At 38.2% G+C, this 144,179-nt stretch overlaps 3 protein-coding genes across 4 annotated transcripts; 2 read left to right on the top strand and 1 right to left on the bottom strand.

Moving 5' to 3' along the window:
• Positions 1-4,568: 4,568 nt before the first annotated feature.
• On the top strand, positions 4,569-13,082 carry RNF125 (ring finger protein 125). Its single transcript, XM_070942325.1, has 6 exons — positions 4,569-4,905; positions 7,263-7,416; positions 7,647-7,741; positions 8,734-8,824; positions 11,677-11,784; positions 12,709-13,082. Exons 1-6 carry the CDS (start codon positions 4,712-4,714, stop codon positions 12,799-12,801), a joined length of 735 nt encoding a protein of 244 aa, XP_070798426.1. The 5' UTR covers positions 4,569-4,711; the 3' UTR covers positions 12,802-13,082.
• An 8,218-nt stretch (positions 13,083-21,300) lies between these two features.
• RNF138 (ring finger protein 138) lies at positions 21,301-35,349 on the top strand. Its single transcript, XM_070942324.1, is given in 8 exon segments — positions 21,301-21,339; positions 21,342-21,471; positions 23,236-23,362; positions 23,991-24,156; positions 24,651-24,766; positions 29,381-29,452; positions 31,691-31,796; positions 34,276-35,349. Coding segments are annotated over 8 exon segments (825 nt in total). The 3' UTR covers positions 34,345-35,349.
• Positions 35,350-60,342: 24,993 nt separating this feature from the next.
• GAREM1 (GRB2 associated regulator of MAPK1 subtype 1) lies at positions 60,343-136,680 on the bottom strand. 2 transcript variants are annotated; one of them, XM_070942323.1, is made up of 6 exons: positions 136,548-136,680; positions 113,080-113,220; positions 74,333-74,463; positions 65,946-67,118; positions 63,338-63,504; positions 60,343-61,433 (listed from the first exon to the last, which is right to left on the bottom strand). In XM_070942323.1, exons 1-6 carry the CDS (start codon positions 136,666-136,668, stop codon positions 60,521-60,523), a joined length of 2,646 nt encoding a protein of 881 aa, XP_070798424.1. In that variant the 5' UTR covers positions 136,669-136,680; the 3' UTR covers positions 60,343-60,520. The 2 variants fall into 2 exon arrangements, with proteins under 2 accessions (XP_070798424.1, XP_070798423.1); XM_070942322.1 differs by having other exon boundaries at positions 60,343-61,430.
• Positions 136,681-144,179: the final 7,499 nt, after the last annotated feature.

Genomic DNA, 144,179 nt, shown 5'->3' with positions numbered 1-144,179 from the left:
CAATTCAGCCCAAAATTTTTATTGCTAAGTGAAGTTTTGCCCCATTTTACAACTTTTCTTGCAATAGTTGTTAAGTGAATCACTGCAGTTGTTAACTTAGTAGCATGGCTATTAAGTGAATCAGGCTTTCCCCATTGACTTTATTTGTCAGAAGGCCACAAAAGATGATCACATGATCCCAGGACATTGCAACCATCATAAATAAGTCAGTGCCAAGCATCCAAATTTTGATCATGTGACCATGTAGATGCTACAAGGGTGTGAAAAATGGTTGTAAGTCACTTTTCAGTGCCATTGTAACTTCAGTCACTAAGCACACTCTTGAGTCAAAACTACCTGAACTATACAAGCTTAACACAGCAATTCCCTTTGATAAGTGGATTTGTAAAATATCCAAAATCTCATAGACAAATCTGCAGCAGGTCTGGAAAGGAACTTACACACACTCAAAAAAAGGGGGGTGGGGGGAGGAGGAGGAATCCTATAGGACATTAGGCCCCTATAAATTGTTGTATATAAACTGTTGTATACAGTTTATACAATTCATACACTGCATGCAAAGCCAGCAACAAAAAAACACATCACATGATGCTTACTGCAATATGTAAACTCTCAATGAAACAAAAGTCAAAAAGAAGTAACTGAATATGAGAGAGATAAGAATATGCCTTACTCTGCTTTAGGGTAAAAACTGGAAGAAAGGGCCTCTTCAATTTCCCAATGTGGGGAAGAGTCTAGCCATAAAATGTTTTTTTTAAAAAAACCTGATTGGTGGTAGTAAGATGATATACCAAACAAAGGAAACACCTAAATGCAGAATTACACACTACAGTTCATTTTTTTAAAGAAAAGGCAAAAATTACAGGTTTGAGTTCTTCAGAACTTTTTATCATATTAGATAGCATAAAAATACTGTAGAAGAATTTTTTTAAAAGTCCAATAATTAAGACTTGGGATCATGAAGCATGCAGTTTAAATTCAATCTAAAGATAAGAACTGTAGATTAAATTAGTTCTAAGTAGGTGTTAAAGCTTTCAAAGTTTATCAAGACAAAGAAACAATGGCTGATTTCCATAGTTCAGGAATATGAAAGGCCAGCTATTTCAGTCTCTTATCTTAGGCAAAATGAACAATAGGCAAGGAAAAGAGGTGAAGAAATGGAGGAAAGACCAAAATGTGACCTGCCCAAAAAGAGAAAGAAAAAAAAAGATGTGTAAATGTGCACTTTGGCTGTAATACATCAGTTTATGAAATACAAAAGGGAAGAAATACAATTGTAATTTTCCAGAAGGCTTATATTAATTAAAAATGGTGTTGGAAGAAACATCCCTCTAGGTTCTGCTCCAAGTGGGGAAAACAGACACTGGAAACATGGAGACTGCTTGGAAAGATGGTTTAATGGTGGACAGGATCACATGGCTTGAGTTCCTGAACAGAAAAAAGGGCAGATACAGTAAATCCTCGGGTTTTTATGCTCTCTCTGGCTCTGCATTTCTTGGGGCCCCAAAAGAGTATCCTGATTGGTTGTCAGACTCCCAGGGGGTGGGGGCCTTGCTGGCTGATGGTCACATGTGCTTCCCAGGTCACATGTGGTGAGTTTCTGCTGCTATTGTGTAGAGGGCTAATCCCATCTTTGGCAATTCCTACTATGGCTCTGCCTGAAGGAGGCAGATCTTTGTTATGTAGAATAGACTGGCCCAGGCCTTAATGGCCCATTGACAAAGGGTGGGGGGCAGGAAGGTGGGAGCTGCTTTGTCTGTAAAATATGCTTCTCATATTTCTCATCCAGGGAAATATAATATTCTGCCTTTTTCATATTTCCTAAAATATTTCACTCTTCCAGTAAAGGGGTGGGTGCTAACTTCCTACAATGGGATACAGACACATATAAAACAGTACTGTTTTTAGACATGTTCCTATAGTTCGAAATATATGTATTTATTGAATTTATATAGCTGCCCATCTTGATTCAGCTGTCCAGTCCTGTTATATTACTACATAGCTTCTCAGAGTCTATTTGTTCCCCTGCACTTTGCTCATTAATGAAGGAGTTGGGTGGTTCTTAAAATATGATCGATTGATTGATAAATTTATGGCCTTGCAAGTTTCACCGTTGGCTTCCAAATAACAACAATAACAATACAATAAGTAGCAATATGTGAATCAATTTTATTAATTTTATTAATAATTCAAGATTGGATAGATTCCTGCAACATGAACTATAAGCCATGTTTTACAAATCACAATGGCACAGTTCACACAACCAAAAGGACAGCATAATTTACAGAAATGTGTGAATCCATCTGTAGAATGAATAGATTTCAACCTGTACTTCTCATAGTACAAAATAATGAAAGGCCAGTCATATTACTGTGCACATATACTTGAATATGGAACCTATATACTCATATCTTACTTCAATATGGAACCTGTATACTCATAAATCTGACTCTTGAGAACACAGAAATGAAACTGCTCTTAAGTTTAACTCCTTTAAGTAATGGAATAATTTAGGTTGGATTACCTAGCCATCCTGGGTAATCAAAGCAAAGTATGACTTGATTAATTCTTGGATTAGAGGCTTTCATGAAATACTAGGACTGTACACTAGGTTGATAAGTAAAAAAATCCTGAGAGAAAACAATGTCAAACCATTTCCTATGACACTAGGAAGTGAGTTAAATATTCACATAGGTATTTAATGAAGGATGGTAGGCTGGAAACTTTTTAACATTTGTCAAAACAGCATGATACACAAGGGAAACTTATGACAGAAACTAATATCTACACTACAGTATTGTGGGAAAAAAGTAGGGAAGTATATTATCCTATTAACTGAGTTATTTATAAAAATAATAAAGCTAGAATAAAATTAATAATAGCAGAGCAGAAGAGGAAAGGAAAAAAATCACAAAATACAAAAAGAAATAGAATGACTGTGCTAAAAGAAATCAAAGCACTATGAATATTAATAGGCACTTTGTGTGCAATCACAAAACAACTGGAGCACCACTTGGACACTATCAGCATTGACAAGATTATCACTCAATTGCAAAATGCAGCTTTACTTGTAACAGCTGACATCTAATGCCATTGAACAGATCTGTCTGTCTGTTAGGAAAGACTGGATAGGTTGATAAAAATGCCAAATCCAGCATAAACGTCTGGTTTTCAGTGCAATCAACCATAATAATAATAAAAAAACAGGAAAAGAAAACCATTTGGTGAACAGACTTCGTTTAGGCATTAAGGCAACTGCCAACTGCTTTTGAGGGTAAAGGCAAAACCAGAACATAGAAAAATGAGGAAGGTAGAGTTGTCCTCCTGGATTATAAATAGGAACACTGTTAATGTTTTATATTAATTTGTAGTCTAGTATCTAAATCACAATGATTAGATTTTCCAATGGCTTCCAAAGAGAAACAGGCAGCATAATAGCCTCTAGTCTCATTTGCAAGTTGCTCCAAGTCACAGTTTTTAAACTATTTTTAAGACATAAAATATTTATTTGCTGTAAGACAATCTCGTTGGTTTACAGCATTAAAGCATTACAATCTTCAGAGATAAGTATTCCCAACCCAATAAAGTAAATCATAGTTCCAAGTGGGGGGGGGGGAGGTGGAAGCCAGATTGGCCCCAAGCCATCTGGCAGAGCCAGTTCTTAAGATTTAAGGTCAGGACTCAGGAGGGTGGGACCAGGTCTCACCTCTCAAGGAAGAAGATATTCCAAAGGGCAGGGAATGGGAAATCTCTTCTCCAGGTTCCCAACCAAAATTCCTTGACTGATGAGATCCACGGGCCAGTCCCACCAGGGAGAGGCTGTTCCTCAACTAAAAGAACCCATAAATCATGATTTCCGTTCCTAAACATGGTCTGTGGCTTGTTATGTTTTGTGAATCTAGTCACTGCTTTATAATCCCATTTGTTTTTATATTTTTGCAAATTTATCAATAAAACATAAACAAGGAAATATTGGGTTAGTGTGATTTACTGATTAGGCTAGCTAACCATTACCTTAAGGCAACACGTGAAATACAGTGTTGACTTTCAGTAGAGGACAGCTGCTTAGTGTTTTCCCTTGTAAATTGCGTCCTTTTTCTCGGGATTTAGGGGTTGTTGTTTTTTTTTACATTCATGCAGCTGGAAGAGAGAAAGAGGGAGAGGGAGAGGGAGAGAGCGCGATGAGCTAGGTCACGAAATAGTTTGTTTCTTGACCACAATAATCGGTGACACCCCCACGTAGCAAACAGTATTTTAAAGTTCAATCCAGATACTCCGGGAAACAAATTCCCTTCGACCCAGTAGGAATCCTCTTTGGTCAGCTATGCGGAGGCCATTCGCAAACCATCCAGGTCCAAGGAAAAACAAAACAAAACACTGCGCCAACCAATAAACGAAGCCAGGGCTCCCTCCGATCTCTACTTTGTTATCTGAAGGTGTCAGGTATCTCCGCGACGGCTTGGACTGGCCCTTGCCACCACCAATAAAGCTTGCGCAGGATTTCGACTCCGCAGCCGCGGCCGAACGCCTCTGGGATTTCTCCCCAAAACAAGGAAGAGGTCCAAGTGGGGCAGCTGACGCTTTTGTTTTGCTTCAAGGCGAAATCCTCCTGCAAAACTGCTACAATTCCTGTTGTAACGCATTTGAGCAGTGCGCCTGCTGCATAGTAGAGGCAAGGACCAGCGCCAAAGCGCGAGAGCTCGTTTAGGCGATGGGATCGGTGCTTAGCGGCGACGGACGGGAGACGGCGAGGACGCCGGATGTTGGCAACCCCCAAGGCAGAATTCAGTTCTCACAACCGTCAGATCGAGCTGGAGACGTGGAAAAACAGCAAATTCCCTCTTTTGAGTGCGCCATCTGCTTGGAAGTGTTCGACCAGCCTGTAAGAACCAAATGCGGCCACGTGTAAGTGCAACTTCTCAGAGTTAGCTCGGGTTGGGAGACGGGAGCTGAACCGTACTTTGGTCCTGCTTTGAAAAATTAGTGTTGGAGAAAGTACGGATTGTCTTCTCCTTTTCACATGTAAAAGTTTCTATTTATGTCTGCTGTGCTTTGCAATGCAACTTATTGGAAATGTAAGCCCCAGGTGTTATGTACAGGTAAATTCAGTATGAAGGTTTAAGATTTTTCTTAAAACCAAAAGACAAAAAAAACAACAAACAACCATTCATCCCTTTCCTCTCTGAGATGGGATTGCATTTAGCTACAGATTTGGTCCAATGAGGGACTAAGCTCAATGGATGGTTTTCCTTTTAAGCAAGAGAATTTATCTCGAGGATGGCATTAGAAAACGAAAAGTACTTTTTCTTATGTCGAAAAAGAAAGGAATTTATTAAATTTGAATCAAACTATGTTGCTGAAAGAGGTTGATTCGTTCCTCTGATTGTTTTGATAAGCTAAACAAAATATTTTGGCAGAGAATACCTTGCTATATGTATTTTAAATGTGATTTTGGTTAAAAAGGTTTATATTTTGAAAAGGAAATATTTTTTTATATTTGTGTCACATGTTCCTGGCAGAATACAAATAATGTAAAATAAAAATACTGTTGTAGAATAAAAATCTGTGAATCTGTTGAATGATGCAGGCTTCAGCAAGAATCTAATCAGCACAACACTACCAAAATCTTTAGAATACTCTTCCCTGATATCAAATCCTGTAGGAAAAGTTTTTTTCTCCTTTGAAGAAAAAAAAAACCCTCACATAAATTAAAACAAATGCATCTTAATCTGCTTGATTGGCCAAATAATGTTTTGACTGCCATGGCCCTATTGGCTTATATATGTTTTCCCTGCAATAGCTTTCTATTGATGCAAACCATACTTTATTATGACATTGAACAAACCTTTAAATCCATTTGATTGAGCCAGAATATCAAACAACACTATGGGCTTGTCATGAAATTCATTCAGGTCAGGCTAGAACTTGAGTAACAGTGAGTTCTATTCCTGCTTTAGGCAGGAAGCCACCTTGGTAACCTCCGGCCAGTCATTTCCCCTCAATCCAGGAAGGAGGCAAACCACTTCCAAAAATCCTTGCCAAGTGAACTGCAGAGAGAATCTTCAGCCATGGAAACTTAGTAGCTCTGGGCTCATCACACCCATTCAGTCCAGCCTATATCTCAACAATATCTCTATTGTTAGTATGGTAAAGTTTAAGTCACCTTTTGTTTTTGGAAGAAAGACAAGATATAAATAGAATATTTAAAAACCTATAAAACTGTTCTTATAAAAACCTGCCCAAGAGAAGATGATAATATGCAAATGCAATGTGAATTGCATTTCTTTAACTTTATCTCCAAGACAGAATGCTTGTTAGATATCATCCTGATGTCACCTTTTATTTTGCATATCAGTTTCTAATTTCCAAGCTTTTCTAAAATAAATCCAATCAGGGTTCAAAAGTCTTATCTGAGGTGTCTTTTCATTCCTGTGAACATTCCTTAAAATGCTTCCAGGCACTTCCTGGGGGGGGGGAGGAAAGAGGTGGGGGAAACATCTCTTTGGTGCCAATAACAAGCAGCCAAAAATCTCACCCCTCTGAAACAGAACTGGTACCAAAGGAGCCATAAAGGGCAGAGACTGCTCTCACAATAGGCTGGGAGGTTGTTATCAAAAAGTAGGCATCACATGTTTCCTGGTAGAGGGGAAAGAAACGGAGAAGCAAAAATTACTGTGATTCTACTTTGTAAAAGGCCCTGAACTGTTTTCCTGAAGATCAGGTTCTTCACATTAAAGCAACTGTATATGGACTGATTCAATTTGAGAAAACTCAAGAGGGAGTATATTGTAAAGAAAGTATAAATATATGACATTTTCATTTAGAATAGTGAAGGATTACATGAAATTTATTACTGCAAATTATGCATACAAATAAGAGCAAAAATAAAACTGAAGCCCTTCTAAGTTTCATTTCTGTGGGAATAGTTGTGGTTAGTTTTTGGCTAACTCTCTGCCTTATGTTTTTTTGTAGCGCTGACATCTCATATTAAAGTTGTATTTACAAGTCACCTATTTTCAGTCACTAATAGACAAGTACTTTGATGCTAATTAATAACTAAGGTAATGCAGAGATAGCCTCATATCAAAGCATATTATCTTCTGTAGCTATTCTTTATCAATAGTCCAACAGATTGCGATGCTCAAATAAAGAAAACTATTAACAGACAGAAATCATTCTTTGTAAGATATGTCCATATTTTAGATTGCTTCCTTAAAATAGGGTTTTCTGGAGAAACATGATTTTATTTTTGTCTTTGGCAGATTTTGTCACACTTGTATTACCACATGTTTAAGAAATCATACATGGACATGTCCATATTGCCGAGCCTATCTTCCTTCTGAAGGGATCCCAGCAACTGATATTATCAAAATGATGAAAAATACACACCAAAACTGTACAGAATGTAAAACACAGGTAAATAATGATTGGTACTACATAATTTACTCTCAAATTAAGAACTTTCTAAACAGTATTCCTATACACACTTTTTCAAAGTAATTTATATTGAGTTGTAAGCAATGTGTAATACTCAACTGAGAGAAATTTGAACTTGCCTTGCCTCACTTTTATGAAAATCAAAATTTTAAAATATTAATCTGTAATTGTAAAATTTTAACTAACAAGGTTGTCTTTGCATGTTTCAGGTATGCCTTAGTGAAATGAGAGCTCATTTGAAGACTTGTGACCAATATATAGAAAAATATGGGCCTCTACAAGAAGTTGCATACCCTGAAACAAGGTAAATTATATCTTAGCAAAATTAAGTTTAAAGAAATCTATAGATTTATTAGCTATTTTAGCTTTTTATATCTAAGTGGCTTGGGTATGAATATTAGAACTTGCTATGGAGAGACAATGTTATAGTCTTATTTCTCAGGAGCAGATTGGTTCATTGTCCAAAATAGTTATCAACTGGAGAATGTATTTAGTTAGTTAGTTTACTTTATTGTCATTGCACAAGGTACAACTAAATTAAATGCGGTCTTCAGTGTATAACTATAAAAATAAAAACAAACAAACATCCTTTACATTCTATATAATTGAAATTTAAAACCCAATATTGCACTATACCGTAGAATTCAATATGGTTATTGCCCTGGGACAGAAGGTGTTTTTCAGCCTATTTGTCCTTGTTTTTATTATCCTGTACCATCTGCCAAAAGGTGCCCAGGATGAGATGGATCTTTAAGAATGTTTTGAACTTTCTTAAGGCAGCGTGAGCTATAAAGCTCTTCCAAAGAGAGGAGAGGGCAACCATTGATCCTCTGGGCAATGACGTTAACTCTCTGGAGCGCTGTCCTATCTGCCACTATGCAATTGACAAACCATACACAGGTGCAGTAAGTTAAAATACACTATGGCGCAGAGGTAGAAGGCCACCAGCAGTTTTTCATTCAGTTGTTGTTTCCTGAGAAGTCTCAGGTAGTATAATCTCTGCTGGGCCCTTTTGACCAGTGCTGCAATGTGAGCGCCCCAGGTCAGGTTCTCTTTTCTGATAACACCCAGAAACTTAAAACTGGCCACTTACCCCACTCAGTCTCCATTGATAAGCAAGGGCTGGATGTCTGATCTATTCCTTCTATAGTCCACTATAAGCTCCTTGGTCTTATTTGTGTTAAGGACCAAGTTATTGTCTCCACACCATGAAAGCAATTGTTCCACCTCATCCTGATAGATAGTAGCTAACATTGAAAATGTGGGTATTTATACATAGCTGTCTGTTATTTTCAGGTATCCTTGTCCTTTCTGTCAGAATGAATTGGATGAAAATGATCTCTTGGACCACTTTCTCACTTTTCACAGAACTGAAAGAAGACCAGTGGTAACTTTCTTACACTTTTATTTATGTCTATATCCTAGTATGATGAATTAGATAAAGTGAGATAAATGTACATTTGTATGTTATGATATATTAATAACTGATATTTCTTAAAAAGAATACATCTGATGAAAAATTATCTCTGCTGCCTAAGGAAAGTTTTGTGAAATGTGGATTTCAAAGGCTCCAGAACAAAAACTTCTCATTCATGCCATTATAGAAGTACTCTGGAAATGTTAGAGCATTTCTTTTAACTTTTTCATTAGCATAAGCCTGCTCGCCTGTTTGTTTCATCTGGGCAATCTTGCATGTTTGAAAATCTATTATGACTCTTACTGTAGTATGTTATTTTCTTCATTGCAACACAATGCATTAGAATACTTCTTTGATCAGTGAAATTGAAATAAACATAGATTTAGAAAGAGGAAGGTATTTATTTACAGTAATCAACTATTAAGTAATCATCCACTGTGAGCAATGCAAGTGCAAAAATAGTAATTCTCAATTTCAAATAGTAAATTATTTTCTTAGATTAAAGTATATTGAAAGCTTCATTGAGGTCTTAAACTCACTTGAGAACTGCCAGCATACATCAAGAGAAAAATAGTTCAGTAATTAAAGCTACCTATGGCTACAAAATATTCATCCATGGAAGAGTTTTCCATTATGTCTGTAATTGGGGAGAGGTTTATTCTGACTTGTTTCCCAAAAATCCAGTGCTGGATTTTTAATAAATAAAGTAAAAAAAATATAGCACAGTAAAGTGCTGGTTATTGTTATACTCTGTAGCAGCTGGCTATTCTGCATTTCTATAACTTGTATCTGTCCGTGAATTAGTACACCGAGTGTAACTGTACGTTCAATTGGATAAAAGAGTGTTGTGAAGTGTCCCTCTTATAGTTTGGAATCATACTTTCTATAAAAACAAATTCATGACTGTGTTCACACATCATCTTCAACCATACAGGTTGATTTATTGTCAATTTGGGGCCGGGATTGTTGTCCTAAATTGGTACAGTTGCAAAGAGATATAATGTGCCCACAACAATTTATGATGACAATCAAAGCATTTCCTACTGTGGTCATTAACCAAGAATTGTGGTTGTTAAATGAGTACCCATCCCAATATAAGGCCTTCCAGTTTTGGTCCCTCCTAGCCTCAAGGCTCAGTAAGGTAAGGGACTGCCTCCTCTTCCTCATCTCTGCCCTTTAGACACAGTACACCTTGTTTTGCAGGGCAGCAAGCAGCTCCAGAATCACCGCTCCACTCTGGGGACCCCTCCAGCCCACCCCAGCCAACATTCATTCACCCTGCTGCCTTCTCCCCCAGTTCCCCATACTGACCTTTCCCCTTTTCCACCAACCATCATGGCTGAAGGAGAAACATTCTACCGCCTTTGCCTCTGCCTTTTTAGACCCAGCTTTTCTGATGAACATTTCCTACATGTGGCTCCTTAAGCCTTGGGAATGCTGTGTTGTCTTCTTAAAGTTGTGCTGACTTTGAAAATCCGCTTTTGAACCACAGGGATTTGAAGTATTCCTGTGGTTGTAAGTATGGGCAAGCTGCCAAGCACCCAAATTTTGATCATGTGACCACCGGGGCACTACAATAACTGCAATTTTGGAAGTGAGTCAAAAGTCCACTTTTTTTACCAGTGCAATAATTTTGAAAAGTTCCTGAATGAACAAACATAAGTGGAGAAATACCTGTACATTTTGGATTGTTTTGCTTTGGTATTTTGCTTACTATAGGAGAAAACTATATTAATTCTTTGGAATGTTTGAAATTTAAAGACTATATCATAGGAACTTTCCTCAAATGGTAGGAGACAAATATTTGCAAAATTGCTGTTTGAGGTGGGTGGGTTTGTTTTTGTTTGTTTTGTGCCTTTGTGTCAACTTTTTGACTCTGGGCAACCACCTGAATATGTTCTTGCAAATTTTTTGGCAGAGTTTTTGGAAGTGATTTGCCATAGCTTCTTTCCTAAAACTTAAGAGAGGGAAAATAACTAGCTTAGGGTCACCTAGCTGGCTTTGTGCCCAAGGCAGGACTCGAACTCAGTCTCCCAGTTTTTAGCCTGATGTGCTAAATCTCTACACCAAACAGACCTCTCTCAATGTATGGTGGTTATAACCTGTCAGAAAATGCTATAAACTGATAAGGGTGCTTTCCTCAGCTATGTAGGATTGAGAAGCATTTTTGCAAATAAAAATGCTGCATGCTAACTACATGTTTACTTTACCATGCCAGGTTCCCGTTTTTGTTTTAAGTTAAAAAAAAGTATTAGAAGGAGGAGCCTGTTGTGTACCAAGGAATATGTCCATGGGTTTAATATTGCCTAGCCTATCATTGTGCTTTTGCATTAATACAGCCATTGTAGTTTATAAACCATAATTTATTGCTTAGTTATTTTGTGTGAACCCAGATATATCTGATCTGTTAATAAACAATATTTATAAAATCAGGGGTTTATCTAATCTGTGAATTTGGTCATATCTGATGCCTCATTGAGGTCTACATGAGTAGAGGGCATTAGTTTACAGATGCATAAAGCTGAAAATGTTCTTGGAACATGAACTATTTTTGTATTTTCCCCATGACCTGAATAGATAACGGGACCAACTGCTTTTGCAGACAGGATATTTACATTCTTGTATAGCATTTGTAATATAGGCTGTGGAGAAAATAAACTGAATTTACTGCTGATAGAAAGGGGATAATGTCTGAAAGCTTTTATTCAATCAACAGTAATTTAGATATAATTAACATTTTTTTCTTTTTCAATAATAATTCATGTTGCACATTATAATGACAAAAATACTATTTACTTCTTCCCACCTTGAATTTTCTACAGTACTGTCCAATCTGTCGTTTACTACCTGGTGGTGGTCCAAGTTACTACATCAGAAATTTTATAAGGCATCTTCAGCTGAGACATACATTCTATTATGAAGATTATATTGTGAGTAAATTATATCATTTTTTCCTAATCCTTGCTAAACTTTATCTGAATCTTTCTTTATCTCTCTGTATCTCTCATAGTGTATAAGGACATTTATAGATTTCAGGAGCATTATTTGGGGGATAAGTTTCAAAGACTAAAGAGTTTAGTGGAGAAATAACCAAATTTACATTGAAAGTGCTATGCCAGAGAATTTGTTCAGATGTTTAATAGCAATCCAGAATTTACTGAACAAGTTATGTTTATTTTTCAAATTACTAGAATTTGTTCCGTTTATGCAAAGATATCAGAGGGAAGGTAGGAACCTGTTTGCTCTCTGAATCATGAATTTTCTATTTACAAATCTTTCTAAGATACGTACGAGGAATTTGTTGCAAAAAGACATAATTCTGCTGTTTTTTTGTGAATTTACTGGTAAATACCAAGGAGCCTTGGTAGTACAGTGGTCTAAAGCACCCTGTTATTAAGACCAGCTGCCTGCAATTACTGCAGGTTCGAATCTCGCCAGGCTCAAGGTTGACCCAGCCTTCCATCCTTTCTAAGGTAGGTAAATTGAGGACCCAGTTGTGGGGGCAATAAGCTGACTTTGTATAAATATACAAAAAGATGAAGGCTATTGCTTAGCACATTGTAAGCCGCCCTGAGTCTCCGGAGAAGGGCGGCATATAAATCAAATTTAAAAAAAAAAATACATCCAATTACAGTTTCCTTTTATTTGGAACTATAATTTGCAGGTTTTCTAGTTTATATGTGTGATTGAAATATCAAGGGGTTACTATCCTAAAATATCGCTGGGTGTAATCTAATTATTGCTAACAAAGCTATTACTGATGCCTACAATTTGGCTGCTTTCACAGCTAAACAAGATTTTGTCTGTTGCAGTATTTTACCTGAATGTCTGATTTCCTTCCCTTCTTATTCCAGGATATAAATATTGTAGAAGAAGTTCTCATTGAAAGAGTTCTGGATCGATCAGTTTTAGATTATGTACATGTGAATAATCCAGGTACTGTGTGATCATCAACAATTCAACGAAGACAAATGGATTACATTGTGAATTAAAGCACTAGTTGTTTATGCTATTATTAACTAACATACAATTTTTTTTTAATTTTAAATATTTCATATGTGAAACATTCCATTTCAAGTATGAAACAACTGTACTGACCGTTCTACTTGAAACTATAAATTTCAGATTCAAAATGAGATATTTCAAGAATGAAACCTTATTTTCCTTATCTGTAATTCATTTCTATAATTGCTAATTACATTTAAATTTCTAAACTCCATTATTTTCTTTAAACGGCATATAAATATTAGCATCAAACTAATCTTAATTGGTTGTGAATTACTGAGATTGAATGCATACCAGAATCTTTCTCAATGTATATATTTTGAGTTCATTAATTATTCATTAATTTCAGATTTGGAGAACCTATTTTTAAACATTTTCAATAAATCTGTTTGGCTCTGATCATTCATCCTATATGGTATTACACAAGCCAATCATGGAATAAGATAGATCTTAATGAAGATCAATTAATATCCAGATTTTTATACCACACATGTGGTGTATACACTGTATACACAATACAGTGTAAAAAGAGTCAGAGGAAGGTATAAAAGCAAAACATATATTTACAGAAAATTTTACGTTTGCTTTAAACAAGTTGGCAAGCTACAAAACTTGTTATAATTCTATTTCATTCAGTTTGTTTTTCAACATATACATGTAAAATAAATCAAACAATTAGCTATCAAAATACAGTTTTAAGTTTGTTGAAATAAATACTTATGCTTGATTCTTTCACTAGGAAGTAATTATTCAGAATACAAATTATTACCCATTTTTCCAAAAGCAAAACTTATTATCGGGCTTTTTTACCTAGTTTTGAAAAAAGTGACCAAAGCTCAGATCATCTTGTGACTGCATTTCTAAGAGAAGGACAGAATCTTTATGATCATGAAAATGTTGCAATGCCAATGAGCAACTATTTACTTTTTAAAACATTGCATCATTTCGCAGTGAGAAAACTAACTTGACAAACAAAGAGTATATCATTACATAGTCCTAGAGAATTAATTGGATATATTAATGCTGTAGCTTAAATTGACAGCTGTTGGACTGTCAAGTACAACATATTTCCATAAAACAAAACCATAATGGAATCAGTTAAATCATATCAAAACTAGAACTAGTGACACTATCTTTCCATCTTACTCTCTGCCATATTTTGTACTGTTTTGCAGAACTCTGTAAAACAAATTAATCTTACATAGGATCTTTTAAAACTGTATTTCCAGTAATGCCATTGACTATAAATGTTTTGTACATTTATATGTAAATGTTTTGTGCATTTTGTATGGGAGCTTCCATACAAGATTTGGTTCATTTGGATGTTATTCCTGAGGATTATCTAATGACACTCCTGACTCTCTATAGACACCAAAAGAAATACCGCAGCTTCACAATTGGTTATCTTGATTTATAAATGTAACCTCCACATTTTAGGTGGTAAAGAACCTGGTGTTTTACACTATATATCCTTTTACATTCCACTCAGGAAACTCCAGCAGTGTTCTAGATGAAACAAAGAGTTGTTTTCAGATATTGAAGCTCATGTGAGGGAGGATAGCAATCATTAACAAAGTCTATTTCCAAGGCAGATCTGATACTAGGTTATACATGTCTCATGTTAAGAGTATATTAACTAATCTTGAAGTGAGGCAGAACAGAAAGCTTAACCGAGTCAAGTTTGAAAACAAGACATTAGCTATCTTTCTAAACTCAGAACAGGCCCAGACCTGGAGAGAGTCAATTTCCTGTATTACCCAAGGTTCAGATAAAATCCTGACCCAATACATGTATCTGTGTCATATGCTGAGAAAAATTTTAATAGACAAACTTCCTACTAGAAACCATCAACAAATACATTTATATTGATTTGGTTCTGTTTACATACCAGAAAATTACTAAGAGCTGCAATGTGCCAGGCCCCTGGGACACCCTACCACAAAAAAACATGCTAAAATGCTAAAAATCAAGTATGACTACAAAAAAATGTGATAGCCTTTTAAAAAAGCCTTCTATAGAATTAAAATATGGTCAGATCTGCAAGTTTCAGTGAAAGGAACAAATTCAGTTTTCTTCTGGAAAATGATATCAAGTTTATTGAAGGAACATGACTTTTAATTTCTGTGTCAATGATTTACCTATATGCTGCAGACACTCATATACCAAAGATCCATGATAAATTTATTAATATCCTTTTACATGTTGATGACATGATTGTAATGGCAGATTCCCAAATCCATCTCAGAAGACTGCTACAAAAGCTAAATACCTACTGTGCTCTTAATTCTTTAAACAGCAATAAAACCAAATTTAAAGTGATGGTATTTAGCAGAAAAAGTGTGAAATATAGCTGATAGATAAATGGGGAATCTGTGGAATAAGTGAATTCTTTTACCTACTTAGTGATTTTTACCAGCACTTGAGTTACATTGTTTTTCAAAAAAAGTTTGAGGAACGGGGCCGATACTAAAAGATTATACGAAGTATTTAACTACATTATCCATGTACTTTTACTCCTATACTGAAAGTATTATGGGCAAAAATAGCCTCAATGACCAATGTGCAGAATTGTGGGGCCTTAATAAAGCTACCCCACTTGAAGAAGTTCATGCCTGTTTTTTAAGATTTGTACTGGGAACAGACAAGAACACATCTGCCCCTGCACTTTGAGCGGAAACAGGTATCCATACCTTACATAGTCACTTGATAATTAAAATTTTTCACATACTGGCAGAGGATCCCTTCAATGGACCCTGATAGAGTTCCCAAAATATGCTTAACAGAACAGATAAGAAAGGCCCAAGCCAAGTCCTGGATCAGCCAACTTTCCACTTATTTCACAACATATCTACTCTTAAGGGCCTGCCAGGTAGGGAAGTTTTTAAACAGTCTTAGATATTAGTATTTCAATCAACATGGAATTATTGGCTAAAAATAGATCTCTAGTCTGGTGGCCAAGAGTATAATTACTTTTCAACCTAAAAAAAAGATGTCATTGGATCTGACACAAAATTTAAGGGCCTATTCTAGAGCAAGCTTTGAGTTGTTAGACTCCATGGTCAAATTGGGCATTTTCCCCATTTACCATGTTAGGAGAGAAGCTGCATATGAGGTATCACAACCACTGAAAATATATCTCATACTTTGACTGTCAATTATATGCCCACATTAAATATTTAAAAAATCATCCCTCCTAGAAATAGCCCCCTGGGATCTGAACCACAGATTGTCATATATTTATAACTAAGACAGTGGTCCCAAGAACCTGACCCACTGAACAAATTGGGGTACCCTGTAAGGGAGACTAATTATTGACTCCTTGCGATAATACAGAAGTATTTTATCACACTATTTCCTCCTATCTTACTCCAGAATTAGACTACTATATTTTACTTTATTTTATTGATAAAGCTTTAAGACTAATCAAGCAATAAAAAACTATTACAATGCTGCTCTTCATATAGAAGCAGTTGAAGTTTCTTAAAGTTGAAGCCAATGCATGAAGCAGCATCTTCAATTGTGGCTAAACCTAATAACTTCATGCAACTTAGTTCCAGTTGTGTTAGATGACTTTTTAATTACAAAATGGAAAAGAGCATAAGCTGGCATAAGCTGCATTATTATGGCTTCTACCCTCAGTTTTTATCACAATGGGGTGTGATGTCATTACATATAAACCTGTCAGACATCTCAATCTACTGCACTAACATTTCAGAGAGTTCTCACACTTGCCCACTGCAATGCTTTACAAATTCTAATTCTGGAAGGTAGATTCCAGGAAATTCTATACCATGAACACCTTTGTCACTACAAATCAAGAGCTATTGAAACAAGTAATGTACTTTTTCTATTGACAGTGTTACCATGAACTGTGATATGAATTTTAACTACACCCTTTATTATCTCAGCTTTAAGCTTGCGCTAACTCTTTACATTAAATTACCTCCTAACTCATCAGAATTCAGTACTCTCTTGTATTGTAATGTCATCAGGTTTTCTTTAATTGCTAGCAAGATCTGTCAGGGCCTTGCCTAGAACTGTTCAATTTAATTATATTTTTAAGTAGCCTTACATTTATTTATTTATTTATTCATTCATTTAACTTATATGCTGCCCATCTTGCCAAAGGCGACTCTTGGTGGCGTAAATCAATCAAACAAAATGCCAAATATAAAACATTAAAACAATGGAAGAATTAAATTTAAATTGACCAAGATGGAGAGGAAGGGAGCAAGATGCAAAGGGGGAGGAAGTGGAGTCTTCTTTAACCATCATTAGGCTCTTCCAGAATGATACAACTCCACTGCAGGCCCAGGCCAGTTGGGAGAAGCAGATATTCTGACCCTTTTGGAAGGCCAAAAGGGTGGGTTGAGATCTTGCTTGGGTGGGGAATGGCACAATGTTCCAGAGAGAAGGAATAGTATTTTTAAACCATATTTTATCTCATAATTGTTTCCCTCAAGACCATGTCACAAAATTAAAAATAACATAACGCATGCATAAATAATTTATAAATTATTTTAACTTTATTTTTTAACTGTGATGTTTTGTATATATGTATATACATATATGTATATATATTTTATGTAAAAGAAGAAACCTACTTTGGTCAGTCATTATTTCTCAGCCCAGCTCACTTCACAGGTGGTTGTGAGAAAAATAGGAATATTATGTATGTTTGCTGTCTTGAGATACTTATAATTATTTTTATAGCAGGTTAAAAATCAAATAAATAAGTTAGCAATAAACTGAAGACAACGAACAGTTTCTATATGCTAAGACTACGAATAAAAAATTTGCTATAAATATTGTTTAGTGAGTGCCTTGCACAGCAACATTTTGCAGTTACACTGTTGATGAAAAAGTAACTGTGACCAGTCCTCACATCTACAACCTCCAGAGATCTATGATGCAAAGGAAACTGAAGTAAGATTATAATCAGTGTCGCAGTTTTACTTAGTGATCACTTTGCTTAATGAACAAGTTGCTGGTCCTAATTTCTTTCCTATCATCTTTCCCAGTATTAGAGTCTTATCCAGACAGCTAGGGATTTGCATAATGTGTACAAAGTAGAATGTGAGCCTTGTGTGGGAACTATGGGGTGAATTGTTTAACAAATTTGTTTGTTTTCATTTGCTTGTTTCCTAGCTGTCCACAATATTCTTGTCTTCTTCAAGAGCAAAATTCAAAAGAATCAATATTCTTCCCAATATTCTTTAAATCTTGTTTATTTAAAGTCCAAGTTTTATTTTCATGTTGTGTCATAGGGAATACCATTACTGCACTATTCTGTATTTTTAAGCATTGAAGCATTTGAATATCTTTTCTTTCATGGTTGCTCTTCCAAATGTTAGTCTATGGTATATTTCTTGACTAGTGGTACTTCTTTCTTTACTGTTGATGGTTAATCCTAAAAGGCAAAAACTATCACCAATATCTTGATTCTAAGGCTGTTTATTATATCTGTTGCCATTTGTTTGATTGTCTTTAGATGTAAAGATGTAATTTCAGGGCCCTTTTTTTCTCTGCTTTATTACTAGAGCTTGCAGATCATTTGCATTTTCAGTTATCATGGTAGTATTAGTGGCATAGTGTAGGTAACCACTTCTTCCAATTTTAAAACCATGCTAAACTTCAAATCCAATTTCCCTTAATATCTTTCAACATATAAGTTGAATAAGTAAGGGGTAAACATGCAGTCTTATCTCACTCCTTTGCAAACCTGGAGGTGTCTCTTTACCATGTTCTGTCTGTACTATGGCTTCCTGACTTGTATGTGTTTCTCATGAAGATAATGAGATGTTGTGATTCCTATTTTTATAAGCACTTTGCACAATTTGACATAATCGACAATCAGATGCCAATCTATAATCACATATTGTACTGACCTCTTTTTGATGTTTGGCTTTTTCAGTTACCCATATAGATCAACAATGTCTCGTGGTCCCTGGTCATTTCTAAAGCAAGCTTGAACATCTTACATATCTTTTTAGTTAAATGCATAAAAATAAGAAACATAAGTACAGGAAGATTTTTGAGAAGATTCAGACGTATTTTTCATTTATTTGTAAACATGCATGGTAATTCAGCATAATTTCATATGAATATCATAGTCATCCCAGAGTCACTTTGAAATGAGATGGGCAGCAAATAAATTTAAAAAAATAAAAAAAATTATTATAAAAAATAATAAAATCTGTCAGAAACATGAAACCTTTAAACTCAGAAGCTGAGTTTCCAAAAGTGACTCTTCCTGCAGTTGATTTAATATTTTTCAGTTATTTCAACTTCATTTTTCTCTCCTTTTGTAAAGGAAAAAAAATAACTGGAAAATAGGAAGGTATTACCATTTTGTATCCCCTAAAATAATATGGCAATGTTAAATCACCCTTGTATTTTTACTGGAAAAATTCAGATGGAGAGAAAAACAGGGAAAATATATCTACATGATCACTAGGAGTCAAAGCAACTTGATAGTGCATAATTACCTTATAAAATCCTATGAATGAGAAAAACCATGACTAAGCAAAAGACTTTCTATCACAACCTAGTTGTGTTACACATTACAATAAACTTTAACATAGTTTGGTTTCAGATTAATCTATTGTATGAGCCTAGTCTAGTTATAAGGCAGACATTCTGTTCAGATCTGCTCTGGTTTTAAAGAGAAAATATATATTTATGTATATAAAGGGAAGTAAACGGAATAAAAGATCTAGGATTGTAATCAGTGTCTATTTTCTGAACTGTAAAGAATTTATAAGATAGACTATTGAACCCAAAGTCACCACAAAGGTAATTAAGAAAATTACCTTTCATCCAATGCTTTGGTGTAACTTACTATTAAAGGCAACATTTTCAGTTCAAGTTTTGATAACTATCCTTCCCACCCCTTTAAGCAGTTTTTCTTCTACAAAATCATGTTGCACAAGCCAGAAAGACGGCTGTGAAAATATCTAGATCCCTCGCATCCTGGACATAAACGGTTTCAATTTCTACCCTCAAAATGATGCTACAGGGCACTGCAAGTCAGAACTACTAGACAAAAGGACAGTTCCCCCCTCCCATGCCACCACTCTACTAAACAACTAATTCCCACAACACGTCAAACTATCCATCATTATTCTCATCTTCCCTATTACCTACCATGTTTCCCCAAAAATAAGACCCTGTCTTATATTTTTTTAAACCCTGAAATAAACGCTTGGCCTTATTACCATGCACTCAAAAGCCCAATTGGGCTTATTATCAGGGGATGTCTTATTTTGGGGAAAACAGGGTATTTCATCTGATGATTATAACTTTGTTCCTTACCATTACATACATTGAGAGTTTAGGCACCAGAAACAAATTCCTTGTGTGTCTAATTACACTTGGCCAGTAAAGAATTCTATTATGTTACCTGGCATGCACTGATGCAAATAAGTAATTTACTCTTTGGATTTAATGTCATATCCTGTCAACTATGTCCTGGCTCTTTAGTACTATTCAAAAAGAGATACAAACAAAAACACATAGCCTCCGTATATCTTTATTACACTAACACTGGACATTTGACTTGCTTGTAGCTCTCTCTCATTTGCCATAGCTTGGGAGGGTGACTTGATGGCTCTCTAGGCTAGGGGTCTCCAACCTTAGCAACTTCTGGCTGAGGAATTCTGGGAGTTGAAGTCCACAAGCCTTAAAGTTGCCAAGGTTGGAGACCCCTGCTCTAGGCTGCAGCCGGCTTGCCTAGAGCTTAAGCCAGTGTTTCTCAACCTTGGAAGCTTGAAGATGGGTGGACTTCAACTCCCAGAATCCCCCAGCCAGTGCTGCTGGGAGTTGAAGTCCACCCATCTTCAAGCTACCAAGGTTGAGAAACACTGGTTTAAGCCATAAGGCTGCTAAGCCAATTTACGGTGCAAACCGCAGTTAAGAGAAGCCGGTCGCAATGCTCCATACCGTGCTATGACAAGCGAGGGACGACAGGGGTCGCCTTTTTAAAAACGCCGACCTTACCTATAATAAACCAGAGTTCTTTTGACGTTTACGCAGAGCCTCGCTGCTTTGAGTAGAAATCGCCGACGTAACAATAGGAGAAAATCTCGTGTTCTCTTAATAAGGTTAACCCAGAAAAGAAACGGAAAGGATTGATTGACCTGGGTGGCTTGGGCTTTCCAAATCTTCCAGCCCGTAGGACCGTTCTCTTAACAACCACGTAATAAAAGTTGCAGCAGGTAAAGCAAGGTCCATCTATTAAAACGTACAGGAGGCGTGCTGGGAGGGGGAAAAAAAAGAGACGAAAAAGGTCGATTAACCCGGCAGAAAAAGCCGCTTCACTTAGCATCTAAAACGCGCGTATCCATGAATGGGTGGTAAAAGAGTTAAAACAAAAGAGATCGAGTGAAGCGTGAGCAGCGGCTGGTACTTCCAACTTCTCTTCAGTAAAGCCCAGTAAAGAAATGCAGTCCTACGCTCCACGGCCACCTCAAGGAAACAGACAGAAGACAAAAGTTTGAAGAAAAGTTTCCTAACTGGGCCGGGATCTGCAAGGCTCCCAGTGGGCCAAACCACCACCTCTGCGAGTTTTGCCGTAAAGAGGAGCCTTATTCGCCGAACGCTCAGGAATCATGGTTCGTTTCAGTAGCTTCACTAGGGATTCCTCGCAAATAAAGAGGCCCGCCGGGCTGCGGTCTGGGAGGGTGTGTGTGTCGGGAGGACGGAGGGGGTGTGGGGGAGCAGAGAATCGCTGCTGAGGCGAAGGCGGGAAAAGAACCAACGTTCGAAGGGCGCTTCTTGTCTGACGGCGTCCTAAGGCCGGTTCTTGCACCTCCGTCCCGAGGAAGCGGATCACGAAGCTCTTTGGCTTCGCTATTAGACCCACAAGCTTAACTCCGGGCCAGTTAGTTCACACGTGAGAAGGGCTGAGGAGCGAGAAAGGCAGCTTTCCCGCCTCCCCTCGTGGGGGCCGAGAGAGGCAGCGACACCTACTCTTGTTCAATAACAATTCCCGCAAGATGGGAGGGGGGAGTTATTGCCATGGCAACCTGGCACCGCCTCTTGGGACTAGGCCGCCGCTGCGGCGGCCTAACAGCTATGGAGAGCGGTGGTGTTTTGACCGGTTTGGCCCCAGGGAGCCTTGAAGATCCCGGCCCACTCCCGAGGCCTGCGATAGACCCTCCCGTTCTCTCGACAGGTAGTGGCGGTAGCTCTTGGAGGCTCAGGGCGGGCAGCCTTCAGGGAGGATTTGCCTGACCGAGACCTGAGAAGCGCGAGGGAGGCTTCGGGCGCGTGGCTCAGCATCCCGCTCCTGAGGCTTCCGCGCGCGCCACGCAGGCGAGATTCCTCTTCACGCTCGCGCGCCTCTTGCCTTTCGGTAGCGTGACAGGAGCTTCCGTTTTGTGTGTGTGTGTGTGTTTTAAATTTATTTTTAAAAGCCATTTTTTCGATTTAGGAAGTTTCTCAGTCAAATTCCAAAACGGGAAGGAAAGTCAACATTCATTAAAACATTTTAGCAACACAGATAAGCCGCCCTACAGAGAGAGCAAAGTTTCCAAGATCACAGGGCCAAGCCCAGCCCTGTTTACTTTTAATAAACTAGAGAAAGTTTCACTTTATGGGTTTAGGCCCAACCAATGTGAGTTACAGACTAAGATTTTTGGTCTCCCAAAATCCAGGCAACTGTTTATTAAATGGCAAGAGAATATAGAAAAAGGCAAATGTTAAGGACGTAGCCCTAAAAAAGCCTGTGGCTGACAGAATGCAAGGCTGCAAGTACAGTGACTGAAACCTGTGCAAAGGGTTTGTAAAAACAATAGATTTCAAGTGGAATGGAAGCCTAGAAAAGAAATTTGAAAGAGATGGAGTTTCAGGCTGTTGAAGATGTCCATTCTTTCTCCAAATTCCAGAGCAGAGGCAAAAGAAGTCCAGTTTCATGGTGGATAAGCTGTGCCAAACTACTATTGCTGTGGTCATACAATCGTAGGAGAGCTATAAGTTCTCACATTGCAAATGACTTTGAGAATATTATGTTCCCCCAATTCATTACTCATGATCAGTTAATTGCAGTTTTATGCATTGCCTCTGTCTTTCTGTTAATCCAGGGTGGTGTTATACAGAGCACTGTGTGTATTATTAAAAATAGTACTTTAATATTAGTATTACATCTAGTATTTCATCTAGCATAGTTGTAGTATTATGATTATGATTGGTGCACACAGCCAGATGTTTAGACTGGATTTGGCATTTTGTCCAACTCCTTTCCAAGGACCTGAGATAGGCAAACATTGTTTGATGGTGCTAAAGGTATCCTTGCCTTTTGCAATTGATTGATGGCAATTTTGTCAATGCCACTAGAGTTAAAGTGATACTTCAGATGTTAATTTTTCTTCTTTCAGAAATACCACAGTTTGCTGTCATGAATGAGGAACCTGCCACAATTTGTTTCAATGAAGATGATTATTATTGTCCTGTCTGCCAAGATGTGTTCAAAACACCTGTCAGGATTTCCATTTGTCAACATATGTGAGTATCTGACTAACCCATTTTTCAGTGTTTTGTTTCTTTCCCTCCCACTGTTTCTTTCTATTGTAAGAATACATCTATGGCAGTAATATTGCCCTTTTTCCAGAATATGTAAGAACATTACCTAGGCAAAAAAGGACTGAAACATTTTTTTAAAAATCCAGAACTACAAAATAACATTCTGGAACAACTCAGGCAAACAACCCTGTAATTTACCGAAATATAAGAAGGAGCAAAAGATACATCACAGTCAGGCTTGAAATATAAGAAGGAGCAACAGATACAGCACAGGTTCTGTTATAGCCAATTTTAATAAAAGTAAAATTAATTTCAATTAAAAAAATAGTTGATTTTCTGATCTGATCTACCTAGTGGAGCTGATGTATGTTCTGTTTCTAATTATGATGAATAGCCATTGAGTTCTTGTCCTTCCAGAATCTACTTATTCCCCTTTCACATTTTAATAACACTTTAATGGTTTTTACAACATAATTCCTACTTAGCCTCCATTAATCTAGGTATCATCACAGTATATATAAAATTTGGATAATGATTTGCCTTACAGCATGTACTTTGACTCTGATTTGCTATTTGTCTGTTCATTCACTGCCAAATATATTTGATTAAGATTTTGCAGGAAGTGTTTCTTAATGGCTATGAAAGAAGGTGGACCACACTGTCCATTATGTCGAGGCATTGTAACCAGAAAAGAAAAAGCACGTCCCAACAGAGCCTTAGATGTGGAAAACAACATGAAGAAGTTGGTGGGGAGTTGTAGATGCTGTGAAAAACAGGTACAGTAAATGGAAAATAGTCAGTTTTAAAAGTGGATAATTGTTGCTGCAAACATACTCATAATTAATCCAGAGGATCTTCCAAACTTGTAGAATAAGTCTGGGAAGAAGGCCCATCCAATCTATCAGCATTATCCTGCTTAAAAGCAGATAGACTCATTAGAATGCACCCTAAAATTGCCTTAGATATTTGATTTATCTACCCTTTGAGGTTATTATTTTTAGTATTCCTCCTTTATTTTTGGTTGGCTCAAGAAGGACACATATCTAATATTCCTGATTTCTTTTTTCCTCACAACAATAACCATATTTGGTGTATTGTGCTGAGAGAAGCTGGCCCAAAGTCTCCCAGCCAGCTCTTATGACAAAGAGAGGATTAGAACTAGTAGTCTCCCAGCTGTTAGTCTCTCCCAGATATCATATCACTAAACTGGCTTTCTGAAGTATTTTTTATACCAGTATTTAAAAATCTAAATGAAATACATCTTTTACAGATTAGATTCTCTCGTATGAGACAGCATTATAAATCATGTAAGAGGTATCAAGATGAATATGGTGTTCCTTCTATAATTCCAAACTTAGACATATCTCAAGATTCAACGGGAAACAGGTGATGTGTAGTTAATTTTATATTTTTTCCAAAGAATATCCAAACCAAATTTTAATGCTTTATAGTACAGTAACTCTGTACTATAAACATTAATGGGTACTGTTTATAGTACAGACTTTTCATCATGATGATGGCTGAAATACAGAATTGTGCATTTAATGGTATTTCCAATGTGATTAGAACAAGGCTGAAATACATCTAAACTTTGGAACTTTGGTTCCACTATGAAATAAAATTCTAAACATTTCCTTATGTAATTCAGTGTTTTGTTCTATTGAAGTAGTGATATGTTTTAAAATATTTAATATTCTACTATCTATATGGCTCATAAAACTGACTTTTTAATATAAAAGTACTTTTAAAAAGATATTTGAGCCAAAACCAAGAAGAAGCTCTATGTCAATGTATTGTTCAATATCTGAGTATAACTGCATCAGTATTTGTTTTCTTAAAATGCATTTCTCTTATCTCCATTCAAACTTCTTAAAAGTTTGAATGGAGATAAGAGCTACTGTCAGCGGTCTCAGTCAGCCAGATCATGAAATAAACAGAGCAAGGTTTTCAGGAATACCATGTTTCCCCAAAAACATGACCCCGAAAGCCCTAGCCTGGTTTTCACACCTGCAACTAATGTAAGACCTACCCCAAAAATAAGCCCTAGTTAAGCCCCACCCACCATCTGGTTGTATGAGGTGGGGCAAGGTGCAGGTGTAAAAATCAAGCTAGGATGGGGTAGAGGGTGGAGCTGCTCCACATGTCCCGCACCCGCTTACCTTAGGACCACTGCAGCAAGGCCTCCCACGCTCTGACACCTGTCGCGCCGGTGCCCAATTTCTGCAGCCTCGCATGCCATGTGGCTTGTGATGCTAGTGACACTGCTCGTGCAGTGGCACAACGCACCATGCAGACTCCTGCCGTCAGCAATGGCCCTGGCGCAACAAGCCTCATGGCATCTGCCATGAGTGGCAGCACTAGCGTGACAGCCACACGGTGTCTGCCGCTAGCAGGTGCAGAAGTCAGGAAGCAGTGCAATAGGTGTCAGGGCATGGGAGGCATGGCTACGGTGGTCCTAAGGTAAACTGGTAAGACATCCCCTGAAAATAAGACCTAGTGCTTATTTGGAGGCTGAAAAGAAAATAAGACTGGTCTTATTTTCGGGGAAACTTGGTATCACTTTACTGTTGTAAGATATAATAACAATCCTGAAAGCCTGCCTGTGGCTGAAGGAGAGGAAGCCTCATGGTGGGTGGGTGAGATTTAAAAGGCATTGCAGTTTACAGTTCATTCATGGGAAGAAACATTTGAGGTCAAACACTTAGGTTTGCCTTGCCATTTCCCAATAGAAGGGAAACATTCGGGCGAGATTCTTGTAAACTGGTGATCACCACTAAATAAAACTATGCAAACTTTCTTGGAGCTGTTCTGGTTGCTTGGGCCTAACGTTGCCAGAATCATGCCAAACAGAATCAAGTTGGGAGTGGTTTGAGTTTCCTCCTCACAAGTTCTTTGTCATTTACTGTCTTTTAATAATTAATGCATTCTACATTGAGGTTATCTCCATTTTCTTCTATAGCAACTGACTTTTACAGTATTTATTACTTAATTTTATGCTAAAATGCAGATATAGGTTTATATTTTTTTGCTTGACATGGTGAGAGGTGTATTAAATCTGAGCAAACAGATGTTTCAACCTGTTATCAAAGTTATCTATGTCAAGTTTCCACTTGTAAATTTAAATTATGTCAAGATAGTGTCCTTTATTACAATTAAAATTTGTAATTTAGAAATTAAAGACCGACCTCTGGTTTGTTTGGATTGGGTTTTTGGAGGGGGTGGGTATATTGACTAGGCACAGACCATGTTTTCATAATTTAGTAAGTCACTTTAGTTGATTAATGAGAATGCACATGCTGCTGTCTTTTGCTCAGTCTTTAGCCTTTTTCTCTTCCTTTCCTCTAAATTTAAAAATATCTTTATTTCTGAACTAATCTTCAGGAGAAACTTAAAAGATAACTATTCCTTATTTTGAATATATCACTAATTTTATTGAAAAAATTGTTGAATGCAGTGTTTAATTCATATTTATATGTTCCCTATTGACCAGGGATGTCAAACTCAATTTCATTGAGGGCCGCATCAGGATTGTGGTTGACTTCGGAGGCCGGGGTGGGCATGGTCAGCTCCCACTGCTGCTTTGCTCACTCTCCTTGGCCAGGTTGCTCATGGTGTATGCGGGAGGGCAATGTGTGTGGGTCAGAGGGAGGCCCACTCCATCTCCTTATGAGGAGACCTGACTTTGTAACTAAAGCATCCTCAGTGATAGAATGGGAGACCACCAGGAGAGGTCAGGAGGGGACAAGGAGATGACAAAAGGCAGCAGGGCTGCTGGTGGCCAAGTGCTAAGGCAGGATTTACCCTCACTGTCATTATAATCTTCCTTCCTTCCTTCCTTCCTTCCTAGTGATAGAACAGGCCCTCAAGGCCTTCCCGGCCCACTAAGATACCTCATGCTTCTCCCTCCCTTCCTGTCACAAGGACTCACTTACCTTGCAAACATCTGTCTCCTCTCTTTGTTTCTCTATTTCTTTATCTTTGCTTTGAGGAAGGGAGAGGAAAGTTGGCTGGGAAATGCTTTTTGTGCCAAGAATGGATGCTCCTGGGTGCTATAATACCACACAGATTCAGGCACCCATCCTCTTTTGCAGAGTCAGGGACCCAGAAATGTTCATTCTCGGCGTGAAAAGTGTTTGCCAGTCTCCAGCTTCTCCCTTCCCCCCCCCCCAACTACTTTCCACTTAACTACTTAATGAGACCTCCTTGTCCCACGGAGCATGCTTGCATGCAAATGACGAGAGAGAGAGAGAGAGAGAGAGAGAGAGAGAGAGAGAGAGAGAGAGAGAGAGAGAGAGAGGGCAAGAGAATAATCCAATTTTGTGTGTGTGTATGGGAGAGAGACTGATCTATACAGGGCACCCAAGCTGCTGCAGCAGCACAGGCAACAGGAGCCACCTGAGCAGCGAGCGGGATGATGGTGGAGTATGAAGCAAGGCTGGGGATGTGTGGAGCTGTCCTCCCATGCCCCCACCAGTTTACCTGAGCATCCTGCCAACCAGGCACTGAAGTGCTGCAACTACCACCGCAGCGAGACAGAGGCAGAGAGGGGGGGCTCTCCAAACTCTGTGTGTGTATTACAGAGTGAGCACATTATCCCTGCTTTAGTTGGGGCATTCAAGCTGCTGGCAGCAGCGGGTGGGGGGGAAGAGTCAACTGAGCAGCCGTTTTTTTCCTCATCCTCCCCACTCAAGCATCACAGGCTCTGCGGGACAGCAGGGCCTCTCATTTCTCCCTGGTGTGGCAAACTTCAGCTTCAGTTGGGGCATTTAAGCTGCTGACAGCGGCAGCCACCTAATGATTGCCCCCTCCCCAATCAGCCAGCCTGCACCACCTGACCTCCCTGCCAGCTGGCACAAAGCCTCGCCGTTCTTGTTCTTGTCATTCTCCCTGCCTAAATGGCAGTGGGCTCCGCGGGACAGGGTCTCATTCCTGCCCCAGTGCAATGAACTCTGGCGGGCTGGACGTGGGTATGAAGGGCCTGGCCCCACAGTGCTTCCTTGCTCGGTTGAAGGCTTTGTTCAGCCTTCAACAGTAAGGCTGGCCCAAGTAAGTGAGCAGTGCACCAGGGCCACGGACAGCATTGGTTCCTGCACCCTTCCGATTCCACTGCCAGCCTTACTGTTTGAAGGCTGAACGAAGCCTTCAACTGAGCAAAGAAGCACTGCAGGGCCAGGCCCTTCACACCAGTGTCCAGCCAGCCAGAGTTCACTGTGCTGGGGCAGGAATGAGACCCTGTCCTGCAGAGCCTGCTGCTGCTTGGACAGGGAGAACAACGAGGAGGAGGAGAATGGCGAGGCTTTGCGCAGGCTGGCCAGACAGGGAGCAGGTCAGGTGGTGCAGGCTGGCTGGTTGGGGAGGGGGTAATCATTAGGTGGCTGCTGCTGCCAACAGCCGCGGGCTTTGAGTTTGACACCCCTGCTATAGACTGATAAGAAGGCATAACTATTTTAAGCTTTAATCACATACATAAATATAGTTATAATTAATATTAAATGTATTAGAGGGAAATTTGTAACCATAAATCAATGGTAAAAGTGGCAGCAAGTCCTGGAGGTCTTGTGTGAAGTTGTAAACAGGGAAGCAAGGACAAATCTAGTTAGTATTTGGAAAACCACCTGAAGCCCAAGTTCTGTAGTCTACAGTGGGGAGTTGAAAAGCACATCCACTTAAACAACTGAAGTGTAGTGTACCTTGAGAGCATTTTCACTAGTATTTTTTTAACAGTTCATAGGAAAAAAATGCTTGCTCCTTGATTTCTATTTCTGTTTCTCCCTCCAATTATAAATGTGTGTATCTATATATAAATACATACACATATACATACATAGAGAGAGAGAGAGAGAGAGAGAGAATATGGAAGAAATATGCACATATTTTATTCAAAGGAATTTTGTTTATCAAATTTAGAGATGCCAATTATCAATCAAAGATAGAGGGATTTAACTAATAATCATAACTATTAAGATTTTTTTATTTACTGTAAAATAAATTCTCACTCAGTTTTGGGAGTGATTCTTCTACTTCGGAAATGGGAGAAAACTCTAATCTACATGTTCCTGAAGAACCTGCAAGGTAGGAACAACCCTGCTTATTAATAACTATTGGTTTTTATGAGTAGAAAGTGAGTGGACTTAACAGAAATATATTCCAAAATAATATGAAAGCTAAAACACATTTGTGTGAACTGTTAATTTTTAAAGTATTGTAGAAAGTAGTAAACAAATAACTATTGCAATATGTGCCAATTTTGTAATAATAAAATTATTCTACATCATTGATCATAGAAGCCAGAATAATGAGAAAGCTATACCTTCTTTCCCCCAGGAAGAGCAGACTCTTCCTGGAAGAACTCGATCGTAAGGGAAAAAGTGCTGGCCCTAGTCATTGGTAGGAGAATAAATTGTCAGCAAGCCTTTGGGCACCCCACTCTGAGAAAAGAAACACCCAGGTGTTTATGAATTGCCTGAAATTATGGAAGCAACAGAGGGATACTCTCATCCCTGCTACTAGTCAGAGGTGGTGTCTTTATCAAGATGGCAAGGAAGTGATAAGCAGAGGGAGAAAGCAGAGCTGCTTAATTCCTTCTTTGCATCTCTCTTCATGCAAAAGGAAAAAATAGCATAACCTACCCAAAACAGAACCATAAAAGACAGACTAGGAATATAAATTAAAATAGGCAAGAAAATGGTAAGAGAACATCTATATACCTCCAGACGAGTTCAAATCACCAGCACCAGATGGATTACATCCCAGAGTTCTGAATGAGTTGACAGACATGATATTGGAACCATTGAACCATGTCTTTCAAAGATCCTGGATCATGGGGGAATTATCAGAGGACTGGAAAAGAACTGCTGTAGTTTCCATTTTCAAAAAAAGTGGGGGGAAAAAGATCCAGGAAACTACAGACCAGTCGGCCTGGCCTCTCAATACCTAGGAAGGACCTGGAAAAGATAATAGATCTGTGAACACCTAGAAGCAAGTAAATCAGAAGCCAACATTATTTCATTCTTTGACAAAGTTACTAAATTAATGGACCAGCAAAATGCTGTGGATATAGTATACTTGGATTTCAGTAAGGCATTTCACAGAGGAGACCACAACCTACTTTGTGGGTAAGTTAAAAAATGTGGGATAGACAGCATCACCATCAGATGGATTCGTAACTGGCTAACAAGGCGCTCCTTAATGGAACTACATCTGTATAGAGGGAAGCAGTGGAGAACCTCAAGGTTCCATTTTAGGCCCAGTTCTCTTTAATATCTTCATAAACAATTTAGATCAGGGAGTAGAAGGGGAACTCATTAAATTTGCAAATGACACAAAGTTGGCAGGAATAGCCAACACCCCAGAAGATAGTCTTAAGATCCAGAAGGATTTTGACTGACTTGAACACTGAGTCCTAACAAAATGAAATTCAATTGAGAGAAAGGTAAAATTTTACACTTAGTCAAGAAAAACCGAATGTTCAAGTACAGATTAGATGAACATGGCTCAAAAGCACTAACTGTGAGAGGGATCTTGGGGTCCTAGTTGACAATCACATAAATATGAGCCAGCTAAAAAAGCCAATGCAATCCTAGGCTGCCTTAACAGAGGGAAAGATCAAGATCATGTGAAGTATTAGTACTGCTTTATAATACCTTGATAAGACCACACTTGGAATATTGCATCCAGTTTTGGTCACCACAATATAAAAAAGATGTTGAGACTCTGGAAAGAGTGCAGAAAAGAGCAACAAAGATGATTATGGAGCTGGGGGCTAAAACATGAACACTTGCAGGAATTGGATATGTCTAGTCTAGTAAAAAGAAGGATTAAGGATGACATGATAACAGTGTTCCAGTATTTGAGGGGCTGCCACAAAGAAAGGTGGTCAACCTATTTTCCAAAGCACCAGAAGGCAGATCAAGAAGCAATGGATAGAAGCTAATCAAGGAGAGAAACCACCTAGAACTAAAGAGAAATTTCTCGGCAGTGACAACAATTAACCAGTGGAACCAGTTGCCTTCAGAGATTGTGGTGGAGGCTTTTAAGAGATTGGATAGCCATTTGTCTGAAATGGTATAGAGTCTCCTGCTTGTGCAGATAGTTGGACTAGAAGACCTCTAATATCCCTTCCAACTCTGTTATTCAATCATTACAACTGACTGTTGTCAGTATTGCAAAAGCATATTAAATTAGTCATCTGCTGTGAACAGCAGATGGCCCTATGTGCTTGTTTTTCATCCATTGAGTTCCTTGTACATATTGCATGCTGCTTCTCTACTTTTTATTTATTTTTTTATTCTGTTGCTGTTTGTATTTCAGTGAGCAGCCTACTTTCAAATGCCCTCTATGTCAAGAAAGTAACTTCACAAGGCAGACTCTATTGGATCATTGTAATGACAAGCATCTTTATCAAGTAGACCCAGCAGTGAGTACATGTGTAAAAAGCTTGTTGTGTGTAAAGTAATAAAAGGTCTTGTGGCTTAGCTCAAATGGTATAATAGAGTTAATATTTAAGGATACAAGTTTTAATTATTTCTGTTGTTTTATTGTTATTACTGTTAAAGTCAGCCATAGGAATATAAGCAACATACTGCTGGATTGGATCCTGGCCTGTCTAATCCAGGCATTTGTTCTCACAGTGGCCAACTAACTGCAAAAATATCTTATCCCCCAGTTGATGGCCTTCAGAGGCAGTCACATTGCCATCCAGATTATATCATCGATCCCCAAGCATTCCATGAATTGGTGCAACCTTTTTTGAAGCCAACCAAATAGTAGCCAGCACCACATCTCAGGGTAGTGAATTATAAAGTGTAATTACATGTGTAAAAAAAAAGATTTTTCCTTCTGAAGAGTACTTATTTGAAATTATGTTAATTGCAAGGTGTATAAAATAAAAGAATGAAATGCCATACTTTAAAAACTTTTTACCTCTTTTTGACAGAACTTTTCCATTTTCATTAATAATAGTATTTTCACTTTTTCCCCTTAAATTTGGCATAGATCAAACTTTAAAAAGCACACAGACGTTGCATTTCATTCATTAAACATATCTGAGCACTTAAAATATTTAGATTTGGAAAAATTATACCATAGTAACATTGCAGATCTCGATGGGAGTGATTAAATTTTTTAAACATGTCTACTCAAGCTTACCCAAATTGATTACATAGAGACTTCTGTGTTATTTTCCTGGCAACAGTTCAAAAATAGTTTGGCATTAATTTTTCCCCAGGCCTATATTCCTGAGATTTCCTGGGATTTTCCTCTAAAGTGCTAAGTGGGTCAGATTTTGCTTAGTTTTTTCAAGCTCAGCCGAAGGTGGATTGATACTGGAACTAGTGCAGACTAGTTGCTTTTTAACATCACCCTTACCCCCATTCGTAAAGGCTTTTTAACTTAATGGGAAGAATATAACTAGTATTTTCTCTTTTAAAAGCAGAAACACTATATCTACTTTTAAAATAAGAGATGTCTGTTCAATTCATATTCCTTCCACAACTTTCTACTTGTTAGAATCAAATATCAAATATAACAATTTCACAAATATCACTGAACAATGATTACCAGATCAAAGGAGATTCATTACCAGAAATAAAATATCAGGGATGCATAACTGGAAGAGATTCAAAAAAATATGAAAATGGAAGACCCAAAGACTGAATATAATTGTAGATAACAACAATTGGAAATATAGAGGAAACGGCAGATATGGACTACAGAAATGATAACTTAGAAGAAATAATAATAATAGAACCAGTACAGGCCAGCACTGAAATAGCTGCCCCACTCCCCCATAAAGATTAAAAGATAAAATTATGGCATGTGCAGAATTGATAGTAGAAAGACAATGGTTGAATTGAAAGTAGTGTCCAAAAAGACCCGGCACCTATAATGAAGGATGTGAATAAGGTGCTTTCAAGAATTAAAGTATCACCTATTAAACAGACTAATCATCTTGCCTACAGTATAGCAGTGGCACAAGAGCAAAATATCAAAACTAGAAAACCAAAATCAAAGTCAATCCTAAAATGAAAGGAAAGGAGGCCAAGATAAAGACATTAAGTTCAGATGCAAGTAATTAAAGAATATGAAATAGCAAAAAAATTGAAGAATATAAGGATCAAGACAAATCTAATTTTTTAAAAAATGCTATGGTAGGTAAGCAATCCCTCAAGTACTAGCACCTTAAATTGTATCTGGAAGTAAATCAACCACCAGTACAGCTCACAAAAGCAGAGATATTACATGGGCATGCTAAGGTATGCCCATCACTGCTCTAGGTTCTATACCAGTTAAAGCTTCTAGAGATCTTCAAAGGCACCCCTGTGTACATCAAATTATAATAGGCAAGCTGCAAGCAATTAGGGCATGATTGACTAAAGGGCCTTTGATCAAGGAAAGGGTGCAAATTGTATTGTGAGAGTAATAAGTTAAGAACAATTGTGGCACATTAAAGAGAAACAACAGTAAACTTGTGGAATGAGAAGATAGAGATCCTTCCATACAAAAAAACCTGTCCAGGTACAGGAAGTCAGATCTTATGTCTTAAAATTTCTTCTCTCTCCTCTCAGAGAAGAACAGAGAGATTTATAAAAGAAGACTTGGACTAGGAAATACCTTGAATTCTTTTAAGTAATGGCAGGATACACTAAAATCAAATGAAGTTTTCCTTATGTGTTTGGAATTCACTTAGTTTATTTTTAACATCATTATTGAAACAGAGTAAATGAATTTAACAATAAGCCTTATTGCTGCTTTTAATATGAAGATAAAACTAAACAAAACCAATCATACAAGAAATTGTATTTTTACAATTTTCTAAGTAATAATGCAGAGTGTTAAAGAAAAATAGCTTGATTTTAAAGGTTTTGTTTCTAATTCACTGCTACTTTGTTATTTAGAATCTTCAATTGGATGAAGAAACTCTGTTTCAAAATGCTGTTGAGGAATCTTATCAAGTGAACCTTTGAAGCTTCTAATTTCCTTACATCACTACTATCTACAAGGGGGGAGAGAGAGTCAAGTCTGGTCTGATGTTAATAAAAAGGAACTCTGTATCCAATTCAGTAGCAATTGTTTTCCCCTAGGCAAATTTCATTTTAAAATACTTTAAAAACATGTGTTACTACATTATAGTATAAAGTATCTATTTTCCAACTACTAGTAGAAATATTTCAAATATCTGGAGAAAATATCACTGCCTTTGAAAAAAAATTTTTTTTTATTTAAATTATTTGATTTTACAGAACTCTTTTTTATTTGCATTAAATAAATTGTAATATATTAGAATGCACAAAAGGAGGATAATTACCCTTGTTTGAATAGTTCCATTTTCCTTGCATACTTTGTATCTTGAATTAGAAGTTAAAAGCTAAATGGTTTTATTGTGATCCATAACTTAACTATTGCAGGCAGGGATTTTCTTAATTGTTTTCAAAAGTCTCTAAGTACAGAACCATTTACTGAAACTTATAAATAGAATGGCAGAATTCACAGACTTAAAAACTATGACTTGTTGGTCTAGAAAAAAAATGAGATTCTTTTCACCAACACCTCTGTCACTATGCTTTTCTAAAACACATTTTTCCCCCCTAAGCATTACTTTTATATGATTAATTTACATTAGTTTTAAGACCCGAATAAGATTCTTAGGGTGCAGCACAATTCACATGAGATGTTTATTAGTGTTTTTCCTTTTTTAAAAAATGACATTTAGAAATGTTAGATAGTAGATTTCTAATACTTTGTAAATGTTATATTACTGAGACTGCTTTTATAATAAGAGAGTTTCATTTAAAAAAATGCTGTGTTCTCTTAGACCAGTATTAAATTGATTGTAGTGTTTAAGTTAACAAGATATTTCTACTAATTGAACCTATCCTGAAACCAAGTAAATTTCTACTTGCTTTAAAAACTAGCTGGTAAACTATCTTCATTGTAGTAGTATAATTATGGTAAGCAGCTTCATTTTGTGTCCCTGCATTATTATTCTATGTTTCTATTAAGCCTTGGGTTTTGCTCTATTTATTTTCATGGAATTAAAGAGAATTTTAGAATGCAGACAATGGAATCTCTGCATGCATGTTCATGATTTGATTATTCTTTTTGCTTTATATTAAGTAGTAATATTTGAATTTGGCTTTTTTTCTCAAACACATTACTCATTAATTGAAATATATTAAAGAATGACTCAGATGTATTTATTTCTATTTACAGAATCCACCCCACCCCACCTTCAGTTTTGTTTTGGGGAGAGCAATAATGTTTAACTGCACAGTTAACAACAACACTTTGCTTTGTTCTGAAGTGCCATGGAATAGAAATATAACAGAAATTAGTAACTATTTTAAACATATTTCTGGATTGGGTTTAGGCTTCAAATAAACCTAAGTTAAATTAACACATATGTAGAGCAAGAGAAGGTACCATTAGAAAAAAGACAATAAGTCTTTCTATGAAATAATCAGAGCACTGCATAATACTAAGTACTATGATTTCCTCCTGTATCTGCCCCCCCCGGCAATAATTTATTTCTGTTTCTCATTTCTTGGATTGTTTGATTTGTGAATCTTTCTGATATTCACAATATTAAGTCAGTATGACTAATAATTCTGTACAAGGCAGTGTTAATAGCAACTTGATAATTAAACTAACTGTTTATATCCTTTCTGGATTTAGAGGTATCCAGTTGAGTGTTCAGGAAGTTAGCAGGGTTACCTACAATAGACCATATGCTGCAAGGCAATACTTTACATAAAACACATTAAAAACATCACCATTATTAGCGGACTGTGGGAATTGGGGTACCTCAGAATTGGTAATTAGAAATACACATTTAGGTACTTAGTTTGATGTCATGTTTATTAGGTTGGTTAGATATTTTGGGTAACTAATCAGGTACAAGTAGTCCTCAACTTACAACCACAAGTGAGCCCAAAATTTCTGTTGCTAAGTGAGATATTTGTTAAGTGAGTTTTGCCCCATTTTACAACCTTTCTTGCCACAGTTAAGTGAATCACTGTAGTTGATAAGACCCGGTTAAGTAAATCTGGCTTCCTCAATGACTTTACTTGTCAGAAGGTCGCAAATGGTGATGATATGAGCGCAGGACACAGCAAACATAAACATGAATCTATTGCAAGCATTTGAATTTTGATCACATGATCATATGGATGCTGCAAAGGTCGTAACTGAAAAATGATCATAAGTCATTCATCCATTGTGGGAATCAAAGTATCCTTCCATTTTTGTGCATAAAGTAAACTTGCTGCCATCAACATATATGATGGAGTTAGGAGATACAACTGACTGCTTTGTTTAAAGAAAAAAACACAGTTACTTTTGCTTCTACTTGGAAACCACTTCTGGATTTTGTGCTCACAGTGGAAAAAAATGAAACTTTGATTTTGGGTTTTACCGATTACATAGGTTTGCTGTTATAGAAATGGCTGGTTTATACTATAATGGAAAAGTAAAAAGTTGAGGTTTGATGTTATTATCTTATTCCACTGCATCAAAGGGAGTTGGAAGTCAACACCTTTTCTTAGTTTTCCTCCTTTTTCCTACACTTTTCCCTCCCCTTTTCCCTTCCCTATCTTTCCTACTGTTTTCTTTTGCATTTTTTGTATTTTATTATAAATTAATTAGAAAAGAAAAGAAAAATGGTCATAAGTCACATATTTCAGTGCCATTGTAACTTTGAACGGTTACTAAACAAACTTGTAAATTGAGGACTACCTGTATTATTTTGGTTGGCCTTCAAAAGAAAAACACCAGTGCAATCCTTTTCAAGAGGTCAGGTCATATTACATTTCAATTCCAATATATCACTATATTATTATTTTTACAAACAGCTTGTTTTTGTACTCATGTAATTGAATAAGTCAAATGTATAGTGCTGCTGAAAAAAGTCATAGCATGAGATGAGCAGCATATAAATTTGATAATTTAAAAATACTGTATTTCTAGCAGTAAATAACAATGTTAAGCAGAGATGGACCTTGGGGAGGCTTCAGGATTGTGTGATTTTCTTTGTGTTGATGTCATTTGTTAGATTTATATCCTATTTTCCCATCAAGAATTCAAAACAGTTTACATTGGCATCTCCTTTAACAACCCTGCACCACAAAGATTGAACTGAGAGAGTGACTAGTCCAAAGTCATGCAATTAACTTCCAGGTCTGAAATACATTTGAATATTGGTTTCCCTGATCCTAGTCCAATAACCATCATAATAGAATCCTGAAACAATGTCAGCTAGGAAAGCTTATGAATGCTGTAGGAATAGCTTTCAGAAAGATCTACAATTTATGAAGGAAATAGTAAAATTGTGTGTGTGCGCGCGTGATTGAAAGAGAGAGAGAGAATGAGTGTTCCTAGCTGCCTGCATAATATTTTAAACTGGTTGATGTATCATGTAATTCAAGTAACACTGGTGGTGAGGAAAATATTTTCGTTTAACATTTTTAAAAGGAAGCTGAATACAGATTCATGGATCAACAGAACAATTTTTATTTTAAGAAAACGTGCACATGTATATTTTTAAAGAAACCATGGTGGCACAGTTGTTACTGCACAGTAACAAGTACTGCACAGTACTGCAGGCTAACTCTGCCCACAGCCAGCAGTTCAATCCTGGTCGACTCAAGGTGGACTCAGCCTTCCATCCTTCTAGTGGTGGGTTTCAACCAATGTTACAATCAGTTCGCTTCGCGCATGCAGAACATTTCAGAACAGCTGAGGCGCGGCAATCCGCTCTGCAGCGCCTCTCAGCTAGACTAAAAAAGAACAAATATAGATAGGTATAGTTCGGGGGTGGGTGGGAGGGCCCAGTTGACGGAGCAAACCGGTTTGCTCTCAGCTCATCACTGTTACCAGCTCGCCTGAACTAGGACAAACCAGTAGAAACCCACCACTGCATCCTTCCAAGGTCTGTGAAATGAAGACCCAGATGGTTGGGAACAAGATGCTGACTCTGTAAGCCACTCAGAGAGTGCCGTAAAGCCCTATGGAGTGGTGTATAATTCTAAGTGCAATTCTATTAAAGAAAAATCCAAAATGTTTTTCTACAGCAAATAACTAAAATATTCAGTTATTAGGAAAATATCAACTTAAAGCATGTTTGTGTACAGAATCTGTGAAAAAAGAAAATGGGAAAGAATACATAATGGAGACCAACACCAATTTGAAGATATTTAAGTAATCAAATATATATCATATGGTACAAAGTTGTGGGGGACCCAGTTGTGGGGGCAATAAGCTGACTTTGTATAAATATACAAAAGGATGAAGGCTATTGCTTAGCACATTGTAAGCCGCCCTGAGTCTCCGGAGAAGGGCGGCATATAAATCAAATTAAAAAAAAAAAAAAGTAAATTTGCTTAATTATTTAAGGAAAAACTCATTCTAAACATGTTTCAGATGGGCTCTGGAAAATATTCAGGTGAATGGGGAATCCGAAATTCTGAGCAAGCCAGTTTTTGGGCTAAAACAAAGTAGTAGCCAAGAGATGGATCAAAAATCATTAAGAATGGACATTGACACTTTTCAAATTATGAAATGTAATTTTATTCAATGAGTTCTGCTACATCAGAAAGCTGTTCAGAAGGGTTCAAGTGATCTTGGAATAAACAAAGTCAATCCAGGGCCTGAAAGGAGCTAACTGGCAAGCAGCTAATGCAAATCAGTCCTTCAACATGCAAGGCTTGGCACATGTATTCTGCAGATACACTTCTGTAAGACCCCTGGAATTCTACTAAGAGAGAGTAGTCTTTATAGAAAAAGAAAGCTAGAACTACATGCATCTTGTTCTGCCCTCAATAATTTCACTTAATATCCATGTGTACACAAAAATGTCTGCCTAATTCTTCAGGAGATATAAGCTTCATGTCCAAAGTCTAAGAATATTTTAATATTCTTATAGAAAGGATAGAGGTATATATGATCTCATGTTTTCTTGCTAGCAGGATGGAAGTGGGTTTATCAGCATCCTTTTTAGGATTTTTTCCCCAATTTTTCAATCCTATAGAAATCCTATAATTTCCTTATGACCTTTTATCCAGCTATTAACCAGGACTAAATCTGGGTAGCTTGGTAATAGGTTTTATTAAGAAACTATTTCATACATAACCTGACCTCTAGGGATTTGCTTAGAGTACCTCCACCCCAATCCAGCTAGCTTTATTTATATATGTTTGAACTGAACAAATGACCTGAAACAAACCATTGAACCATAGCCAGGAATAACCAAGTTATTTGATTGACAGTTAATTTACTATAATTGCTGCAGCAGGTACCTAAGTTCAGGGAAATAGATGAATTTTGGAAACTAATACCGTTCTTATTTATATCTGTTTCACTCTTGTTATATGCTAGCTCTTTGTCCCAATTATGTCCTAAGAAGTCTGTTTCAGTTTAGTTGAGCTGGCGGGAAAAAGCAACAAATCTTTCTTCTGCTGACACATTGCCTGAAATGGAGTCATCTTCTGTCAAGCTTTCACTCCAGGCTTTACTTGGCATTGGAGACTAAACATTGCAAAGCACAGATGGGCATTCTAAGACAAGGAAATGGTGGCGCTATGGCAGAGTTCCTATTTTTCCCAGGGGAGGGGGGGAGAGAAATGGCCAAGATCAAAGAGAGGGGCATTACCCTCTTATCAAATGTCAGTAATATCAGGGTGGTCTTCCTTTGATCCCATGTATCCATGGAAACCTGGAATTCCACTTGCTACATACTTAGAGAGCATATTATCAATCCCCAAATTCTGGCAATTCAAAAGAGTGGTACACTTTTCTTTCTCTGGAGAGAACTAGGATATCAGCCTTGGCAGTGAGCTGGGAATTATCATATCTAAAGGGCAGAAGATTCCCTATGCTGGTTCCATGATGTCCTTTGAATAATCCACTGAAAGGATGAGTCACTTCTAAATCACCACGAATAACTGATTAAGATTTTCTTCTAAAAGTCAAACATGCAAGATGATGACTTTTTCTTTCCTAATCAATGTAAAAGTCATCTGGTGGTTATAGTACAATCTTGCCACCAGAGGGCACCAAGCTCTTTGAAAGGCAATCCGTTTAAAATCTATGAAAATATTTTTTCAAAGATTTGATGAGACTGCACACATGTCACTTTAATACAGAGGTGCATCACCTGTGAGCTTGGGGCCGTATGAGATTCCTTGAGTTCAACTCCAAAAGCTTTTACCAAATTAAAAACAGCAATGTCTTTAAATATATCACTGGAAAGAAATGTTACCTATATTCCACTTAAACTGGAAATGAAATGAAGGGTGAATGTTGCCCCCTCCACTACATGTTGCAATGCAGGCTCTGGCACACCACTTAAAGCCTCTGGCACACCATCCTTGATTTGAAAAAGTTATACATCAATGCACTCTCATGTGAGTTGCTTATTTATTTATTTGAGAGAAACATATTGCAGTCAAAAGTCTATCTTGTAATACTCATAAATATGTCCAGATGGTTATAAATTGAAAAGGTATTTTAAAGGTTATTCAGAGTTGTTGACAGGTGGGCTGCCTAAAGCACGACATATTTATGGCTTGGCTAAATAAATATATGACCAGCATTGCAAGAAATATATATTGCAGATGCAACATAGCTAGTTTGCTTTCTCTGTTGCTTCTATAGTAAATGATTTATAAAGTACAATAGGTACATTCGTTTACAGCTCGTCCTTGCTTGCCCAATTGCATTTGGGACCAGTAGCTCTGTCACTGAGCAATGAGATCATAAAGTGAAACATCTTGTGATTGTGCCTGACTTATGACCTCAGTTCTGGCAGTGGTTAAGCAAATTGTCATAGTAATTAAGTGCAGGTCACATGATCACAACTTGAAACTTCCTGCCACTTTTCCCATTGTCTTTGCTTCTCAGAAGCCAGCTGTTAAATTGCAAATGGCAATCACATGACTGCAGGATGTTGCAACTATCCTAAGTTCACATCATCAGCAACTAAGCACCCAAATTGTGATCAGGTGACTGTGAGGATGCTATGATGATGATCACAAGTTCAAGGACCAGTCATAAATCTCATTTTTCAGCACCTTCGTAACTTTGACAGTTGCTGAACAAGCAGCCAATAAGAGAGTCTTCATGATACATGTTTAAATTCTTGTTTCTTTATTAACACGTTTTGGATTATTATTAATACATTTTAGCATCATACTAGATCCTGCAGATATATTACATTGGATAATTACCAGATGCAACCTAAGAGTGCAAAGGATTTTTAAGAGAGAGATACAAGTAAAATTGATGGACTATTCAGGAGGTAGCAATTTTTTGATACAAGAGTTTTACATTGTTGTCCTTAATGCAGACATCTCATAGCCTAAGGCAGTGGTCTCCAACCTTTGTGGCATGACATCCCAGCTGCGGGGGAGGAAAACTGGGCTACGCGAGTGGCTGGCTGGTTTGTGCATGCACACAGCCCTTGCACAAGTGGTGGGCCAGTATGCACACAGACAGCTCGACTTGCATGAGCAGAAGGCCAGCATGTGCCTGCACGCAATTGCCCACCGGCCCGCTGTTCGCACAAGTTGAGCTGTGCACGTGCACACTCCGACCAGCCACTTGCACAGCCCAATTCCAAATAGGCCATGACCCCGTAGTGAACCACAGCCCAGAGGCTCAGAACTCCTGGCCTAAGGGCATTGTCCTTTTTGTTCCTGCTGACTAATTTGTCTTTTTGACATTCAGAAACCTTACACCCAAATACTTCTGGTTATGACTCTTATCAGTTTCAGTGTTCAGGGGAATCCATCCCTTCTCCATTTTATTACATAGGCAGAAGACTTCTAGTCTTCTATTACCCTTTCTGTAATATAATAGAAACGAAAAGAATAGAATAACAGAATTGGAAGGGATCTTGGAGGTCTTCTAGTCCAACCCCCTGCTTAGACAGGAAACCCTACAACACTTCAGACAAATGGTCATCCAACATTTTCTTTAAAACTTCCAGTCTTGGAGCATTCACAATTTCTGGAGGCAAGTCATTCCACTGATTGTTCTAACTGCCAGGAAATTTCTCCTTAGTTCTAAGTTGTTTCTCTCCTTGATTAGTTTCCACCCATTGCTTCTTGTCTTATCCTCAGGTGCTTTGGAGAATAGCTTGACTCCCTCTTCTTTGTGGCAGCCCCTGAGATATTGGAACACTGCTCTCATCTCTCCCCAAGTCCTTGTCTTCATTAAACTAGACATACCCAGTTCCTGCAACCGTTCTTTATATGGTTTAGCCTCCAGTCCCCTAATCATCTTTGTTGTTCTTCTCTGCACTCTTTCTAGAGTCTCAACATCTTTTTTACATTGTGGCAATCAAAACTGAATGCAGTATTCCAAGTATGACCTTACCAAGGCATTATAAAGTGGTATTAACACTTCACGTGATCTTTATTCTAGCCCTCTGTTTATGCAGAGGGTTGGCTTTTTTGGCAGCTGCTGCACACTGCTGGCTCATATTTAAATGGTTGTCCACCAGGACTTCCAAGATCCCTCTCACAGTTACTACTATTGAACAGGGTACCACATATACCCGTGATGGCAAACCTATGGCATGCGTGCCAGAGGTGGCACGCAAAGCCCTCTCTGCTGGCACACACACCATTGCCCCAGGTCAGATCTCTGTGACGTTTCTTTTGTGAGCTTCTGTTTCCCTGCAAACAACAAAACAGAAAGAAACAGATCTTACCTCTTGCCGTGCTGCCAGTGTTGGGATGCCCTGTCTCCTGCCGGCCAGTTACTCTTCAGGTTTCTGCTGTGCACATGCGCATGTCCACCCATGCGCACAAGCGTGCACCTTTCAGTTTGGGCATGCATGCGCACAGTTTGAGCATTCGGTGGATATATGTCATCACTGACATATACTGTATCTGTGCATTTTGTTTTTCTTGCCTAAATGTATTCTTTCTCATATAAGTATTCTGTCGTGCCATAACTTTCTTAGAAACCAAGTCACCCATGTTTTTGGAGGCAGTGTGTTCACTATGCTAATTGTCTGTTGGGCAGGAAGGAATATGCCCAAACATGACATTCAGCTTTACATGTGAATATGAAGCAGCTTTTATTTAGAGAAAAGTAATTGGCAATATAGGCAATGACTAACCTTTAAAAAAATCCATTGCTGCAGTCTTTGCATTTAATTCAATCGCAGTTGACTGATATTAAAAGCAGGATTTTTGCTATGTACAGTACATTAGACTGATTGCATGGATTAGAGGTGGTTGTGCACTCATCCTGGCTTTTACAAATCTTTTTCATGATTTTACTTTGTTTTTTCTTGTATCAATATTGAAAAAGTTGCTGGGGAAAGATTGGATGGATTGCACTATTAAATTTTCTGCCAAATTATCTGCTTCCCATACATTTATTGTTAGCTGCACTGAGCATTAGTTTTAGTGAAAAAGGAGAAGGTAAAAATGCTGAAATTCTGATGGTGTGTATAATAAGATTGATATAAAAGCTGCTATCAAGATGTTCCTGGGTTACCTCTTTTAATGAAAGTTTCTTCATGCCTAAGGCCAACATCAAGCTACAATCTTATCTGAGGCATCAGGACTTCTCTCAATATTTTGCATATAAATGCTATGCAAGGATGGAAATTCTCCCACACAATTGTTTTATTCCAGACTGATGGTCCCTAAAATTGCCTTCCAGAAGCAACTTAAAATGGAGCTCTTCCTGAGGGGATTTGAGAACTGACATCCAATTTTTTGGGGGGTGGGGATGCTTGGGTTTATGTATGTTTTTAGTTTTTAAAATATATTTAATTGCACTGTGACTGAATGTTAGTATATTAAATCTGTCAGTCATGAACAATGAGATCCACATGTGAAGAGTTCAATTAGCTATTCTATTGCTGAAGGCTTTACATAGGAATCTTCTTAGATTGGTGGTTTGCACTTGGAGCATATTAGATAAGGTTCAACAGAGCAGGATTTCACCTTCTTGGGTCTACATAGAGATTCCAGACTAATTCTCTGCTTGAACTCCTGGCTTGGCCTGTCTCTCTCTGATGGCATCTTCCTGTAAAACTGCTGAAATCTCTGAGGGATTGCAGCAAGAATAAATGTATTTAATTTAAAAGATTAACTGCTCCACTGTTGAGCATCTATAGTAATTTCATATCTATGGTGTTTGAAATTGAACTTTGCACCTATTGTTTCAATACAGAACACAGGAAAATGATGAGCTAGCAGATCTGACAACCTATTGATGTTTTTCACTACAGTTCCAACCTTTTGGAACTACTTTTTCAGATTTTATTTTCAGACCTTCTGCCTAAATATAACCAGAACCTGTTTCAAGCAGAAGTTATGCATGGCAAAGAGACATATTGCTACATCAGGACTACCTCAAGAGACAGTATTGTATGGTGAGTAGATTTGAAGAAATGACATCAGCATAACAAAGAAGAATTGAGTTGCATCAGAACTATTCCAAAATTCTCTGGAGTTTTAATCCAGAATTCTCTTCTCACAGTGGCCATAAACACAGAAGCACAATCCTGCTAATATTCTCCAATAATTGATATAAACAGCCATGTTAATTCTGAGATCAGTGCATTGTCAGTGTATCTAGTACCTATATCTATAATTAACACTCTTTAGTTCTGTGGTTATCTCTTTATCTTGTGGTAGCAAACACCACAGGTTAATGATGCACCATTTTAATAAACACTTTAAAATACTTACTTCTTTATCATCTACCATTCACTTCAACACCCTTTCAACTTCAATAACACCTATCATGTTAGTTTGTAACATGATTCCATACCATATATGGAATTTTACATTCATTCCAGACTTTCATGTAGCTCAGAGGTGAGCAACTATGGCAACTTTACAACCTGTGGACTTCAACTCCCAAAATACAACTCCCATGGCTGACTCAGGAATTCTAGGAGTTGAAGTCCACAGGTCATAAAGTTGCCATAGTTGCCATAGTTTGATCTAACTTATAACAAGATGAATCATAAATATTGCAGTTTTTCAAAATGGCAATTGCTTGCACTTGAGCTAAAGCCAATATTCATTTGTCTGTATTAGTCTGTTTTTGTTTTGTTTTCTGGTGGAGCCATCTCCCTGAAAAATTAGGTTGGGTCTGATTGCTTTTCTTTTGAATCTTGATTAGTATCATTCAATCCACAGATTTTTTTAAAATCAGGGAAAATTCTGTAAAAACAAAATGAAATAATTTGTAGATTCAAGCATTAAGGACAACATACTCTGGATTCATTAGTCTACCAGCAAGTATAACTGATTTCTGCCTTGCCAGGGGACACCTATGATGACCAGAGGGAGGTTTACTTAGAAAGCATGTTCTGGATTTCCTAGCCAGAAAAGACAAGCAAACAAACAAACAAACAATTCTTTAATAAGAATTTTTAAATTAAAAACATATGCTATTTCCCCCCTTCCCCCTTTTATTTTTTTCTCAGTATTGCTAATCTTTTAAACTATAAATTTGGGAATAAGATTATCATAGTATTATTAAGTATCACTTAGTGTAACTCTCTGCAATACCATTTAGGGAGTTAATTTTCTCTGAAGAGAGTGCTAAGTACATATTCAGAACCTAATGTCTAATAGAAAACACTGTATGTTATTGAAATGAGTTTTAAATGTAATTGTAAATATAATACGGTAGCAATTTTCCCCCAGATTCACCTGTGAACTGTTGTAAGTATACCACATTCCTTTTGAAATTAAAAATGAATTCCATGTCATATTTGAAAGCATAAAAAGATCCAGCATATCCAATGGTGGCCTTTCCATTGATGACATCAATCTGTCTGAAGTCCAGTGCCTCACCCTGTATGGCATATCACTGACTTTATTTCAGCTTCTGCAAACAAGTCTTTACATAGTCCTCCTCCTTTACTCTCCTAAAGGATATGCATTTCAGATTGTCTTGTATGCAAATAGTATCACTGATCCATCTAATGCGATAATATATTTCAACTTGATAATGGGCACAAATGTTCATCAACTTCAGTGGCCTTGTCTCTAGCAACAAGTGACATTGCTTATCTCCAATCAATAGAGGGGCATTTGTCAGCAAATCTCAAATCGAAAGAGATTAACCCACAAATGTTACATGGATTGGTAGATTTCTTTTATCTTGCTATGTACTGCATTCAGTTGTCTTAAGGTCCAATAGTCATCTATGTATACAGACAAATTATATATATATATATATATATATATATATATGTGTGTGTGTGTGTGTGTGTGTGTGTGTGTGTGTGTGTGTGTGTACACACAAACACACACATGTAGATAATATGATCTATTCATTTTTTAAAATACCTTGTAATTCATATTTTGTTTTCAGCTTTATTTTTTCCCAAGAAGTGAGGTTTCTCTACTTCTTTGGAGACTATGAAGGCACAATGTATGCCAATTCTTAATTAAAATACATTCCACACTGATTACAGGTCCATTAGCCAGATTTCATTGGAAGCCAGGTTTCATAAGCAGATATAGTCAGCCACATGCAGGTGGCATTAAGACCAGAGTTTCATGGACCTAGGTCAATCAGTTTGCTGAAGTGAAGTCCAAAGAAATTTGTAGCAAATATTTCAATAGCTTTTCTCAAAAATTTGCTTAAGTGGACCTACCTTAAACTTAATTACTAATATTTCCTTATCAGATTGTTCTTTCTCTTAATTTTTAGGCAAGATTTGAAAGGAAAAAAAAACACCAAAATAGACTAGATTCAAATATAACAATAAGCTAACTACAAATAAAGCAATCCAGCCTCCCATCATCAAGCAGAACAACTTTTTTTAAAAATTAACTCTCTGCATACTCAATTATGCAAATATTTCTATTAACCAAGAACTGAAGGGTTTTTTGACTGTTTAGTTGAATATAATGGAGATACAGTACTTCAGATAGAAAAGAACTTACATTAAATATTGCTATAAAACAAAATTAAAAAATAATATTGCCTTCAGTTCAATTGAAATTTGCTTAAATTGCTGCTGAGCTATGCAGATTGGTGGTTCACAAGTGGAAAAAATGTGAACACAAAGAATTTATCCAAGAAGTTGTGGACAGAGCAGTTATTCAATATCTTCTTATATTTGCCATCAAGTTGTTTGTGACCATTATAACTAGCAGTTGTATTAGGAAGAAATATTGTAAAAAGTTAAAGGTAATACAGTTATAACCAGAATTTAAAAATGTTAAGTATTTCACTTCCAAAAAAATAAGGTTCCCAAAGGTTTTTAAGTAACAGTAACAAACATTCATCTTTGATAAATGTGGTTATAGAATGAATCCATCTATTATATTTTCCACCACCAGCCTGACCCCAAACTTAAAGGACATCTTTTTCCATTTATACTACAACTACCCATACTAGCTGATGATTATACACTTTCCATTAAAGAAGCAACAATGGCAGAACTTTCCCCATCTTGTGGGGACTAATATATCTTGAAAGCATAGAGTGGTGTTTTTCAACCTTGATAACTTTAAGATATGTTGACTTCAACTCCCAGAATTCCCTAGCAGCAATAGCTGGTTGGGGAATTCTGGAAGTTGGAGTCTGTGTATCGTAAAATCGCCAAGACTGAGAAACACTGGATTAGAGACTGCTGTTTTAACAAACTCTTGTTAAAGCTTCTTGCTGGCAGATTATCTCATTTTAAACGTTGCCTCTGAAGTTTCTACATTGGTCCACAAACAGCATTTATTTGGGGTCATTAGTCATTAATTTTAATAAAATGATCACAATATACTCTGTGTGTGTGTGTGTGTTTGTGTGTGTGTCTGTATATATACACAAACATCAGATCCTTGATTATTGTCTGCATATCTTTTTATGTATGAATTTTTCTAAGAATATTTAAATATCAAAAGATAAAAAAATTGGTTCTACTTACTGGATTTTTTAAAGTATTGAAAAAAGGTTTTTTTCTATATTCATATTAACCTACTGAAAATATTATCTTTATATTTCTCATTTGCTAGGACCATAATTCACAACTCATCTCAAACAAAATTAGGTAGGAGACGACATCTTTTCCCATAGAACAGGGCTGTCAAACTCGCAGCCCATGGGCCAGATGCGCCATGTGCTGGCCATGCCCATACCCGGTTTAGTAAAGGGGGAAAAAATCACGATGCCAACACTGTTGACAACACTGTGACCATGCGAGTTTGACGCCCCTGCTATAGAAATATAATGGAGGCTATTTAAATAAATCCCATATATCTATAAGCAAATGGAAGATGAAGTTTTAGGACCCAGGAATCAATCTTTGAAGGTAGAAAATCTAACTTTGTAAACTTCTCTGCAGATATGCAGGTATTTCTATCAGTTATTCAGCTTGTATTCATGTCTGTGTTCCACTTAACTGTGTTGTAAGATCAATTGGAACAGTTTTGGAACAGTTTTTAGTATCTTAAACTTGTACCTGTCTAGTGGGATTCCTAAGTTGTCCTTTTTAATTTAATAACAAACATGCTTTTGAAGCTTCTGAAAGTTTGGGAATAAAAAAGCAGACATATTCCTTGGATAGCTACCATACTCATAACAACATAACAAACAATATTTTTTCTCAGCACATTACATTTTACAGCGTCAAATAATTTTGTCAATAGAGAAAATATGAGAAAATTATTTCTTATACTTATCCAAATATGTGTGAGCATAATGTTAGCCAGAATTGATTTTTTTAACAATTATCTTCTGTGTCCTCACAGAGAAAAACAAATTTTGAACTCAGAAAAGTGATTTTTCAGGTTTTCAGATTTTCAAAAGCTTTTCAAAGGAATTTGGAAACCCTGTGTTTGCTGGTGCTGTTGCCTGTTAAAAAACTCATTAGCTGCTCAAATAATTTATCACCTCTAGAGATATAAGATAATTATTAATGTCCCTTCTGAGTGGCGTGGTGGCCTAGAGATGGAGCTCTTGCCTTATAATGAGGAGGTTGCGAGTTTGATCCTAGGTAGCAATAGCAATAGCACTTAGTGCTCTCTAAGCAGTTTACAGGGTCAGCATATTGCCCCCAACAATCTGGGTCCAGCAGATATTTCTGTCTCTGAGTGCAAAGAGAAAATATCTTCTGCAAGCCCGTGTAGGCATCTGGAAGAGCATCCTGCCAGTAAATGCTCAGTTCTCTTGCCTCCCCCCAAACATTAATATGAATTATTGGGGGCATATTTCATTCAAGGATATACCGTACTTGAAATTTCCTGCGGCTCTCTGCCAATGGTTTTGTTTTGTTTAAAAAGGACTGATACACATTAATCTCTTTTACTGAACATCTGCACTGCTAGTAGAATGCTAGTAGAATGAGCGATCAGCATGTTTAAAGTAAATCTGAAAGCAATTGATCCCCTTCCAAATTTTGTTAAACACAATGTGCTCTTTATAGAGAAATGTCATCAATTTTCCTTCCATTGCTAGAAGCACACTTTCTCATAATATTGTGTTAAAATCTATCTTTCAATCACCCAGAAACTTTCTTCCCTTATGTAAGAGGCTTTTGCCATATTCATAGAGACTTTCATTTTTTTTACCATTAAATATTCTTCCTGCCTACCCATCCAAATCTGGGGGGAAAAAACCCACCTTCTTTCCCATCTTCAAGATTTAAGGGAAGGTTGGAAGCCAGAAATGATGCAGCCTGAAGAGAAGATTGTCTACAGGACACAACAGTCTCTCTCACACACCCTTCCACAATTTCTAACTAATAAAAAAATAAATGATCCATAACACATCCATGAGAATATCCCTGAATTTTTCTTATTCCTTTGGGGGCACAAAAGAAAAAAATAGTTGAATAAGGAAGATGAGAAACATGCCACAGAAAAATTCAGTACAACTCCTTTGAAAAGACTAATAAGCAGTTTGGGCAAAATTTGCTTCCTGGTCCAAAACAGTTGTTTTTCCTGGCACATAATCTTCCACAGTTAGAGATTTGGCTCTATGCATTCTGTGTGATACATGGAATAAATGTGGAAAGGCTATTACTGCTTTACAAGAGATTCCATGAGAATGATGTACTCTAAATTGGAGACTAGAGGCTATTGTACTCAACACAGTCTTCACTGGCAAGGATGCTCTACTGGTTATGCATTATAGGTAAGAATGTGCTAAATGTGCAGTTTATTCCATGCAAAGAACAGCTGAGTTAAGAGTGGTCCATGTCCAAACTAAAATGTATGTTTCGATATGAACCAAAATGGATCTGCTTTGGATACAGACTGAAATGCAGTGGTTCCAAGCAGTATGATAAGAAAGAGTAGAGCTGAATATCAGCATATTTTTTTTTTAAATTTAATTTAATTTGTATGCCGCCCTTCTCCGGAGACTCAGGGCGACTTACAATGCGCTAAGCAATTGATTGATGACAATGACAATATTGATGACAATGCGGTCTATGACATTCCCTGGTGGTTTCATGTACATATTGAACAGCATGGACAAATGGAACTCGGGAGGGCCCCTATTGAACAATGTAAATCATAGATTCATGTTGAACAGAGGTCCTCCAGCACCAACTTCTACATAAGCTGTAAGAGGAAAGACTGAAATAGGATAAAATGGGTGATCCAGAAAGATGTCATGGTCAGCGGTCAGAAAGCTGCTAGGACAGGGGTCTGCAACCTTAAACATTCAAAGAGCCATTTGGACCCGTTTCATAAAAGAAAACACCGGGAGCCACTAAACCTGGGTGGGGGTGGCCAACTCGACGTCACTTACTTCCACCAGTCACATGACTCCCATCTAGCCACACCTATCCAGCTGGTCATTAGGGCAGAGAATTGGTTGTTAAAAAATACCAGGAACCACAAAACCCTTTTGACATCTCTCTTCCTCCCTCCCTCCTTATCTCTCTATGTCTCTCTCTCCCCCTCTCTCTGTATCTCTCTGTTTCTGTCCTGGCTGCTTCTCCATCTCCCGTCGCCCTTACCTTCTCAGGCCAGGCAAGGAGTGACTGGGAGGGGAAAGCGAGGGGTGGGATCACCCAATGGAGCCACAGCAGAGGGCCCAAAGAGCCGCATGCAGCTCCGGAGTCGCAGGTTGCTGACACCCATGCTAGGAAATATAGAACAAGTCTTTCCATCCAGTACCTGCTGTACATCATTCATCAAAATAACAAAAGCAGCTTTTAACTATATTCTGGCTGAAACCGATACTGAAATAGATCTGGAACATTCACCGTCAGTCACACTTAGCTGGAAATGTGAAGCAACCACCTTGACCTCTTTTCTCAGATAATTGTACAGATCATCACGGTTAAGGGATAATTTCTTCAATAAAAATTCTATGTCTTCATCCTTTGACAGGGAACAACACACCCTTCCCACAAGGAACTATTATCTTCCTTAACTATGCTTAAATCTTGACTAATTTAACCAGATGGGCAAGGATTGAATTAGCAGATTGTGGTCCTCATCTTTCTATGCAACCTGTCCAGATCTTCAATATAAGTGGCAAGAATCCAAAGTAACAGTATGTCCTGACTCAATTCTGGCATCCAATTCAACTTTGCCCACAAAGAGCAATGCAAAATGTTCACAGCATTTCAGCCACTATTTTGTCTTCCTCTTTGCACAACTTAGCAAAATATAGAACACAGAATGGAAGAAAAGAACTTGTTCACTGCGAGTAGAAGAGGTAGAGAAATCAATCCTTTTGACTGCCTTCACTGTTTTGGAAAAAAATGTTCAAAAGAGGTTTCAGGGAGGCTTTACTTTGTATACTATTATGCATCCTAAGAGTTCTTTGTGAGAGAGCAGGCTGCCCAGAAAATTGCCAGCACCTGTACTGCTTTCTTCCCTTCCCTTTAAGCCTTCCCCCTCCCAGTGGCATCACAACAACATTGACTATAAAAGCTTTGCTGTGAAATAACCGAGGATGTGTGGGGAGAGGAGAGAAGGGGGGATGTGTTTTTCAATGTGGATGTAAGTATCACAAACTATGAAAGGGACATTTTTCTCTAGCAGTACTCACTAGGAGCAGTAGTAGGAGCAGCTTTGGAGGAAGAGTAGACAAGAATGAGTAGAAATAGTATCTGAGGATGTGAGGATGCTTGTGTGTTTTGCCTAGGGACATGGCGTCTTTTGTGTCTTGAGTCCACCAAATTGGATATAGTTGAAAAGAACCTGCGACAAAGAGGTGGCATCAGTGGCTATCCAAAATAGGTGGCATTGGCTCAACTCAAGAAATTTATTAAATACTTTGTATGAAAAGAAAACAAACCTTAGTTGAAAAGAGTTTGGCCCTCACAGAGCTCAGACTCTGCAGGTAATAGCCAACATCCTGGCTGCAGAAACCAGATTTCTTACTAGAGCCTATACCAGGGGTCGGCAACCTTAAACATTCAAAGAGCCACAAAGGCCCTAACCGGAAGCCCCCGTTCAATTCTGGAACTGACCAGAAGTCCGATTCCCCCACCATAGAGTCTCCTCTTAGCACAATGTCCTTTTTCCTCTGCTGACTGGAAGTCCGTTCCCCCACCATAGAGTCTTCTCCTAGCACAGCATCCTTTTTCCTCTACCTGTCCTAACTGAAAGCCCTATCAAGTGTGGAGCTGACCAGCAACAGGGAGCCGCAGCAGAGTGATAAAAGAGCCACTTGTGGCTCCAGAACCGCAGGTTGCTGACCCCTGGCCTATACCAAACAAGAATGGAAAAGGTAAATGGAGCAGTTTCTCCCTTAGACATAGGGACTACTACTTTGGCAGCGATGAGTATCCACCCTATGCCCATAGTTAAGTCAAAGAAGAAGATAGACCAGCCAGAAAAGGGGCTAGGCTCAATTATTTGCAGAAGTGCGGAAGCAACAGCAAGAGGAAAGGCTTTGATTCATTATAAAAGGAAGAAGAGCAGCTTTGGAGGACGATCAAGAGAAAGGATAGGCTAGAATGAGAAAAGAGTGTTGTGGCCCGCCAGCGGTCTGAGCGGATTGTTGCTGATCCCGAGGAGGAGGAGGCTGGTGTGGTGTCGTGCCAGCAGCCTGTGCAGCCGGCGCTCAAGTCGAACAGTGAGGAGGCTGAAGAAGATGTGGTGCCAGAGGCAGGGATTCAGCCAGGGCCTTCAGAACCTCCAGAGGTTCCTTTAAGTGAAGAGGATGGAGGAGCCTCTTCTCAATGCACGAGCACGCAGAGCTGCCAAAAGGCAGGAGTGGTTCCTTAGGAGGAGGTCTCCTCGAGATAAGGCTTGGGGCTAATTGGCCACTCCCTTAGCCTATTTAAGTTTGCACACAGCTTGTAAAAAGCTGCAGGAAACAACGTGTGTTCATTCGTTCGCTGATCATTGAGTTTGAATTTTCTCTGCAAACCTGGCTTCTGGGCTTTCTGCCAACGCTAATAAGCACACCAGTCTAAGGCAAAATTGAGGATGGAGCAGAAGCAGGAAGGGAAGGATTCTGAGATCCTAGCCATCCCAAGTGGGATGTCCTAGGAAGAAGAAAGCCTTATAAAAGGTTCACAAACCCAGGGTAAGGTGAACCCCTAGGGACAGAGACTTCTAAAGAGTATGGGAGAGAGAAAAGGGAAGGAGATGAGTGTGTAGAAGTAAGCAGCAGAAAGCAACAAGAAAGGGAAGTTTACTCTAGTACTCACAAGGAAAATATAATTTTATCTTATTTTACTTACCTATATATCAAATCATTTTACGTATTTTACTTCAATTTTATTTTAAATTGTTTTTGTAGGATTTTATTAATAATTTGTCTTTGGAACTCAGTATTTTGATATGGCCTATGGGCTAATCAATAAATTTAACTACTGCATCAAATGAATAAACTGCATAAATATCATGAAAATAGTATCTTTAATAAACAAATATACTTACAATACAACACTGACATGTCTTTATATACGTTATAGCATTAATTCTTTGCTCCTGGTTTAAATAAATGTTTCTCATCCTAACATTTTAATGGAATTATACAGACCAGCACAAATTTCACAAATGTAACAATGAATATTCTTACTGAGTCCATTTTTTGATTTTGTTCTGAAACATTTCTTACAAACATGAAACTGAATAGTAATATGGAATCTAGCTCTTTTGATACAGTGCAAATAAAATTTTATACCCAGCCCAATGAATTTCTTTAATCACAAACCCATTGCTAATTAAGACAAAAACTTCTGTCCTAGATATTAGCAAGGCTTTTATATCCCACTTTGTTTTCAGCTTCATTTTATCAATGAGAGATGCCATGGATGCTTCTAGTGTTATCTTTCTACTGAAAGGTAAATTACGATCTAGACTACTAATTTTTAATTTAAAAAAAATAAGTTTTGGAAATTGATGTGAAAATTGCAATTGCTCCAAACATAACATAACTTCGAGTAGGGATATATGCATGAGGCATCTTAAACCCCATTCATTCATCTTTCTTTAGGAAGTAGCTACAATGCGGTCAGTTTCTGAATACTGTTGCCAGTGCTTTATTCCAACGTGAAGTTAGATAGGCTTAGCCTATTCTTTGACTTTAGGTGCTGTTGTTCCTCATTTTTAATAATTACATATCATCTAAATTCCCAGAGGCTTTGAACTTAATAGAGCAACTGTAAAATTATGAATTTGCTCATTCTAAACTTCTAATAAATCTTTGGGATGATTTAGGTAAGACCCAAGATTTTTATGGTCCGGAATGGGTGATGCTATCTTTTAATCAAACTAATCAAAGACCTATTAAGTCTTTAAACAGGTAGCATGCATCCCATGGGAGAGGAATCCATGCCCCTTCAGGAATGAATGCATCACTATTCTCCACTGTGCCTTAAACAAATTGTTTTAAATACTACACAGGGGAATGGGGAGAAAGTGACAGTGAGGTTTTTATAATACTGCAGTTTTGAGGAGTGAGACCTGTCACATAAGAATCTATAAGATCATACATTGTTATTTTATTTCAGGATAACTTTAGCCATTGAATTGATTCACCCTTTCTAATTCTACTGAATCACTTGCATTGTGACATATGTAAAAAGTATATTGTACATGGGGCATTCTTTAAGGCATTCTTCTTTACCAGGGGTCAACCAGATATTATAACATCTTAGATTTAAAAATTTCTAGACATTGTGACCAATTTCAAAACGCATGGAATATGATACATTCTGCAAATTGGAGAAAACTATTAGATTGAGAAGTTTTTCTTTTTTCATCACTATCAGTGTGACATTTTCTCTGTATTACAGTATATGCAAGCTTACTTAGAAGAATGTCTCCCACGTTCGCTCTGATTATTTTCTCAAAGTCCATAATATTTTATAACTCAAAAGTTTGTTTCCTGGAAAACATTATTAAGATTGTACATCCGGCTTTACACAAATGGATTTCATCTCATGAAACAAATTTATCTTTCATAGGGACCGATTTAGATCTGAGCTGCAAGAAGTTAGGTAACGACTAAGTGGCAGTATAAGAACCAGTTTAACATAGTAGTTAAGGCACCAGGCTACTGGGAACCCACAAATTCTAGTCCTGCCTTAGCCAGCTGGGTGACTTTGGGCTAGTCACGCTCTCCCAGTCCTAGAAAGAAGGCAATGGCAGACTATTTCTGAAAATCTTCCCAAGAAAACTGTAAGGAATTGTCCAGTTAGTTGCCAGGGGTCAACACTGACTTGAAGCCTCTGACTGCCAAAATATGACAGCAACACATGTTGGAGATTTCTGAATCTCTTTGCTGTTATACAGTGGTCATGTGGATTCCTGAGTTCTGCATCTTAGTTTTCTCTTTGATGCATCCCTAAAATCTTCTTGGAAGATAGAATACAGTTCTAGAATAGATTGAAGGGCCATTGCTTGGGTGGACAACCCTGAGGGATTTCGTTAAAACTCTGCAACACAATGCATTGTAATATAGGCATTTGATTATCAATGACAACGCAGACACATAGCTGGCATTAGTACCCCTGGTTCCATTCTGCTATAAGGAAATCCACTTGATGTCCTGTGGCATAACACTGCATACTCAGGTCTAAGGGTCTATTATAAAGTGTTCCCCCTGCTTAATCCGTTGCAATAGGATTCAATAGCAAGAAGTATATTCAAAGCTCTGCCTAAAGCAAACTCTTCATGTTGTGCTTTCAGCTAATCGCTTTCATCACAGTCATTTTTCCAATAAGCACAGGAAAGCAGATATTGGATGGTGTCTAAATGATTCACTCTGTGAGGAAATCAACAAGAATATTCTTCCTTCTCCAAAGTATTTGCATAGTAGCACAAGAAAGTTATGGTAATCTGTTTAAGTGCATGGTCTCACGTTGTTCCAGACATCAAACTTCTGGACATACTATCCAGTTAGAAGTTACTAGAGTCTTTGTATAAATGGAGAGTTTCAAGAATTAGCACCATTCCATGCATAGAGTCCCCATGCATATGAATACTATGAATACTTCCAACTGACTAGTATTATTAAATATATCAGGGAAGTGGACAGTTAAAATTAAAACCTCAAATTCAGCCTCTGGAGGGGAAGATAAAGGAGCAAGGAAGAGCAATGTACCAGGGTAGGAATTGATAAAATGAAGATTCTGCTATTTCAAACTGGGTTATACAGTTTCTCCCTTAAAATTTTCCTTCTTTCCTTGTTCAGGGTTTTGAGCTAGTTCCAATGTTGGTGGTCAAGAATGTTAGGATTATACTAGATGATATGCTTTATCTTCTGCCATTTATACCACAACTGCGAGAGCATGTCACATTTACTTATTGAACATTTAGCAGTTCCAGTCCCTGGATATTACACAGTTATTAGGTTAGTTCCTGGTGGTCTCTCCCTACTGCAACAGATTATATGTCTTCATTCCCTCCTGCCCCTAACCTTGATCTAGAAATTTGCAGTACTCATTGTTCTGGATTTCCTTCATTTTCACCATGTTTCTTCTCATCACAGGCCTTTACAGGTCCTACTACCACCAGAGCCCAATTTGAGTTTATGGTACTAGTGCAGGGGTGTTAAACTCAAGGCCTGCGGGCCAGATCTGGTCCACGGATCTGCCCTGGAAACAGCGAAGGACCAGCCCACGGTGCTTCACCAGTGAAAATAGAGCTCAGGAGGGCTGTATGCGGTCCTCAACAGCTCTGTTTTCGCTGGCAGAGGGTTGCAAGAGGCCGTTGCAGCTGAGAACGGAGCTCACGAGCCATTTTTGCTAGCAGAGCACTCAGGCTGCCACAGACACCCCCAACATGAGTGACAATGAGCTAGCCATGCCCATCCCAGCCCGAGGTCCAACACAACCCCGATGCGGCCCTCAATGAAATAAAGTTTACACCCCTGTGCTAGTGTAAGATCCCTGGTTAGTCATTTCCTACTACCTGTCCTAGAAGCTCTTGTCTTGGCATAATCCTATTATGTAACACAATAAATAGGGTAAAGCTTCAGACCATTTGTTTCTTGTATGTACATAGCACTTTTGGGGCTAAAGCAGGGGTGAAATGCTCCCAGTTCGGACTGGATCACCTGATCCGGTAGCGATGGAGGTGGGTGGTTCGGAGAACCGGTACCAAAAATCCATGACAACCCCCCCCATGCCCAGCTGAGCCGCACAATCATCAGAGGCTTTTTTTTTTTTTTTTACTTTTAAAAGCATTTTTTCTACAACCTCTTTGGCCAAAAAAATGCTTTTAAAAGTAAAAAAAAAAGCCTCTGATGATCACGAGGCTCAGCTGGGATCATCAAAGGCTTTTAAAAGAAAAGATCGCCTCTGGCGATCCAAGCTGAGTTGCCTGATCGGCAGAGGCTTTTTTAAAAAGCTTCTGCCGATCAGGCAACTCAGCTGGGATCGTCAGAGTCTTTTGAAAGCATTTTTTTTTACAATCTCTTCGCCGAAGAGGTTGTAGAAAAAATGCTTTTAAAAGTAAAAAAAAAATAATGGCCACGCCCACCCAGTCACGTTACCCCCCCCCCCCACCAAGCCATGCCCACACAACCAGTAGTAACAAATTTTAGATTTCATCACTGGGCTGAAGCATGACTTCTGATAGACATTGTATCATAAAAATTTATAGGATTGTCTGCATATGGCCAAATTACTCCGACCTTTCTGAAAATCTATCAAATGGCATTGCTGGACTGCTCATTCCAACATTCCATTCTTTGCAAATGGGCTCCAACATCCATTAATTTTAAAGGCATTCACTTTCAAATCACTTTCTTTACACAGTTTGCTAAATTAGGACTGTTTGAGTTTGCCAAGTTTGGTGTGTGTGTTTTTGTGTGTGTGAGAATATATATCAGAGGTCACGATTTTCTTCTAATGGCTAAAACATAGCTTCTTCCTCTCATATATGGCATGCAGTCTTCCATCAGGTTTTCAACAAGCCTTAGTTTCCTGATACAAGAATAACAGGTGAAAAACAAATGCAAATATCACATTCAGAAATATTGCAACAAGGCCATATGGGAGAGGGTACAGTTCTTTTTGCTTAAAGTACATACATGAAATCATTTATTCTTGCTGTTTAATATTTAAATGTGCAAAGGAACGAGTGGTGGTACATTAGACCCATTTTCTCTTATAGAGATATTAGCGTTTTTGCTGAACATGATAGGTGTGAACAGAAAGTAGATTGAGATATACTGGTAGATCTTTGGTTAAACTGCCATTGATTGGTAAGGGTTTCTGGTTTCCAATTGCTTAATAACTTCATCTGCCCTCTACCATAACAGGTTCCTGAGAAAGAATACTTGGAGAGGAAAAAAAAAGTGGACTAAACACGTGCTCAGAAGCACAGTATTATAATATATTTAGTATAAGTCCTCTAGCAACGCTGGATCTCAGGATTTTTCTAAAATAAATCCCAAAAGCTTGAGGTCTGTCCATTTTAAAGTCTGTTACAGTCAAAACTGACTAAGGGGTAAACAGATTAACCCCCACTGCCACTTAAACAAATGCATGTCAGATATACAAGAAATTTATAATATACATACATAATTTAACAAAACATTTATTATTCTCGTAAGCAAAAAAAAAAATTGCTTTAAGAAAATTATTTTGTTTCATTTTGATTAGATAGGTTTAGTTTTTGGAATGTGGATTCTTTTAATTTAGATTAATAGGTCAGTTTTTTTTCTTCCTTAACTGTATGCATTTTTAAGAATATTAAGGACAAAAGAAGAATATGAATCATCAGGAAGAAATCATTGAATCACCAGTTTCTCACTTCTTTTAACTGAAGTTACAATTGACATTTAAATTCACTCTAACATCCACTCTAATTTTAAATGTACTTTATACATAAACAATAGAGATAATGATCTTTTATCAATTATTCCAAATTAAATTAGGGCATCAATATTTGCTTAGAATACATGTAAACATTTCAATAGTTTGCAAAGTGGTTGCAAAAACTTTTAAATGCAATTATTTGCTGCTCTTGGTTGACACCGAGTTATTACTTTTCAAATTATTAAAATAGTATATTCTTAAACTCATGTCCCTACTAGACATCAAAAACCTTTACCTCTTTCTTTCTTTTTATTAATGGTATACTATGTAAAAAAAAAAAAACCCTGCTGGGTGCAAGAATCTATCTGCCCAGACTATGGTGGGGTTTGTTTATTTTTTGCATTGAAATATGGATCCATTATTTATTACAACCTGGGAATTTTATAAAAATGAATCTACAGCAAGAACAAGGTGCAAAGGTAGAATATTTGACACTTTCTGTTAAACAAATAAAAATCGAAGGCAACGACTATTATTATTAGAATAAAAATAAGAACTCAAGAAGAAAAAAAGATTACAGGGAAATGCAATAATAATAATAAACTGATTTGTGCACCAGTTTTGCTAACCCATAGTAATAAATATGTCTCATTACACTACATGAGAACAAATTAATTCCCTTTAATGTCCACTATTTAGCAGCTGTTGAATGTTCAGGGATGCAAAAGGCACACCTTTATCCTTCTATTATGTACAAAAGTGTTTGCTTAACGCCCAAAATAATCTGCATAGTAATAACTGTTTTTCTCCTACTACTTACAGAAGGAAGGAAGGAAGGAAGGAAGGAAGGAAGGAAGGAAGGAAGGAAGGAAGGAAGGAAGGACTTAGTGCAATAAAAAAAATTAAAAATGGTAGATTGTGAGTTAGTTTCAGGGCTTCTAGCATACTTCTACATTTTGTTGAACTGGTCAGCACTACATTTTAGGTCTCCAGCCATTAATAAATTGCAATATTTTTTTAACTTGTAGTTTGCTGAGTTTAAAGTCCTCAGAAAGGATCTCTTCATTGAGCTGGACAAGCAAGTTGCCATCAATTTTTTCAGTAACAAAAAGTGTTATGACATCCTCCGACAAGCCTATAAATCGTAGAGACTTCGATACTTCCTCAATGGAAAGCCCAGACAGATCTACAGGTGGCTGCCATGGTGAACCGTCACCACAAGATCTCGGTGCTAACTGAAGATGAAGGGGTGATGAGAAAGAATAAGAAACCGAGAAGAGGTCTTGCATGCTTTTTTTACCCAGATACTGGTCTTCAGAAAGGTCTGGAGAGCTCCTGTGAGGATCTTCCTCAGCACCATCTATTCTGAGAGACCCAGGACACAAGTCAAGCCCTGGCTTCTCCTCCACCATCTTTGGTGCACGAGGGGGTAAGGCAGGGCAAGAAAGTGACTGCAACGTGCCGCTTACTGCCAAACTTTTTTCATCGGTATATTCAAGTGAGTAACTTGCTGACTTTGGGCAACTGGGCATGGTGCATTCTGCCTCAATTGTAGCTGGTGGTACATCTCCTGCAGAGACTTCATTTCTGTCAAAATCAAATGTAAAAGGTGCTGGACAGCTTCTCTTTGGCGTGTTGGGAGTCTTCTGCCTTGGATAGCTATAACTTCTGCTTGGATCCAACAGAAACTCACTCCTAGAAAGGCCTTCAGCAGCTCCAGAAAAATGATTTGGCCATGAGAGTCTAGAGAACAAAGAATCAGCAGAAGGGCTTCCCAAAGGCAATTTGTTGTCAAGCTCTTGCAGGTCACTTTTCACAATACCACATGGATAACAAGTAACGGGAATAATCTCGGAAGAGTTTTCAGCATCTTCTTCTGTAGCACTGCTTTGAGTTAATTAAAAAGAAGAGACAGAATTAGTATATAGCTTTTGTAGTTAGTAGTAGTCACTTTAGAATTCTGTTATTTTATAAATAAAATAGCACCGGATTAATGGAAAACAGTATATAGTGTTTCCATTATATAGATATTTTTTCAGACAGGACAAATTTAACAACTTTTCCCAGTGAAGTCATCAACTTTCCTGGCAAGTATTTTCCTTTTATTAGTATTAGGTTGCATATGATGGGCAAATATTTATGTCAAATATGCAATCCATTTTATAGAAAGAAAGTGTAATCATCATCCAAACTTGTCCACTAGATTGCATAGTTTTTTTGCAATCCACTACAATCTACTACACCCTCTGGGGTTATAATTACATCTATTTCTGTTTAAGTGAAAGTCTATACTTGAATAGATAGCTTTCATTACAGTTCCACATGCCAATAAAGCTGTTAAGGTCCATGGCACTACATATTATGATTATGGTTCTTTCCATAGTCAGCCAGATATTCAGACTAGATTAGGAATTTTTGTCTACCTATCAAGTCCATCCCAAGGCATCATCATCATCATCATCATCATCATCATCATCATTATTATTATTAAATTTATTTGCCACCTATCTCACCATGGGGCTAGTTTAGGTAGCTCACAACAATAACAAAAAAGAAATAAAAACAAAGCAAAATAATAGAACAATAAAATAAACAAGGAAAGGGATTAGAAATTAGCCTCTCTTTACAGGGGGAAATAGGGCACAAGCCCTATTTGGAAGATTTTAGTTTCGGAGTGACTGATGAGGGTAAACTACAGCAAAAAAAGATCATAAAAATCAGGATGATTGTGTGTCTGATCTGTTTTACGGCTGTTATGACATATGACCATAATGATGAGAGTCCATTACAGTTCTATGTCAAGGATTACTTGTATGTAGCTCTAGTGGAAAAAGGATTTTGACTTACACTGTCAAACTATGCAACTCAATCTTGCTTGTTCTTGTTCAAGATCTTAATCAGAAGTTTTTTCTCAATGCTGCTGCTTGTGATTCTTATCAGTGTCAAAACCAAGAATGGAGTTCACAAAATATATGGTTTCCATCACTATGCTCTTGCGTGTTTTTTGATATTTATAACCATAAAATACCCACTAATATGTGAATTAATCAGTACAAATCTCAATTTTGTACTTTCTTTAATACGATCTTTCTTTAATCAATCAAAACAAGTTGAACAGGTTTCACCCTACAGATCTCGTTTGTTCTGTTACACAAGCACCGATGTCTGGCTCCTCATTGCTTGGGTGTCATCATTACAAAAAAAATTCATCTTTGATATTTTGATTGTTGATCTTGCTGCCTTATTACAAATTATCCAAAGATCTAGAAATAAGATTCCAATCTATCTTCTGGCTTCTAAAAGTAAAAATTGGCAACAATAATCGTATCATTATTTTTAACTTTAGGATAAACTGAGAAATACAATTTATTGACAATATAAGATGCCAGAATATATAATTGCTACAATTGTTTTATCTATTTATATTTATCATATAAATTTTGCATGACTCTGTTAACAAATAGATTTGGGAGGATATGAACAAAGAACTGGATTCAATGATCTAATGGCCCCTTCCAACTCTCTGATTCTTTATTATTCAGTTATTGCAACCATCCATTTTCTATTAATTATTTATTACCCCAATTTTCTTCTACTTGTGAATGTGTAGGGGGAGAACTCTGTTTACTTCTCTTCACAGCAACAATCCTATGAACTAGCGTAGGCTTACAGATAATGAGCTCCAACGTCAACTGGGATGTACACCTGTGCTTTCTCAGCCCAACACTTGAACCATATACCAATAGTATAAAAATAATACTGACTTTGAAAAGAAAACAGTCACTACTTACATATTGTGCAGTCCTGATGAATAATATGAAAGTGTTGGACTAGGAGAACGAGTTTGCTGCCGCACAGGTTTGCTCATCCGTGGAGGAATAGAAGGGCTAGTAGATGTTGGCTTTGAATTGCGTGGTGGGACAGGAGGAGCATTCAGGAGCCTACATTCCTCTCTGACCTGAAATTATGCACAATTGTGATGTAGCACATCATGCAGGTAATTAAGTATCCTGAAAACTAATATTATTATTAATAGGGATGAAACAAGGATAAATGAATAATTACTTATCTAAGGACCCTTAGAGTTTCTAAAGCAAAAATGGAATATGCAGCTCATCTTAGACACCACATTTATTTATTTATAAATTTCATTTACAGCCCATTTCATATTCAACAACTCTGGGCGGTTGATAATATACAAACATAAAAAAACATTAAAATCATCCATTGTAAAAAAAGCAGCAGATAAAAACATCAATAGATAAAATCATGGACACATGGGAGGTCAACAACCTCAGCTATGTAGTTCCTCCATTGGGTCCCAAGCCATCTGGCAGAGCCAGGTCTTCAGGCTCTTATGAAACATTACCTAGGGCAGTGATGGCTAACATTTACGTCACCGCATGCCGGACTGAGTGCCGGAAATGGCACACAAAGCCATCCCACCTGGATCGTGTGGCCTTGCTGGCCTTCGCACATGTGGGAACACCAAAACCTGGAAGAGCAGCATTCTGTCGCACATGCGCAAGCCAGCACCCGAACAGGCCCGCTTTTGTGCCAGTTTCCGGCATGGATGCCCGCCTGACGAATGGTCATCGTGCATGTGCGCAATGTAAACCTGGAAGTTCAGGTGCAAGCTCGCGCATGCACGATGGAATGCTGCTCTTCTGGGTTTCAGTGATCCCGCACTGCGATGGCCAGCTGACGGGCGCGCGTGTGTGCACAGGAACATGGAAGAGGAGCCAGCGAGACCGCGCATCCCTCACAGGATGGTTCTGCGTGCCGCTTCCGGCATGCATTCCATAGGTTCACCAACATGGACCTAGGGGGTAAAGGTCATACCAGATCAGTAACCTTTGCAGAAATTGAGAAATTAGGTGAATAACTGCTAAATTAGGGGAAACTGATCTGAATCCCAGGTTATGGAACAAGGAAGAAAAGAAAATCCTTCAAGGCCAACCCTCCCATCAGGCAGAATGGGAATGGCAGTATCAGCAGCAGCCCTCAGCTGTTGATTCTGACCTTCAAGAACCAGTTCTTCTTTTGGAGGACACAATTGTGTGTTCCTGTACTGCACTTCTTTAATTAGCATGCTCTTTGAATCTATGATCTGATAAAATAAATAAATTAATTGTCCACCGAGATTTTGATGGACTGTAATTTGCATTCTCAACAAATCCAAGTTACCCAAATAATGATGTTTGTACTGAAAATGTAAAAGATTTTGTCCTTCTATTCTTTTTTTTTTTTTTAAAGCAGATCCAGAATTGTCTTTTTAAAAATGAGGACTTCACATTTTACTTGTGAATAACCAGCAGAGGGCAGATGGTAGCTGCTGAAAGACGACTTGTTAAAAATGCTAGTACAAATGCTATTATAACTAGTATGTTGCTCAAATGAACAACTATTTACAACTCTTCGTGAAATTGTAAAATTTTACCTTCGAAGACATTTCAAGGTTTTCTCTCATAAGAAAAGGAAGTAATTCAGAAAGTATTTAAAAGTACACAGAAATTGATTTAGATCCTTCAGATGGAAAAATGAAATATCTAGATACATTTCAGACGGATTTCAGGCCTGATTCTAGAACAGAAACTTCCTGGCTGATGAAACAGTCTTGCTCAGATGAAATCCAGTTTAGATTTGCTGTACATAGGACTATCTTTAAAACAGTTCTGAAGCTTCAATTGACCCACAGAATAATTGTTAGACTATTAATGAAAACCGGGCAGTTTGACATATTACACTGAGGATTTGACACCTGCATTACCTCCAATCCTGTTTCTAGGAGTCAATTTAAAATCACAGTGTTATTGTTTAAGTCCTAAATATACTAAAACCTAGTATAAACATGCCTTCAGCCCTGTGGATCTAATTAAAACTTTTATTCTTTTTCAGAAATCATATTCTGAGGACCACTGGACAATTATATGCAGAGGCAATTTGTGCTGAGACGTATTTCTACTTCGCTGCACAAATCACCACAAAGTAGGCTCGAATAGCAGCTCTTACCCATGTTTGGTCAAGTTCATTTGTCTTCTGCCAGTATCTCTTGGTTCACTTCATCTCTCTCAGTTCCTCCATAAACCATGGGGAATGACAAGATTGACGGGTTAAGAGAGGCCAACTGGGCGCAATCCTATCCAGATTACTTCACCTCTTATGAAAAATGAGGGTTCCATATATATTGGTAGCAGAGGTGGGTTCTACTTACCTTTACTACCGGTTCACAATGGGAGCGCGGGTGCGTGCTCACTTTGTTCACTCACACGTGCACTCTTCTGCGCATGCGCAGATCACCAGTGATGACATCGTGGTGGGTGGGCGGAGCTGCAACCCACCACTGATTGGTAGGAACTTTACCCATCTTGGGAATTAAGCAAAATGCTAGGAACTTACCGCTTCTGATTTAGGAGGCACAGGTGGTGGAGGTAAGGAAACATCTGAGGATTTTGCTGTTGCTACTGAAGATCCAGGTGCTGGCAGAGAAGCTGTACCACCCTTGGACCGGAAAGAACTCCTGTAGTTGTCACATTTGTTCTTTTCGCTCTGTGAGCGAGTAAGAGGCTGATCATTCACTTTCTCACCCCCTTTGTCCAACCATAGTTCTTCATATGGAAGTTCCAGTTTAGGAGGTAAACAGACTGTTTCTTCACTAATTTCAGGAAAAAGGTAGTTACAGCTCCCATCCCTAGAATCTTGCAAAGCATCATGAGAAGATAAAGCCCACTCGTTACACAAGTCTCTGCAATCGTGAAGGTTCACCTCACTATTTCCGTGGAGGTTGTTTCCATAGACACATACAGAGAGACGGTGGAAAGACTGGGTCAACTCATCCCGAGCATAACTGAGAGAGTTTGGCACATGGTTGTGGCTGGTGGGTCGACTTTTTTGTGGGCTTTTGCAGTCTTCATTCCAGTCAGCTTTTACATCTCTCACAGCACGAGAATATTCATCAATATCGAACTGCTCTTGGCAGAGGCTGAACCAGTGCTTCACAAAGGCTTCATGCCACGCTTCTCCTTTCACAAGACTTTCTGGAAGGGTAAACTTTGGAAGAGCTAAATGCAAAGGAAAGTGCATTGGAATAATTTTATTACTATGTAGTGCGCAGCAAACCACAACTGTCTTGGTTTGAATATTAACAAACTTGTAACGGTGTCCTTCACGGACAAAATGCAAGTCATAAGGATTCCGTGGGGGAGGGCTTGGCACATTCACATTTACTGGGAGCCGTGTCTTTTCCACGATGTTTCGAATGGTATGCTCCCCTTCTTGCATTTGCAGCTCTAAGGGACTACGTGTGCTAAATCTTCCTTTACACTGAAAAGGCAGGCTAATACTCTCATTGGTCCGATGGTTCATGCAAATCAAGCAAGGCATTTTGCCTTTGCCCAATTTGCTAATGGAATTGAGTTTTCCAATTTTCTTGAAGATGGTATTGAGCCGTGATTTTTCCTTTGAAGATTTTGCATATAGGATTTCTGCTTGTCCCATTAATGTGAGCTCATCTCCTGTGCAAAGGGTAATATTATAAACTTCTGTATCTTCATTGCATTCACCTGAAGCCACCTAGAAAATACAACATTCAAAATTAAAATAGCATATCAAGCTCTAAACTTAGGAGATGAACCCAACAAATATGAACATCAGAATTGTCCAACTTCTTCTGCCTGGTATTCTATATATTAGACTATAACAGCCATACATTCAGTGCATGAATAATATCAAAGTGAGAAAGACTGCTCTAAAATGTCCACATGACTGATCACCCTACCTTCTTTTGTTAAAGAAACTGTTTATCAAGAGTAACATAATATTAAGAATTTATCAGACAAAAATAAGTAATCTCTCTATGCCACAAAACTTAAGAACATCAAATGTTTAAATTATATAGGAACCTTCAACCTTATACAATTAGGCTTGCTCATGAGCACTGAGGTGTTATTATAGATACTTTGCTATTCTACTATAGTTTAATGCTATATTTGGCTGCCTGTAATTTGTAGCAGTAGAGTTATTCCTTCCCCCCTTTCACTCTCTCTTCTGTATTCAAAAAAAAAAAGAAAAGAAAAGAAAAAAAAAGAAAGCATGAATATGAATATCTAGAAATTTGAATTTTCAGTTATCAATAGCCCTAGCCAGCAAAGCTAGTGAATTTAAATTGTAGAAATTATGGACTATAGCATCTGGCGAGCAACATAACTCTAACTCTTGACATAAATAAATCTCCCTCTCCCTCTCCTTCCTGAAATTAAATACTAATATGTTCTACAAATCCCATCAATGACTAGATTTCTATAGAGACTATTTTTGTTTCCCTGCTTAGAAAACAGAGCACAACTAGAGTGATAAAAATGTTGGCCAAACAATTTACTGTGTGGCTGATCATCCAGAGATAATTGCTTCTTATTTCATGAAAATAGCCAGCTGGCAAACTCTGTGAAGTATGAATCTTACGTGATCAAAAGTAAATAATGCCTAGTACTCAAATTAGATTGCCTAATCTATATCATCACAGTTCATATTTGCAACTAAGAATAAAAATTAAGATTTTTCATTCTGATCTGCAATGTTAATAAAAACAAAAGTTAGCAAATGCTAAAATTTAATCTGTGAAGTAAGGGCATGCCATAATTCTGCAGATACATGTACCAGCTTTTAAAAACAGACAGTTATTTTACCACATATACATTTCTGTAACTGAGTTATGTATAACCTAAGATTGCAATCTAAAGATCAGCCTGAGAAAGAACAACCTCTTTCACTCACACTGCAAATTGCACAAAGGGAATGCAAAAGTGGAACAAATGTAACAGGCATGCCTGGGCATCTTCAATATTCACGTATACACCATATGTAATGGCAATTCCTTCGACAGAATCTAAGAAGGTCTACAGCCTTTTGATTATGACTTTAGGACACTGAAAGCAGCATCATATATCCCTTTCTTTTGAAAAATAATTTCTGAATCTTAACATTCACTGGACCTAAATGTGCGTGCATGTGTGTGTTTGTGTGTATGTAGTGTATGGCATGAAAGACATGGATTGCAGTAGTAAAGTTGTATAGAAAGAACACAATAGTGTGATACACATAAGTGGAGATGTATGATCAATTTTGTAAGGTATAAGAAATTCAAGAAGTTATATATTAAATTACAAATTGCATTTTAAAATGCATTGGTTCATAAAGATAAAATTAGTGTTCTATATATTAATATCTAGGTCATTTTTCCAATTAAGCTTGGTATTTGTTAATTGCAAAAGGTCTACTTGTCCTTGTATATAAGCTCTCAGATGGCAGCTAGTCACAATATGATCCAGTCTGGTGTCTGCTGGGGAGCACCCTAGTCACATTCAGGGGAAGATCCTCTGCCCCATTTACAGTAAATGGAGTCTTGACAGATAAGGTGCAAACCCTATTCAAAATTTTACAGCATCAGCGGGTAGAATTAAAACTGACCTATATAATGACCTAATAAACAAAATGAGGAAACATATAATGGAATCCTATTCATAAACTTATTCAGAAGAAAGACCCACTGGGATTTTACTCCACATAAATGGTTTAACATTGCTACCTTAATTTATTATTTACTTTTTTTTGTATAAAAATACAAAATCACAAAAAGTAATCAGTAGTATGTTTAGCAAAGTATCTGCCTTAATGTGAACATTGGAAAGGAAATAATGTTTCAAACTGAACTCTTTGTTATGTACAGTTTATCAAGCTAACACCACAGTTGCAGAATTTCCTGAGAGGAAGTTATTCCAGTGATGTGATACCTCAATACAGCTAATCCAGGAAACAATAAAAATCTAATTGAACATGACTTGTTCAAGTCATGCTTTTGCCCAAAGGTAAAACATTATAATTCATCAGGAATATTAACAGCCATCAGATTTCTTATCAATTAAGATCCCAGTCCTCAGCTCTATACTTTTCACTGCCCCCATTTAAGATTTTTACTCTGATGTCACTTCTTTGAGAACCATCTGCATATCAGATGGGGCACCCTATGTATGTTATCATCGCTATGGAAGAGCAAATATGTGTATTTTATTTTATAAAACATTCCCTGCAAAACATTACATTATTTTTTTAAAAAACAGTGAAATTATCTACTTTTAATTTTGATGAAAATAAGTGATAAGAACTTTTCTGAAAAGGAGGCAGATCACTTTAATAATCAAAAGCAAACAGTAATTCTTGGTGTGTATGATCCACACAAAACTCTTGTCCCCAAAATAATACTTTTCTTGCCATATTGGACAGCTTCTAAAAATGTTTAGTAAAAGAGTTCAATAATGAACTAAGATTGCGGCCCTTTGCTGTTTTGGAAGTTTGTGGCAATAAAATAATGGTTTAGTTAATTGAAGGTATTTACCTCTAGGGACTTGAAAGTTTAAATTAACTATTATATGAGCTTGCATTTGCTTTAACTGGAGCAGAAACATGTTGAAGAATTATCTTCTAAATTAGAATACTGAAGTGATCTTCTTAGGCCCTTTTGGCAGCAATGCCATTGTATAACTTGCACTCTCTTCCTTTCAGTAAAATGAAGCATAATGGATTTTCTCATTAACTCAAATGATGCTGTAATATTATTCAAGTCCATATTTCCTACTGTCTAGCTTTTGATTTGGACATTTATAGAAAAGCAAGTATGAAAAGACTGTGACTCTCCAGATATTGCTGGACTACACCTAGGAATTTAAAACAATTTGTCTGTGAGTGGATTTGAGAGTTAACTCCAAAAAGATCCACGACAAGACAAACATGAGTCACACATGAATTCAAGCTAACATTAATCTTTCAAGAAAACAAATACTGTGCAGAGAAGTAGGGGAATTATGCTTTCTTTTTTTAAACGTACAAGGTAATTTTGAGGTATCTTTCATCATCTGTACTTAAAGCAGTGCCAAATTCTTTGTGGAGAGGCCTCTCCCATATTCCAGATCCTATCCCCAACTTCTTCTGCCGCTTAGAACAGTTCTGTAAGTCTGCTTTAAGTATGGTATCTTCTTTGTATGAGTAGTTTTTTTCACCTATGCTCTTTCATCCACTTCTTTATCTTTTTTCAAACGCCCACGACTTCCCACAGGTAAGAAAGACTTCAGTATACTTTATATAGCATCCAAGTATCATCCATGAAATTCATGAACTTGCTGGGAAAACTTGATTCTCTCATCAGTTGACTTCTTTTTCATGTAGCTAATATCCTGACATTCTCTATAGATAATTCTAAATACTATCTTCTTGCAAGGACTTGCTACCGTGTTTCCCCGAAAATAAGACCCTGTCTTATATTTTTTTGAACCCTGAAATAAGCGTTTGGCCTTATTGCCATGCGCTCAAAAGCCCGATTGGGCTTATTATCAGGGGATGTCTTATTTTGGGGGAAACAGGGTATCTGTTCCAGTAATGTTACTTTCATATATATCCTTTGCTCTTTTGATTCTTAGTCAGTCATATATAAGCAAGCATTTTTAGAATCACTACATCTGTTCAAAATGGAGTAATGTGCTAGCTAAAGAAGGTTAACTCTCTGTTTCTTCAGCTTCCAAACACCATCAGTGATTCTCAGGATGACTTAGTGTGTTTAGTTGGGCACATTCTTTTGGTGTTACATTGTACTATTTGCCTTACTTCAGCTATTTCAGCTATTTCATTTCTTCTTTTACTTTTGTGTGTGTGTGTGTGTATGCTTAATCTTAATGATATGATTTCAGGTCAGAGTTCTTTGGGCATTCTATTTATCAAATTAATCATTTTTATCTATTTTGCAAAGATTCTTAAATAATTTTGGAATAAATGATTGAATATTAAACAGATTTGCTAATGTTCCAGAAAGTAGATTGGAATCTACTGTTAGAATATTGGGCTATTTTTAGTACAATGGTGAAGGATTTCAGACTCCCAACTGCTTAATAATAGAAATGATAAAATAGCTCCTTTGCTATCTCAAACTATGCAGCTGAATAAAAGGAAGTCTAGGGAACCAGGAATGAATTTTTATATGCATGAATAATGAGCTCCATTCAATGAAATACTGTATTCAGAACAAAATATTAGGCTCCTAGGTTTTTCATTCTAAGTGTAATTGTTGTACTGATCCTGGTTGGTGGAACTTGAGAGTCTAGTAAGAAGATAAATAGACCTCACAAGCTTGAAGCAATGTCGCTACTGCATCCTGGTCTACATAGCTTCCTGGAAAGCATGTCCAAATATGAAAAACCCATTATCCCTTAATTAGAAACTCTATTGTTTTTAAGCAGTAGAAACTGAACTGGAGCTTTCATACAAAGCCTTCTTTTACTAACCAAGTTGGAGAGCATGGAAGATTCATTTAGTACTGTACATGTACATTTGCTATCATCATCTACTGAACCAAAGAGGTTTTCTGCAATTCACAGGAGACTCAAACCAAGAGAAACATATGACTATGCTGGTATGAAGCTTAAATGATAAATCAAATATTTTCAGAAAGAATAAAAAAAAGTTCAGGCAGTGCTGGAGTTCAGGATAATTCAGTGAATTATCAACTAATAATAGACAAAAAGATTAACAATCAGCATTTTTTATGTTTACTTCATGCTAACTTAAGACGTTTTAATTGTGATTTAACTTGTTATTTTTACTGTCACTGTAGCACTGTAAACTATTTTGGCTAAAAATCAGAATGAGATGCAAATCCCATAATCACTGTTTACCCAATTCAGTATAATAAGTTCTACTTAGGTTAACTTTACACTTATTCTTTTTAACACAGTAATGTTAAATCAACATCAACAGTAATGTCTTACGTTTTGGTCTCTAATCTTGATCAAGACTTTTAAATATCTTCAAAACAACAGACTCAAAATTCTCCACCTGATTCAACCAATGCTACTGTAATTTAAATCCATTTTACTAGAACACCATAGTGTTCTAGAAGTCAGTGCTCAGCTGGCTTATGGCTGTTTTATTTTTTTAAAAAAAACTGGTTTAGAAATAATTTGAGACAATTTCTGGAGAATCTGCCTTTCAAGAACTATGAATTTTGACACTTAAGCAGATCTTTGAACGTAGAGACAAAATTTCTCCAAGCAGAAAAATGATGATGTGAAACAAAAAGATCATCTCTGTGATTTCCAAGAAATACTTTGCTCATTATGTAGTTAGATGCTAATTGTATGTTATTCCATACAGTTTGTTAGACTTATTTGCCATAAATCTCACACTTTAGACACTGGAGCTATTAAAACAATTAAGGCAACTCACTTGAGGGGTTTTTTTGGTTACTTTTATGTTTTAATCTCTGCATTCCCTGCCATCCCATTTTTCCTAAATTTTTGTGCCGTTATTCTTACAGTATTAATATTCGGTTTGGAAATATTTGTAGAATTAAGTGATTTACTGATTTTACATTCTGTATTAGCCATCCATGCTTATAGCCGCTTAGTCATATTTTAGCATTATATATAGTTTTTGGTATAACAAATTGGTATACCAATTGCATATATTTTAATAGCATTGAATTCATAGCTGATTTTGTAACTCCAGTTATATTTATAATCTTAAAGATATTGTTATTAAGTTTTTAAATCTGTTCTAGTATCTTAAATTTTAGTTTTTATTATGGTATGTAGATTAGACTATTGGCATAACGGGATGGCTTTTAGTGCTGAATGTAAATTTTATTGGTTAGTGATCTTAATAATGATAATACTTCAATAAAAACATCAGTATATCTCATAGTAGCTACAATTAAAAAAAACCCAAACAACTGAAGCAAGATATGAAAGCTGAATTTTCTTATTTTTTATTCAAAACCATATGTAGAAAACTGAAGAATAGAATGTCTGAAGAACAGGTTATTAATAAATTCTATATTATAATCAATAATCTATAATCATTTTTTTCTTATTTAGAATCTATTACTTTTGAAGCCATTCTTCAGTGGCTGTTGACACATTGAATAGAACTTTTATAGCATAAAAAAATTGCTAAGTCTTTTATGAAACAACCAGTTATATTAGTTGTTAAAATAAATTAATAAAATAATGTTTTATGTTTCTAAAATCTCCATTATGCTTGGGAATTAGATTTTTCTCTGTTTCTCTCTAGGGAAATCACTGAAGTCTGTTAAATTACTAAGATCATTCTGTCCTACAAGACTTGTAGTAGAAAGGGCCGCAGTCTGTATAAACTGCAACCATGAATTTGTGAGTAGTTGTCTTATTTCACATTTTGCACCTAAACCTAAAGGAGCATTTTTTGTTTCTATATACATCATTTTATTTTTCTTTGAATCCCTACAGATTTAAAATCAATGCATTATTATTTTACTTTTCTAGAAATATTTGATTATTCTCAGTCATCTGAATTGAAAAGTAGATATTACTAACCATTACAATATATATTGTCTTTATGTGACCTAAGACATAGTGTAGAGTGAGTGAAACAGCTGCTCCTTTACCAAATAAAATCTAAGGGGTCAGAGGTGAGGGAGGGGGTGTACAACAGAAGAAGTTCTGTCTAACATTTTGAAGCAATATTCTAGTTGAACACTGCAAAAGAACATTGTTGATTGGAGATCATTCCCTCCTTGAAAAGGTCTTCATATCTTGCAAGATTAATAACCCTCAAATTCAGATTAAGCAAAATGTACACAAACAGATTAAGAGAAAACAACAATCCCAAATTATTTTTTTGTACAATATATTGCTCAATTGCAATGTTTAAAAAATGGCTTAACCATAAACCATTTAAGTTGGGATAAACATTTGTTTAGGGGCTACCTTAACGTTGAATGTTATTTCCTCCATGACGTAAACTCGTTCAGGAAATGCTTTAGCCACCTCCTCCACACTGTTAAAATACTGCACTGGCTCCTTAATATCGCGGTCTTGTTCCAGCAGCTTAAACTGCCCTGAAAACAGATGATAAATAGACGAGCAGTAAGATATTTATATTGGATTGCAGTTTCTGTGGCAACTGCTAACGCACTCCCTACTCCATTTAAGTTGGTCAGTTTCCTCCAATTATTAACAGTTAAGTAATGGAAGAAAAGATTGCACACATTTTTACAAACCTGAAAAAGAAAGAGCTACCAAGCTTGGCTAAACCGGAATTAGAAGAATGTGTGGGGGCTGATGTTAGATTTAATAGAATTAACAGGCAGGCTTTCTGGAAGTCAACTGAAAGTATTAATATATTCTCAGGATGGAACTTCACACAGGTTTCTGTGTACTTAGAAATTTTTCATCATGTTATATACACTGTAAATTTTAAAACAGGAACTCATTTTGTAGAAAAAGTTTCACTTAAAAAAAGGAGGGCAATTAAAGATGTTTAGTAACTAAACAACATCTGTTGACCAGCTAATAAAGCAAGTTTCCAAGAATCCTTTTACAGATATACACAAAAGTTCCTATGTTTTTTTCTTTTGGTAGAATTCCTTATGTTGATTCTGGCTTGACCAGAGAAAGGAACATTCCAGAAGAAAATGGGGATGTTCCACATACAGAAAAACCCCCACATATATTAGTATCTGCATTATAAAAACATTCCAATTTTAATTAGAAGGCTCACAACATAGATTCAGTGGCAAATCTCATCAACCTTCCTTTGATAATTGCTATGGGCCATGTGTTTATGAGTTTTGGTAACATGGTTTTTAGGGAAAGTAAAACATTTATTGGATAAGGATAAATAAGTGATAGACAAGAATTTATGTATTACTTGTATTTATCTCAGTAGAATTAATTAATTAATTAATTAATTAATTAATTAATTAATTAATTGTCATATTTATATGCCGCCCTTCTCCCGAGGGACTCGGGGCGGCTCACAGAATAAAACAACCCAACAATAAATAGAATTAAAATGTTAAAATCCAATTTAAAACCCCAAATGCCCCAAATTAAAATGCACGGCAGATCAGGGAATTTGCTGAAAGAGCCATGTCTTTAGGTCGGCACGGAAGGTGCGGAGGTCGGGGGCCGTCCGGAGCCCAGTGGGTAAACCATTCCACAAAGTCGGTGCGACCACAGAAAACGCCCTCATCCTGGGGGCCGCCAGCCAACACTATCTGGTCGATGGGACCCAGAGGAGGGCAGTCCTATGTGAGCGCACTGGGCGGTGGGAGGCCGATAGGAGGTAGTCCTGCAAGTACCCCGGCCCATGCCATGAAGGGATTTATAGGTGAGCACCAGCATCTTGAAGCGGATCTGGAGTACCACTGCCAACCAGTGCAGCTCGCGCAACAATGGTGTTATGGGAGTAATGGGAAGCACCCGTAACTACCCGTGCGGCCGCATTCTGGATCAGTTGGAGCCTCCGGGTGCACCACAAGGGCAGCCCCATGTACAGGGCATTGCAGTAATCCAACCAAAAAATAATGAGAGCATGAGTGACCGTACGGAGGGCATCCCTGTCTAGGAAAGGGCGCAACTGGCGCACCAGGCGAACCTGTGCAAAAGCTCCCCTTGTCACGGCCATTAGATGGTCCACCAAGGACAGCTGTGAATCCAGGAGGATGCCAAGGTTACGATGGGAGGGGAGCCAGACATCACGGAAAGGGCATCCCTGGGTTGATCCAGGGTGGAGATGTAAAGTTGGGTATCATCAGCATACTGATGATACCTCACCCCAAAATATGAATGATCTCACCCAGCGGCTTCATGTAGATGTTAAAGAGCAGGGGGGAGAGAACCGACCCCTGTAGCACCCCACAAGTGAGGGGCCTCAGGGAGGATCTCTGACCCCCCGCCCAGACAAACTGCGTACGGCCCGAGAGGTAGGAGGAGAACCACTATAGAACAGTGCCCCCCACCCCTAACCCCCCGATACCATGGTCGATGGTATCAAAAGCGGCTGAGAGGTCAAGTAGCACCAGGATGGAGAAATAACCCCCATCCTGGGCCCGCCAGAGATCATTCACCAGGGCGACCAATGCCGTTTCCATAATGTGTCCGCGCCTGAAGCCTGATTGGTATGGGTCTAGATAATCAGTTTCCTTCAGGAATTGTGGGAGTTGGTATGCCACCACAGACTCAACAACCTTCGCTATAAAGCAAAGGTTGGAGACAGGACGAAAGTTGTTTAGGGAGGCCGGATCCAGGGCAGGCTTCTTGAGGAGGGGGCGAACCACCGCCTCCTTAAGTAGTGCGGGGAAGACCCCATCTCTCAATGCAGCGTTGATAATCGCCCGGATCCAGTCTCCAGTCACCTCTCTGGTTGCTGCAACAAGCCAGGAGGGACAAGGGTCCAGTAAACATGTGGAGGCCTCCAGTCTACTCACAATCCTGTCCACTTCCTCCATAGAAACAGGATCAAAGTCAATCCAAATGTTACCTCCAAGATCTGCTCCCATCTCCTCGTCGGATCCTGCCCAGTCAGAGTCTAAACCCATCCGGATCTGAAAGATTTTGTTTTGCAGAAATTGAGCAAAATCCTCAGCACTGCCTTTCAAGGGGTCCTCCCTCGCTCCCTGATGAAGAAGGGAGTGGGTCACTCGGAACAAGGCTGCTGGGCGATTTTCTGCAGATGCAATGAGAGCAGCGAAATAGCCACGTTTCGCCACTTCCATTGCCACAAGATAAGACCTAATATGGGTTTTTAGCTGTGTTCGATCAGATTCGGAATGGGAAGACCTCCAACGGCCCTCTAGGTGTCTCTTCCGATGCTTCATTTCCCTAAGCTCCACGGAGAACCATGGAGTTGCCCGGGATCCCTGTCGGAAGAGAGGCCGCAAGGGAGTGATTTGATCCAGTGCCCCGGTGGCCGCCCGTTCCCAAGCATCCACCAGGGCCTCTGGCGAACCACGGGATAGGTCAGTGGGAAATGTCCCAAGCTCCGTCAGGAACTTATCAGGGTCCCTCAGGTGCCTGGGGCGGAACCTACGAGTCAGTTCCGCCTCCCAGCGGTGGGGATTGGCGGACGGAAAGTCTAGCTGAAGGAGGGAATGGTCGGTCCATGACAGGGGTAGCACAGAGAGTTTACCCCTATCCCAAGCATTTATCCACTGCCCAGAGATGAAAATCAGGTGGAGTGTGTGTCCACCACTGTGAGTTGGGCCCTGTATAACTTGAGTCAGGTCCATAACCGTCATGGAGGCCATGAACTCCCGAACCAACTCAGATGTCTCACCGGCTGACGGGAGATTAAAATCTCCCACAACCATCTGGTTGGGGAGCTCAACCGTCAGTTCGGCTAAGACTTCGAGTAGCGCGGGCAGGACTGAAGTCATGCAGCTGGGAGACAGGTACATAATCAACAGAGCCGACTGCACTCCAGGGTCCCATTTAACAGAAGGCACTGAATTCCATATATATTAGTTATTTAAAACATATCTCCATGAGCTAATAGTGCACAATTATTTATTTGGGCAAAGGTCTCATCATATCAGAAGAAATGTGCTTATTCAGTTAGCATATAGTACCAGTATTTCGTAAAGGCATATGGTCTGAAATATATTTTATTTAAAATGTTACATACATTTAAATAAATACATACATATATGTATATCCATACACATATGCTATTCCATTTTGGGATAAGCAACAGTATAAAAGCACAGAAAAGAAGCATGAAATAGTACGTGAAAATAATGAATGTGATAAGAAACATACCTAAAACTAACCTTCAACAAGGTAATCCATTTTTCTCTTTCCAAATCTTTCTGTCTTTGCAACTATGTTTGCTTCCACCATACGTGGCCTTTAGTTCTTTAAACTTCTCATCTCTCACTCTTTTTCAGGATCAAATCTGTACTTTAAAGTTTTAAGGTCTCTAAAACTGTTGACTCTGTTAAGCTTAAATTACACATTTAATTTCATCTTTATACAAGTATGTTTGATGCTCCTTTCCGAAGAGGGACAGAAGTCAATACGCATATTTTCATAGGCTTTCAAATGGACCAAAGGTTTTTATTTCCTTCAGTGGTAAGTAGCCTTTCTATCATACCATGCTGTTCTTGCTACTTGCTCAATTATAGTTATATAATGAGAAAAGTGGAAGAATGAACACCACCCTTTAAATTGCCATTCATATTCAACACTTTCAGTTTCTCTAGACTATAGATCACAGATAAGCCACCTTTCGTAATCTTTCCAACTTTACAATCCCTGTTTTTTGGCCATGTTAGTTGGGGTGCACTAGCACAATAGTTCAAATTTTCTACAGTGAATTAAAAGTATTTGAAAAACAATGCTGTTAATATTTTGGGAAATCTTATGGAAAACAGCAGCATGGATTGACTTATTTAACCTTGGGTTGTAACAGACAATATTCATCATATGCTTACTGCTCTGGTGGTTCTGCATCAGTGGTGGGTTGCTATCGGTTTGCCCTGTGTCTGGCGAACCGCTAGCGGCGGCGGCAGGAGGCTCCGCCCACCTGCCTGGAAGCCTCTGCGCATGTGCAGAAGCGGTGTGCGCGCGAGCGAACTGCTAGACCGAAATTGAAACCCACTACTGTTCTGCATCACTATACTAGCTAAAGAGAGCTTAATATCTCAGTCAATAGCTGCATCCTGCTTTATTGCATTATGGAGGCCTGAAAATCTTTGGCTCGTGGCAGAGGTTTTACATCTGGCATTGAAAAACAATGATCAAACAAGTTGTGTTCATCCTTTCTTAAGAGAGTAAAATTAGGATTAAAAAAAAGAGGCTAGAAACAGTTACAACTAATATCAAGCTATAGAAATATGATAATAGAGGGGAATTGGCAGAACACTCCTACTCTCAGTGTTTCTTATTCTTTGGTTGAAAAGGCTTGCTGAGTGGCTACTCCTACTTCAGGGTCTCCTTCTTTAATTGAATGACTTGTTTCATTCATCATAAAGCTGCTTATTGAGCATTATTCCTTGTCTCTCCAGTCTTGATTCTGGTCCATGTAAAACAGACTGTGGTAGAAGTGTAGGATGGTGCATAGTAAAAAATTCCATCTGACAGGACAATTATGTAAACATTTCTGCTTCTGCTTGGAACTTTGGACAGAACAAACAAGCCTTGAAAGAAACACTGCTTTCAAAAAGCAATGTTTTTGAACACGTACATAGATCAATTCGATGTAAAAGACTTCTCTTGTTTCATGGGCAGGAAGCTTTTAAGTTTACAGAACTGGGGAAGTTTAAAGCCAAGAAAGATTATATAGATTTGGCAATATAATGTACATTCATTCCACATGACAATGTGGGCTAACACTCTACGCAGAATCTAGCATTTCAAAAGTCAAAAGTCAGTAGGTGTGACATGCAAACACTACTACACTACACTGACATTTGAAAATGAAAAAAACTTCCCTATGTTTCAATGTATGGTTTATATATATAGTCTGTGGCTTATTGTACATATCACTTGCATTTGTAAAAATTTCACATTAAAAACAATTTTGACATCTGCCCACAAGAGATTTTTATTATTTATTATTATTTTTATTTATTTTGTATATTTAGTTTTTATTTATTAAATTTAATTTATTAGATTTATTTGCCTTCCATCTTGTTTTGAAACAACTCTGAGAGGCTTACAACATAAAAACATTAAAATAATCAGAGATAAATATTCCTAACATAATAAAATGAAAATAAAATCATAGTTCCAAGATAGGAAAAGAGTGGATCAGATGGTGTTTGTGTGGGATTGGCTCTTAATCAGCAATAGCACTTAGACTTATACACTGCTTCACAGTGCTTTACAGCCTCTCTAAGTGGTTTACAGAGTAAGCATATTGCCCCCAAGAATCTGGGTCCTCATTTTACCGACTTCAGAAGGGTGGAAGGCCGAGTCAACCCTGAACTGGTGAGAATTGAACTGCTGGCAGCTGGCAGTCAAAAGAATTAGCCTGCAATATGGCATTCTAATCATTGTGCCACCACGGCTCTAATTAATCAACCACCTCCAGTGTCATACTCAATACCCAAAACAGAGTTATCTGATATGTCCAAATCTGTCAAGAAATGGGGAAATCAGGAGATTCAAGCAGTTCAAATGAGTATAATGATTTATTGCAAGCTTAAGTTCTCTACAAGAGTCTAACAGTCAAGGGAAATGAGTGACAGTAAGAAGGCATTCAAGGTGGGCTGGACTTAGATCTCTTGTGGGCATTCAGGGATTCATGATTTATGACGTTTGACCCTTCCCTCAGGCTTAGCATGGTCATCTCCTACAAGATCATCCTTTGTGTTTCACAGCAGTATTATTTGGTTATTACCAATTAGTTACAGAATACTTCCAAGTTTTGAATACTGTAATGAGAATTCTGACATATTGCTGTTTTTCACGTTATCTGAAGAATAATATTATGATTGAAACAATATATATGGAAGTTGGTTTAATGATCATATGGAATTGCCAATTTCCATTCCTACTGAATGGTATGTCACAGGACATTCATTAACATTCTAGTTATTGAAGGAATAACAACTCAAAAGAAGTCTAACATTGCTGAGGGACAAGAAAATGGTCCACCTGACTATTGTAATGAGGTGGAAGCTAAGGCCAGAAAGAGATTCAAGAATATAAGGACTCTTCTGGTGAAGAACTCTAGGGTACAGAAAGACTGCAAAAAAGGATGGTCAAGCAAGAGTTCACTATAATGCTTGAGCAATCCAACCAGTTCTTTTTAGCTGATGGCATTTAGGCTTCCTCTAAAAGGGGTGGAGAATGTTGGACACAAAATTTTCTTGAAGGACAGGTCTGGCTGATTTCAAGCTGACTGAGAAAGAGAGAAAGAGTTTATATATCATATTAACTTTGAAATTTAAAAAGTAGCATCCTGCTATAAAGCCAGAGAGAGAAAGAGACAGAGACAAGAGAGACAAAGAGAGAGAGAGAGGCACTGAGATAAATACAAAAACATTATTCTTTCTGTTAGATTTATTTTGCTTAAATTGAATCCCTTTCAGTGTAAACCAATATTGTAGTTGTTGATAAATATCATGATCAACTGTTTCAATGATGCTGGCATTTTTATATTTATTTATAAAATATCTATTCAACTTTTTCAAATGATGAATAAAATAGCTAAATTATAGGTAGCCTTAACCATATCTTGCTTCACTCTAAGGTCACATATATACTGTATAATCACTTCATATACATATTTTAAAGAAGGAAGATCCAAAATATACATACAAAATGCAGATAAAGAAGGAAGATCCAAACAATTAGAAGCAAGAATGAAAAGGGACTGAGATCAAAATTAGATAACAAAAGAATAATGAAATAATAAATAATTCTTGCAGAAGGCCCTCTACTGAATTTATTCAGGAATTGGTAAGAACACATGTAAACAAATACTTGATTAAATCACTTGGTCCTAAACCATGGAAGATTTTTACAAGCCGAAGCAAGAATTTTGAACAGATTAGGAACTGGTTTAACTGGCATAGCAGCATCCTAATTCGGTCATGACACCATTCTCATCCAGTAATTTAGCCACTGCAATAGGGAAATAATTGTAATTTCCAATCGGTCCTCCAGCATTCCTGTCCCTTTTTAGGTTTCAGCTGATGGGACAGTGTCTCTATGTGTGCATGATGTACAATGAAATAGCAACCTACTTGCCAAGTAGTCTTCTAACAAAATAATACTGAGAGACAGACAACATCTGCTTGTTATCCAGTAAATATGAAAAATTTGGGGGAAAGCTTGTTTAAATACCTTTTCTGTCTTTAAAGTGCACTTGTTCTCAATTCTACGGCCACATTTTCTCTGTGTGTATTTAATGAAGTGAAAATCCATTACTGCTTAAAATAGTAAGGATTACTTCACTTGATTCATTGCTTTTGGCTTCTAGCTATATGTAAAATTGGTATCCACAAATCTATAAAGCAGACAAAATTTCAATTTTTCTGATGCACTGAAACCGAGATTCTGATTACACACATGGGGCTTTTTTTTTTTTTTTTTGGTAAATTCTACTGTACAAGATATCCTCTATGTTCTGAGTTCATTACCCTTGTGTTAAAAATGGAAGGCTATTTCATTGCAGAAACTCATATTACTTCAGCAACATTACAATGGAAGTGGGCTTTCACTCAACTGAAAGGTTTGATTCAAAGGCCCTTTATGGAAACAGGGCTGTCAGTTATGAAATCCAAAAAAGGTATGAGTAATGAACCATCCTGTAAGCTTCAATCATCAATGAAGGAAGATTAATAAAACATACTATGTATTTATTACAGAGCAAGCAACTTGTTTCAGGGTGGAGGATGATGAAATAAACAAAATATTTAAAAGTTATATTTGTGTAGTTATTTACCAAGTACATCTAAATTATATTAAAATAACCAAAATATCTTTCAAGACATGTCACAACTTTTGAGCACCTCTAATGTTTGAAAATTGAACGTTGAAAAATTTGACATGCCCTAATTTTACAGCCTCAAAATGTGAGTTCAATAATGGTACTGTAACTCAGGGGTGAAATGCTACCAGTTTGCTCCAGTTCGGGCAAACCAGTAGTGATAAAAACTACCGGTTCAGGTGAATCGGTAGTAAAAAAAAAGCAGGATTTCCTGCTTTCTAGCAAAGCTAAACCACATGGCACAGCTGATCCCCCCCTTGCTGTTCTACTTACCTTCCCAAGCCTCCTTTTGGTGTGCAGTGTGCATGTGCACGCACAGCATGCGCATAGCACACATGTGCGGCCAGCGAACCGATAGCAAATTGGTTCAGACTATTGGTGTAACTTCATCTGAGTGCTATGGATGGACATTGTTTATTTTCTGTATTGTAGGTGGCCTTAAATCTTTCCAAGACTCAAAAGAGAAACATTCCCTTTTATATTACATTCCATAATACACCTTTATTCTGGTATTTTTAATCAATTATCAATGAGTAGGCAGGATCTGTAATTAAAATATCAGTAAAATACTGATTTTTTCAATATTTCTCTATAACATTTTGGGTTTAGGTGCTTTAATAAAAAAGTGTATCTTACAATTAATAAAGACAAACTTATCTAATTCTTTTTAGTTTTTCAGTTTATATACAAATATATTTTTCTCATGCAATAACTTCAGAAAGCATGCAATTTTTCATTTTTTTCAAAGTCTCTGAAATTGTTCAATGCATGTATCTTATATTTGACTTTTTTATTATTTATTTATTTATTAATCAAATTTCTATACCGCCCTACTCCCAAAGGACTCAGGGCAGTGAACAGCCAAGATAAAATACAGATAATACAAATATTAAAAATCCCTTAAAATTATTAAATATTTTGGCCGAAACACAGATTAAAACATCCAATTTATAAAATCACGAATTAAAAATTTAAAAGAGGAGAGTTAGGCCAGGCTAGCCTGCTGAAACGGACGTTGACTTACCTCTGAACGTCCCTTTTGAGTACGCTGCGACTCCAATCCATAGATTGGGGAAGCTCTCCTCACGTTGCTGGGGAACTGAGTGCAGACTTTCTTGGCTGGCCACGCCCTCTCTGTGTCACTCCCGTCAGTCTTTCCTCACGAAGATACAGGAGCTCCAACGTCAACTAGAATCTCAACCCACCAAAAAAAAACATAGAAGTAATTGCAGAACAGGAAGCCCAAACACGGGCGGGTATGGATTGGAGTCGCAGCGTACTCAAAAGGGACGTTCAGAGGTAAGTCAACGTCCGTTTTCAAGTACGCTGCTCCTCCAATCCATAGATTGGGATATACCCAAGCTACAGATCCTGGGTGGGAGGCTGACTGTTCCCTGAATCCCGGGATTCGACCACTTGTTGCAAAACCCGACGGCCAAAGGATGCTTCTGCAGCAGCAAACGAATCAATTTTGTAGTGTCTAACAAATGTCGACACAGACGTCCAAGAAGCTGCTCGACATATATCAAGAACTGAGGCTTGAGTTGCCCAGGCTGCTGAAGCCGCCGCACTGCGGGTAGAATGTGCATAAATACCCCCTGGAACGGTCTTGCCCGTGCTAGTATATGCAGTCGAGATGCAGGCCTTGATCCAGCGCCCTACAGTAGTTGGTGACACTTTCTTCCCCATAGTGGATGGGTGGAACGAAACGAGCAAGGCCTCAGTACGACGAAAGGACGCAGTTCTTCTGATATATCTGCGGAGGGCCCGTCGCACGTCTAGAGTATGCCAGTTCTTTTCCCTAGGGTTCCGGGGATCCGGGCAAAAATTCGGCAGAATGAGCTCCTGGGCCCGGTGAAACCAGGAGTTCACCTTTGGTGAGAAGGAAGGGTCCAACCTCAACACTACTCTATCCGGAAAAAACTGGCAAAGATCGCTTCTAACTGACAAGGCGGTCAGTTCGGAAATCCTCCTCGCAGAAGTTATCGCGATTAGAAATGTCAGTTTGAAGGTTAAGAACTTCAGAGGGATAGAAGCCAGCGGCTCAAAGGGAGGCGATGTGAGTGCTTGGAGGACTAGGGGTAAGTCCCAAGTCGGGAAGCGATGGACCACTGGCGGTGAAATATTAGAAGCACCATGTAAAAAACTCCTGATACGAGGGTTCTGTGTCAAAGAACGATGAGGTTCACACACTAGCACCGTTGCAAGTGCTGCCACCTGGCGTCTCAATGTGGCAGGCTTCAGTCCTTTATGTAGACCATCCACGAGGAAGTCCAACACATCTGGAATGTCGGCCGAAGTCGGGTCCACATGATGTTTCGAGCACCAAACCGAGAACGCCTTCCAAGAAGCTTGGTATATGCGAGACGTCGAAGGCCGTCTGGCAGATTGGATAATATCAATGGCCGAGTCAGAAAGTCGGTCCTTCTTCAGCAGTCGCCTCTCAAGTGCCAGACGGTCAATCGGAGCCACTGAGGTTCTGGATGGGCGATGACCCCCTGGCGAAGAGAGACGACCTGCTGAGGTATTGTCCATGGAGGTGATACTGAAAGGTTCACTAGATCCGCATACCACGGTCTGCGCGGCCAACAAGGCGCCACCAGTAAGATTTCCGCCTGTTCTGACAACACTTTTCGGATCACCTGAGATATCAAGGGAAGTGGAGGAAACGCGTACAGAAGCCCGACTGGCCACCGGCACCTCAACGCGTTGCAACCCTCCGCCTCCTGGCATTGGTAGCGAGTGAAAAACCTTGGTAGCTGCGCGTTGTTGGGTGCGGCGAACAAATCTACGAGCGGCTTTCCAAAACGCCGAACTATGTCCTGAAATATGTCCGGATGGAGTTGCCACTCGGCCGGATCGATGCGTTCCCGGCTGAGCCAGTCCGCTTGTACGTTGGAAATTCCGGAAATATGATCTGCTCTTATAGATGCCGTGTGCCGTTCTGCCCAGGACAAGAGCAATTCCGACTCTATCATGAGATTCCGAGATCGAGTGCCTCCCTCTCGGTTTATGTGAGCCTTGGTGGTCATGTTGTCCGTCCGGATCAACACGTGACGGCCCTCCACGATGGGACGGAAATGTCCTAGAGCAAGGCGAACAGCTCTCAACTCCAGCCAATTGATGCTGTTCGCCTTCTCCGCCGGAGACCAACGACCCTGGACTACGTGCTCCAGAAGGTGAGCCCCCCAGCCCACCAGACTGGCGTCTGATGTTATGACTAGTCGGTCGACTTCGAGGAAGACACATCCGTTGCGAAGTGCGGGAGAGGTCCACCACCTCAGTGAAGACCGAAGTTGAGGCGGAATCCGAACCGACGAGTGAGAATTGCTGCGATTGGCTTTCTGAAACGGTAACAGGAACCACTGCAACGGTCTCGCGTGCCTGCGTGCCCAGGGAACGATTTTGATGCAGGACACCATTTTCCCTAATACCTGGGATAGACGAAGCAGTGAAACCTTCCGGCTGGATGCAATCTGAGAGACCGATGATTTTATGTCTTTGATGCGATCCGGCGACAGAAATACCTGGCCTTTGGTCGTATCTATCACCGCTCCCAGATGGAGGATCCGTGTCGTTGGAACCAGATGGCTTTTCTCGCGGTTTATTGTGAAGCCGTGATTTTGAAAGACCCTGAGTACAGTCTCTATGTCGCTCGACGCTTGAAGCGGAGAAGATGACAGGACAAGAATGTCGTCCAGGTAACAGAGAAGACGAATTGGTATAGATCTCAGGGACGCGGCTACCACGGAGACCAGTTTCGTAAAAGTTCTGGGAGCGGAAGAGAGACCAAAGGGCATCGCACAGTATTGATAATGGAGAGAGTCGTATTCGAATCGCAGGAACCTGCGATGCGCCTGATGGATCGGAACGTGTAAATAGGCTTCCCGTAAATCCACCGACTGTAGAAGATCGTTCGGCCGGACACATGCCAGAATCGAGGACAGGGACTGCATCTTGAACCTCCGATACAGGATGTATTTGTTCAAGTGCTTTAGATTTAAAACACCTCTGTATCCTCCCGAAGCCTTGGGGACTAGGAACAAGATGGAATAGAACCCTTTCATCTTTTGGGATTCGGGCACCGGTTCTATGGCTTTGATGGATAATAAATGAGCAATCTCCGCCTCCATCAGATGTCGTTGATGCAAGACCGGAGACACCGGGCAGCGACGAAAACGGCTGGGCGGGGCCCCGACGAATTCGAGACAAAGACCATGATGAATAGTGCGCCGGATCCACTCCTCGGTTGTTGAACTTTGCCACTGATGAAGAAAGAGCTGGAGACGACCACCAATGGCAATTAGATGTTGTGAGTCATTTGCCACGCTTAGGAGGGCGGGAACCGCCACCCCTGAAGGGACGCTTGGAGGATGATTGTGAGCGTTGACGGTCTCGAAAGGGCTGACGCTCCTGGAAGCGGTCACCGCTGTGACCAAAAGATCGTTGAGCATAGGAACCACTGGATCCCGAATAGGACCGAAATGACTGTCGGTTAACGTATGGCGAATACCTGCGTTCTGGTCTGCGAAAGGAAGAAGGGAGAAATTTACGTTTCTCTTTGTCCTCCACCAAAAGAGGGTCTAAGGCGGCGCCGAATAAGGCCGGAGCTTTAAAAGATGACGATGCTAGCTTCCACTTTGACTTCGAATCGGCTTTCCAATTGCGAAGCCAAAACATACGCCTGTTGGAAACTGTAGAAGCGAGAGAACGGGCTGCGAATTTTGCGGCATTTAAAGAGGCGTCTGCTGAATATTCCGTAGCAGCGACTATCTTGTTAATATCTTGATGTATGCGTTTCTCAGCAGTGGGAAGACGCTCCTGTAGCTGTTTGAGCCAAATTAATGTTGCTCTGTTGAAAAAAGATGTCGCTGTTGCAGCTTTTATCGCCCAAGCGGCCGCCTGATGTGCTTTACGAAACCCCATTTCAGTTTTCCTTTCGTCGGCTTTTAAGCCGTCCATAGCGTCCGCTGGCACAGCTGATGACGAAGAAAGGTTGGCCACGGGCGCGTCCACTGTTGGTAATGCTAAGATATCGTCCAACTCCGTCGCCGCGCAATAAAGTCGTTTGTCCAGGTTACTAGGCGCCGTTAGGGAACCCGGCTGACCGAAGGCACTCTGGATAACATCTGCAAAAAGTGGTGGGCAAGGGATAGCATCTTTCTCCTGCTTAGCCACCTGAAATAAGGCATCGTGTGTGGATGAAGACTTGGTAGCTGGACCAGAAAGAGGAGCAGTTAATAGTCCAAATTGGGTGGTCACTTTAGCTTTGTACAAAAGCGATTTGAAAACAGAAGGACGAAACAGTCCAGTAAACGATGGTTTCTCTGGCGGTAGACCTTCATCCTCGGAGAATTCCATGTCCTCCGGACACTCCTCCTCCTGGTCAGACGCCTCCGAAGAGACACATTCGACTTGTGCCTTGGTGCGAGAGGGGATCTGGGTCGGTGGCCTCGATACATTGGAAGCCGTTTGAAGAACTCCCATGCCTTGTTGCAAACCAGTCGCCAAGATCTTGGCCAATGCGTTAGACAACATTAACTGTAAGTCTATCTGGCCAGTATGTTCTTCCGGTCTCAGCCCAGCAGCTGTCGGGGTAAAGGCAGCCGATGGACCTGGTCTGGAACTATCCGATTGAACCGTCTGCTCCAACAAGGACACGTTAGGCAAAGACATAGAAACCCCACGCACTGTTTCCAAATTGGAAGAAGGAGGAGGGTGATTGACATTGGCCCCAGAAGCCTCTGAACAAATTGAAGAGGCACTAGAATGGTCTTGATAAGCTTCAGACCTTGTCGAAGAAGCGGGACATACGGACTGATCCCTAGCTTTCTTTGCTTTGTCGAACTGCTTTTCAAGCGCCTTATGACGCTGTAATTCAGATCTGTGTCGACTGTCCAGTTTCGCGGCTTGAGATGATTTGGATGATGTCAGATGTTTAGTTTTAGAACGTTTTTTCCCCCCTTTTTGTTGATTCATCTCAGAAGGTGGAGCCACATCCTGTTCCCCATCGGATGATAAATCTAAATCCGCCATTATAAAAGGCCGCTGCAGGAATTGAACCTTGTAGCGAAGCCAGTCAGACACAAGAAACCGTTGTGAAAGGGAGTTCTGGGCCAGTAAGCGTCAATCTCCCCTAAATGAGGAGTTGTCCTCAAAGCCTTGCGTACAGGCAATTTCCAGGCCTTAACAGTCTGGCCGTAAAGATAATAGCAGACTGTCCCCCAAATCGCCGCTACTCACACACGTGGAATGCTCTAAAATGGCGTCCGTGCGATTCCAAAATGGCGGCCGCAGTGAAAGAGGCTGAGATTAGCCTTCCTGGACGAGCCTGTGCAGGGCGCCAACTCCCACAGCTGCTAGAGGCTTCGGTCCTGAAAATTTGCCTCCAAGGGAGCCCAGGAATTGAGCGAAGCCGGCGGCGTTGAAACGGCCCGGTTGCGAAGATCGGCGGCGATCCAAAATGGCGGCCGGCAGCTTCGATCGCGCACACTAACCGCTTGGGGAAGCCTGGACCTCAGAGCCTGTCAAAGGCATAGACAGACGCTCCGGAGCCGCCGAGAAATGTCGGAGCTGAGGCGCTCGTGGTTATCCCAGCTCACCAGGAGACCAACGAAGCGCCGGCGGCTAAGGGTGATCACGGATCCGCCCAGCCGGGTCGGAATCCGGATAGCTGCCTCGGAGAATGTTAAAGGGGAAGGAGCGGAACGCCCTGGAGCCCCAGGAACGTTATCGCTCCCCCAGCAGCTTCACCAATCCCACGCTGCAGCTCCAGTCACACAGAGAGGAACAAAAATAATAAACTAAAATAAAAACAAATTCCAACCTAGCCAAGATTTTTTCAGGAATCTAACAAGAGCTAAAGACAAATCCAAGTTCCCTCAGTCACTGAGTGAGAAAGACTGACGGGAGTGACACAGAGAGGGCGTGGCCAGCCAAGAAAGTCTGCACTCAGTTCCCCAGCAACGTGAGGAGAGCTTCCCCAATCTATGGATTGGAGGAGCAGCGTACTTGAAAATAAAAAAGTTTTGAGAGCACGACGAAACGTGCACAGGTCCGGGATCCTCCATATCTCTGGGGGGAGCTCGTTCCAGATGGTAGGTGCCCCCACAGAGAAGGCTCTCCCCTGGGGGCCGCCAGTCGACACTGTTTGGCCGACGGCACCCTGAGGAGCCCCTCTCTATGGGAGCGTACTGGTCGGTGAGAGCCTATTGGTAGCAGAAGGCGGTCTCGTAAATACCCCGGTCCGATGCCATGGAGCGCTCTAAAGGTGGTAACTAAAACCTTGAAGCGCACCCGGAAGACCACCGGGAGCCAGTGCAGCTCGCGCAGGAGGGGGGTCACATGAGAGCGCCACGTCGCTCCCATAACCACCCGCGCGACCGCATTCTGGACCAGCTGGAGCCTCCGGATGCTCCTCAAGGGGAGCCCCATGTAGAGAGCATTGCAGTAGTCCAGGCGGGAAGTAACGAGAGCATGAGTGACCGTATTTAATGAGTCCCGATCCAGAAAGGGGCGCAACTGGTGAATCAGGCGGACCTGATAAAAAGTCCCCCTGGCCACAGCCGTCATGTGCTCTTCTAAAGACACCCGTGAGTCCAGGAGGACACCCAAGTTGTGAACCCTCTCCGTGGGGGCCAATGACTCGCCCCCAATAGTCAGTGATGGCACCAACTGACTATATCGGGATGTCAGAAACCACAGCCACTCGGTCTTGGATGGATTGAGCCTGAGTCTGTTTCTCCCCATCCAGATCCACACGGCCTCCAGGCACCGGGACATCACTTCAAGGGCATCATTGGGGTGGTCCGGGGTGGAGATGTACAGCTGAGTGTCGTCAGCATACTGATGGTACTTCACCCCGAAACCACGGATGATCTCACCCAGCGGCTTCACATAAATGTTGAACAGAAGGGCGAGAGGACCGACCCTTGTGGCACCCCACATACAAGGGGCCTCGGGGTCGACCTCTGCCCCCCTGTCAACACGGACTGCAACCGATCAGAGAGAAAGGAGGAGAACCACCGTAGGACGGTGCCCCCCACCCCTAACTCCTCTAGCCGGTGCAGCATGATACCATGGTCGATGGTATCAAAAGCCGCTGAGAGGTCTAATAGGACTAGGACAGAGGAACAACCCCTGTCCCGAGCCCTCCAGAGATCATCAACCAATGCGACCAATGCCGTTTCCGTGCTGTACCCAGGCCTGAAGCCCGACTGGAATGGATCCAGATACAACCATTCATCCAGGTACTGGGAGAGCTGTCGCGCTACCACACTCTCAACAACCTTCGCAATGAAGCAAAGGTTGGAGACTGGACAATAATTTGCCAACACTGCCGGGTCCAGGGAAGGCTTCTTGAGGAGAGGCCTCACCACCGCCTCTTTCAAGGCGGCAGGGAAGGCACCCTCACTCAAAGAAGCATTTATAATCCCCTGGAGCCAGCCTCGTGTAACCTCCCGAGAGGCCAGCACCAACCAGGAGGGACACGGGTCCAGTAAACATGTGGCTGCGCTCAGTCTGCCCAGTATCCTGTCCACGTCTTCGGGCGTCACAGAATCAAACTCTTCCCAGATAATACTCACAAGACCTGCCTCTGTCCTCCCCCCTGAATCTACCCAGTCAGAGTCCAGGTATTCCCGAATCTGAGCGATTTTGTCATCTTTTTTCAAGATGAAATCATACCACAGTAGAAAAAATAAACCCTTTCTTTTCTGTTTCTCTAACCATTTCAATTTATTGCCTTACCAGCATAAATATGAAAAAAAATTACTATTTTATTTCCTTAATTTTTATACTGTATGCTAAATATATGCAAGAGTCCCAACTGTAAAATTAAATATGCCTTTTTCTTTATATATTCTCCAACATAAAATTAAATAATTATCTATCACAATAAAAAGTGTAATAGAGGAATGTTCTCCAAAGCACTTTAAGTTATCTTTCTTGATTTTTTGCTAATAAAGAAAACGAGACTTATCTTTCCTAAAATGAAAATCATGTTATTTTCTTAAGGTCCTTAGGTCCACTTTTCATGCATTCTATTTTAAATGCCTTCTTTCTTGTCTTTTAATAGCAGTCTTTATAAATTACTGTAATAGCTTGGGGATAAGTGTTTACTTATTTCTCAAAAGGTATTAAGCATCAAAGAGCTTTACCGGTAATGGAAGTATTTATAGGACAAATAGACACTTTTTTAAAAATAAAAATAAAAATAATGTAGATCACAACTGCTATCAAATTAGGAAGCTTTCAAAGTTACTAACCTAATTTTACCATCAATAAATAAGAGCACCTTCAGCTGTTTCTAAATAAACATACTATAGATCCAAAGAACATTTACTTAGAAATACTCTGTTTTATCTGACATGCTCCTTAATACACCAATTCTTTAATTTCCTTTATGCAAAGTAAGGCAGAAAGTAGATTATATATACTTTTCAATTGAAACAGAATAATTATGGCATATTTGATCAATCACTACCAGACTGAATAGAAATTAGTTGACGGAAGGTTTTAGAGTGACATAGTATATTCAGGTGGGCAGAAAAGTCACTTAGGACACTAACCAAGAATTGTTCAAGCATAATAGAAATCATGTGCTATGAAGTTATCAAAAGTAGCAAAATTTACTTCAGGTTTTAAACATGCCTGGTGTATACTCTCAATTCCTGAGGTATTTCTTTTCGAATATGCAGTTAAGCAAGACTGAGCAACCATCCTATGTTATGAACTTGGTGTAAACTGACTGCAGAGGTTATATTCCAATCAATTTTTCCAATTATGTTTCATAATATTTCTAACAAGGAATTCTAGGAATGTTTTGTGTATATAAAAAGATAAAATACTGGGTGTGTGTGTGTAAATAAATTGGGGGAAGGTTCTATCTCAATATTTCTTAGTTCTGTTTGTTTTTTTATTGTCATTTCTGAATTATCTTTAGTACTTTGTTGTTTAGTGTTTATTTTTGGTATCTTTGTACTCTTTTAAAAAAAACTGCTTTGAAAATAAAATTGGAAGGAAAAACATGTTAAGGAAATTCACATATCTAATATAACAAAAGAGTTCTAAAATGCATATACTGTATAAGCCAAGCTATGTATTAACTCCCATGATATCTAACTTCACAGGGAAGATTTTCAGAAGATTTCTGGACAATGATATACATAGGGAACATCGTATTAGAGCTGGAATTCAGTTTTAAACATGTTTACTCAGAAATAAACTGCATGATTCAGCTGACCTTTAGTTATCTTTAGTTAGTTAAAGGCATGCTGCTTTAACCATCTCACATGGATTTTTACAGGAAAGATGCATCAGCAGTTCTCCATTAAGAAATATTAATCCAATGCTTCTGTTTTTTTAAAAAAAACTATGAGCAACAGCTCAAAAAAAGTATCCTTCCCTCCCTCCCTCTCTTCCTTCCTGTAGTGATAAAAAGAGGAACTGAATATATCTCATTTCTATTATAAATACAGTGTCTGCTGCTGTGGAGGAAAGAGGGAATGGCCTTAAAAGGGAGGAAGAAGAGGCAACAGTCAGGCCTACAAGGCCAAGGCAACAGTCATAACTATAAGATTTTGTTACCATAGCTTTATAATAAAAGTAGTACTGATCTACGTGGCATTGGTTTTCCAGTCTGGTTTACCTTGAGGGACTGACAGCTCCTTGTTATTATTTAGCCAATTCTAACTTTTACCTTTTCAATTTGCTCTCTGTACTAAGCAAACACATCCATTAAAAATGCAAATTATCCTCACTTCTCCCTAGTGTCTCTATATACAAACAAGAATGTGCATAGGAAGGGGGGAGGTTCAAAAGAATCAAGATGTTAGCCACAATTGTGATTGAAGTGTTACCTTTTTTATATGTGTCGGATTAACACCTCTGTGTACAAACCTGTCTTTTGCCAGAAGATGGCAGATAAGTAGAAAAAGTACTAAAGTGATGTGCTTGGTTTCCTTTCCCCAGCAAAGTGGACAACTGATATATTCTCCTTACATCAGGAAAATGAAAGGATTGTTACCCTTTGCTAAGCAATTTGAGACTGATGCCTACCTCTATTTGGTTTTCTTCTATGCTCTTGTCTTTATAAATAGCTTAGATCTTGTTCAGTGACCCTTCCAGCCCAATTTAACTTGGTCAAAAATAGTTTAATTATGACTCATTTACTTTGATAGTTGAGAATGCAAAGGATCTGCAACTTCTCGTAATAAAAGTCAAGAGGCAGAATGAAAAAAATGGGACTGAAATTAAATATAAAGAGCAAACTAAGGGCAACAGGTACATCAACCTGTTGATAATTTGACAATGAAGATATTGAAGTAGTGGATAATTTCTGTCTTTTTAAGATCAACCATCAGTAAAGAAAAAGCAGTCAAGAAAAACACAAATGCAGTAAAGAAATGCAATAATCAGAACAGTACAATAATGGTATTTCCTGTGAGATTCTAGGGAAGCAATAATTGAATTCAGAGAAGCAGGGTAGAAAGGATACTGACAGTTTTGAAATCTGGTGTCAGAGAAAACTATGGAAAGCCAAGAAAACAAACAATAGGTCATCAAATAAGTCAGAGTTCTCACTCAAGGTACAAATGACCAGGTTCCAATTATAGTTCAGACAAATTATGTGAATATTTGGCTCTCTGGAGAACACTTTAGTAGTGCTAGGAAAGGCAAAAGGAAAGAGAAGAAGATGACTAACATCAAGGTGGATGGACTACACTATTCTAAGACCAAAAGGATCAGGTTAGGAGCAGATTGTCATGGGCAAAATCTATGTGATTTCTTAGACTTGACACTGATCTGATGGCACATAATCAATAACTCTGTAGACCTTTCTTGAACCCCTTCCCTTTACCCCACAGTTGAAATATAATCCAGCTATTGGGAAGCTGGATTAAGGATCAAGGTAGACTATATTATTTCCAAGAGTGGCTCTTCAAATCTTTAATTTCAGACTTTGGAAGACATTATGATTTAAGATGTGATTATTCTAAATTCATTTTTGACCAAACTCTCCCTTGATTGAAAGACTTGGCAACATCAGTTGGAGAGGTATGTGGGAACGGAATAATGGAGAAGAAAATCAGACATGTAGGAGTTTGCAGGCCACATAAGACAAAATTTTAATTGATCCTATGCCAGGATAAATGTCTTAAGATGTTCTAAACGATATTTTATTTCGCCTTGTATAATACTCCGCTTTCATCCTAGGAAAGCACAACTCCATATGTTCCCTTTCTCATTTCCTTCCCCCACCATTACAAAGTCTCCAAGCTGAAAGAGCATGTGCATTTGATTCCTTCCTTCCTAATGGACTGTGCCTTTTTTCCTCATTTGATTAACCATCACTGAACATTAGTGTCTCTCTAAAGTATGTTAGGAAGTAAATTTGAAACATATCAAAGCAAACTGAACACAAGGAATGTTGGAACCCGAGAGGTTTATAAGCTGAAAATGCAGCACAACATAAAAATATTATAGGTTACTGAGCAATATTACATTTATTTCTAACTCTGCCACAAGTCTAAAAGGCAAGAATATGAACTATACTCCATTGGTAGATGTACTTGACCCCAGGGCCAAATACATACCTCAGTCTGATGTATTTTCATAGCCTTGGAGCAATAGAAGGTAGTGAAGGTGTGAACATATTAAAACAGACAATAGTATTACATTTTAATATTACTTTGTTTAAAGTTTTCAAATTCTGTTCCAATTATTAAAATTTTGTTAGCTGCTTTGAATACTTGATATATAAATTAATAAATCCTTCTCATTCATTACCAAGTGGAAGGAAACATCTGTAGCAAGAGGTTATTATACATATGTGGATACTAATATGATTTAGGATCAGTCAAGATTCTAAGTCTTGTGCAACTCTCATAGGAGTTTAGCAAACTTCTCATGAAGATACCGGTGGACCTTACTATCTTAACCTGCCTTTTTTCTATTTATTTTCATTCAAATTCAAAAAGGGAAGCAGGACTGTGATTTTCTTCTCTCTTGTTTAATACTAATTGTTGGAGGCTTTGAACATTGGTACACAACTCTAATCAAGATATGGAGGCGCTTGTGTTGTGGCCCGCCAGCGGCCTGCGCAGATTGTGGCTGATCCTGACGATGAGGAGGCTGGTGTGGTGTCACGCCAGCAGCCTGTGCAGCCGGTGCTCGAGTCGGACAGCGAGGAGGCTGAAGAAGATGTGGTGCCAGAGGCAGAGATTCAGCCAGGGCCTTCAGATCCTCCAGAGGCTCCTTCAAGTGAAGAGAGTGAAGTGGAGGAGCCTCTTCTCAATGCACGAGCACGCAGAGCTGCCAAAAAGCAGGAGTGGTTACTCAGGAGGAGGTCTCCTCAAGAGTAAGGCTTGGGGCTAATTGGCCACTCCCTTAGCCTATTTAAGTTTGCACACAGCTGGCAAACGTTGCAGGAAACAACGTGTGTTCGTCCGGTCGTTCGTTGAGCATTTGGGAGTGAATTTTCCTTGCAAACCTGGTTTCTAATAAACTTTCAAATTTTCTGGGCTAATTGCCAACTCTTGTAAGCTTTTATCTAATCTTTGGAATTTCTGGCAGACTGTTAAGGACATTTTTAGTAATAGCCTGCATTTGAAAAAGACTGTGTTTGTAGTAAACTAGTTGTTCGGAGTTTTGTGTGTGCTACATTTCTTGGGTTCCATAGCTGGGGCAGAACAGCTTGCTTCCATAGTAGCACTCCCTTGGTATACAGGTAGTCCTTGACCCAAAGGAGCTTTTTCTAGAAACAACTGGACTTTCTGGTTTTTCTTTTAAGATATTTTGCTTCTCATCCAAGAAGCTTCTTCAGTTCTTCTCTCTGAAAAGCAAAACATTTTCAAAGAAAAACCAGAAATCCAGCTGCCTCTTGAAAAAGCACCTTTGGGACAACCATGACCTGGATGACTAAGAATCTCCACAGAGAAGGTAGTCCTTGATTTACTACACCATTTGCATTTATAACAGCCTCGGTATAGGTTCTTGATGCCCCATAAAACATCTCTGGTCATTGTAAATGAATGCATTGCCCTCCCAGGCACGTTACCACATTTTGGGTGCTTGGCAACATGTTCACATTTACGATTGGTTACCAAGGACTCTGCAATCATGTGGTTGCTGTTTGCAATCTTCTCTACCAGCTTTCCAAGAAAGTTGGCAGGGAAGGTTGCAAGCGAAGGGGATGGAGGAGGTTAGTTAGGAGAAACCATGATTAGGCAGCTTCTAAACATGTATTGCTCTAATAAATACAAACCACACTAACCACACTAATAAATACAAACCACACTAACACATTTCTGAATTTTCTTCATTTACCAATTGTTTCATGAAGTTTAATAAGAGCAATGTTTTGTTTAACACACATTAAAATGAATACAATTAATAGTATTATTTCTAAATTTTAATTTTGTTAATTTCTTGCAAATGAGGAATTAATTCAAGGTTTGCCTTGAAGGAAAAGGAATTTTTAAAAAAAATCAGTTGAACAGATTTATATATTATATGAAGAATACTTCAATATTATTCTATACTTCCCTTCTAAAACATTAGGACAGCACATATTAAATATCAAATTTATATTCATTAAGATAACCTTTCTCCAGATGCTGGCTGAACTACATTTTTATAAACCTTAAATGACATGGCTAACAGTCAAGATTATGTCCGCATCTATCAGATTGAAGAAGTCTGCAGCAGGCATTTATTGGTTCTCAAATAAGACTTGATAAAGATAAAAGCCTTGGAAATGTGATTAAAGGACAACAAAGAATTCCCTACTGTCCTTACAAATTCTCAGAAGTGTTCTTCATTCTAGAAAGGCAGATTTGTTGGAAACTCCCCCTGATGGACATGAAGTATATCATTAGGGTGACAGCAGAACAGAAATAGTTACTTTTTAAACAAAAGTATGATGGAAAGGGAAAAATATTATATCTCTGAGTAACATAGCAACATATGCTAGAACTACACCAAACTATGAAGTTGCAACCTAAAATGGAAGAATTTAATAAAAACATTTAAAAACTGACATACAAAGTAAATGTCTCAGTTGAGTTGCAGACCACTGATTCCCAATAATCAAATTTGTTACAGAAATAGAGACTGGCCCAATTCAAAACACACTAAAGCTTGCTTTCTTATATATAACCCAATACAGGTAGTCCTTGACTTACAACAGTTCACTTAGTGACTGTTCAAAGTTACAACGGCACTGGAAAAAAGTGGCTTATGACTGTTTTTCACACTTATGACTATTGTAGTATTCCCATAGTCACGTGATTTACATTAAGATACTTGACAACTGATTCACATTTATGACAGTTGCAGTGTTCCAGGGTCATGTGATCATCTTTTGTGACCTTCTGACAAGCAAAGTCAATGGGGAAACCAGATTCACCTAACAACCGTGTTATTAATTTAACAACTGCAGTGATTCACTTAACAAATGTGGCATGAAAAGTCGTAAAATGGGACAAACTCACTTAACAAATGTTTCACTTAGCAACATAAATTTGGAGCTCAATTGTGGTCGTAACTCTAGGATTACCTGCACACATTATATTGGGAAAAAAGTTTTAATCCAATCCTGCTGGTAAAAAAATGTGTTTTCTTCATTTTCCCTACTTTGTCTCCTTTTTGTCCAGATAATCTGCCCAGGATCTGCCAGAACTGAGGTTGTGTATGATGTCTGCAGGCAACAGGAAATTTGGCAAAAAGTATGTTCTGGCTTTCTGCCAATGGGAGTATTTTAAACAGACTTCTGTATGGGGTGGAGGGATTTTATCTTCGGTTGGGATTGCTGAACTGTTGCCTCCTAGCATCTGTAGCCAATGTAAGTGATGGTGATTGTGAGAGATCCTGAGAAGATTAATCAACTACCTGGAGAATTACTAGATCTCTGCTCTACTTAAGAGAATGGTCCTGTGGGAGCCAACCACTGATTCAATGCATGAATAGTTTGTTCTTTTTTTGATAATGGAGGTCAAAATATCATACAATGATATAAAAATCAAGAGACAAATAATAGTTCCCTACCCTTGCCACTTACGACAACAAAGATGGAAATGTCAGTTTTTTTTAAAAAAGTTGTACCTTCCATAAACTGTAATTTGAAACTAAAAAGAAGAAAAAATAAAAAAGTAAGAGAGAAAAAAAAAAAGAAAAAAAGAAATAGATGCTGTTTTCTTAGATCAGGTAGACTATGTGTCAATTTCTGAAAGTAATTTCTTAATGTGTCTCTTTGGATTTAAATTTACTTCATGAAAAAGCTTAGTCAACAACAACATAATATATGGTAGGGAAGATGTCTCTGTGATTGTAAATTAGAATGGGTCCCCCCCCCACCAGATAAAAATAAATTAATTCAAGAATTAAACTGACCAAGACTGCCAAGAAAAAAAATGAACTCAGATAGCCCAAATAATAATAATAATGGAGAATGGCAGGAGGCCAATAACAGAACTAGAAATCAACCTTGTTGGAGAAGTGGGAGTGGGTGGTATGATAAAGGAAGGCATTTCCTCTGAACTTTGCCTTCTAATCCCAGAAATATAATACCACTGTTGTATGTTATGAGAGCAAAGAAATGCATTTTACACACTCAGTTTTGCTGCTGTTGATCCACAATCTCCACCTACTCCCAGGACTCATGATAAGCACTGGCTCAAGTTCATCGCTTAGATAGCTCTGAAAAAGGGAGGAAGAGATCACAGAATCGGAAAGGGCATTTAGGTCATAAAGTTCAACTCCGATTTGGTGCAGGAATCTCTATTAACTCTTTCCTAACCAAAGGCTGTATATTCTCTACTTCAAAATATCCAGTGTCACTTCAAAATCTCCAAGTCACTGTATTATCAGTTGCTCTTATAATGTTCTTTTTTCTAACTTCCAGAGGGAAATCTATTTCTTGTAAATGGCACATGGCTTTAGATATCTGATGAGAGATATCAATGTCCACCCACAGATTCATTTGCAGGTAGTTCTCGATTTAGGACCTGCTGCTTAGTGACCAAAGTTATGACCAACGTCCCAAAAGGGACTTATAAATCAATTTTGAAGTTCTGAAATTGTCTCCCCGTGCTTTGGGCACTTGGCAACTGGCCCACATTTACATCATTTGCAGTGTCTCATAGTCAAGTGACTGCGTTTTATAACAGTTTTTCCAGAAACCAACATTTACTTTCAGTTTCTGGCAAAACTCATCCCATTCATTTACTTAATAAAGACTGCACTCACTTTATGACCACTGCAAAAAAAGTTGTAAAATCATGTCCAGTCATATGGTGACCTGCTTTACAATTGGAATTGGAATTGCTAGGCTCAATTATGGTCATAACTCGAGGACTGCCTGTAATCTCAAAGTTAACTGTGGCCAACTTTTTTCATAGGACTTAGTTTCTAGTCCCCGGTCAGTTTCACTGTTATTGTCTGAACTTATTACAGTTTCACTGAGTCCTCATTAGAGTGAGGTGACTCAATTCTTCAGGTGGGGCTCACCAATAAAATTGAATAATTTCTTCCCATGATTCAAAAATTCTATAAAAGAGCTGCGGTAGTGCAGTGGTTAGAATTCAGTAATGCAGGCTAATTTCTGCTGCCTGCAATTTGGCAGTTCGATTCTCACCAGGCTCAAGGTTGATACAGCCTTTCATCCTTCCAAGGTCAGTAAAATGAGGACCCAGATTTTTGGTGGCAAATATGCTGACTCTGTAAACCGCTTAAGGAGGGCTGTAAAGCACTGTGAAGTGGCATATAAGTCTAAATGCTACTGCTATAGCTGCTGATTCAGCTAATTTTGTTTCTGCAGTGAAATCATGGTAGTGCTAAACCTTGTGTCACCTCTTAATGCTACATTTAATAAGAAACAACTGATTATCAAGTATTTGTACTTTCCAGTACAAATGCCCATTATGGACAATGGATTTGCTTAACAACTCCAGTGTTCGCTTAATGATTATGAGCACTTTATTTAACAACAGCCACAAAAAGTTCATAAAATCAGGTGCAGACATGTGGTCATCCACTTAATGATAGACATAACTTATAGCTGTAATTCTGGCCTTAATTTCAATCATAAATTGAGGACTACCTGTAATGTTCATTGCGATGTGAACAATTCCATACTGAATCCTGCTGATTGCCCATTATTTTCAATGTGTTTACAACTCAAAGGACCTTAATTACAGAAATTTAAGCTGAAAATATAGAAGCATGTTTTCTATGAGGATTGCTTTTCAATAGACACTCATTATATTTTTCTGTAGCTGTAGATGTATCTGCAGTCTGTGTTCCCAGCTCTCTTATGACATTATTTTTCCCCTTTAAAATCAGAATAAAAAAAAATAAAGCACCTGGGTTTTTTTTATCATTCAACTGAAAGACCAGCCCACTATGGAGTGGAGTCTTATTACTAATTCCGGTGCCATATGTTTTTCTCATCCAACTTGGTAAATTAATACTAGTTTGTTCTTTTATATTAGAAATGCAATAAAACTGGAAGTTTCTTGAAAAACTGGAATGACTTCAGTATCAACAAGGTGACTTTTCTTTTTAAGAATTTTAATGCAGGAAACCAACTGTGGCAACTGCTAGAGTTGCAAGGTACATTTTTATGGCCAGCAGACCCCACCAGCTCACTATAAGCAGCTTTTGGTAGAACTTTGAAAGGCCAAAACTTTCAGTATTTCTTTAGTTTCTCATCTATTATTATCTATTAATCAAGCAAGATCATAGTTTTTCCTCAGGCTCTTCCGCTCTATATAGTGTAATGTAATTTTTATTATAGTGACAAGAAGATAAGCTTTACTTAGACATTAATTCAAGTTAACTGAGAACACCCAGCACATTACATGAACACTTTTTTCAGAGTAATTTATTTTTCATTACTTGCTTTTCACAATGAAATGGAGTGCTCTTCCATACATATATACCAATTAGTTTTCTGTGACTGTATATTATGAATAATGTACACAATAAGCATTTGTTCACAAATTGCTCAAGCAGCAAGCTTCAGTTCAGCAACAGACATCGCCTGGTACCACAATTCAGTCACAGTCTGAGAAATCTATGATGTCAGTTGCTTTAATAAGTAAGGCTGACGTGACTGGCATTGGTTCCCAGACATGAACTGCTTTTGGTTTCCACAGGGAGGATGCTGATTGAGGTATTCCAACCACAGTTACCAGCATTTTCTAAACCTAGCCACACATATTTCTGAACATCTGTGCGGATGTTAAATAGAATGACTTAATCCAACAAGATAGATGATAGATAGATAGATAGATAGATAGATAGATAGATAGATAGATAGATTGATTTTTCAGCACCTTCCTCTTATAGCAGCAAGCCTCAAATATAGTACATACTTAACAGTCATTTTAAAAATCCTTCTTAACCAAATGAATATAATTGGCAACCAAGGACAGCATATACTTTTCCCTATCAAAATTATTTTGGAGTTCCTATGGAGACCATCATTACTACAATAATTTCCAAACTCAGAAGCCATCCCAACAAAAATCCACCTCCAAGAAAAAAGGGGAAATGCATGACAAAAGGCAATGATGGCTTACTGTTGAAATCTGGATAATCTGGATAAAATATTGTTTTTAAATTCATCTACTCAAGATATGGAGTAGGATCAATCTCCACACTCTTATTCTCTCTCCCTCCCACCCCACCCCACCCCTCTCTCTCTTTCTATCTGTCTCTGTCTCTCTCTCTCTCTCACACACACACACACAGATTAACCCAAAGATTTATGTAGCAAATGAGCATCTGCCATGAAAACAAAAATAAAGAAAAACCAGAGTCAGTAAATGAAAAAAGAATATTTGGGGATTAAGTAGAATGAAATAGAGAAAGAGCCACCAATGGTGGTAATATGACAAAGAAAGGAACCCGAAAAAGGTGTATTAGCAAAGAGATATACCGGACACAATCTGGAACAGAGCACTTGGCTATAAGCTGTTCCTGATTAATAGTCTGAAGTGTCAGGCCCTTGTGATACAGATAAATGGGAACCAATAGTCCACCTTTGTTCACTTCCTGAATCAAGGAGATGAATCTATTCCTTTTCCTCTCAAAGACCAACCACAAAAAATGTTAAATATATACAAGCAGCCAACTGGGGGCTTTCAAGATATGTTTGACCAGAACTCCAATTACTTCCAAAAGCACCAAGTTAGTGCAGGCTGATAATCTTTCAAATAGTTCTTTGAAAAGAACAGATGAAAGAAGAGGGAGAAAGAAAAAGTGTGGATATATTTTAGTTTTATAATTTTGTATCAATGGATAAGAATAGCAATAAGGCAAATGTAATGACAAGGATAAGCCGATCAACAGATGAAATAACAGAGGGTTACTTTTAGTAGCTGTGTTAAAGGCCCCGAAACAAGATGGCAGAGGAAGCAAAACGTTTAGAAGTTGACTTCTCCCCCATCCAAGGGCCATGGCAATCCTAGCCAGCTGGAACACAGCTGTGGAGTCTCACTCTTCCTCTTTGTCCCTCCCACTCACAGATTCTCCCTTCTTGCTTTTTCAAGCTTGGCTGTTAAAGTGATCTTTGTAGAAGATTACTTTGGCTCTCACACACAATTCCTTGCCAAGTTTTTGCCCTGACCCAAGTATTATTTATTTGACACAGAAATTATCCTTCTCACTTGGAGGCAGCAGAACAGCAGTAGATTAGCCCTGAAATATAATTCATATATGGAAGTCCCATGATGTTGCGGAAAAAAATCCCAAACTTCTGTCTCAGTAGCCAGCCATTTCTTTCAGTGGAAATTTGATTCCTATAACATTCTACTCAGTTACATTTCTAAGAAGCTGAAATGATCTGCTCCAGCCTTCCTCAACCTGCTGTCCAGATGTTTAAGATCTACTACTGTTCTTGCCAGCTAGAAACTGTTAAGTATTGTATCTGGGATAGGGGAGGGGACATCAGGAAAGGAGAGGCTAAAAGTAACAAATATTGTAAGAGTTCATACATAATATATTCTGTGTTTGTTAAATAGCTAAATTTACAATTAAGAGGAAACAGTGGTGGGTTGCTCCTGGTTTGGACCGGTTCACAAGAACCGGTAGTAAAACCGTCAGGAGGCTCCGCTCACTGACCCGGACGTCATCATAGGTGATCCGCGCAGTGCAGAAGCTTCTGTGCATGCACAGAAGAGCGCGCACAGAAATAGAAGAGCGCACGTGGGCGCAATGCAAGCCGGTAGTAAAGGTAAGTAGAACCCACCCCTGAGATAAAACCATATTTTATTTATTTATTTATCACATTTCTACACCACTCATCCCACCTAAGTGACTCTGGGCAGTTTACAATCAAAATAAAAGTGGTATAAAAATGCAACACAATTAAAACAGAATTAAAGTTAAAATTAAGATATTACAAGTTTAAACAGATGGTGTGACTACCCTCATGTCACAAGCCATCTCCCAAGGTCACATATTACACTCTGACCTCTATAACAGGTGACAGAGCTAGTTGGAAAGCCAGAAGAGTGGGGGCATGCTTCACTTCTGGGGGAAAGAGGTTCCAAAGGGCAAGAATGATGGAGATGTAGGCTTTCTTCTTGGATCTAAGCCAGTCAAAATACTTTAACCAATGGGATCTGCAACATACCTTCTTGCCTGACTGGGTGGAATGGAATGATGTGATTGGATTTGTCAGGTAGCCTAGTCCCATGCTATGAAGGGCTTTAAAGATAACCAACACCTTGAATTGAAAGCAAACTGGGACCCAAGGCAGACTGTTTAGCAGAGATGCTACAAGTGCAACCTTGGGAATGCCCAGAATTGCTCATACCACAACATTCTGCACCAGTCACAGCTTCCATACTAATTAAGAATAGCTCTACATAGACTGTGTGACTAAAAGAAGGGGTTCTCAATCTAGGAAAGGGTGTAATTGGCACACAACACAAAGCTAAGCAAAGGGTTCCTAGTCACAGCTACTACCTGCTCCTCTAGCAGAAGTTGCGTGTCCAAGAGAGCCTACAGATTACATACCAGTTCTATGGGCAGTGCAACCCCATGCAGGAATAAACATAGTAAGTTCTCAGGTAAATTCTCCTCCAATCCACAGCCAGTCCATCTTATAAGGGCTCATCTGGGCCCTATTCCCCATCCAGACCCACCCAGTTACCAGGCACAGTGAAAGAACATCTACAGCATTGCTTACTTGACCTGGGACAGAGAATACACCTGGGTATCATCAGAATATTGATATTCTTGATATTGATATTCAACCAGTGGCAATGGATTATTTCATCTGAGAATCCATTTATGGAGATATTAAAAAGGAGTAGAAAGAGCACCAAATCCTGTGGCACCCCACAAAGCTGTGGCTGTGGGCACAACCTCTTGCTCCCTATCTACACTGATTGAGACTAGTCTCGGAGGAAGATGGTGAAGCAGCACATAACTCTGGCCTCCATGTCCAACTCCCAAAGCTGACCCAAAAGTATACCAAGGTCAATGGTATCAAAAGCCATCAAAAGGTCAAGAAGAGCCAGTGTGCATGCACTATACTGCCAGAGATACCCTGTTCCTGCCAGAAGTCATCAGGAAGTTACTGTGAAAACTTCATATGGTAGTTATCTTGAACCAATCAGCATCACTACTCTTCTTCAATCTATGTCTGACATACATTCAAATTTAGCTAGCAAATTAGAAGTTGCAAAAGGAGAAATTTAGAAATATTCATAAAAGTAACATGATAGGACGTGCACTGATTGCATATCGGGTACATACTTCCAATATATCCCGAGGCATTATGCTATGCAAGAAAGAAAACAAGATATATTCTTTATGAGGTTCCCAAACTGTGCCATAATGCTCCAGAGTGCCACAGTGAAGTCACAGAGGCACTGTGGGATATTTTAAATTTTTGCAACTCCATTTACGAAGATGGGTTTTGCAACATCCATTTGTGACGTACTTCTTTGTGAAGCCAGGTTTTCGCTAGTTGCTATGAAAAACAGCAAGTATCAAGCAAAAATCAATGTGGAACAAGAAACAAGGTTCAAAGATTTGAGAAGCTGTGCATTTACACAACAGGCATATAGAACCTGTTAGTAAAAAAAAATGTGGTTATTTAAGCATGATATAAAAATATTATTTTCTTTTAATTTATCTAGATTTTTTTCAACTGACTGCTTTGTCAGAATTTAAATAGTTATTAAGTTGTTTGGACCCAATTGTTTAATAAACACGAGTGTTAGCAGGTTGTTTTTTGTTTTTATCATGAACTGAAAAAGTTTGGGAACTTCTGCCCTAGAATAATGAACACCATACTCATGGACAGTCATTTCCCATCATTCACTTCAGAAACTGTAAGAAATAAGGAAGATTTGATAAAAGTTACTGCTGAGGCCATTGATGCAAACATAATGCCATTTGTTCTTAAGTTCAATGAAAGATAATGCTCTGAAACCAGGGTGGGTTCTACTTACTTTTGTAGTGGAGCCGCGTGTGCGCACTCGCTTCGCTTGCTTGCTCTTCTGTGCAAGCGCAGAAGCATTTTTATGACATCGGGGTCGGTGGGCGGAGCCTCCCGCCGGTTTTACTACCAGTTCTATAGAACCGGTACAAACCGGGGGCAACCCACCACTGCTCTGAAATGCGGGAGGCATATTTCTCACATAATTTCTAATCTCAGGATTATATGTGTGTGTGTGTATTAACAGTGGCATAATTGATTATAAACAAACAAATAAATAAAAAATGAAGAGAGACATCTTGTGACAGACCTTGCCCTTATCTGGCAGCAAGCCCAGCTCCAGCTTTTATGCGTCTGGAATCTAATGCAGAATTTGACTCCAGATGTTTTCCAAACATATGTACATGTATAATTTAGAAATTCTATAACAAAAAACCAGATATAATCAACAATGGAACAAGTCTATAAACAACATGTACACTCCCTTGTTGGCCTTAAAAAGAAAGCAGCCTAATTCCATCCACTGTCTTAAATGTTAAGGTTTCTGAAACACACACACACACACACACACACACACACACACACAGACACACAGACACACACACACACACACACACATGGAGGGAGGGAGGGAGGAAGGGAGTGATCCATGTAATATTCTACCTCAGAGCAACCTCGGCACTATTTAATTTCAATCAGTATAACTTTTCTACTCTTCAGCAACAAGGAGAATAAGGATGTAAGTTCAACTAAAGAGCTCTAGTCACATTCTTAAATTTCCAACATGAATAGAGAATCGAATGAAACACTCTTAAAGCTGGGTTGTCTCTAAGTAAAAGGATACTATCATCTGTAATGGCTGAAGCTGGTTTAGTAACAATAAGTGCTGCTCAAGCCAAAAAGAACCACAGCATAAATATGGAGAATATTCATCACAGTCTCAATATTGGGGAAGAAAAAGTCAACACCTTTTCAGAATAGAGAAAGAAAAAAATGTTAAAGAATTAAAGCCTTCATCCCAATTCAAATCCTATAAAAGACGATGCTTCTAATGAACTGAGCTGAAGCTTGCAAAAAATGTATGCCTTTTAACAAAAGTGGTTAGTTGAAAGAAGTACTGCTGGATTCTTCCTGATTGTTTGCCATAGTAAACTCACACGGTTCTCCTACAAACATGGGCACTCTTATATAAAGGGCTTGATAACTGTATTTTATAGTAGGCAGATTTTTGGCACATCTTTTGTCTCTAATAAAGCAAATTATCTAGATATTGTAAACTGGAAATTTCTCTTCTTATATGCTCTTGAACGTCAGCCTCAGTTTAACAGCTGTGCCTGGCCTGAAGACTGACAAAATCAGTCACCCTCACACAAGTCTGCCTTGGGACATTAAGCAGATAAATAGTTGTTTGTTCAAAATGCTGTGTACCGATAGTAAACATCCCCTGAACTATTTCACAACAAAGTAATTCCCACACTAGAATTTCACTCCTTAACAAATGTGGACAGTGGATACAATACAAAAAAACCCAAACAAATGAGGCTTTACATGCAATATTTTAGATTTCATTTTAAAGTGTGATTCTCATTAGAGATGTGGAATGACTAAAGATGCTTTGGATTCACTGTGGGCACCCTCCAGAGGTGGTATTCAGCAGGTTCTGACCAGTTCTGGAGAACCGGTAGCGGAAATTTTGAGTAGTTCGGAGAACCGGTAAATATCACCTCTGACTGGCCCCGCCCCCATCTATTCTCTGCCTCCTGAGTCCCAACTGATCGGGAGGGAATTGAGATTTTACAGTATCCTTCCCCTGCCACTCCCACCAAGCCACACCCACAGAACCAGTAGTAAAAAAAATTGAATCCCACCACTGGCACCCTCATACTTGTTAGCAGCTCCTGTAATGAATCTTGCCCTTTTCTGGGATTGCAAAGTAGCTACATGGACTCAGGGAAATATATGTTTGAGTTACAAAGGTGTTAAGGAGGTGGCAATACTCGACTGCATCCTATCAACATATCCATAATTCCACCTGAACTCAAAATATTTTTCTAAACCCTGTAACTACAGTGCCAACCCAGGAAAAGGTGTCGCTCCTTTTAAGGAATTCTCAACAGGCACAGTGAGGGTAGGTTCTGAAACATCTTGCCTGTTTTGCATCTGGCTACTACACAGCTTTAAATACTTTATCTATTATCTTAAGGGAACAAATAACATCAACTTTAAGTACGCTAAATTGCATTAGATGAATCTTTAATTTTTCATTACCAATGGTAATTTTTCATTACCATTACCAATTATATTGCATTGGCAATATAAAACAAAGTATATGACATTTGGTTTCTCCAAAGAAGTGTCCAAATGATAGTAACCTAAGGTAGCTAAGGATACCTAAAATAAAATATAAATCTGCCAGCACCAAAATATATTGAAAAAAAGTAATTGTATCCAACAGGCAGTCAGGAAACACAAAGCACACAGTCCTGCTAAAAATGCAATTTCTATTAATTGATTTTTTTAATAAGAAAAAATAAAAACCATCTCCTTGGTTGATCGGTTAGGTTAAGGGGTAAGTACCAGTCAACATAAGATACTATCTTATCTATTTTTGTGGCTTTGAGATGAAAGATGAAAGTGTAGGTAGACCAGAACATTTGAAATGTTTAAGTTTATTCTGCTCAGAATAAACATTTTTGTCCTGTCATTCCAAATTAAGCCGATTTGTTATGAGTTTGAAAGAAATCACATTGTTCTGAAAAAAGAAGTAATATGTAATAGTATTTTTTTTGCACTGTATCTTTACGTGTTTAAGGTACTGATCTAGAAAAACCCTTTGTTTTAAATTTAAACTTGAATTTAAATTGAGATGATATACATTGTTTTAAACAAATGTAAGGTAATTTATTACATTATTATCAAATTATAAAGACTCTTGGTGGAAGAACTCTTTAAATAGACATTTATTTAAAGTGTGTTATTAAGATATTGATGTACTGCCAAATCCACAAAGACTCTGTGGATTTACAACATCCCATATAAAACCAAATATATAAAATAAATCAATTATGAAAACATTTATCAACACTGATATCTGCAATCCAACAACCTTAGGCATTAAAATGCTATGGAAAAGTTCCGTCTTAAATGCCTCCCTGAAGACAGAATTCGTGATTTTCCAGATGGAGATTATTGCACCTGGGTGAATCAAAGATTCAATATTACTTCCTAGCCATTTCCCTGCAATCCACATGCTGAGAAAACCTCAACAGCCCAATTCAAGAAGAATGAAGAAAAAATGAAACCAGTTCTACTGGAAGAAGCTGGTCCTGAAGGTACCTGGGTGTCAAGCCACTAAGGGTTGTGTAGGTTAAAAGCAGTTTTTCAACTTCTGGTCAGAAGCTTACTGAAAACCAGTGCAACACGCAGAACTAATCATAATGTGAAAGCAATAGGCAGGCACTGCATTTTACATCAATGGTACCTTAAGGTAGTCTTAGTCTGCATAGACAGTCTATAGTAAGTGAATTGAAGTAGTCAGTCCTTTAAGTAATAAGGTTAAGAGTTACTCCCATCAGGACCTCCAGATCCAGGAAGGACTCACGGAATCTGGGAGAATAGCACTTTTGTTGGTAAGTATTGCATGCACATCTCCTGGCAGCCAATAAGACAACTTCCCTGCATCTTACTCCCAGAAGGAGAGTGGGATTTTCTTAAACAAGACCACTGGAAATCAATCTCCTTATACAATAATGGATACTAAATACTCCATTGTCAATAGACACTGATATTCCAAAACCAATCTTGCACTGAGGTCTAAGAACTCAGGTTAGCATTCTGCCATACAGCAAGATGCCACATGATCCCAATTTAGTCCTACAACCCAATTTCATATAGAGGCATTCATAGCCTATCACCTCTAGAGAAGGGCCCCTGGTCAATATAAGATAGATTGGGGTGTTTTAATCTGTCTGGGCCAAAATGATTTAATTTGATTTTATCTGTTTTTAAATTTTTTGTATTTATGTATTTTATTGTTGGCTGTTCACCGCCCTGAGTCCTTCGGGAGTAGGGCGGTATACAAATCAAATAAACCTAAACCTAAACCTAAACCTAGAAAGAGCTCTCCCAGTCATTCCTTGCCTTTCAATCAGGCCAGCAAGTCTTGAAGTAGCCTTACTCAAGCACACATTCCCAGGGGACCCAATGTTAACTTATGGCATAAGCCTCATCCAGCTGTTCAAATTTGAGGCAGGAACTGTCAAGACTCTCATCAATTGCTGGTAGTCCAGACTTAGTGGTTTGATCTTTTCTACCACATTTGCTTTTATGCAGCTCTTCAGAGGATAGAGTTCTTTGGGGAGAGGCGGGTACCAACCACAGTCTCAGGTCTCTGGTTTGCTGCTGTATCAACCAGTCTTCAAATTTTCCCTTCTAATACCATTTCTCCTGATGGTAAATCCAATCTCATCTCTTTCTCTTTCTCCAGCCACTTCCTTCTGCCATGAAACTTAACCTACCCTTACTCTTTCTTCCTGCACAATTTCTCCACCTGTAATCTGTAATCTTCTAAAACATGGTCTTTTTTGGAATTACTGATATTTTTGCCCTTTATTAAATAGTGGGAATACAATATTTTTATTGAAAGATAGTAGAAAAAGGGTGGGCTGCCATTTGAATGTGTTTGTCTTTAAGAACAAATGCAGAGATATATATGGCTGACAAAGTTTATAGTAGTAAAAAAAGGCTCAATTGCCTAAGAAATGAAAGAAAATTAAATCTGTGGGAGGACAGTGCAATAGGTCTGCCTTGAAAAGGAACCTTTGAGCACTGGATTCCTGCAGTTTGCTAGAAAGAAAAGATCAGGATGAACTTTAAGTAATGTAATTAGTACAGAAATGGTATGCAATTTACTATCACTGAACAATTTTTTACAATCCCAGGTACACCTTTGTCTGTGGTTGTTGAAAATTATAACAAAATATCCTTCCACTTTGAAAGGAGAAAACTTAAAATTGTAATGTATACCCTAAAAAAGGCTTTTTTAAAAAAGAAAGTCCAGTCTTATTCCATAAACCCAATAAAATTTTATAGACTGCCTCCACCCTATCTGCATTAGTCACCCCACAAATATTAAGGACAATCAAAGTACACTGGAAGAGGCTACCTACCCAATACTTGTTTACAACAGAACCAATCAATAAATATATGTCCTCTGCTGACACCTTTTCCACAGTTCATATGGAGAACTAATAGAAGAAGGGTACCATGTCCTTAGATAAACATTTTAAATGCAATATAGCTGGATCTTGACCATTTTTTACAATGACCTCTGATTGCTGTGCAATAATTTTTTTCAAAAATTTTGCTTCCTGAAAAACTTTTTATGATCAAACTGAATCACTTATAATTTCAGAATGATAACATTACATAGGAATCTTGAGAAAAATGAATTAACTTTTAGTGATTATAATGTATTTAATTAAATAATGTTTCTAGCACGTGTCAGAGTTCCAGAAAGTCCCCAACTCCAAGTAAAAACAGCAGGAGCTCAAGAGGGCTAAAAGTGTTTTGCTGCTGATTTTTGTGTGTACTCAATGTCTAATGCATTTCATTGCAGGGTACAACAAGAGCCTGTCAACATTGATGGATTCCAGTTTCCATGACACCATTTTCCCACTGTGGCAATGTCCTGGTGAAAACTTTCACCACGAATAATATGAATAATAAAAAATAAAATAAATGTTCATTGCTGGCTACATCTAGATTTTTGGTAAAGGAGGCTAAGTCTGAATGCAGAAAATGAATATTCAGTGACATATTGCACTTCAATGTCTTATATGCTGTAAGAAGTTTGTCAATCAGCTGAATGTAGTTTGGTGCTCTGTAATTGCCAAGAAAATTCTCAAAGACATTCTTGAATGCTTTCCAGGCATTTTTTCTGGCCCCATTAACAGATCTTCAACCCATTTGTCATTGATGATGTATCTGATCTGTGGACCAAAAAAAATGCCTCCCTTAATTGTGGCATCAGTTATTCTTGGAAACATCTGTCTCAAATAACAAGAATCTTCCTTGTTCATCACCTTCACATTTTTTATCAATCCAAGTTTTATATGAAGTAGAAGCAAACATATCTTTCTTGGGTCAACAAGTGTTTCATATCTCATGTTTTTCTGTCCTGGAACCAAATTCTTTTTTATATAATGCAACTCTTTTGCAAGGCTGTCTCATTCACATATATAACAACAGTGCTTGGTATATCTGAGCTGCATTCCAAACAGTAGAGCCACACTACTTTTAGATCTCCACAGATATTGGATGATTAATGTACTGGATGTGCTTCAACAACAGCTCCATGTTTTAATATGTTTCTTTTATATATGCAGCCTATTGCCAAAAGGTACTGAAAGTGTACATTGCCACTTGTAAAAACAAATTTCTATAAAATGGTGGTATGTGATAGGCTAAATCTGAGTTTATGTTCATATTTAATAGCCCAAAATCTGTAAGATATATCCATAAGTGTTCCCGAAGCAAAATTTTGTTGTACGTTGTAATAGCTTTGCATAAGACACATACTATTTTCTTTCAGCAGTCAGTGAAACTTTTAACAGAAGCATATCAAATATTTCTGCTGTAGAGATAAACTACAGTATTTCTATAGATCTTATTTTGCTGAAATTGTTGTCATGGTTTCTTTCAGGGGTAGTCTTTTTGTAGCTGATAAACTGAGCTATTCAGTTTTCTGAAATCCACAACTGAAGCTACACTTACCGGCATAATGCACTGGAATTTCTATCTTCGGCCCTATGACGTAATGGCCCTCCTCTAGACTATGAGCTGTAATAGTTGTCCACTGTCGGCATGAATGAATCAATAGGTAATCACTCTCTCGAAGACCATCTATAGGTTCTCCTACAAAAAGAGATTAAAGTTTAAGTCATATTTGATTAATGATGAAAGTAAATTAATCTTCAACTATAATCCTTTAGGTTGTACACTGTAGAAACTAAAATTTGAGCTCACAGTTTTATCTAATCTAATCTAATCTAATCTAATCTAATCTAATCTAATCTAATCTAATCCCTGCAATAGATATATTACAAGGCCACTTCCTGTCAATTCTGCCCTGCAATCTACAATATTAGGCAAAGCTGAATACTCTTTGAGCTGTTATAATGATTACAGAATTTACAAGAAATGCTTTATACACTGCTATGCATTATTACAACTAAGTTGCTACTTTGCAAGTCAGATATATCTACAGTTGCTAAAAATCAGAAACATGATTTTCTTCCTATTGAGGAAATTGTACAACTGTAGTAGAATCTCTAAACTAGATTTGAAATTTAAAATCTAAACTAGACTTAAAACTAGTGTTAAAATAACTCAAAAAACGAAGCAAACCCTCAAATTTAATAAAACTAAACTAAATCCTCACAAAATATTGATGGAAAGGAACAATAATAGGGCCTATGCCCCTATTCTTTCCCCAAAATATTAAATAAACCCCAGCCCATAAAAAGATGCTATCTGTATATGATTGGGTGGATAAGTACCTTTCACCTCAATCCAACCATCTCACTAAGTCTTTTGGAAATAGAATTAGGAAAAATCCACACTGAGCTTTCAGAGGAATGATGGGACATTAATGAATGTCACAACAGCAGTCAGATTAGCATACTTTATGTACGTCTTCAGCTTCTATTGAAACCCCTCAACTTTACGTCTCACTCCCCACCCTGCCCCTAGCAAAGAAGAGGATGCAAAACAGGACCAAGGATACATTGAGCCAAGGTAAATTCTAACAATCCTTCTGTCACTATACAGTGTATTGTACTAAGTAACCATTTTTATGAAAGTGTAGATTGTGACATAATTTTTTTTAATAAATCAGGGTCCTTTTTCCCAGAAAAATTTGTGTGTGAAAAAATATACTATATTTCACCAACTCGGGAAACTACAAAGAACCATGAAAGCCTTCTCCTTTTAAGTACTGCAGTTCAAAGAAAGCCTTCATTGTTACATCATGTTTTTCATACATATTGAAATATAAATATTAAAGATCAATATTAAATATAATCTATAAAAGGGGAATTTAAAATACACTGTGAATCAGCTAGCAGAACCTAGTTTCATTTGGAAAATAGCATTATTTTGTATCCAATTTGGTCCTATACAAACCAATTAGTTAATTTAATGTGACTTAAATTAGACTTACGGGCTTATGAAACTAATAATACAGAGTCATCCCCATATCATCAGAAGCAAACATACTTATCAGAGTTCCCAACCTCCCGAACATTTTCATAGAAATTTATCAATATATACCTATTTGTAAAGGTACAAATATATACCTCTTTTAGGTATATATTTACATTATCCGTTTTCATCCATGAAAATTCATTGCTATTCTTCTTAAAGATCCTTCAAAACTAAAATGGTTTCAATCATATTTACATTTAATTTTAGAGAAAATTATATTTTCCTATTCTTTCCTAACTTAAAAATTATACATCACAAATTCCTGTTTTGTGATTCAGGCAGATAATTTTTGGTTGTGCAACCAAACACCGTGGTTGTTTGGTTGCACAACCACGGTGTTACTGATGTAGTCCAATATAATTCAGCTGTTTCCCCATCTGTTTTGTAATCCATTTTATGTGGGAACCAGGTCACTGAAGACTATGATCATGGCAAACCTATTTGTATCTCCTTCCTATTCACTGTTGTTGGGTGGCAAACTTATAATGTGTGGTTTCAAGTTGATTACCTGCCTACATATAATATTTTCACTCTTTCTGGTAAAGAGAAATTCACAAATTAATGTAAGTCTATACTTTGTTATACAGTATTTCTATCATTCTCTTACTTTCCTTTTTTGAAAGAAAAATCCTATCACTCTGAACCAGAAGATTCATCAAGCTGATGCTTCATCAAGGAGGTTCTACTCAGCTAGAATGTATTCTGTTGAGATAAAAGGAATTCTATCTGGTACAGATAGAGGATCTGAATTACCCCCCGCCCCAATAAGGAGCACCAGTATCAAAGGGTGAAACCTAGGCAGTCCACCCCATCTAAAAGTCAGGAGAAGTCTTCTTGAAAGAAAAGAGCCAGACCTCTGCTATTGGTTGGGATGCATTCATACACATGAACCTTGCTGGGATTTAAGAGATCAGGCTATAAAACTCTTTAAGTCAGGCTTGCGGGCTGCTAAAATATATACCTGAAACTAACTCTTTAATCTTTTAATCTCATAACCTTTCTGTTTTGACCATGCTCATATCATGATAAATCTTGATCTTAACTTCTCCGAAGAATCTAGGTCTTTGTTGAAGTGTTTGTGAAGGGAGGGAGTTGTTCATTATGATTCATCCACAAATTGCAAACAAAGTATGCAGTTTAGTAGCTATAGCAAGATTCTGCGTGTTTACAATTAGGATTCACATGTATAGCTGAGTTTTCTATCAACGGCAGTTTCCCATGTCATCAATTCCACAAACACAATAACTTTTCCAAATTAGTAAATGGAGGGAGCATTTGAAGATTTTTTCCCCTCAATATTTTATAAGACAAAGTATTTGTCTTAACAGCAGTAAGAAAATACGTCTACAAATATTTGAAATTTGGTGTAGATAGATGTGACCAAAAAGAAACCGTTTGAAAATATTCCCTTTTTAGGTGATGAGACAAACAGATGAAAGGCAAATGATGTTCTTTGGATTATTTGTGTAAAAATTCAAAGATAAGCTCAATTAAACTCTTAAAAATAAAAGTAGAAATATTTTGCAAACAATTAAATTATTATTTGAGGCCTGTTCAGTATGGCATTCTATATAATTACAGGTTTGGAAAAGATTTGATTTTTCATATATGCTTGACTAAGCACAAATTCTGTAAGAAGTACTACTGGACTACTATCTTTAAAATGATTTTTTAAAAATGCTGGCAGCTGCCTCTTGTACCATAGCTTTCTCTAGCAAGAAATGGCAACAGGTAAGTTATTGTTCTTCATTGATCAAGAAGGCATCTATTGCATCCCCCTTCTAAACAAAAAGCTAAGCATGTTTTCATAGGAGAAATTTGAAGAGGACATGGTGGAAGGAAGAGAACTGATTCAGTTTATAGCATTCACTAATGCCAATTAAATGCAGCCAAATCCATCCTTCCTTCCTTCCTTCCTTCCTTCCTTCCTTCCTTCCTTCCTTCCTTCCTTCCTGTGCCTATCCTAGTGAAACACATAGCAAATACTTCTACTTGTTTTATTCATCATCATAACATAATTTTTTTTCCGTCAGCATTTCTTTCAGTTTCTTGTCTCTATATATGCTCCTTTGCCTGATTCTCTGCTTGTGGTTCCACAGCCACCATCAACTTTTAGAGCATTTCTTTTCTGACAGAAATCATGGAGTTTATCCTAAATTAATTTTTAAACAAATCATTAAATCTCAATTACACAAAATAATTGTGTGTCCATTATATCAACGAGCAATCGGCTCATAAACAGAGAGCGAACGTAAGTCTTTCATCAAGCACTGTAGATCTGGGATAACTATCATCCTATCTTTTTTGCTACTAGCTAAGGGTGATAAATCCATACTTCTATAGTGATAAATTCCACATTTTTGGTGTGTACAGATGGTCCTCATTTAACAACCATTCATTCAGCAAACATTCAAAGTTACAACAGTGCTGAAGTAGTGATATTTACAACTGGTCCTTGAAGTTCCAGCTGTGTCACCACCCACATAGCTATTTTATTGTGATATGAGCCCTTGGCAACCAGCTCACATTTATGATGGTTGATGCATCCTGGAGTCACATGATTTCCTCTTGAAACTTTCCCTGACAGCTTCCCACAAGCAAAGTCAATGGGGAGCCAGCAGGAAAGGCTGCAATTTGCTTTGGTAAGTCACTTACCCCCTCACCTCCCCCACCCCACTTGGCAACAGTTATACCTGACCATGCTGCACTCCTGCTGTGCCTTGCAGGCCACCCATGTTCTTACCTTACCTGCCAGCTTGTGAGACACCTGGGAGTGATATAATGGCTTGCAATCCTCACTTAAGAACATCAATAAGGAGTACTGGATTGTTGTCCCTAAGCAATGCAGTCACATGAGGTTGCACTGTATGACCACATTGCTTATCAACAGAAATTCCAGTCTCAATTACCGTAGTTAAATGGCAACTACTATAATAGTACCTTTTACTATGTAAATAGTACCTTTACATTCTTAAACCATAATGATCTTGTAATACCTTTTAACAGTTTTACCAACAGATAATATTTTAGCATGTTGTGCAATTACAGTGGGGGAAAAAAGATGGAAAGACTATGGCAAAGTTAGTTTCTAATGCAAGTTAGTCTGATCCCAGGTGCTGTTACCTACTTATAAGTTGTTTTAAATGCACCCACTTAGCCAAGCATATCTTTGCTAAGTGGGTGTATTTAAAAATCTACCTACTACTCATCAATACTATAGGATTACAATTGCCATGATTACAGCCAGCAGGATATTTGGAAAGGGATGATAAGTCTTCTCTTACTATAATACTCCAACCAGCCACCCTCCAGACATGCCCAAAATTGCTTTAAAACAGTTTAGGAAAATTGATGGGATTCCTAAATATGCAGAAGTCTCTTCTTTTGGACACAGCAAATTAGGAACAATATCAGTTTTACTCCTACATATCCGAAATGCTAGGTTTAAAACTTATAGGTTGTGAGAATCATAGGAGCAGCATAAACCTGAAGTTTTTGTTTGCATTTTATTTGACAATCCTTCATTATGCTTTAGGGGACTATAGAACAGACAGGCAAAAGTTTAACAAAGCCTCTGATTTGCAGAAGAACCTTCAGTTTAAGTTGAGATAATCAGTTATTTCCAATTTTCATTTGATCAATCAGGGTAACTGTGTTCCCGGATTTCTGGCTGAGATAGCTGAAGTCAGGCAAAAGTTCAGCTGACAGACAAATGCATACTGTCTGCAAAGCATTATTGAATTTACATCATTTCAATAAATAATTTCTACTTTTAAGGGCAATTTGTCATTTAGGTAAAATGTCTAATCAACTTCAAAAGCATATAGAATTAAATGATTATAGTTAGAAAAATTTAAACTGGCAAAAATGCCACTTAGTCAATTCTGCAAATCGTCAATCATGTTTTTAACTCCGGTGTGGCTACCACTGTACGGAAAGGTAAAGATATCTCCAAGTCCTGGTAACCAGATGAAGATTTCATTTCATTTTCATTTCATTTTATTAAATTTGTATACCGCCCTACTCCCGAAGGACTCAGGGCGGTGAACAGCCATAAAATAAAACATATAAATACAAAATTTAAAATAGAGATAAAACAAATTAAATAAATTTGGCTGAACCAAGATAATACTGGCCACAGTATGGAAGCCATTTCTTACAGCCTTTTCCTTTTCAAAGATGTTTTTCAACTTTCCAGTCTAGCCCAACTCCCTGTTATTCACTGGTGGTCTTCCTAGAAAGCAATGATTATGACAAACCCTAATTAAAAATTAATTAGTTTTTAAATTTAGACAATGTTGACCAGGTACTCTTACTTGCTTATAAGCTTAAACTTACAAATAAGATAGACTGTAACAAACCAACTCAGAAGATGATTGTTCTTAGTGTTTGACTTTGGAGGGTGTGTGTGTATGTGTATATGTATGTGTGTGTGTAAATAATATTATCATTTCTGTTTTTAACCAGTAACATAGAATGAATACAGCCCTTTAATGAACTTTAATTTTAATTAAATTAAACTATTTGAATTTTAGTATATTTAGCATATTAATCAAATCGCATATAGCTTGTCTGATGAGTAGCTACAGTTAAAGAAAACTATATTTTTTAAACAGGGCTATTTCAGTTTGTTACTTGAGCCATTTATTGCTATCCATATGTCAGACATCTTTTGTATTTTATACAAAATAGGCATAATATATTTAATTACATATGATTTTTTTCCCTCAAGCATGTGGCCCAGGTATCAATAACAATTTTATATTCATTAAGAAGTAGCTTCTAATTATACTTTAGCTTAAGTTTCAAGTAGCATTTCGCTATCACTGAATTTTAAGGATTAAAAAAGTTGGTATTTGCTTGCGGCTACAAGTTCACTATTTGTATGTATGTTTATATTTTTAAAATTAAACAACATTATTCAGTCTCAAAGCAGTGTGTTTATGTATGTGTATGTGTGTGTGTGTGTGTGTATATATATATACACACACACACACACACACACACACACACCTTTTACTATGTAAATATTATTACCGGTAGTAAATATTTACTCTGTGTGTATATATCTGAAAACTATTCCAATAATATCTGTATGTCAATATATTATGGGTGGATTACTATATACAATGAAGAGCATACAAGAATTAGAGGGGTTTCTGATAAATTAATATTAGGAACGTAAAACAGAAATTCAAATATTTGAGTGCCATTAAGCAATAGAATTTTCCAGCAAATATTTTTCTGTGCTTACAAAATGCACACTGTATTTATTTAAGGAAAGTTACTTTGCACTATATTGTATTATAAAGCAGGCAGGCATTGGGTGAGTGTAAGTATTGCTGCTCCTCATCCATCTGCTTGGCCTATTGCTGGGAAGGATCTGTCATGCTAGAGAAGAGGTCTTCTCTTTATTCCTACCTGGCTGTGAGGAAGCAGTTTTCTGTGTGTCTGCCACCACAGAGATTTGATTGCACAAATAGTTTATCTCACTGCCTATAAATATATGCAGACATAGGCTTGAAAAATTGCTTATTCCTACAGTAGATGCACCTTTTTGCCTTAGTATCCACCAGGCTCTATCTAATTTTATTTGGAATGAATATATATTCCAAATAAATACATGCTGTAGGAAGTTAGCATGTTGTACCAGCTCCAGGTACCATATTTGCTTCCAAGAATGCTTCTTATTTTGTTTTCTAAGATTTATTGAGATACAATCTTAGAAAATAAAAAGAGTGGTTTCCTTTAATTCATTGCTTTTCCTGGAAGGTAAGCCGAAATGGTAAAAGGCATCTCAGGGAGGCAAGATCCGAGTGGACGTATAACTTCACAAATTATATACATTAGCAGTAAGAAGATGCAAGCACATGGGGAAGGGGTTAATATTCCAACTCTGCCTTTTAACATTCATTAGAGAGAGAGAATGCAGGTTTTTTTTTTTTAAAAAAATCAATTGGCTGGAGATGTCATTATCATAAATGGCAGGGGAAAGATACTGCTTTTACAGCTCTGTAAACAGAGTACAAGACCACTGCCTCTTTGCCCTAGTATAGGAGCAAATGATAAGAAACTCACTTCCCCATTCACTGAGATGACATTTTCTGTGCCTATGTGGGAGAAAAATAAGCAGATATGAAATCAATCAATCCGCTCTCACTCAATTCATTGTATGCCCAAAGTATTTAGCATATGAGCTTTCAGACAACTTTGAGGAAGCAAAGAAACAACCTGCTTGCTCAAAAGAAGCAGCTTTAATTAGATTTATGTTTGTATGCATATATGGTCACATCATTTATGGCAGGGGTGAAATGTAAAATTTGTTACTACCGGTTCTGTGGGCATGGCTTGGTGGGGGGTAATGTGACTGGGTGGGCATGGCCAACTTTTTTTTTTTTTTTTACTTTTAAAAGCATTTAAAAGCAAAAAAAAATGCTTATAAAAGAAAACAAAAGCCTCTGACAATCAGGCAACTCAGCTGGGATCGTCAGAGCCTTTTAAAAACATTTTTTTACAACCTCTTCGGCTGAAAAAATGCTTTTAAAAGGCTCTGATGATCCCAGCTGAGCTGCGCCATCATCAGAGGCTTTTTTTTTTAACTTTTAAAAAGAATTTTTTTGGCCGAAGAAAAATGCTTTTAAAAGTAAAAAAAAAAAAAGCCTCTGATGATCACGTGACTCAGCTGGGCGGGGGTGGGTGGGTGGGAGAGATTTTTGCTACCGGTTCTCTGAACCACCCGCCGCCATCGCTACTGGATCGGGCGATCCGGTCTGAACTGGGAGCATTTTACCCCTAATTTATGGTATGCCATACTATTTATCTTCCTACTCAACTGAAAAATCAGTGAAGTAGTTGAGACAGATGTTTTTAATTTTTAAATGTAATTATTAATTAAATTAATAAACAAAACAAAATCATAACTTAGGCAGCCACAAACATGTGTTTCTTAAAGACTATTTTTATTATGGTTAAAAAAAATTGAATGTCCTATCTGGCATCATGGAAACATTTTATATTTAATGCAAACATGAACAAACTGTGGAGTGTCTTCTATTGAACAGATTGTGTATAGTGTCATACAGATACAATGAACCCTTGTTTACCAGTCCCAATGCAGTGGGACTGTTAAAGAATCTCCATATATTCTTTCAAATCATGAGATCAAAAACACAATACAGAGCACAAAATTGTAGTTTTGTAGTTTGCCTGAGTCTGACCAAAATTTATCACATTACTGAAGCCATTGTTTAACATTTTTGAAAAATGTGCTCATTCATGCTCCAAAAATCAGTTCACTTAGAATTCTGTATTTCTTAGAAGTATGCTATTACAAATTATAGCAATCTGTCCATAAATCTCAAGCCTGCCCTCTATATAATATTTTAAGCCTTCCTAACTGGATTCATACATTGTTTTAAACTATAACATGATTAGTTTAATTTATCAGTAAGTGTGAATGAAACTTTTACACCTAATTTAATAAACCATTATTTAGGACTATTTTTGAAGCCAATCCCATCTATTGAATAGGTTTAAGTTACAGAAGGAACTTGACAGACTTGAACATTGGGCCCTATCTAATAAAATGAAATTCAATAGTGAAAAAAGTAAGGTTCTACATTTAGGCAAGAAAAACCAAATGCACAGGTATGGTATAGGTCCGTGATGGCGAACCTATGGCACGCGTGATTTATGGACATATTGCTATAATTTGTAATTTGTAATTCTGGCTCCTTGCTGTATATTTTCTTCCAATCACTAGCAGAGGGAAATGCCAATATCAGCAGAGGCCAGAAAATCAAGACTGGCAGATCTTCTCTGAGAAAACAGCCAAAGTAGAATATTGTCCAAAGTGAAGTGCCTTGGATATAAGTGAATCTAGTTCTGTCCAGTGAAATGCCTGATTCAGGGGATGTGGTAAGTTCACAAAGATTGCTAAACACTAGGCCTGTAGCTGCTACTTTGATCTGTAAACTTAGGATCAGTGCATCAGGTAACTGCATTGTGTACCAGGAAGTTTTATGCTGCAAGTGAGGGTGCTGGCTATGATCTGCCTACTAATAATAGTCTGTGTGTACTGAGAATGCAGGTTTAATTGGCATCCTTTGGTGGTTTCTGTAAGTCCACGTTTGATGCTCAACCCAAAGCAACTGTTATAATGCACAGCAGAGCTATGCAAATCTGTGTTAAGGCAACTTGGCAGGATCTGTTCCAGTGGTGGGTTGCCCCCGGTTCGCACCAGTTCTATAGAACTGGTAGTAAAACTGGCGGGAGGCCCCACTCACTGACCCTGATGTCATGAAAACACTTCTGCGCATGCGCAGAAGCTTCCGCGCTTGCACAGAAGGGTGTGCATGCGCGCGCGAGCGAAGCAAGCACACGCGGCCCTGTTGCGAACCGATAGTAAAGGTAAGTAGAACCCACCCCTGATCTGTTCAATCAGTAATTCCTTGCTGTGGCCGCTTGGAGGGAAGAAATTGACAGAAGTACAACAAAACGGCTGGATACAGTGCAATGAAGTGACTGCATGAAGATTGCTTTGAGTCATTTCTCAGCTGTACTTCCTCAGATGGTGCAATGTCCACAATGGAAATGCCACCGCACTGGTTAACTTGACCATCAAAGTCTCTTGATAAAGATTGTATTCTTTTTTAAAATAATACAGAAATACTAGTAATAACAATAATAGTAATAATGCCAGCACTTTATAAATATTTATACTTCCTAGTAAAAGAAACTCTCTGCCTGCTATATGAAATAAGCATAATCTAGGTAATATATAGTCACAGCATATGCATTATTCTGTTTTTAAATGCCATGACAGGTACAGTTGAATTCTATAGCTATTATGATTTTACAAAATGTTTTGTAGATTTTGCTCAGATCTTTTGCTAAAAACTAAAGTAGATGTACAAATGAAAACAGCATATCATAATCCTACCTGCTAAAGAACTATGTATTAATTTTCACCCAGATTACAACAAAAACAGACACTATCATCCATATCTTATTTCATCTGTGATGAATTATTTCTGTAGTAATTTCTTCTATGTACACAGTAGAAGTCTTGCTTCAAAGCCAGGCTACTTGCCTTCCTAGGTGCTGGAAAACTGGAGATCTAGTTCATTATTTCTGTTCTTGGCCTTACAGTTAAATAAAGTAAATGGAATAATACTGGAGAATAATTTTATTTTAATGGAGACAAATATTTGTCCAGCTCAAAATATGATAAACAGGTTCAACTGTGGTTTCATACCATCCCTAACAAGAATTGGGAATTCAGCAGTTGAAGAAATTACTTTGAACTGAGACATGCTCGTCTTCCGCTTTCTTCATAAAAGAGAAACTTGCCTGAATCACTGGAAAACATAGAAGAATGTTTTATTATGTTGCATAGAATTATGCAACAGAATAAAATTTAGTCATATTTTAAATTGAACTAATTTGGAGAGCCTGATAAAAGGATCATCTGATTTGATAAGAGCTAAGGCAAAAAAGGAGACAAGGGAATTTAAGATTTGACATTATGTTTTTTACTTTGCACTGTAGGGTGAAACGACTTGAAAAGGTCACACAAAGTTCAAGGACAAATAAATCAGTTTTTAGATAGCCTTCAAGTCAAGAAGCAGATTTATGCTACACTTTCTTGAACGTCATAAGAATATCTAGCTAAAACATGGGAGGAAGGGAAAGCTTTTTTTATTATTTACTTTCAAGTAAAAGTAAGTTCTAGAACTCTCTCTTTATTAAATCCAACATGCAAAGCAACACACAAAAAGCCATAAAGATCTCCTTCTTTTAGTCAAACTAGTGATTTATGCAAGTCTTCATGCTTGCAGTGTGACGATCTACAACAGAGCCTTGCTCTACACACAACCAGTGGTTGGCAGCTCTGTCTGAAGTATGCATACTTAAAAACTCCCTATTGCAAACATTCATGCTATGCTCCTGAAGACTATGTCTTCACTTAAGTCACTAGCATAAAAGTAGAGGAGAGCAGCAAGAATTATTATTTACTTCTGTGTATGATCCTAGTCCAAGTCTCTTGTTTTAAGTCATCTGAATTGGGTGTATAAAGAATGAAATTAGAAGACTTGAAGTAAAAATAAATTTCACCCCTCCATCCATCCTGCATGCAGAAGCTCTGACCTTCATTTGGGATAGCATTTTTTTTTAATGAACAAACATTGATGCTCCAGCTCGCTCAAATAGAAGAAACCTTGACCACCGGTAGTTTGTTTTGTCATCCGGTGTGCGTTTGCCCATGGTTAATGCTACATTATGTCTCATGCCATGCCAGCATACTTTGTGACACAGCAATCCAACTGAAATTTAAAAATAACAATCTTAGCTGTTATTCTATTAAAATGATTTTGTCTCTCAAATTCTCAGAAATGTAACTCTATATTTAAAGAGCCATTGATGTGTCAGCTTATTCTGACAGGTTATATTTAACTTTGAAAGGATGCGTTTAGAGAAACTGCTGTTCATGAAATACATTATAGTAATAATGATAACAAGAAGAATTGATGGCAGATGGAGCAAGACAGTCATACTATGGATCCCACTTGATAAAAAGCATCCATGAAAGAGACCTAAGACAAGATGGATCGACAACATCAGCAAGTATTGCGGGCCCAATTGGCAAAAGAAAGCTTAGGACTGTATTGGTTGGAAACATGCAGAAGAGGCCTTCATCCAGCAATGGATAGACAAAGGAAGAGGAAGAGCATAGTGGTTTGTGAAAGGTGTCTTTTGACTGCTTGTTTTGAAGAAAAACATTCTTATACTGATTCTGAATGTTTACTTTCTGTGCCAAGTGCAAGTAGAAGTTTACTCTTTGAAAACATTTATTTTGTGCGCTTTTGAGACACAAAGACATTTTACAGTAAAATGCAACAGATTAGATTGTTTATCTATTAACTTGAAGCTTTTTATCTACATAGCAAAAAAACACAAGAGCTCTCCTGCAGTATTTATGCCCTCTTTAAATATTAAATAGAAAAAGGTTTTCATTCTTATATCACCTGTTCATCCAGATCTGTCAAGGATTTTCTGAACTGATTATATCAGATATTCAGCAAATCAGAAACAGTACTTCTTATATATATATTATTTTTTTTTATTAGTTGTACTTATAAGTACATCTAATGTTGCATTAGAACTGAAACATATAACCAAATTAGGCATATCATGTTTTGCTAGAGGGCACAAAGGGTGATAGATTTTCATTACCTGGGAATTATAATGTTATTTGTTTTCCTCCTCCATTTCTCACATGCAGAAATCTACATGCAAAAGGAATGCCTCAAAAGCCAGAGTCTTGCCTTTGTTCATACATACACATATACATACATTTACACAACTGTACAATCCATATATATATATAATACACACACACACACACACACACACACACACACATATATATATATATATATTATTCCCTCTCCCCACTACATAATATTTGACTGTATTGGTTTTGGTAATGTTAAGAATGCATACTAGCTAGCTAGTGCAAAACATATTCCACACAGAATTCAACAGAGTGGTATTGTATAAAGTAAATGTTTTCAGGAAAAGGCACATGATCCCCATGTGATCCCACAATATTTTCCTCCCCTGATAACGGGAATCAATATTCACTGCAATATACCAAGTAACACCACTGTGTCAGACATTATTCTATGTCTAGCTTAGGTTTACAGTATATACAATTCTAAAACAATTATAGCAACTAAATATTTTCCCATTATTCTTTAAAAAAGAAACAGTAAGATAAATCTAGCAACTGTAAAGGTATTTTTACCAAACGCTAAGACCAAGGTAAATTAATTCTTTCCCTTATCTCTCTCCTCACAGGATAATGAAAGATGCAAATCTAACATCTGCTGATACAACTTTTGGGCAATTTTAATACAAACTTTATGAATATCTATTGTACAAGGAACTTCCATTTCCCTATTCCAGCTTTATCATTCATTCATTCATTCATTCATTCATTCATTCATTCATTCATTCATTCTTCCTCTGGACAGATTCTGGGAAATATTTAGAGCTCATTGACAATTATGTCCATTAGAAAATGTTTTTTAACCTCATAGTTTGTTTAGGCATATTACAGAAAGGCTGCTATAAAAAGCAAGATCATTGTATTAGAAAACTGTGTTAGAAAACTATGTATTGCATTATTTGAATGTATGCATTGCAGCATGCAGCTTTTTGTGAAAATTCCAAACAGTGGCAGAGGCATGGATGGGATATACAGTAAGTTGCAAAATGATAGAAAGGGAATTGACTTAATTTATATATGTATTTAACCCTCACACATGCTTGCTTTAGCCATCAGAAGAATCTCCTGGAATGTCCTGGAAACTGAAGAATCCTGGTAGTTCCCAGTTTCAAGACAGGAGGGGAACTAAAGATAAGGTACTAGACTTTTTTCACAAGATAACAACAAGCTCTTCCACTCTTCTCAGAACAGATCAGAATGTCTTATGCATGTAAGTATGAGGGTCCGTTTCAATAGAATCCTGAATGGTTAGGCTGACACACAATGGGTATTTTGCACATTGGAAGACATTTTAAACTACTGGTCAGCTGAAACATCAAGAGAATTCTGGCTACCTAGTGCCTAAAAAAAAAAAAAGAGGCAGTTTGGTGTAAGAGATTAAGGCACCAGGCTAGAGATTGGGAGACCATGAGTTCTAGGCTCATTTTAGGCACAAAATCAGCTGAGTGGCCTTGGGTCAGTCATTCTCTCTGAGCCCTAGGAAGAAACCAATGGCAAGCTAATTCCAAAATCTTGCCATGAAAATTTCAGAGACTTTGACAATGATCCAAAGGCACAAAAAAGTTCTGAAAAAAGCAGAAACAGAAGTTATGGAAATAATGATGATGATGATGATGATGATGATGATGATGATGTATTATTATAGCCAAAAATAATAGCCAATAATAATAATCGACCTGGCCATTGAAACTATGCAATTATGGATGAAACATGTAACAGTGATACCCATTGTCATCGGGGCACTTCGTACCATGTCCAAGAATTTTATAAGATATATCAACAAACTGCAGCTTCCTGCAATTACACCAGCGGAACTGCAAAAAACTGGGCTACTTGGAACATCGTACATCTTAAGAAGGTACTTAGTTGAAACCTAGGACACTGGCAGCAACCCGTATCAATCATTAGCACCAGTCAATGGTATTTGTGATGCATTTTTGAATGTTCGGTTGACTGAGTTTCATGTTTAATGAATAAAGTATATAATAGTAGCAACTAAGGACCAGGTAGTTGCTAAACAAACTTAGGAACTTTTCTTAGATGCTAACAAAACTTAGGAACAATACACTTTTCTAAAGAACAATACTGTTTTAATTTCAACTGGTCATTATAGTTACTCCTAACAGTGTGCTTATTAAGTTATAGAATGCTTTATGGCCAATTTTTAAACATCAAATTGCTGTTAGAAGAACAGAAGTGGTGGTGCTGGTGGAAATGATACCAAGAAGCCCAATCTTGAATTCCATAACAGAAGGGAAGAAGGCTATAATTATAGCTGATAAAATACATTTTAAAAGCCTCTTCCTAAGACAGCTGCACCATGTATGAAATCTAGATGAAGGAATTTCATTTTCAAGAGTTTAGAAAACTAGTAGCAGAAATAGAAATATAAAGGAAGACTATTCTGGGCTTCCTCGTCTAACAACATTAAAGTGCTAAGGAATAAAACGCTCTGCTTCTTACTGAAAGTTATTTCCACACATTAATCACACCATGGTACTTGGAAAAAGCAAAGGCAATGTAATGTGATGGAAGTGGCCACAGCTGTCCTATTTACTTCTGAACTTAAGATGTTTTCTCAGTTAAAAAGGCAACAGTTCAGTTCTAAATATGTCATTTAAAACTCAGTGAGTTCGGGGCAGAGGGGATTTTCTCCCAAATACATTTCGCATCCAATTGTACCTTGCAGTGAGAGGCAGAACACAATGTATCTTCAAAATGTGAATGCTGACTCTGAAGTGTAACTATTTATTTAGACACCAACTCCAAAACAATAACTTCAAACCAACATAGCAACTCTGTGACACTCATTTGCAAACACAATGGAGAAACACTTTCCTATCAAGTTATTTACTGTATGGCACGCAAACCAGGCTCTTCAGAGAAGAGTCAAATCATTATTGCTTTTGCTGTCTGATTTACATGATGGAATCAACAGGATGCAGGAAAACAAACACTGTTCCAATTCTCTTACACAATATGGTAGATGCAGAGGACAATATGAGTGGCTCGGAGTGGGAAGATCTTAGGATCCATTGGATGCTACTTAGTATGTGTTGGTACAGAAAACCTTTTCTTTAGAAGTGTTTCATATTCAAAGCTGTATGACCATATACTTTAATAGGCAAAAATGTGTAAAGATTATTTGTACAGGATCAATAACTGCATTCGACTGCCACATCTCAAGCTACAGTTTTTAACACATTTCTTAACACATTTCATACATAAGGACAAATTACAATCTAATAAACAACAATGAAGTTTGCTCTCTATTTCTGATCATCTTTATTGCAACGCACATCAAACTTCATTCTTATATTAAGTCTTCAGAATAAGCCCATAGAGAATAAGAATTTGACTTGAAAACCTAGCTGTGATTTTGATTTAATTCAATAAATAATGATGAAGCATCTCTAGATTATAGTAGTATGATATGTGAACTGGATTTACGATTCACTTAGAAGGCAAGCCATAATGTGTTTTGATTTGGGGCCTAGCATGATAGGCAAACCATCCCAAGGTAGAGGAGGAATACTTCATCTAAAGCCACAAAGGATAAACCTGGATATGGGGATAAAAGGGAAGAACTAGAAAAGTGGCATTAGCCAAATTGTCTGAAGTCTGAACTTCAGAGCACCCCATTGAAACTAAAATACTTATAATGAATAGAAAAAATAATGGGTAAACATATAATATTCTAAATGTTAAATGTCTGGTTATATCCTACTTGGACACCTTTCTTGACAGTCACAGGTGACCTGGAAAGTCCCCGTCAATTAAACAGCTACAAGGGGATTGCAATGGCATTAAGAGAAGACTGCTTAACATTTATTACATCCAAGTACACTAAAGTTCTGAGAACAAGTCCGGCATAGTGGTTAAGGCATCAGGCTAGAAATTGGGAGATTGTGAGTTCTAGTCCTGACTTGGTCACAAAACCTGTAAGTGACCTTGAGTCAGTCACTTCCTTTGAAGAGAAAGGAGGCAATGGAAAAATACTTCTGAAAACCTTGCCAAGAAAACTGCAAGGATTAGTCCAGGAATCTGTGAGAAATGGATACAAATGAATGGAAGAAAAAAATACTAAGGTCAGACATAACACAGAAAAACATATGAACTATTCTAACCAGTAGCAAAACTGTACAATTTAGAATAGTTGTTAGCAGCATTTTATATAAATCAATAATTTATTTTAAACACCCAAAGTTAATATAACTTTAGAAGATATTGAATAAAATTCAATAATGTATAAAAGTGGCAGAGAAAGAGCTGTTAAGATTTGTCACATGACCTGCCAAATTAACTCTATCTTTCATGTGTTCTGAGCACAGAACACAAACAAGTACTAATGTTTCAAAATATTTGAAGACTGAACCAAAATTATTCTTATATATTTACTTACAACTCCCCCTCCCCACATTACAATGCTGTTTCCAAAAGAGAACAAACAAAACGTGCAAAAATACATTAAGAGAAACATATGCCTTAATACTACCAAATATTGTGGAGCAAAGAATGTATTGGCTTAGCTTTAAAAAGGTAAAAACTCAACGAACCAAAATTAGAACATATTCTAATTTATTAAGGCAAAATTAATTTATCTGAACATAACTAAAATTACTTTCACTGCACCTTTACACAGGAAGGAAACCCACGCAAGCTGCACTGAAACAGAAAGACGCAGCTATCATTCATTTTCTACTCTGCAGTGCATATATGCACTGGCCAGCTGTTATAAGTTTATGCTTTATGAGTTTTTATTAAGCCTACACACTGAAACTGATGTATGTTCATTGTCATCCTCCTGCAGGGAAGTGCAAGATTCCTATAGAGACATTCCATTCTCATTCATTTCTTTTAAAGCCTCTTTTTTTAAAGCTTGCTACTCTTTCAAGCAAAGTCATCATAATTGACTTGTTTATTGTTCATTTTAACTATATATTCCTCTCAGGAATCACTCTCATATTAAAACGTTGTCATAAATTTTAATCATGAAGCATTTGAATGTTCACAGTCAACAGTGGTAGATGCAGACTAATCAGTAAATTAGATGCAGTTAAGTCAGTAGCATAAGTAAAATAAAATTTGTCTAGAAATTCAAAATGCAGTATATGTTCTAGATACTGTAGCTTTTGTTCTTCTAAGAGTCAAGATGCATTGGGGTAGAATGCTCATCTCACCGTACTCTGCAAATTATCAATCACTTGGAAAGGGTAAAAACACGAGACATTTTCACATTCAGGCATGTATTTTGTTAGACAGCAAAAGACAAAAAGAAAAGAAATGCTGATACAAGACCATATCCTTCAGCTTCATTATGAAGATTTTTTTCAGGGACTGGAAATACTGATTTCTGCAAAATTGTCTTACAAAACTAGAGAGGGGAAATCTAAAAGGAAGCAAAATTGATAGTACGAATGAAGGTAAATATATGTGTCCCAGAATAATGTTGCAGGACCCAATCTGGGTCAGTCACCGGGACCAAAGGTTTTGTCTCCTGAGCTTTTAGACTCTTGCTGGAGCCCATCTTCAGGGAACTTCCAAGTCCAAAAGCTCAGAAGACAAAATCTCTGGTCCCAGTGACCGACCTAGATTGGATCCTGCAAAATTGATAGACTTAAATTTAGGTTTAAAATACTATCCACCCCTACGTTGAAATGATTTATATACCAGTTCACAAAATCAGTAGTGAATACAGGCAAAAAAAAATGGAATTAAGGGAATACATAGCACATAGTTTAGTGGTTTAGTAAATGAAATATAAGTTGTGAGTGACACAGATCTAAATCTCCCTAAATAATGTAGAAAACTATTGTTCACTTTCCAGATATTTATGAAACAACATGTGAGTTATCTTAAGAACTAAGGAAAAGTCTTTCAAATGCTAATGAGAATTATTGTCTGATGTTCTACTTTATTCAGTGATAGCAAAAAATATCATGCACTAGTTTTGAGGGGGAAAACCTGATAATACGGGATCAACTAAATTGTTACAACATACTAAGCAATCTTTAATTTCTCCAAAAATCTTATCTGGCTGTGATCACAGAGATCACACAGAAATATTTATCACTATAATACTATTAGCCACATTGTCTGGAACTGCCTGCAATGATAAGTATAAGAGTACAAACCTTCTGGAGAGTACCAGGTGAAATATTACATCCCCAGCACATTACAACTGTACTTCAAGACCTGCCACATTAGTTGTCAATAGGTTTCCAGACATAGTCCAAAGTATTGGCGTTAACCAATCATTTTGTTTATGTCTTAGTGCCCCAGTACCAGGGGTGAAATCCAGCAGGTTCTGACAGGTTCTGGAGAACCAGTAGCGAAAATTTTGAGTAGTTCAGAGAACTGGCAAATACCACCTCTGGCTGGCCCCAGAGTGGGGTGGGGATAGAGATTTTGCAATATCCTTCCCCTGCCATGCCCACCAAGCCACCCCATGCCCACCAAGCCATGCCCATAGAACCAGTAGTAAAAAAAAATGGATTTCACCACTGCCCAGTACCTTCAGGATCATCTTCACATCTAGCTTTTCCTGGGGATCTGTTTATACCATCTCCCCGTCTCATGAGATAAAGGGAATAGAAGCTGAAAGGCTCTGTTTTCCAGTCACCATTTGAGCTTTTTGGAATAGTTCCTCTTGGAATTAAGGCTTGCACCAACTTTCCTAATGTTTTGGGACCAACTTAAGATGGAAGTCTTTCACAAAGCATTTGATGCTATACAGAACCGCCGAGATGGGCCTGATGAAGGAGGGTGATAGCAGTTAGCAAACATGAATTAAGAGAGAGAGAGAATGGAGGATGTTGTCAGTCTTTCAAGATTCGGTTATTATAGCCTATATTAGTAAAATAAAATTCCAGTATTTCTGGTGGAGTATCTTTCTTGACCTGCCTCAAAGGCTGACATCAATCTTGAAAGCCTGACAGCATTTTTTCTTCCCTCCCTCTTATAGCAAAGAAAACCAAGGCAGATTCACTTTAAGTTTCTTTCTAATGCCCTTTTCCCTTCTAAGGTTTAATTCATGGTTTGCTAACTGTTGCTTTGGTATTGTTATTTTTACATTTTTCATCTTTTCCCATTGTTGTGAGCCGCCCAGAGTAACCCCACAGTGAGATGGGCGGCAAATAAATTTAACAAATGAATAAATAATTATGGTTGGTCACAGAGCCAGCCAGCTAGACTGGATTTAGCATTTTTATCCACCCATTGATTCATTCCTATGGATCTGGGATAGGCAGATGTTGTTTAATGATATTATTGTCACAGGATGTAAACTGTTCCAAGAAAAGCTGCCTTTGGCAATTGACTGACAATTTTTGTCAATGCTGATGATGTTCAGCTGGTGTTCCAGTTGATTTCTGATTGCACCCAAGGTGTCTATTACTATTGGTATTATATTTGCTTTCTTTTGCCATAGTTGTTCTACTTCTATTTGCAGTACTTTGTATTTTGTGATTTTTGTCATCTCCAAGTACAGCAACATCCACTATCCAGACTGTTTTGTCTTTCTTATTGACAATTGTTAAGTCTGGGGTATTATATGACAGGTGTTTGTCTGTTTGAATTCTAAAGTGTCAAAGCACTTTACCTTCTTTATTGTCTATTTTGTGGTCCTACCAGATATTTCTTACACACATTCTGATGTACCACTGTTGCTACTTTGTTATGCTATTATTTGCCCAAGTCTGTGTGATCTTCTTGCAGTAGTTAACTAGGTGGTCCACTGTTTATTCAGCTTCATTATTTATTATGATTCACCATACAGCCAGCCAGACTGGATGTGGCATTTTAATCCACCTATTGAATCCCAAGGACCTGGGATAGGCAGGTGTTGCTTGATGGTCTTTTATATTGTTTATAATAATACCAATTGTGGATATTTTAATTGAACACCTATTTTTATTGGAGTGCTATAAACTCTTCTGAGTCTGTATTGGTTTGGTAATATGCAAACAGAATAAGTAAATACAATGTTAAGCAAAGTAAGTCTTACATAAGTGTATTTGAACAAGTAGCTGCTGCATGAAGCTGCAGAAAACTCTGGAGCAAAGATTTTGGTGTAATGAAGTAACTAAGCAATTAAGAATAAGCCTAGCTGAACTCAACAGCACTGACTGTTGAATTGATAGCCATGTAACACAGTACTACTAGGTGCAAACTGAATGACTAGAAAAGAATGCCAGTAGATATAGTAAGATGCCCATATGATTTCAAAGAATTGCAAGAGGCAGGAGATATAAATAAATAAAAGAAAGTGGTAAACAAGATCATGGGATGAATGCCAAGATAAAATTATGATTTCAGGAAATATTGCTGAAAACATTTGGGAGCAATATATACAGGAAACAGAGTAGTTGGCTCCTCATATAACACTAGGTCTTTGCCCTTTTAAACCATGGTTTTTGAAAAACTCATTTTACATATAATGCCAAGCTGTAAACTTTTAGAACGTCAAAAGAACACACTAATATTAACACCAAATACAAATCAATTACGGTACATAATTGTATGTAGCTTGGCAGGTACATAAATTTCCCTACTTCCAATATATAAATCAGAACTGAGGCTGGTCTAGATTTGGAAATCAATTTATTCAAAAAGAAAGAAAGGTGAACATTAATATCAATGTTAGTACTGCTGCATATGAGAGAAGATGAAAGGTGCAGAGAAAAACATAACTTTGGAATTCCCAGCAATGGAAATTCAAATACCAATTACTCTTTGCACCCTCTAGCAAAACATGATATACATAGTTTCATTTTTTGCTTTAGTTCTAATGCAATATTACACAAGTTTATATTGCATTAGAACTAAATATAAACTAATATTACAGACAAAAATTAAATATTTATGAAAAGTGCTGTTTCTGATTTGCTGAATATCTGATATAATCAGTTCAGAAAATCCTTGACAGATCTGAATGAACAGGTGATCTAAGAATGAAAACCTTTTCTATTTAATATTTAAAGAGGGCATAAATGCTGCAGGAGTGCTCTTGGTCTTTTGTGTTATGTAGATAAAAAGCTTCAAATTAATAGATAAACAATCTAATCTGTTGCATTTTACTGTAAAATGTCTTTGTGTCTCAAAAGTGCACAACATACATGTTTTCAAAGAGTAAAATTCTACTTACACTTGGCGCAGAAAGTAAACATTCAGAATCAGTATAAGATTTTTTTTCTCTTCAAAACAAGCAGTCAAAAAAAGACACCTATCACAAACCACTGTGAGTGCTTCTGACTCACTTTGGAAGCACAGTGAGACTCCATAGTATAGTGTGCAATAGCTATCTCTATTACTATAATGTATTTTATGAGCAGCAGTTTCTCTAAAGGTATCCTTTCAAAGTTAAATATAACCTGTCAGAATAAGCTGACATATCAATGGCTCTTTAAATATAGAGTTACATTTCTTAGAATTTGGGAAACAAAATCATTTTAATAGATTAACAGCTAAGATTGTTATTTTAAATTTTCAGTTGCCTCTTTCTCTGGCAGGGCATGAGACATAATGTAACATTAACCATGGGCAAATGCACACTGGACAAGTTTCTGAACACAGGATGGATGAAGAGGTGAATGTTTATTTTTACTTCAAGTCTCTCCTAATTTCTCTCCCTACACACCTAATTGGTATGGATTAGAACAAAGTAGATGGATTAGGATCATACACAGAAATAAATAATTCCTGCTTAGGTTTAGTGGGAGGAGAGCTATAAAATCTGGGTTGCAAAAATCCAAGTGACCACTAAATGGCAGCAATCTCTTTTTCATTTGGATTCTTGCAGCTTAGATCTAATAACCCAGGCTAGCTAGCTAGTTCAAGAAACCAAAGCTTTGTACACGCGAAGCCAACCTTTCTGTTCAATAAATACTCCGTGCGTTCGGCCACAGTCCAAGTCTCTGCAGTTTTCCACTTATTTCAAACGAATGTACTTAACTCTCGAGTTGGATTCCGTCCATCGAAGTTAGTATCCCATCCCCAAAGACCTTTATGGGATTTAACTTCCAATTACATTGCTCGGGAGCTCAGTCCTAACCTTTTACACCCCCGCAATGGGCGTGTCCGTGTGAGCAGACACACACCAGGTTGAACTTGCTTGGATTAGGAAGAAAGGTAATGGTAATGCACTTGCTAAGAAAACTCAGTTAAGTATGGAGTTGAATTTTACGTTTCCTAATAAGTGTCGGGACTTTAAACTGCGGCATTTGCCAATAGCAATTGCTCGAAAGGGGATCCAAAGTAGGACCATCCAAGCGCAGCTAAAGGATCTTCTCCCGGGCGTCGCGCACCGACGGCACCAACCTCTGGGCGATACAGCTGACCTCCCCCGCCCCCCCAGCCGTCTCACCCGCATTACTCCACAGGCTTGAAAGCCTCGGCGTCCCCCCCCCCTCATTAAAGGCCCATTCATATTTTGGTCACGTGCCCTCTTTCCCCAATGGGCTCGTCTCCCCAGAAGGACTAGCGGCCGGGAGCTGGAGTTTGGCCAGCGTTCAAGCCGAGGGAGGGAGTCGGCGCCGGCGGAGCCTCACTGGTGGGGTGGGAGGGGGGGGGAGGGAAGAGGAACGGGTCTTCCCCGCTCGGCTTCTCGCCCCCTTTCTTCCAAGCGCAGCCAAAGCGGCATTCCCAGGCTGCTTCTGCCCCCGCCGGCCCCTGCGGTTCGACTTACCGCCGTCCAGTTTGACGACCTGGGGCAAGCGGTAAGTGCTAACCAGAAGGTCCAAAGGGATGGACACGGAGCTCCATTTCACATCCTTCAGACCGAAGCCCGGCGAAGGGGCCGCATCCATCTTCCCGCCCTTCTTTCGGTTCGGAAGAGTCGAGCGGCGGCGAAGTCTTTGGTGGGGGGGGGGAAGCTGCACTCTTCCTTCAGCTTCTAGTGTTGCCGCCGTCGCCTTCCCGGGCCATCCTGGACTTGGCGCAACGGCAAGGTGACTTGCCACCGACCGCTGCTGCTCCGCCAGCCGCGGCGTGGGTTGCAAAGGCGGCTGCTGTTGCTCCCGCTGACTCTTTCGCGGATAGCTCCAGTTGACCCAGTAAACGCCATCCCAGCACAGGGGACTGACTAATCAACAAGGTGCGAGAGACGCCTGCGCAGTTCGCGCTCCTCCTCTTCTCCACTCCCAGGGAAAGTGGAGCCCCGGCGCTCCCTCCTTCTCGGATCAACCGGGAAAGGGAGAGGGGTGGGTGGGTAGAGAAGAGACGGACAACCGCCCGCCGTCAATTCTGGCCCTGTCGCTCCCTCTGCCGGCCGCTAAAAAGGCCTGCAGTTTGGCTGCCCGAGTTCAAGCTGGAATCGCTAAAATGATTTTTTTTTATTTATTTTATTTATTTTGCTTAAAACTGCTCAGCTGCAAGCTTTGGCTTGAAGGAGGAAAGCAGCAGGAAAAAAAACCTTGGATTTACCTTCAAAGAAGACATAGCTTGTGCCGATCATAAGTAGGAAGACTAACCAATATTTTCCTGGCTGCTGTTTCTGTTCTGCTGCCGGCTCATTTGGGAGTTAAATCCCACTGACTGAACACCTTGAAGTTCACACAATACACTAAACCATGGTTAATGTGATTTTTCAAATTAAACCAGTTGTGGCTGGGTTGCACAAAGAGTACTTGCAGGTACTTGCTCAACCTGCTTGTGATCTTGACCTGAGTTTGCTGTTGTAGGGCAAACCATCAAGGACAATCTTTGCTTATTGTTTCAGAAGGATCAAAACCATGTAAAGATGTGGAGCGGGAAACAATGACAGCAATTAGAGAAGATGCTGGTACTGTATTTGTTATGTGAACTATTAGCAATGTGAATCGTATGAGCACAGCGGATCCAAAACACACACAGCCTGGCATGACATGCAGCCTTATGTCCCCTAGCTGCTTGCTGAGAAAGTTAATGGTGATTAGCACCAGGGAAACCCAGGTTCAAATCTGCCTTCAGCCATAGAAATTAGCTGTGCAACTTTGCATCAGTCATTCTTAGGTCTTCCTAGTTGATTGGACTGCTGGGGGTGTGATGGGATGAGGAAATTGCAGGCCAAGAACACACATGTACATCACCTTGAGCTGCTGGAATATAAGTCACATATGCTGGTCTATGACTGTAATAAAGTTTTAAGTCGTGTATACTGTTCATTTTGTTTCTGAGCTCAGTCCCACTGGCTATAATCCTCTGCCAGAGATTTGTGGCAACAGCAAGGAGGAAGGGAGTAACACGCTGCCTTGTTTCCAGCAAGTGCTTCTGCATTCCAACCAGAGCCCAGCCCTGTTGCCACCCAGTCTTGCCATCTATACCTGCTCCATTCCAGTCTCTGAAACGCAGACGTGACATTCCGCATCAGCATTGGGACAAGATTAAATGATGTAGAACGACAGCTGATATGAGAGAGGATTAAATGTCTCTCCTTTCCCACAAAGGAAAGTCCCAATAAAAGCAGTTTGTATATTTTTAAAAAGTGGGAGAAAAGCAGCTTTCAGCTGGTGAATTGGGTAGGTGAGCTAAGGTGAGCAAAGCTATAGACAAAGCTTAAAAACTAAAAAAGCCCTAGACATTTCTCAAGTGCTTGGTATTCCACAACCTTGCAAAGTTTAAGGTAACCCAATGATGTAATTGAAAACTATTCCAGTTTTGCAAATGTGATAAAAAAGGCAGTAAATGTTATCAGAGGAATGAAACAAAACAATGATTGTTCAATATGGTACAAATAATTGTGTTAGAACAATATTCCTTTGAATTAAGCAACATTATAGCTTTGTTAAAGACTGAGTAGATAAGTACCAAGTAAAGCAAGCAAGAAAATATTACAATCCTGGATAATCTCTTCAGAGTAGTACCCTTACAAGACATGTAAATTAAAATGAAATTTCTCTTCAGAATACATATCCATTTTAGTTATAAAACTTATTTGGTTTTCATTTCTATTACTACATATGGTATGTTTAAGGTAATGTTCTTTTGCAAATAAGTACATTTCAATGTAGTAATGAGAATTACAAGGTTCAAAAGCTAGGGTTACTATTTTTTAGATTATAAAAATCTAGCTAATCACAGGATGGCAGAGACATTAGAAAGAACTAATACTTAACTCTTAAAATGGACATCTAGATTTTTACAACTAATATATGGTAGCCCTGTTTTTAAAACTATTACACACACACACACACACACACACACACACACACACTTTCTGCAGTTTCTTAAACCAAATGCATTTTTACCTCAAGAATCGCATGGCAGTAGTAAAGGGCAACTATCCAATCTCAGAAAAAGACATGGCTACTTTCAGAAGTTGCAAAGGGGTGTCACATTCATGTCACTGTACTTTTGTTTTTAGTTCTAAAGCACAGTAGAGTCCATATTATAGACCATTAAACTTAAATATTATAGAACATTTTCTTGTAATTGAAGATGGAATTGAGTCTGCAGTTTAGAAAATTCATATGTGTAATTCAGGGACATTTTTGGTTAAAACTATTGCTTTGGAGGAATGTGTGTACTGCTTCAGGTAAACAATGAGATATGACCCTAGAATGTTAGCATTTATAGCAATTGTGACAGATGGCCATAACTTAAAATAGATGTACTTATTTTATGTATTGGTAGTTTGGTGTTTTCTGCTTTGTTTTTTGCATTCAGTCTCAGTTTGCAGAACAGCAAACACTGTCGTTCCTTACTCAGTTCAAGACATGCTACATCCCAAAAGCTAGCCAAATCAGACCATGCCCAAGAGACCCTTTGCCAAGCTGGTATTTCAGCTGCAGCCTTAATTAGAACAGGATGCTCTCAATATGGTTACACATACCTTTGTCATCTCATGCCTGGATTATTGCAATTAACTTGGGGGAAGGGGAGTTACTCTTGAAGACCACTCTGAAATTTCAGCTAATGTATAATGCAACAGCCTGTGTGCTTACTGTGCAATATGGTATTGTCTAATAACATCACAGTTATGGGGGCTGTGCTACTTAGTGCTTGTTTCCAAGTACAATTCAATATGCCGGTTATTGTCAATAAAGCTACAGGACACAAGTCTTTTGAAGACTAGCTGTCCTAAGTAAATTCTGCCCAACTGACCCAGACGAATAGGGAGTCTTTGTCTGGAGGTCCTTTTTATTGAAAGGTATGACTGGAGGTAATAAGGTATTCCTTATTCCTACTCAGAGGCACAAAGAGTTCTCCCATCCAAGGCCATCCAAAGAATAGTTAGAATTTTAGTGACTAAGTAGGCCATCGTTATTTGGTATTTCTTTAAGGTTTTACAGACAGTTCTCAACTTAATCATAATTCAGCCTGGAATTACAGTTGTAAGTCATTTTGGTCATAAATCAAGGCACTCATGTGACCCGAAGTAATTTTCCAGACTTTTTTGTGGTGGTCCTTAAGTGAACACCACAATTGTTAAGTGAACCCATTTATTTAAATGGCCTTTTTCTGGTAACTAACAAAAAGTGCCAGAAACTGGCAAAAAACATTTCAAATCGCAGTGATTGTAGAATACCATGACCTGCTGTAAAGATGACACCTCCCCCCCAAATGTAGTTGAGGGACCATGGGAGAGCAGCCTGACCATTTATGACCGCCCAGGGGTAGTTATCGGTCAGTAAAAAATCAATTTTGTGGCTTTCATAACTTCAAATAGTAAAATGACTTAATTGTTAAATGAGAACTACTTATAATTGCTTTTTAACCCATTGTTCACTGTATTGTTTCAATTGGATACTTAGCCAAGAGTCCCTGGAGTTACACAATTTATAAATCTTTAGAGTAATTAAAACAATACAATATTTTTTAAAATTGATTTTTATCCCACATTTTTATTATTTTTATAAATAACTCAATGCAGGGTACATACCTAAAAATCCTTCTCCCTCCTATTTTCTTCACAACAGCAATAACTCTTTGTGCTGGGCTGGACTGACAGAGAGTGACTGCCTGAAATCACCCAGCCAGCTTTCATGCCTAAGGAGGAACTAGAACTCACAGTCTCCCGCTCTCTAGTCTTATGCCTCATAATACATAAATATATCCTCTCTTTTGGTATTATGACTGCTTTGAAAAAATGACATGGGGAGGAACTGATGTTCACTTCTAGTGCTCTCTCATGCGTTAGGGTAAGTGACTGGTTATCAATGGGAATGTCACAGATGTTGTTTTGTTCAGTAAAGTAAGTTATGTCTGACAGAAAATATACCTTGTTCAGTGTGACAACATCTCAAGCCTGCCCTTCTGACACTAACTCCCAAAGGAAATGCAAAAATAGGTTTCTGAACTAAAGAAGTCAGGCATATTAGGTAGATCTTTAAAAAAATAGGATTTTGATAATTGTAGTCATACAACTATGAATGAGTACTGCCTACACTTAAAGTAATTTCAGGCCCTTAAGAATAAAAAATAGCATGTTGGTTGGGGAATTCTGGGAGTGAAAGTCCACACATCTTAACGTTGCTGAAGTTGAGAAACACTACCCTAGGGTATTGAAACAGACTGTATTGCAGCTAAATCTCAAAAGAGAGCCAGTCATGGGGAACTTTGAAGGAACAGATAGGACTCTAGGGTTTTCATGAAAGATGTCAGAATTGGCTGAGACAGCAATCCATATGGATACCACAGTTTATGGAAACCAGGAGAACAACTTGTAAATGTGATGAGTCCCCCTTCCTGTCTTAAAAAGTATTGATATGTTGATGTAGGTGAAAACTATTCTTCACATCACTTGCTCTCAGAATACCAACAATTTTAATTAGCTTTGGAAATCATAGTTAATGTTCTACAGGTATCATATGTTCTGACTTCCTGTTCTTACCAACTCCTGAGTATTTAGATTCTAACACCAATTCAAGTTTGCAGATAGCCCTTAAAGGCAGCTTTGCACAGAATGTTTGTTTGTTTATTAATTTTTGAACTGCCCATCTCCCTCAGAGAGGGACTCTGGGCAGTGTACAATAAAATGTTAAAATATAAAAATAGTATATAAAAATTACAGATTTAGAGGGAGGCAAGGATGATTACGCACTGTTAAAGTTAGTTAAAAAGTTGAGGGCAGGGTTTTCAAAGTACCAGCCAGCTCCATGGCTGTGTGCTACTCTGGATTCTCCACACAAGGCCGCAGAGCCATGTTTGGGCTCCTTTTCAGAAGGTCAAGTGGGCCTGTCTCACCTCAGCAGGGAGAATATTCAACAGGGCAGGGGCAACAGCAGAGACAGCTGTCTTTCTAGATCCCACTAATCAAGAGTTTTTTAACTGAAAGGATCTGCAACATATTTTCTCTGCCTGATCAAGTGGGATGGGCTGATGTAATAGGACAAAGAAGGTTCTATAGGTAGTCTGGCCCCATGCCATTTAGGGCAAGGGTCAGCAACCTTAAACACTCAGAGAGCCATTTGGACCCATTTCCCACAAAAAAGAAAACACCGGGAGCCACAAAACTTCCCGTGCCTGACTATTTCCTGAGCGGCCACAAAACTAGCATATTTAGTTGAATTAAAGATTCTGTTTTCTTCTGAAACTTTTCTTGGATTTATCCATGGTTGGCCTACCTGGGGTCGAAAACCTTAATAAATTGTGTATCGGTGGGTGTCGCACATTGGCAGTTGTGACACACATTTTGAGTGACAGGAAGCCACAGCAGAAGGATGAAAGAGCCACATGCGGCTCCAGAGCCATGGGTTGCTGACCCCTGATCTAGGAGATCACATCAATACCTTGAATTGGACTTGGAAGCAATAATAATAGTTTAGCATGGATAGGACAAATAGCTGGCCCTCAGCAGGCTATTGAAGCCACGAGAATCCTAGACAGTAAAAGTGCCTCAAAATATACAATCCTTCAAATATCAATCAAAGACCTGATCTAAGCCTCTTAAGCATTGTTTAAGCATGACAAGAAGCCCTGTGATGCTCCTTCAAGAGTTCTATAGTCTCTGTGAGGTAAGTAGATAGGAGTGAAAGATAAATGTGACTTATCATACTGACTTTTCCCAGCACGTACAGATTCATTACAACTTGGGGCCCAAGATGGAACCTTACAGCACTTTTTAGCTGATAATCATGAAGTGGAACAGGAATTTTCTATCACAAACCTTCTGAGACTCTTCTCCCATGAAGGAATCCGCAACGTTATGCTTGACCTATTTAACTCGTAAAGCATGATACAGTGGAACTGGCCTCCACTACTAAACATTGGTGTGATCTCAAGATATGATTGTTTTCCAATGTTTCTGCATACAACTCAAATCCTCAAATGGCCTCAACTTCTGGTGGTTGGTATAAAATGTTTTCTAAATGACATTATTTACATAGAAATAAATTTACCTTTCTAACTGCCCAATTTTTATGCCAACTATGATAACCACCTTCCTCATACAGGGTAGTAATAAAATTATTCCTGAGCAAAGTGGAACTGAAAGTGACTTATGTTATAAATGCTGTCTGAGCATTTGAACTTAACAATGATTCATGTGGGAGCCTGAGGTTTCTTGCTGCCTTGATAATGGGATAAGAAATAGGTAATAGATTTTCATCTATTCTTTTCACTTGCTTTATCTGGTTCTTTAAAAAGATCTGGTAATTTTTAAGCCCACGAAAGCTGCAAGAGTGAGGATATCAAAGCAATCCTAATGTTAATTCTCAAAAGGGGAGGTAAATAGCTGTATGCAGGGCCTTTTTTTTTTTTTAAGACCCATAAGAAAGATTTGGAGGTAACGCTCTATTTTATATTAGACAAGATAGGTTGGTAACTTTGAGATTATAATTTTAATTCAGAGTTCCCCAACCTTTCCGGCTTTGTGGAGTGGTGGGTGGAGAGGGGCTGATTCCGCGTGAGCAGCAGGCAAACGCACATGTGCGCAGCTCCATTTGCATGATTGGTGGGCATGTGCTGCTCAGGCAAATGGAATGCATGCACTTTTCATTGCTCACATAAGTGGGAATAGGTGGGAATGTGCATGCTCGCCCACCAGTTTCGGCAGCCTGGCTCTAAACAGCTCACGGCCCAGTAGTGGGCTACGGCCCAGGGGTTGGGGATCCCTGCTTTAATTTAAAGAGCACCATTAGAATTTTCCTAAAATGGTAAGTTACTTAAAAATTGTATAATGATATATGATTAATGTTTTAATTGTTTAGTCATTGACCATGTCAAAAAGCTATAAAAACAATAGGGGGAAAAAACTAGGACATATAATAATTTATCATCCTCCAGTCAATCCCAGTGTGTTCTAGGTTATCCTCTTCAGAGTGGTCTTTGATATGAAAATCACAATCGTCCTAATAATATACAGTACAAGTTCATTACATGTGAGAATTACAATAGTTTA

Source organism: Pituophis catenifer, unplaced genomic scaffold (assembly GCF_029215685.1).
Source record: "Pituophis catenifer annectens isolate HBS135680 unplaced genomic scaffold, rPitCat1.0.hap2 SCAF_3, whole genome shotgun sequence".
Classification (NCBI taxonomy): domain Eukaryota; kingdom Metazoa; phylum Chordata; class Lepidosauria; order Squamata; family Colubridae; genus Pituophis; species Pituophis catenifer.
Note: the sequence above shows the minus strand (reverse complement) of the source record. Positions and strands in the feature narration are given on the sequence as shown.

Excerpts from the sequence above, each read along its gene's own strand:
- RNF125 (XM_070942325.1), top strand. The coding sequence starts at position 4,712 with ATGGGATCGGTGCTTAGCGGCGACGGACGGGAGACGGCGAGGACGCCG. Across the intron at positions 4,906-7,262 it reads AGAACCAAATGCGGCCACGT|ATTTTGTCACACTTGTATTA; the intron begins GTAAGTGCAACT and ends TGTCTTTGGCAG. Across the intron at positions 8,825-11,676 it reads GAACTGAAAGAAGACCAGTG|TACTGTCCAATCTGTCGTTT; the intron begins GTAACTTTCTTA and ends AATTTTCTACAG.
- GAREM1 (XM_070942323.1), bottom strand. The coding sequence starts at position 136,668 with ATGGATGCGGCCCCTTCGCCGGGCTTCGGTCTGAAGGATGTGAAATGG. Across the intron at positions 74,464-113,079 it reads AATTCCAGTGCATTATGCCG|GGCAGTTTAAGCTGCTGGAA; the intron begins GTAAGTGTAGCT and ends ATCTGTTTTCAG. Across the intron at positions 61,434-63,337 it reads TCATCAGGACTGCACAATAT|CAGTGCTACAGAAGAAGATG; the intron begins GTAAGTAGTGAC and ends ATTAACTCAAAG.